The following is a 144,179-nucleotide window of genomic DNA, read 5'->3' on the forward strand; positions in this document are numbered from 1 at the left end:
CAGTAGGCTCCTCTCCTCTGGAGGCAAGTTAATAAAAGTCCCACACTTTAAAAAAGTTAGAGCTGGTGGTAGATCATTTGAGGTGGCTGCGGCCAGGTTGTGGAACACTCTACATACTGAACTGAGACAACATAAGGATCTTTTTACGTTCAGAAAGAACCTTAAAGCTTGGTTATTCCCTAAGAACTAGGCCTGTGCCTTAGCCCCTTTCTGTGTTGACATGGTCTTTGAGTTACTAGCACCAAGATGCCTGTCAGGTGATAGTGCGTTTTAGAAAGTGTATAAATAAATAATCAGAATATAAAGAAATAGGTTCTGGACCACTGTTTATTTATATCGCGATATACCCAGGTCCATACCTTTCGGGTTGCCCCATTTCATTAATGGTTAAGGATTTTAAGGGCATTTGTTCTGTGCTCACACCCTCTGCTATAATGTCTTCTCCAGAAGACCATTTTTACTCCTCCTCCCAGGAGGTGGAAGAGGAATGGCCCCCCAACTTCTCTCTCCAACAGTGACCAAGCCCTATCTCTGGCTATTTCTAGGGCCCTGGCTCCTCTTTGGGATCAGGTTAATAAGCTGGTGAAAAGCATCCCTGGGGTGTTCAGTGTCCCAGGTCTGGTGGAGGTGGGTCCCAGTAGCTCCCAGATGGGGAATAGAAGGGCCGTTAAGCATAACACGTGGCACTTGGAAGGATTTGATAAACTTATGGAGACCTTCCTCAAGAGTGCGCAAACGCTAAAACATGCACCCTACTGGGAGGAGGAGGAGCCCGGAGAATATTGTGACGCTGTCACCACTATTGTGGACCCCGACTGCGGGTCTCCCCTAGAGGGAGAGGGTGTATCGGAGGATGATTTCTTCTCCAATGAGGCTAAGGACTCGGGCGAACCTGGCATTCAGAGTCCCACTCCTCTCAGTACCCGGTTGGGGACGAGGTCCACTCGGACATGTTCGAGCCTACCCATATTCACCATCATAGGTCGTCGGAGTGGACCCTTGATGCCAAAGTGGCAGAGTATGTGGTGGGGAAAATCCATCAACCCCTTGAAAGGGAGGTCAGGAATAGGATGAGGGGAGAATGCCCCAAGCCCTCACTGAAGTGGAAGGTGGCACTCACGCCTGAAATTGATGAGAAACTATGTACCTTTTCCTCCAAGTATATGAGGGATCCCAAGAAAGGACTTGATAGGTCCTGGATGTGGTAGGGCCCTTGACCCAAATTATTCAATTGGCAGAGCATTCAAAAGTGTTAGGATCCCCTTTGTTCACAGATATTGTGGCTGGTTGGGCGCACTACCCTAAACCCTAAAACACTACCCCCTCCACTACCCAAACACCACTGCATTACCCTAAACCCTAAAACACTACCCCCAGCACGACACCCTACACTATCCAAATACCACTGCACTAACCTAAACACTAAAAAAGCACTACCCCCAACACACCCTTTCACTACACAAACACCACTGTACTGCCTTAAACCCTAAAATGCTACCCCCCGCACAACCCCCTACACTACACAAACACCACTGCACTACCCTAAACCCTAAATCTACCCCCAGCATAACCCCCTACACTACACAGACACCACTGCACTACCCTAAACCCTAAAACACTACCCCAGCACGACCCCTTCACTACCTAAACACAACTGCACTACCCTAAACCCTAAAACACTACCCCAGCATGACCCCCTTGACTACCCAAACACAACTACACTACCCTAAACCCAAAAACACTACCCCAGCACGATCCCCTACACTACCCAAACACCACTCCACGACCCTTAACCCTAAAACACAACCACCTACACTACATGAACACCACTGCACTACCCTAAATCCTAAACACTACCCCTTACACTACACAAACACCACTGCACTAACCTAAACCCTAAAAAACTACTCCCAGCACGACCCCTACACTACACAAACACCACTGCACTACCGTAAACACAAAACACTACCACAGCACTACCCCCCACACTACCTAAACACAACTGGACTACCCTAAACCCTAAAACACTACCCCCAGCATTACCCCCTACGCTACGCAAACACCACTGCACTACCCTAAAACACTACTCTAGGCATGACCCCCTACACTGCCCAAACACCACTGCCCTACCCTAAACCCTAGAAAAAAAAACCCCCACCCCATGCCCAATCCCCCTTACCTCTCACTCCTCGTGGTTCCTCTCTCCTCGTGGTTCCTGCTTCACTTCGTCTCTGAGGGGCAGTGCACCTCGTTGTGAGGAAACGGAACAGCCTATGTTTCCTTACAACGACGTGGATCGTCTACATGTTTTTTAGAAAGCATGCTCATTTACCATACATACCTTTACAACAACATTTGTTGTAAAGAGATGTGTGGTAAATGAAAAAGTGTTCTAAAAAAATGCGTAGTAATGACTTTGCGATGTACATTGCATGCCTGGTAATGCATGCGTTGTAATGGTATCACAAAGTAAAAAAGTTGTTGTAACGGCTGTTTACCGATCGAAGCTGGCCCCTGTTCTTCAGTGAGACGTTTATTTGATTGATTAGGAGGAAGGAATGTGTTTTTTTTACCGAAAAGATCTTTCCCGGCTGTTGTATTGCGAAAGTGTCTGCGTGGCCTGGTTTCACTTCTGGTGAGAGAGTGGAAGAGTCTGGAGCGACACGTCATCAGAAAACATAGCTAATGGAAAGCGTCCACCCTGAAGTGTGGAGCATTGCCATGAGAGGTTAACAAGTGTGTGTCCCACTGCAGTATGACCGACCGCGTGACCCATGTGCTGCCTCCAAGATACGGGAGGCAGAAGCGGCATCACAAGTCCTCTTGAAGACCGTTGTAGCACTAATTCTACATTTTGGTAATAGGGCATTTTAACTTTGTTGTTCCTGCCAGATACAAAGAGAAGATCCTGTGTTATTCAGTACCCTCGTTACCTTTTTTTATGGGTTGTGGTGCTTGTCACTTTGCAGCACCGCCATGCACACGACTGGGCATCCCAGCTCGTGTGCCATCTGCAGGGCCTCTGTTCTCGGATCACTGGTTTCGGTTTCTGGAAGGGCAACATAAACAGTTGCTCCCAAAGGACTAGCCTGAACACTTAGGTGAATATCCCCTGCACCAGCATTCCACGGAAACTCTTTACTAGCTCTCCCACGTCAACAAGGACATCATAATAGCACAGCTCCGCTCCGGACACCGTATGAAGTTATCAAAGCCATAAGAGGACCTCGTCTGCATGCTGATGTCAGTTCCACCGATTTTTTCTGTGCCACTGAGGCAAACAGGCGGGGCAAGACATTTTCACATGTACACATAGTATAATAAATATATAAATATTCACTGAAAAATACATAGATTTCAGGCACGCTATATTTAGAAATTAGCATTTAAAAGGCCCTAAAAATTCACTGAAAAAACCATAGGTTTCAGGGGCGTTATAGTTAGTTGGACATTTCACTCATACAAAACCATAGAAATTCCCCTGTTATAGTTAGTTCAGCTAACTATAACTCCAGGGCCCACAATGCACTGCTGATGACGTCACATATTACATCAATCATGACATGGTCAGTGACATCACTGATGACATCTCAAATGACATCACTGATGAAATCATCCAATGAATGTGTGTTTTTCTGAAAATTAAATATGTTTTATATATGTAAATCTCAAGGTCGATGGAAGAATAAATGAGTATATAAGTTTCTTAATGGATGATTTGTTTTTGTAAAATTGATTGTCTAAATGACTGATTAAGTGTATCTTAGTGAATACATGGGTTAGTGAGTAATGTTTAAATATGAAAATATCTGCATCAGTCTCTCACTTTGTGTATAAGTGGCTGCATGGGTTGGTGAGTAGCTACATGAGTGTAAGTAGCTACATGGGTGTCTATATGGGTTATTAGTTGTTTTTTTGAGTATCAGTATGAGTGTCTGTATGGCTCGGTGAGGGGGTATTACGTAGTGCATAGATTCATTAATGAGTGACTCACTGTTTGTATGTGTTGAAGACAGCATGTGTGCAGGACTGTATAGGTGGATGAGTGTGTGTATGGGTGTGTTAGTGAGTAAATGACTGTCCCAATAGTATCTTTATGAGTAACTACATATGTTTTAAACTAGTATATGTGAGTTCCTGATGAAAAGCAATCCCGTTCCATGTATTGCTTTGAGGCTGATGCAAAACAGCTTGAAGGCAGATCTTCTGTCAACCGGTAAGTAATGTAGGGCCCTCAAGAGAGAAGAGATGTGGGCTTGTTGCTTTACAAGTAAGAGTAGTCTGGCAGCAGAGTTATGAATCGGTTGTAGTCTTTTCATAGTTGATAAAGAGGAATTGTGGTAGAGGCCATTGGCGTAATCAAATTTAGAAAATAAAAGAGAAATAATAGCCTGCAACTTGTGTGGAAATCCTAGGTGGGGTAAGAAGCATGGGAATGAAGCTTGATCTTGCTAATTTGCCCACTTTGGAATTCATTGATAACTTAGAGTCCATGGTAATTCCAAGTTTTCTAACTTCCTTAGATACTTTAGGAGGTGTATCGAGATAGTCAAGCCAGTCGCAGAGTGGGTCATCATTTTTCCGAACGCCACATGTGAGCATTTCACTTTTGAAGGTATTAAATATGGGATGGGTCCATGTCATCCACTGATTAAGGGCTCCAAGGCCACTGAAGATTTGTGAATTTCCAAAGTCTTGGGGCGTTCCAGTTTAAGGAGTATTTGTGTGTCACCTGCATAGTTATAGCATGTGAGCTCCAATTCATTGATCATTTCAGGTAATGACTTCATGTAGATATTGAAAAGCATGGGTGAGATAATAGAGCATTGAGGGACCCCTGATTTGGTGAAGTACGGTTTGAATGAGAAAGGGGAGAATGTATGACATTTGTTCTGTTTTGAAGGTTGGATGTGATCCAGTTGAGAGCAGTCCTCTCTATGCTGGTTTCTTAGAGTCTTTGCATTAGAGTGTCATGGTCAACTGTGTCAAAGGCAGGTGACAGGTCCAAGAGAAGTAGTTCAGCAACTTCCAGTCTTCTATGTTTTTTAAGATCATCCCAGATGGTGATGAGGGCAGATTCTATGCCTGTCTCTGGGTAGAATCCTGTTTGGTAGTCTAAATGTATGGAGTTATCTTCAGTGACATCTGGGCAAATTCAGTTTTTTCTATCAGATTGCCCAGGAAAAGACCATTTGTAACTGTTTTATAGTTGTCAGGGTCATGAGGTCCAGGTTATTTTTCTTTAGTAATGGGCATATGTATGCCTTTTTAGGTCTTTTGGAAACATTCCCACAGTTAAATATTTATTGTGGTTCAAAAAATGTTCTTGAACTTTTGTGGTGGGCAAGGGTCAGAAGAGCAGCCGGCTGGCCTGCTTGCTTTGATCAGATCCATACATTCACTTTGTGATAATTGTTTGAAGGAATGGAGAGGCATGGAATAGCTTACTCTTGGAGGGGAGCATTGGAAAGGGGTTGGTGCTCGTGATTTACCTTTATTTAAAATAGGAGTCCTGTTAAAATAGCGCGCCTTACAGTGATCTCCAAATCACACTTTGGACTTAAAATAGGAGTCCAACATGTCTGTTTTGGTTGTGTAATGATTATTTGTGAGTGAATTCTTGAGTTATAGGATGAGTTCCTTCTGAGCACTTAAGTTAAATAAATTCTGTGAGAATTTTATAAAATTCTTTATATGCACATTTAGCATTTTGAATTCTGCCTGAATAATACCTGTTTTTTGCTTGTTTGATTGTTGACTTCTATATTCAGTTAAGTTTGCGTATGTGAAGTTTGTCTTGATTGCTGTTTATGTTGAGGCAGGTGCTTTGCAGCTTTCTACTTTGTTGTTTTAGCTTTTTTAGTTCTGTATTTCTACAAGGTGCTTGTTTTCTTTTATCCTGTTTTGTTGTACTTAGTGGAATTAGGATATGAAAAGCTTCCTGTAGCCACTCATAAAGTTTATAAACAGCATTTTTGGTTCTAGATCTGTGTTGGTTGTTAGTTGTGTTTCTAAGTGTTCATAATTGAGTTTGTTCCATGCCTGTTAGGTCGATGCATGTAAAGTAGTCTCAGGTGTGTTGATTTGTGGTGTTTTATGTTGAAAAGCTACCAAATGATGGTCTGACAATGTGACTGAAGCAATTGTTTGAAAGGTAACTAGTTCTGGGGTTGCAAAAATGATATCAGGAATGTGTTCAGTTTTCAGGCTACCTCCTGGGGGATTCCTGCTGCATCGTTCACTCATAGCAAAAATGGCAGCCAGATGGGGAGACATGACGACAGAGCCTGAACAACATCTAACCATACAATACCTGCACGTAATGGGGAGGGGCAGGCACCTGGTCCGTTGGTTTGCCGCATTGCTAAGATCCCACACAGAGATTGATTTGGCTCTGCTTAGACGCAAGTGGGAACGAGATATGGAGCGAGCACTGACGGATAAGGCCTGGGAGAGAGTTCTCAAAAGCCCGGTGCGCATTCCCCAAAACATGCGCTTCCACCAGATACAACTCTTCATCGTCCATAGAGCTTACCTCACACCTGAGCTAATCAATAGGTACTTCCACCGTTCTGATGCGTCCTGCCCTAGATGCGATGAATTAGACGTAGGCATTATCCACCTCTTATGGAATTGCCCTAGATTGGGTGCTTACTGGAATGGGGTATGTGGAATGCTTGGGGTGTGCACGGGTCGAACCATCCCCTTTAACTGGCATGAGTACATCTTACACCAATTCAAGAGGTCGGCCAAAGATAATGCATCTTCCCTCTTTTTAGACCTTGGACTGGTGGTGGCAAAGCACCTCCTTACGAAGAGGTGGAAGGCACACGAACCACCTGCTGTGCAGGCGTAGGTCTTTTCACTTCAGGCGTGGGCCCGGGCGGATTGGATAGAAATACGGAGGGAGGAAACGACAGGGCTCCGAAAGGAACCTATGGCAGAACATTGGGAACGTATGCTTAATGCCCTACAACTGCCGGGGGGAATAGCAAATCAGCTACTGAAGTGACCTAGGTAGATGGACTGAGGTGCTGGAGCGTATCGTGGGAAGCCTTACTGCCCGGATAACTTGTCATGCAGCTTTCCAGCCTTTAGACATGTAGGCCTGAGATGTATATTTATTCACAGGTGAAGTTACACATGTGGGGGGTTGCTGGGGGGGTGCTGGGGGAGAGAGAGGGGGGGATCAAGGAGCACAAATGTGTGGATTTGCTGCTATTGTTTAAGTATTGTTTACGTTTTCTTTTTATATAACGGTTAGATAAATGTCATTTCTAGACCCAAGTCCATAGTAAAGAGATCCACCCCATGAACATGCTATTGTGCAAGACTGAACCACCAGATATTCATGAATACATACGGAAGGAGCCAGACTAGGCCCTCTACGTACTAGTCAGATCTGAGCACATGACCCTCAACTATGTGACACTGTCAGCGCGGCAACATGATGTAATTCTGTATCGACCTGAGATAATTGTATGTTAGACCGGCGAGACCAGAATGTCATGATAACCTGATTGTTCTTTATACTGTATTTTGAAAACCATAAAATGCTAATAAACAGATTTGAAAAAAAAGAATGTGTCCAGCTTTGTAGGTTCAGTGTGACTAGGCCACTGATAATAGTTTTTTGGATAGGGCATATTGGGTTTGTCAAACCAAATGTTAAGGTCACCAAGAATGCATAGGTTGAAATGTAGTGTTATAAGATTTGAAACTGTCTTTAGGAATGTTTCTGGGAATGTTGCATTGTTAGGAGGTGGTCTGTAGAGGAGGAGCAAGTTAGAGTAGGGTTGCATCTGGTGATGAGATCCTCACAGCTTGTATGGAAATGTTGTCAGCTTTGGTGAGAATTATTGTTTGCTTGAATTTAACAGCTAATCTACCTTCTTTTTTGCCTATATGATTTTGTATCAAATGGGGGAATGGCTTCATGCAACGTCGGAGCCATGCCATCTCCCAACAATGATTCCATTTTGGAGAATACGTCAGGGTGTGTGTTAGTGATACTGCAAGCCTGGGTGAGACATCAATTTCCAAGATCACTTTGTGAACAACATAAACAACCAGAGCCATGTGTAAGAATCAGGAGCGGTGATTTACTCACCCCTAGGGCAGCTCCTTGAGGCAACTCATCAATAACTTAAAATAATTGCAAATTCAAGGGATTCAGACTGCTTATACAGTCCTGAGGAGGCTGGAATTTGGCTGGCTGAAACTCATCGACTATTTCAAAAGAGAAGTCCACACCAAAGGGAAAGAATCACCAGCCTAATCACATTACATGTTCAATATATGGACATTAGGCAATTGGTTTGTGGAATATACCAGTGGACTAACTTAAAATAGACCCAATACAGATTCAAAAAATGAATTCAAGAATTGATCTATAGCTACATTCGAGATGTGTTTTGATTAATTGATAGACTAGAATATGAGTGGTTAGAAAATGTGTAAATTCCAATAATAATTCAGAAATTATTGTAGACACAAAATAATAGACATTTATCCCTTTAGAGTCAGACTTTTTGATTTATGTTATTACATTTAGTGCCTGTAGCCTGTGTTTTGGATCACATGACCGGGTGCAGTTGGCACTTTCCCTTTGAGTATTCCTTTGAGACAGCAGGGCCGGACTGGGAACCAAAACTGGCCCTTGCCCAGGTGGGTTGGGAGTGCGGCTGTGCTGTTTGCCAGTGCCGGTTTCAGATGTTTTTGTTACAGGGGCCGATATTGTAGCTGTGCTGCTAAAACGGCCATGTAACAAAAGCGGACCCCAAGGGGCCCAAGCCCCGCCCCCACCCTGGAGGCCCACCGGGGAAATGCAACGTTCCCGCTACAGCCAGTCCGGCCGTGGTAGACAGTGAGACAAAGGGGAATTAGGTGTTGGTTGGATAAGCGGTAATACCAGGATGAGGGGAGGAGCTGTTTCCTGCCCTGCCTGCATTTTAAAGGGGCTGCCATAACACACTCACAAAGGACTTGTTACCAGTCCATTGTCACCCTATACCCTTTAGAGTCAAGACAGGGGAGGAAGGAAATTCCAGAACCAGATGTGAGGGGAAGTCGAGAACTTTCTCCAACTTCAAAGGCTGGCATCAAGTATAAATATTGGACCCTCAGACCAACTCTTCAGTTCACTTCTGGATCTCCGGATCCCCCAGAAGGACTAACTTGTACTTCAACTGCCCTGCTGCTGCCACGTGACTGCCCTTCTGCTTGAATCCTGCTGTGTACCCTTTGAAGACTGCTCTATCGCTTGAGTCCTGCCTTGCGGATAGATCCAAGCACTGCCAGACTGATTCAAGGGTCAGGTGGCAAACCTCCCGATTTGAGCTACACGGACACAACAACTCGAGAGGCCTCCCTGTAACTGACCAGCTGACCTGCTTCACCGGACCCACTTGGACCTGCAATTGGACATGCCCGAGCCATGCTGCCCTCTGCTGGAGTGAGTTCCTGATACCCAACAAGTTTTACCTCAGGTCCTGTACCTTCGGCTCACTGAGATCCTGCCACCTGCGCTGACTACTAAAGCAAAACTCCAGTGAATGTATATATACATTTTCCCTCCTGCTAAATCGTGGAGGAGCCTCAATAATGCATATAATATATATTTATCATATCTCTATTTTAAAATGGGGAAAACCCTTCCCTAAACAATAAACAAAAACCTTACACTTACCCAACCATGAACTCTAGAATCCTCTTACTACCCATTTCCCTTACCAATCACTGGATTGTAGATACACCTGTACTACAAATTACCACTACCCATCCTTGACCCCTAATATCCCTTACTTCCAGGTATCCCAGCCCATCCCTGAACCCTTAAAACCCCTACTACCCCTTGCCTTTACAAATCCCTGAACCCTAAAAAACCCCTACACATTCCTTTCTACGCACACTAAAAACCACTTCCCACTCCAAACAATACCTGACTTCAATAAACCATTACTACCCCTTACCCTACCCATCCTGGTAACCTAAAACTCCTTAATATCCCTTACTCCTACCACTAACCATGCCTGAACATTAAAAACCTCTTACTATCCCTTACCCTTACCCAACCTTGAGTTACATGTGAAGTAGCTGCATTTCCCATGTTGCTACCTGCTCCAAAGGTTTAACAGATCCAGATGAGCAATCGATCGAGGGTGTTGATTGTGTGAACTGTCAGTAGTTAGGCATTCAAGAAGACATTATTACAGTGGCAGGTCCTCCAATAAGCAGGAGGAGCGTCGGCCCACTGCTATTTCAGCAGTGCCGAAAATAAAAATAAAAATAAAATGATAATAACAGGACATTATTATCATTTTACTTTTCTATTAGGGACTCAGAGCCATGTTGAGGCAAGGATGGGCTCTGTGACACCAGAGCAGAGTGAGGAGTGGTTTGCACTCCTCTAAGTGCGCATGACGGTTTGGCCGGCTGTCTTGGGTTGGTCAAACTGTCATGCGAACTTAGCATGTTCTCTACAGGGCTGAGTTGCACATCCCATGGAGAACAGGCCCAAGCACTGCCTAAGTGGTCAAACAGGCAGCTCAGGCTAACCGCGATGTGATTGCCTGGGACAGCACGGGAGCATGTGTGCTTCTGGTGCTTCCATGAAGAGGACGGAGTAGAGGTGTGCGGTACAAAGCAGAAGGTATGTTTATTTATTTTTGTCCTCCCGCCCCACTACCCCTGTCCGAGGCAGCCGCCACTGCATTATTATTATGACTGATGCTGTGAACAGGGGCCTTCCAGCTCTGAGTGGGAATTAACACTCCATTTAATGTTGTCCAAGTTGTTTGCTCCCTTTGCGTGTTGCTGTTCTTCAGGGCTGCTTATATGAGCAGCTTCGTCTGGACCTGATTATGATATGCCACAGCTCTAGCTGTGTTACCGGGTCACAGAGAGCACATTTTATGCCTTTTGCCAGGACATTTTTACTGTACCAATTCATTCCTCTGTGCTGCAGTGATTTCTTTTTGGAGAACTATTGTAATGAGGCCTTGAACCTGCATTTTGTGTGACCCATTTGTTATTGAAGCACACCTTTTATTGTTGAGTGGAGCAGACAGCATTTTGGAAGGTGAATCCAAAGTATATTAGTAAACGTTGGTTGATAGAAACTGTAGGAATGGAATATTTGACCTTGATGTTTCTAGTAGCAATTAAATTATATTTAAATCTATTTATTATGAAATGCATTAATACATTCAAAAATTCAATGGTTTCCTTCTTGCAGAAGAATACATGTTTATTTTTCTTTCATAACGTATATGAATGTATTCATCTTTAAAATACTGTGACTAATGATGTGAACTTGTCTACTTCCATTGCATGGAAATATGTTGAACAAAATGTGCATTTTATAAATTATTTTTTAACAATATAGGCACTAGGACATTACCTCTCTGTGATACGCCGGGCCAATTTTATGATTTTTTAATGCAGCGTTACACAATGTGGAGAAGGCAGCAGAGAGTTGTATTTCACGAACAATTACCTGCTGCTGCTGTCATCCCCAGAGCTGCTGCACTATAAAGGTTGCCTAATGGGACAAACATTATTTGCCCCATTGTTCCGGTTGCCCTTTTAGTACAAAATTCTATGGCTAGACACATTCTTGAACATTCAACACATTGTACTTGTGTTGTACAGTGTAGGGCACATGCGATGTGGTGTCTTTTTTGAGAAATTAAAAAATGTCTCCTTGTTAATGCCTGGTTTGGGGTTTTCGCTGTTATACAAAGCCCGATTTGAGTATCTTAGTAGATCCAGCTGTGTGTTCAAAACTATGAGTGCTTTTGCTGATAGGCCCAAAGTTTCACCCAAGTAATGCCCAATAACGCAAAGTGGCAAAAAACAGTGCAAAACACTATTTGCACAGAGTAAAGGTCACCTTTCCAAAGCAAAATAACGTTTGCACTGGACTGGAAAGTAAATACCCTTGCTATATTCTGCTATGCTTTGCATGACTTTACCCAAGGTAAACCATAATTAAACCTGACTTCAAATTTTTAAAACTTCAGGTCCTCATTTACAAGGCCACTGTGCCACCGGTACGTCACTTTTTGTTGACGCATCAACGGCTCTGTGTGCCGGTCCATATTTATGGAAAGGGGCGACCATTCGGTCCCCCCGAACGTATGGCGGAGTACCACGATCCCCCCGGGAAGCCATCTTGGGCGGGAGGCGAGTCTCGGCTGGTATGCCCGTAGCGGCGTAGCCGGGGCGCGCCTTTTTCCCGCCCTGGAGTGGGCTGGCCTAGACACTGACGCGGCAGGCCACGCCCTTGGGGCATGCAGGGGCGGGTTTACGCCCGCCCTGAAGACGGATAAAAGGAGCAACAAGCCAAGAAAGCATCCTCTTGTTCCTGTGCTCTGAAGCTGCACCTCCTCGCTGCACGTGAGCTCGAGACGGAACGAAGAGCCAATTTTTGAGCGTGGTAATCTTTCTTTTTGTCTTACAGATACTCTGTCTGAGAATGCCCAAGAAAGTCGGAAAGCGAGTCAGTACCGATCAGATGCTCCGCATGCTTATGAAAGAAGTAACCGATCTGAAGAAGCAGATGGCAGCTAAGGACGGGGAAGGGGGACCGAAACGACCTTTGTCGGGAGCAGCCCCCGGAGGGAGAGGCAAGAGGTCCAGAAGGGGGGCAGCTGGGGGGGAAACCCCGGTTCCCGATATCCCACTTGAAGAGCCAACTCCAGTGCCGAAGGAGGGGAATCAGATTCCCGTGGTGGTCACTCCCGTATCCGGGGAGGATATGCCTCCCGAGTTGGCAGCACAATTGGCAGCATGGTTGGGGAAAGATAGCAAGGGCGCCACGGCTGACGACGCCCGGGTGTTAATGAGACAACTGCGTGAAACTAGGGAGGCGGTGAAGGCACCATCGTCAGTTACCCCGCTGTCTCCGGCGGCAGAAAAAGCAACAGGCCCAGGTCCGGCGGCAGATGCAGCTTCTGGTTCAGGTAAGCGGCCATTACCGATTGCGAGGGAGGGGTCTGCACCTTCACGAAGGGAGAAGGTGGGTCAGCATGTTCCTCTGGCAATTAAGGAAAAGATGTGGGCGGATGAGTATGTAAACATTTTTTCTTTGCTTACCGACCATTATGAGATGGAGCATGTTAAGAGCCAGAAGGAGCTCATGCATCCGAGTGTTTGGCGCACAAAAATGGCCGCCTTTAAGGTCGACGAAAACATTGGCACTTGGGGCAGGGCATGGGGAATCTTTACCTCCATCATGGGCGAACGTAGGCCTGAGTTGCTGACCGAATTGCCTATTTATCAGTCACGGATCATGGAGTATTACGTATCATATGGGGGCAATCAGTGGTTCTGCTACGATAATATTTTTAGAAAGGCGAAGGAGCACGACAAAAACTTGACTTGGGATTGTTACGACTCCGTGTCATGGTCAAAAATGGAGAGTACAGGAATGTTAAAAGTACCGTTGGTAGGAAGTAGCGGGGGTGAATCCTCCCGCCAATACGCTGGGACACCCTTTCGGTCGGGTGCAGGTAACGACTATCACTCAAAGCCGAATGGCAATGCAGGAAGAAGGGGGATTTGTTGGAATTTCAACAGGGGTAAATGTACGAGGCCCCAGGGGTCATGCAAGTTTAGACACGAATGTGGAGGGTGTGGGCAGCCATCCCATCCTGAGTCCATGTGCAGAGCCAAAACGGGTGATAACGGTGGTAGGGGAAGCGCCAAACAGGTCTGAAATAGTCTGAGGGGCGCCTTTACCTACTCCGATTGATACCATGGCAATGATTCCTTGGCTCAACGAATACCCGGATCATGCTTCCGCTGGGGTGTTGCGGAACGGGTTTTCATATGGTTTCCGCATCCCAGTGGGGGATTTTCAGGGTGTAGCAAAGTGTAAGAACCAACTGTCGGTCTTGCAACATACGACCGTGGTACAGGAAAAGATTGGGAAGGAGGTTACTCGAGGTCGAGTCGCCGGTCCATTTGATGTGCCACCGATGCCTAACTTTGTTTGTTCCCCTTTAGGGGTGGTCCCCAAGAAGGACCCGGGGGAGTTTCGGCTGATACATAATTTGTCAGCCCCACGTGGTCTTTCCGTGAATGAGGCGATAGACCCGGAAGTGTGTTCGGTGCGGTACGCATCTTTCGATGAGGCCGTCGCCATGTTGAATCGCCTAGGGCCCGGTGCGCTGATGGCAAAGTCAGATATTGAGTCAGCGTTCCGGTTGCTCCCGGTACATCCAGACGATCAGCGTCTCCTTGGTTTCATGTTTCAGGGTCACTATTACATGGATAGATGTATGCCAATGGGATGCTCTATATCTTGTGCCTATTTTGAAAAGTTCAGTTGTTTTCTGCAATCGGTCTTCACAAAGAGGACGGGTTTTCAACATGTTATGCATTATCTCGATGACTTTTTGTTCCTGGGGGCAGCCGGGGATCCAGAATGTGGACAGGCTTTGAAAGAATTTTGTGTCTTAATGAAGCATTTTGGTGTGCCATTGGCACCAGGTAAGACTGTGGGTCCCTCGACGTGCCTCGAGTTTCTGGGGATCGAGCTCGACTCAGAGGAAGGTTGTTTTCGATTATCGAGAGAAAAAGTGTTAAGATTCAGGGCGTCCCTGGAAACGTGTATTGGTGAGTCTAAGGTCAAACTGCATCAATTACAACAATTGGTGGGCCAGCTGAATTTTGCCCTGAGAGTAATGCCGATGGCTCGCCCCTTTTCCCGCTCGATCGCTCAAGCCATGGTCGGCCTGAAGGAGGGTCATCATCGCACGAGGCTGTCGGCAGAGGTTCGCCAGGACATGCGCATTTGGTTGGCATTTCTGGCGGATTTCAATGGTCGAATTGTCTGGAACAAACCGGCGGTATCCTCCGAGGAGCTGGGGCTGTGGACAGATTCGGCTGGGAGCATTGGTTTTGGTGCCATATTCGGCACACAATGGTCGGCTCAAAAATGGCCGTCATGGTGGCATGAGTCTGGGCTGACAAGTAACATTGCCTTTTTGGAACTTTTTCCCATTCTGGTGGCCCTAAAAACTTGGCCCGAGGGATTCAGGGATCACTCTGTGGTTTTCTGGTCTGATAACATGACCGTGGTTGAGTGTATCAATAGCCAGGCAGCACGATGCAAATGGATTCTGAGATTGCTCAAAGAAATTGTGTTATTGTGTATGCAGTTGAATGTACTATTTAAGGCGAGACATGTGCCGGGGGTAATGAACCAAGCGGCTGATGCGCTTTCTCGTTTTCGTATGCAGGCCTTCTGGGGTTATCTGCCCACAGCGGACCCAGTGGCGGCACCCTTTCCCGAAGCTCTTTGGTCTCTCGGTGCCCCGAGCTACAAAACCTCGTGGGAGAGAGTTTAGCACCCAGGACGAGGAAGGCGTATGAAGGGGCGTTCCGTTCCTATTGGGCCTTTTTGGGGGTTGCTAGGGGGGAGCTTTGGGGCCAGGAGGAGTCAGTAGTAAAATTTTTGCTGTCTTTACATCAGGCAGGCAAATCAGTGGCTACGGCCCAGAGGCATCGGGCCGCCATTTCCTTTATGGCAAGGGCTCATGGGATCCAGGACCCGACTGCGTCTTTCGTTGTGCAAAAAGCGCTACGTGGGTGGCAACGCCTTGAGGGTCGCAGAGTAGATGAAAGGCGCCCGATAGGTCTGGATAGGTTGGCCCTGTTATTTTCTGTACTTCCTGCAACGTGTTCATCCCAGTATGAAACAGTGTTATTCCGAGCCGCTTTTGTGCTAGCATTCCATGGGGCTATGCGGGTAAGCGAACTAGTGGCGAAGAACAAGCAGGATGCCATGGGGGGACTGTGCCGAGAGCACGTTCAGGTCAGGGGGGAGACAATGACTGTCTCGTTTGTTAGGTCCAAGACCGATCAGGGTGCGATTGGAGACTGCATAATCATACAAAGGATTCCCGGGTCTCCCATGTGCCCTGTGGTGTGCGTAGAGGAATATTTAGCACAAAGGGTGGCATCATGGGGGGGGACCTTGTTGAGACACGCTGACGCCACCCCACTGACGAGGTTTCAGTTTCAGCGGGTGCTTGCGATGTCGATTTCGGCCGCGGGCTTGAACCCCAGCGAGTTTGGGACCCATTCCTTTCGGATAGGGGCTGCTACAGAGGCTACAGCCAGGGGTCTGAGTGTTGAACAAGTAAAACGTGTGGGGCGTTGGTCCTCGAACTGTTATAAGAGGTATGTGCGGTTGCACATGTTGTGAAGCTGTAATGATGTACTCACGCTTCTTGTTTTTGTTTGGTTTTCAGTTGCGCGAGCCTACGAGGCGGGGCGGACTGTGCAGTCGACCCGACACCGGGGGGCCAGCGGTCAGACATCACCGGCTGTGAAAAAGGAGGTGTGGGTCGTGGGCCACTCATACGTGAGGCGTGCCGTGGACGTATTCAAAGCAGGTGACATGATTCACGTGGCTGGGGAATACGGGTACAGTGTGTCCTTCTACGGAAAGGGCGGGCTCTGTATTGACCAGTTTCAATCATTTTTTGAGGGTTTGTTAGGGCGGTCGAGGTCACCGCCGTCTGTAGTCATAGTACATCTTGGGGGCAACGATTTGGTAACCACTGGTAGACGACTTCTTCTTGAGGGGATGCTTTCCACTGTAAGTTGGTTAGCGAGAAGAGTTCCAGGGTGCACAATTGCATGGTCCCATATGATTCCACGGAAAGTGTGGCGGGGGGCTATTTCGGTTTCTGCTCTGAATCATTCAGTAAGGAAAATTAATAATAAAATGAGTAGATTGTTCCGTTCAAGTACACTTCATTCTGTGTCGCATGGTTGTATTAAAGGGGACAGTATGTATTTGGGGGATGGTGTTCATTTGTCCCGGATGGGGAACGAGTTACTCATAGGAGACCTGATAGCTTGGCTAAAGACTTTATGACATGACCTTTAGGCAGGAGTGCTGTGGGGGGTCCGGATAGCCGGTCAACTATCCGGCCTGTGGCGGTAAGGTCATGATCGGTGAGCAGTAATTGGAAGATCCCTATGGGTGGGCGTCACCCATTACGGATGGGAGCGCTCGAGGGAGGTGGCCATTGGCCCCTCAACGGGGAGGCGGTCCCTTCTAAGGATGGGCCGCCGAAAAGAAAGGAAAGGCGGTCAAGGCCCCTTCCTGGGTAGGAGGGGCTACAGCCCCCTCCTGGGGAATTTCCCGGGGCCAGGACATCTGCGACGGCAGATGTGGTAAGTTGTGTGGGGTGTGGGAGGGGGTTTACGCTACCTTCTAGACACCTCACACGAGTCCTCGGACGACCTTTAAATGGCGTCGAGTTTATTGGGGCCCCCGTCAAGTCAAGGGAAATTGGTAGATGCACGTGAGGTACACCTCTGTGCGGTCGCCCCTCACAAGTGAGGGGGATATTTCTGGTTTAGGGATCTGACACCGGTTACGACCTTGTCGTTGGCCCTTAAACGTTAGGATGTACAATTTCAAGTTAAATGTTTTGTAGGATGTTAGTTCGGCTAGGTGAACCTTTGTATTAGAGAATATGTTAAGGTTAGCCAAACATCGCAGTGTGGAAATGAAATTGTACATAATATGAAACTGTTATTTTAATGTTTTAATTTTGTTTCATATTTTAATAAATACGGCCGGGAGGGTCACTCCCTCCCGTCTTCCAAAAGTTCAGAACCGTTTCCGGTTTCCCATTCCTTGGGGATTGTGTTGAGAGGGGGTGGCGGGTATCTCAGCCATATGGAAAGGGGCGACCATTCGGTCCCCCCGAACGTATGGCGGAGTACCACGATCCCCCCGGGAAGCCATCTTGGGCGGGAGGCGAGTCTCGGCTGGTATGCCCGTAGCGGCGTAGCCGGGGCGCGCCTTTTTCCCGCCCTGGAGTGGGCTGGCCTAGACACTGACGCGGCAGGCCACGCCCTTGGGGCAGGCAGGGGCGGGTTTACGCCCGCCCTGAAGACGGATAAAAGGAGCAACAAGCCAAGAAAGCATCCTCTTGTTCCTGTGCTCTGAAGCTGCACCTCCTCGGTGCACGTGAGCTCGAGACGGAACGAAGAGCCAATTTTTGACCCACCCACCAGCCCCTGAGGACAGCAAGTGGTTTTGAATAAAGTTTGATGTGGTAACTCTATTTCTTGCAGGTTGTGATGATTATCGTGATAACTTTGAATATGCAATAAAGAATGGTCAATTTGTAGTATGTTTTGCAAATAAAGTGATTCTGCACTAGTGTTGATCAGTAATCATGCTTTTAATAAATTGTAAGTATTTCTGTCATTTAGTAATTTAGTCATTTAATAATTTAGTTAGAATTGTCGTATTTATTTTGGTCGGGCGGTAAGGTCATGATCGGTGAGCAGTAATTGGAAGATCCCTATGGGTGGGCGTCACCCATTACGGATGGGAGCGCTCGAGGGAGGTGGCCATTGGCCCCTCAACGGGGAGGCGGTCCCTTCTAAGGATGGGCCGCCGAAAAGAAAGGAAAGGCGGTCAAGGCCCCTTCCTGGGTAGGAGGGGCTACAGCCCCCTCCTGGGGAATTTCCCGGGGCCAGGACATCTGCGACGGCAGATGTGGTAAGTTGTGTGGGGTGTGGGAGGGGGTTTACGCTACCTTCTAGACACCTCACACGAGTCCTCGGACGACCTTTAAATGGCGTCGAGTTTATTGGGGCCCCCGTCAAGTCAAGGGAAATTGGTAGATGCACGTGAGGTACACCTCTGTGCGGTCGCCCCTCACAAGTGAGGGGGATATTTCTGGTTTAGGGATCTGACACCGGTTACGACCTTGCCGTTGGCCCTTAAGCGTTAGGATGTACAATTTCAAGTTAAATGTTTTGTAGGATGTTAGTTCGGCTAGGTGAACCTTTGTATTAGAGAATATGTTAAGGTTAGCCAAACATCGCAGTGTGGAAATGAAATTGTACATAATATGAAACTGTTATTTTAATGTTTTAATTTTGTTTCATATTTTAATAAATACGGCCGGGAGGGTCACTCCCTCCCGTCTTCCAAAAGTTCAGAACCGTTTCCGGTTTCCCATTCCTTGGGGATTGTGTTGAGAGGGGGTGGCGGGTATCTCAGCCATACAAGGCTATGTAAAGCCACCCTGGGTGAGTTTTTATGCACTTGTAAGTAAGATCCCCTTTCACGTATTACACTGCGTGCAAGGGGTATTCCATGGGTGTTGCTGTGGGTGTTCCCACGCAACATCCATGGAACCTGACCCATTCCCAGTTTTACAAAGTTTTGTAAAGCTGGGAATGCGTCAAAATCTTACGTCTCCCCTTGGGAGGCTTAGGAGTGGTGCAACAAGGAGAATTTTTTTTATTTCTCCTCACTTGTTCCTCTTTCTATGCGAGCTGGATTCTGCAGCATGCTTAGGAAGACAAAAAATTGCATCAATGATTGTTTTTGTGCAGGAAGATGTCTCTTCCTGCACAAAAACAATAATCCACAGATGCAGGCACCCTTACAACATGATACAATGGTGCCTGCACTGGCGCATGGCAGCCAACTGTGTTCAATGTAGTTTTTAGGGGGGGTGTTCAGAGTAGTTTTTAGGGGGTGGGAGGGGATCGGGGGATTTTTATTGGGTAGGGGGTTCAGGGTAGTTTGTAGGTGGTTGGGGGTGTATTTAGGGGGAGAGGGAGAGGAGTCGTATCATTAGCCATGGATAGCCATTTACCATGCATGCCTTTACCACGAAAAAAACCATGGGCAAAGAAACACATGGTAAAGCAATTTGTGGTTTAGACCAGTCGTTGTGGAGACTCCATTGTAAAGGTAGAGGTTGTTGAGGAACTCGCTGTTCCGACATACAACCTGCTGCCAATACTACTAATATTAAAACTATTACTATCACTACCTTAAAAATAATAATGTGTGGTTACTGATCATTAGTTGACTCTAACAAATCTTGATGTGTAGCCTTTTTACTATTGTAATTAGAATACTCTCCTTTTTTATTGTACAAATCTTCAATTCTATACAAAGATATTTTATGTTTTTCATAATTACTATTTGCATTTCTGTGATATTGTTTCCCTACAGTATCAGGAGACACTTGCATTGTTTTAAAAAAAAAAACGATTTACAGTAGAGTGTATCAATCGCCCAAGCGTATGCTCGGTTATTAATCATATTATCAACACAATTTTAGAGAAAGAGCTTTTGTTCATTTCTTTATTTCTTTTTTTTCTCCTTTTTTTAGACAAATTCAAATCCCAAAAAATACTACAATTATACGCAAAGTGGTCAGTTGTGTAAGCAAGTACACTGTACCCGCGGCAGAGAGTGGGGGATAGAGACTCTATAGTGTAAGGTTGTACCTAACCCAACCATGAATGTAGGGAAAAACACTATTTTGTTTATATTTCCCTCACCCACTCTAGTGGTGTCATGCTTCATCATCGGGTCACCCTGACACCTAAAAGTCAAGGTGGGCTCAACCACAGTGTTGGGAGCTCTTTGGATACACAGGAACAGAGGGGGTTCTAAAGATAAAATACCTCAGGCAGATCCCGGTTTCCCTTTATTCTTGGGTCTGTCTGGGTAAAAAAAAATCATTAAAAATGGGGTCTTATTGGAATATTATGGTGTTAAGACCCCAGTGCCGACATGTTTCAGTCCAATGTGGCCATAAAGGTCCAGGACCTTCTTCAGGGCAAGATTGACCCCCTATGTGAGGGAACTGAAGGGATGGGGGGGTCCCTATCCTATCAGATTGGCAAGGGCAGAGTAGCTGCTCCTCGTGGAATGTAAATGTAGAGTGTGACATCTGCAAGACTCCATCTGAAAAGAAGAAGAACAAGGACAAACAACATGTAACATACATTTACAAACAACATTGCTGCTGTGTTTTATACTAAAAGTGGTCTAAAGTGAGTAGTGTACCACGTAAGTGAGCATGACCAAACATGAAGTGCATGCCTCTGTATAGAAGTGTCTGACCCCTCACTGTGCCAGTCAGTTTCATTCCACTGTAACATATTGTTTATTATGTGACAGAAGTAGTGTCCCAGTTGCAAGTTTAATCGCATTCTAACACAAATTGCGTGGTAGTCCGATTCTTATAAACATAAAAGTAGCATGCATAAATCTGAAAAAAGTCTCAATTGCAACAACTCTCATAAAACCATGTGAAACTATTCTCAAGAAAAAACGCCATTGTGGATATGTACATACTGCTCAAACGTATAACTCATGCACATTGCTTAGTTCAGTAGTACATTACCCAATTAGGGAAGTTGACCGATTCACACAGGACCGGTACGATAATGTGGGTGGTCCTGGGAGTTATGTAAGAGAATAAGGAGAGAATCAATCTAAATATAGATTGTCATCGGGCACCGTGCTCGTGGTGAGGGAGCCATCGGGAGTAGTGGCGGTGAAGGAAACTTACTTCAATTGAAGGTCTCACCCAGCATCTCAACCTAGTAGGTCCCGGTCCTCGGCTATCGCAGCCTGAGTTGCCGGTATCAAGGTTAAATACAGTAGCGCTGAAAGCTACTGGAGCTCCAATGTGCCGCCCCTGGTACCGGCAGGAAGTGACGTCAGGCGTTACATAACTCCCAGGACCACCCACTCGTAACGTTTGTGACTCCTCCCCCAGTATCTATACAGCAATTTCCCTTCAAATAAGACGGAAAGGGGAGATAAATATTAACGACGAGGAGGGAAATGCAAACATACTGTGTTTCCCATAGCAACACACAGTGCGAGCAGCTAGGGCCTTCCACAAGACTTTCAATGCGATAAGACCTCCACCTTGTCACTCATTATAGGATTATTTTTAATAATGAGCTCTCCTTACTTATAGAATAAAAAAAAGGAGAAAATGGAAAATGGCAATGAATCACACGAGGAAGATGACAATACCTTCCCTAATAAAGCAATTTTAATGAATTATCTGGAAAAACATCTTAAATCCTAAAAGCGGTTGTTGATTCTATTATGAACAAAAGAAAAAGGGATTTTGTGACTGAAGAGCACTCAGTGAGTGGATGCCCTAGTCCAGTCTTGGAACAATCTAAATTGTTATGCCTTTCCCTCCTTTGCCCTAATTCAGAGAGTTCTCCTAAAAGTCAGAACAGAACAGTGCATGATAATCCAAGTTACTCCCTTTTGGAATACACAAGTTTGGTTCTCCGGAGCGATGGAACTAGTAATAGATGTTCCACGTTCTATCCCCGGGAACAGTAGTCTTCTTTCGGGACAGGATGGAGAAGAACATCCTCTCCTCCTAGAAGGCAACATGAACCTTCTTGCCTGGAAGATTTCAGGAGATCCGAGAGATACTCAGGCCTTTCAGGAGAGGCTAAGGACCTTCTGGATGGGTCATGGGCACCAGGAACAAGGAGAGGATATATCGGAGTTTGGAAAAAATGGTGTAGTTGGTGCCTGGAACGGGATCTGGATCCTGTGTAAGCTCCTATAGTGGATTTGGCTTACTTTATTAATTATTTCAGTCCTATGTTATAGATTGGGCCTATCTGCAGGACATTCCTTAATTAATGACTGTTTAATTGGTTCAGAGCCTCTGAGCCGTAGATTAATGAAAGGAATTAGACTCAAACGTCCACTCAAGACAAGTTATGATTCCTTATGGAATGTTAACCTCATTTTTGATCTTTTCTCTACATGGTCAGATGATCATTCAGTCAGGGGTGTGGCTAGAAAAAGCAAAACATACCAATTTTGAGTACATTTAGTATTTCACTGACCAGTTACAGCTTATAACGTTCTATCCCCGGTAACAGTAGTCTTCTTCAGGGACAGGATGGAGAAGAACATCCTCTCCTCCTAGAAGGCAACATGAACCTTCTTGCCTGGAAGATTTCAGGAGATCCAAGAGATACTCAGGCCTTTCAGGAGAGGCTAAGGACCTTCTGGATGAGTCATGGGCACCAGGAACAAGGAGAGGATATATCAGAGTTTGGAAAAAATGGTGTAGTTGGTGCCTGGAACGGGATCTGGATCCCGTGTAAGCTCCTATAGTGGATTTGGCTTACTTTATTATTTATTTCAGTCCTATGTTATAGATTGGGCATATCTGCAGGACATTCCTTAATTAATGACTGTTTAATTGGTTCAGAGCCTCCGAGCCGTAGATTAATGAAAGGAATTAGACTCAAACGTCCACTCAAGACAAGTTATGATTCCTTATGGAATGTTAACCTCATTTTTGATCTTTTCTCTACATGGTCAGATAATCATTCAGTCAGGGGTCTGGCTAGAAAAAGCAAAACATACAAATTTTGAGTACATTTAGTATTTCACTGACCAGTTACAGCTTATAACGTTATTTAATTAAAACAATGGATAAACATGTTTATTTGAGGTTTAATTCAGGAAAAAGCAAACACTAGTAGGGAATACAGGTTTATGAAAAGCGTGTGATGCTCAACAATGGTAGTCTGGACATCTGGGACCTACTCTGGAAAGTCAAATTAATTTTTGGTCACATTTCCGTCACACGAACTTTGCATTTTCTACCCCTCATATGAATTTTGTATTCAATATACTGCTTAAGTTCATTTAAGTTTTCAATTTCAATGAAGTTACTCTTGTAGCATGCTTTAACTTAAAAATATGTATGTTTCAAATAACACACACCAAGAAATATACTTTTTTTAAATTAGAGGATGTCTCCATTTAACACAGAAATAAACTACATGCCCCTATTTATTTATTGAAAACTTGGGAGATCTTTATAACCCTTTAAGGATAGTTGCAGAAAAGGTAACCCAAGTTGCCGTCTCCATCCTGATTCGGATCAATCTTGATGAAGGGTAATTCTTTGATGCCTGTAGGAAAGGGGAAGAGTTGTTCTCCAGCCAACAGCACAGTCTGAAGATATCAAGAACACTGAGAACTTTGACTGAGATTCTTAATAGCAGAGGTTTGCTTGTGCATTGGGATGTGACATGCAGTTCTCCTTTGTGCTTTCCATTTTTAATAGATTGATATGCATCTGATGTTTGTTTAAATGTCTGCAAACAGGGCACTACCCAGTGGTGCTGGAACACTTTCAGAGTGAGAGTGCTATCATCAGCGTTCACTGATGTCACTGATTTCAAAGGGATTGTGAAAAATCCAAGCAACACACAAATAACACGTGAAGCAAATGAGTCTTGCCCATTTAGCAGGAGAGGGGTAAGGGTGTGGTATATTGCCGGTGGTTCATTTTAAAGTACACTGTAGCAAAATATTACTACAGCATGATGCCGTGGCACAGTCATTTACAAACAGCACGTTTTCCATTAAAATGGCCACTAAATTTTCTATACACAGTGCTTAAATTGAGCATGTGGTTTACATTCACTGACTGGGTGTTGCAAAAACCATAGGGACTGTAAAAGCCTAAACATCCTAATTCCGCTAACTTTCCTTCGAACATAGTTTTTACAACTTGATTTTGTTAAGTCCTTAATTGTTGAGTTGACAAACTCCATCATGTGTAAAATTCTCCTAGGCTGTTTTAATTTAAGACCTACCATTATGAATATGTGATGTTACATCGCATGCGGTACAACACATGGGATTACAACGTGGTTGTTACAATGACCGCTTTGTTACAACACATGCAATGCATACAGTTACATCGCAAGTCGTTTCTATGACTTGCTGTAGTGGGTGCGCTGACATAGGTATAATTTATTATTCCGACTACAGCATGCGCAACTGTAGGGAAGGTGTGAAATAGTAAATTATATTATTCCTTAGTTTAGCATGTCCCCTACAGCAAGTCGTAGAAACGACTTGCGTTATAATGATTAGTGGTGTAACAACACAGTTGTTGTAAAGACTTCGTCGTAATCGCATGGGTTGTACCGCATGTGATGTAAACGCTGCTCCCTACCCTTATCAGCAAAAAAATTAATGGGGCTAGAATTTGTATGGAAAATTAAAAGAAATCTTGGAATCTCCGTATGGTGCTGATGGGGTGTTTCAATGTTTTACTGGGCTTCAGTAGCGGTGGGTGACATTTGAAAGTGGTGGGGCGCAAAGTGATTTGAATATTGCACCGTAGCGAGCGAGCGTAGCGAGCGAGCCCGAACCCCAAAAGGGTGGTTTGGGGGGATAACCCCCCCCAAGAAAATTTTGAAAAAAAGGAAGAAAAATCGTGCATTTTCAAGCAAATTTGAGAAAGCAGAAAGGTTAATAAAGCAATTGTGAAAGTGCAGTTATTACATTAATAGAAGGCATAACATAGGTAGCTGCTTATTCAGTATAACCACAGAACTTCATACATTCCGTTCTATTATGCTCAGGTGCAGAATTCAGACTATAAGAGTTTCATGGAAATCTCAGCTCTAAGAGTAGAAGAAGTTGCACAGCAGTTGGGAAACAGCCTTCACAAAGCTTTGGGAACCACGCCTTACCTTTACCACGTTTACAGTAAATAATGGAAATAATAAAATATTAACATATTTGTGTTTGATAGTCACATGAAATGAGAAATGTTGCCCTGTCCAATGTATCAATACCAAAAACATGCACTTACCACTACCCTCATTTTCAGGCTACCAGACCACTGTGTGATTTTGATAGCATTTAGAAGCTTAGCCTGGGATCTTAAATCTGGAAAAATATCCACTTTCTGCCAGTACTTTTGCCCAAGCCCAAGGTAGCCCTCTATATTTGTCTACACCTTCTAAAATCAAATGCAAGGAGAATGTTCCTGTTTTTGTTCTCCTAACTGTTCTCAAAGTGGAACAGGTGATCTGAAATGCAAAATTTAGTGAGAACCCTAGTTGACAATTTACCAAAAGGTATGTAGTGCTTCCGTTACGGCATTGGAGACCTTGGACATCTATTTTAAAACTGGGCCTAGGTGGGTGGCAGGGAAAAACACAGAAAATGCTAACAGGTAAAGAAAAATACTAGCCAAAACTAAAACACACACAAACATCACTTAGAAACCGTCTCACTTTACTGCAAAATCCACCCCAGACCTTATCTCTCACTTAGTCGCATTGTGACTGTTAGGCAATCCTTGATACCCCCATGGTATCCCTGGGCCTTTTGAGGTGCATCCAGTATCCCAAGACATTTCTCTAGATATCCACACAAGATTAATTACAACACCGACCATTGACAGTACATTTCAACACCACAGCATATTTACTGAACTGAAATAACGTGTTTTTTGTGCAAGAATCATGTATTTTTTCAAGTCAATTATCAGCCCTTTGCCCTGTCGTGGTATTTAAGGTGGTACTTTTTCGGAGACAGGTGACTGTTCAGGGGCCAAATGTGGTGAAGCGTAAACTGATTTGCATACTGCATCATAGCGAGCCCGAAACCCATAAGGGGGTTTTGAAAAAAGAGAAGAAAAATCGTGCATTTTCAAGCAAATTTGAAAACTTACAAACTGCAAGTAACAAAAGGATCTCTCTGACAAAAGCAGTGACTCACTGACCTATTTACATCATATGCATGTTGTGATCTGCATCAGGTACATGTTCTTTGCAGCAGGCACATTAACCTTCTGTGCCTCCTCCTGCTGCCCTGTTCACTACTGGGACCACAAACATAGGCTAGCTCTGCCAGACTGCCAACGCACCTCCATATATAGGCCAACAACTGATTTTTCTATTTTTTGTTTTATATAGCGAAATAGACCCGAGACATCGGGAATCAGAGCGCTTTACATGAGCACCAGTTTTGTTACAGTACCATTAATGCCTAAATAAACCTCACTTTACATGAATGTGTCTTATAAAGAGTCTTGGATAAATAGGGTGAATGAGCACAACACATAAGCGGCAACTTGCTTATTCATCTCAACCCCTTGGAACCCTACATGCCTTGCCCTTTCTTCCACCCTGCCGTCCATGCTGCAGCAACAAATGTCATTGAACAACTACCACATTGTCAACTTTGAATTACAAAACATGTTAGACTTTTTGATGTAACATTCTCAACAAGCAAGGCATTGTAAGCAGCTTGAAACAAGTATTTACAATGCAATGGTTTCGCCTTTCGAAAAGTTAGAGCTATTGGCATTGTAAATGACAAAATTTGTATATATGTGTTGGTTTTGAAAACAGATAAATAAATGGCATTGTCATTAGTTTAATCTCTGCAGTCACTCTGCAGTCCCTAGCACTCCATAGCACTCCCTTGCACTCTGCACTCCCTTGCACTCCCTAGCAGTCCCTAGTCACTCTGCACTCCCTAGCACTCCTGGTCTGGTGCAGCTCATACTTGTCACTGATGACACCACCCCTGCCAGCTCTCCACAAGCTTTAGATCTTTTTTTTGAAGCTAAAAAAAATATTAGATGTAATCCATTCACACAGTATTGCCGTATTCCTTACCAATCCACTTCATCACATAACTGTTACCACAAAACATTTCTGCACACCTCTAGTCTCCAATCTGCTAACGTTATAACAACCATTCAGTGGCACTGAGTGACCCTTTGCTCTTTTATGCGGAGCACCTCAAAGTGAAACTCATGCGTGCTGCCTGGTATTGATTCATTTATCAGGCTGTCTGCGCCCATCCTATTCCAGTGTGACATTAGCACACACTCCACATCGGCGGGGAGAGGCGGATCGGGGGGGTGGGGAGGGGGATTGATGGGTGAAATAGAGAGTAAATGCATTTCAGTGGATGGGTGATTATATTGGTTTTGTGAATGGGTTTATGCGTAGATGGATGAGTGGGTACATGAGTGAGTGATTCGATAGGCGAATAAGCAGATAGGTGGATTAGTGGATCGAAGGATGGGTGAATGGGCTGATGGGTGGGTTAGTAGATGCCTGAGTGGATAAATGGAAGGGTTGATACATGGGTTGATGAATCAGTAACTGGGTGGATGAATGAGGTGAGTGGATGATTGAAATGGTGAGTGACTGTGCAGATTAACACCTGCATCAGACTTCTCACAAAGCTTTATCACAAGATCTTATACTTGTGTTCCGCAGCAGGGTCAGTAGAGCCAAATCATATGGTGAACCCCCAAATCACAGCAACCTAAATTTGTAAATGTTATGCCGGGTCACTCCTAGTAAGGAACTTTACTCTGCCTGTTGTTGCTTTGCAGAAGCAGTGCTGCACATTGTGGCTGAAGTAGAAGGGCCAGTGATCTTTAAGCTAAGCACAACTGTGGTTACAAGATAACACCAGTAAATCGCAAAAAGTTGTGGATTTCCTGTACTATTACCAATACTTTAAATTATACATGTAGACAATCCCTAGAGTACGTTTATATATTACAGTTTTTATACAAAATGCAACCGTTTCGCTCTTTGTAAAATCCATTGTCCAAAGACTTGGTAGATATGTGGCTCTCAGTGAATCACTTCAATGCCTAATGCATGGAAAGATGTACTGCTAGATATCAGGTTGCATGTGAGCTGAACAAACCGATTGAGAAGGTATGTAAATACTACAAGTTACACTTTTGGGGTTGTCCTTAATGGGCAATTGGCCACTCTTTTACCCCTGTCCTGAAAACATCCACATTCCTTGTAAATGTATTCCAGTAGTACAACTGCCATACTAGGACATTTCCCAGAGCTAAGGTCCTTCTGTTGGTTTATAAGTCGGCAGATTCAGATATTATCATTATAAGGATCCATCTAATATTGTCAGGCAAATAGATTTTTTCGGTGCACAAAATAGCCATTAGTCTCAGCCAGAATCAAAGATCAATGTATGCTTCCCCAGGCAATAATATGTGAATGCTCCAATACTCCATCCGATTCACTGGAATTCTCATAGAGCACATAAGAAATATGTTCGTTTATCAGATGGTTCTAAATTTGGACTAACTACCTTGACTCTGTGATAGGTTGTTAGATCCACAGAGAAGATTTTAATTATTCAATTTTTGTCAGTACTTGGAAGTACATGATCCTCCTTGCATAGTCCAGTGTGTACTCTTTTTTTTATATGATCAACGCTTGGCCTTCAGCCGCCGCCCAATTGGAGACGTCCCTTCTCCAGGCCTCAAACTGACACCTGTCTCTTCACTAGCGCCGTGACTAAATCTATAAATTTGTTCCCTACTTTTCATCTTGGGAGGTATGGGAACAGGCCCAACAAGCACACTTCGATGGAATTGTCCGCTACTCTCTCCAAGGTGGTGCCTGTGTCGTCACTACACCCCAAAACAGACGCAAGAACTCACAGTCCCAGACCATGTGTATACAGTCTGCGTCTCGGAAGGTACACCTCGGGCAATTGCGCATCTCTGCTCCATGAATAGTCTAAAGCCTGTGCAGGGTCATGTAGGTCATATTAACAAAATTAAGCTGGGTATATTTCAGTTGCTGTACCGACTTAGGCCATGCCAGCACTTTTCCCCAGTCTTGATCAGTGAATTCTTTGTTTAAGGCCTGTTCCCACTTAGATCTAATCTTGGTTACGGGCATCAAAGTGGTCTCTATCAGTGCCTTAAAAAAACAATTTACTTGGTATCCAGCTGTGCCTAAGGTGAGCAAGGCATGTAGGAGTTGGAGTATGTGTCACCAGTTCTTCACGACCTCTGCCCCATAACATTCCAAAGGTGCATATCCGAGTTTCATATTGTATGAACTGGCCCACGGAGAGGCCATTATTTTCTACTAAGTCCTCAAAGGGGATCAGGGCGTTCTCACTATAGCAGTCTCCTACTGTCTCTAGCCCCACCTCCGTCCAAGCAAGCAGTTGCTCCGGCCCAAATATCAAGCATGGAACTCCTTGAGACAGGCTCACCAGTGGGAGGATCAGCGTGTATCTGGGGGTTTCCATCATTTTGGACATGCATCGTCGTTTCCATCATCTCAGGGATGCAGTCTGCAACATAGGCAGGAAGGGGTCACAGTTGTGTAGTCCAGTATCTTTGCTAACAAAAATGTGGGATGTAAGCAGGGGACAGACAGAAACATCCCCTCTGTATTCACTCCCTCCAATCATTGCGCTAGCCATTGCAGTTGGGAGGCTAATTGATACAATTCTAAATTCGGGACTTCCAGGCCCCCTTCCCTCACGGACGCTGCGCTGCAGTGTTTTCAGGGAAACCCTCTTCTGTCCTACTCCCGACATGAAATCTCTCACAAGTGAGTTTCGATGAGTAAACCATCTGTTTCCACACATCAAGGGGCATGATTGTTGCCCTCTGACCCCCCCCCCCCGTTTGACCCTCAAGCCCCAGCCGTGAATAGAATGTATATGTTATAGAGGTCATTAAAAATCATAGTGTGTCGCCGAGAATGCAAAATGGCATATTTTTCACAAACTGCCAACCTCAATTTAGCGCAGAAGATCCACTCAATAGTATACACATTACACATATACCTGTTATAATAACCTTTCCAAAAATCCACAATATTAAATAAACGTTAACTGGTATGTAAACAGCCAGAGAACATTTTTATAAAATCAATGTTTTTATTCAAAGCCAAAACACACAAAAATGCAGGCCAATAACAGTCTTGTTAATTCTCTCCTAAATTTCAAAATTCTGGGATAGCACAAAAAGTGAATCGTTCATCATGAGTTATAGCCCAGGCTGCAATATTTTGCAACACGTTTAGTTCAGAGTTTCTGATCTGAAAAAAGGAAATTCAGGGCAAGCTGACAAAGCTGCTTGAAGTGTCACTTAATGTGAAGATTTTATTTTCTGAGAACGCAGCACAGAGCGGGACCGAGGTCAGAGCATAATATGCCACAGTTGTCTCCTTTGTCAGTGCAAAGAAAATATTCCCAGTAAAGAAGGACGTTTCACATTCAGCCCTGCGTGCGGCATTTTAATGTTTTTTTTACCAGAGTAGGTTCCTCCATGATATTGGAGGTCACAATTGTATGATGCCAGTCATTCTATGACGATTATGGGAAAACTTCCCAAATGCATCTCATTCCAGAACAGTTGACACATTAGTGAGTACATTTTTTTAAGCTGCCCCACCGCTAATGACAGCGAAAAGTTGTTAGCCATATTTAATCCATAATCCTAACTAATGACAAATGCGAAAAGACAAGGTTTCACCATTTTATAAATCAGAAAAAAATGCAGTTAAAAACTAAATCTTGTTAAGGGATTTACACATACATAGTCGCCTGTAAACAGACGGTGTGTCTCCAGTGAAAGCATCACAGCCCTGCACCTATTCACAATTCCCCCAGCTCAGGCCAGCTGTTCCAAAGTGATATCATAATGGCTCTGACCTGCTGGCCCCTGTCTCACGAATCACGATCAGAGCAGGCCCTGCACACACCAGCAGACACATCGAAACGCAATCTGTCTCCTCACGCATGCCCAGAAATTCTTCAATGTCAAAGACAGTATATTATGAATATGTCTTCTATGCCACTTTTGTAGGGGTGTTAATGAAAGGGAGTCCATAGTCAGTAAGAGCCTGAGGAACATACTTGTACCACTCTGTCACTACTTTTCGTTTTGTAATATATATATAACAATTCTTACAACGTTGTGTATTCTATGTCTTATAAAACATTACCTCGGACTTTTCTCGCATCTTCCTTCCATGTGACCAGCATTCTGGAAGCCAGCCGCCTTCTGCTGTTTGCGTTCAGTTTAAGGCCAAGTTGAAGTCAACAGTACACGGTGTCTTCCAAAGGTGGAAAAGAACAGCTTGTGAAATAAAGTGTGTATGGAGCGAGACTTTCCACGTCAATTCCATTTTTAATCGCATCATCTCCGAAGAAGATACTGGAGTCCTGGACTAGTTATATAACGTGTGTAAGAGGCAGAGCTTTCCCCAGTAGAAAATCGACGCAGTAGCACAGGTTTCTGCTAGTTACCTTGAGCCCTCCGACCACGCGATTATCTTCCTTGTCAGACAGCATCCGGCATCAGGATGTCCCACCCCCCCACCACGCGCGGCATCCAATGATGGATGCTGCGTGGTGGACCAGCCAATCCTGGAGCTGTATGCAGCACCAGGATTGGCTAGGGGGTCATTTTGCTGCTCGCCCTGTCGCCCTTTGGAAACACGGGCTGTGGTAGCAAACAAGCACCCCTGGGTCCCGCTGGGGAACTTACAGTGCGCATGCTTGAGAAAGTTTTTAACTTCCCCAAGCATGCGCACTGTACTTCCCCAGCGGGACGGTCTGCTGCAGCCTGAGTGTGGACTGTCACTCAAGCTGCAGCAGGCCACCCCCCCTGCGCAATTCCTGCCGGCGACTTTTTTTTTAGAAGACTGAAGACAAGAGTGATTAGTGAAGACATATTACTGATAGGAGGATTGCGGCCGGCGGCCGCGATGCGTCCATGGTGGCTGGTGGGGCTACGCCCCTACGCCCCAATGGACGCACCGCTGCTGCTGGGCTTACATGGAGGTAGTTAAAAAGATAAAAAACATCAGAAAGTAGGTAGCACACAATCAAAACATATTTCTTAAACAAGAGATATGTACACATACAGCTTACTCCTTTGTAAATTTATGGCTTGAGCACATGCTTTCACCACAAGAAGAGGAAGGAAGATTTAACGCAGAATACAAATATAGTCTAAGTACAGATCCCAAAGAAGGGGGTGTTTCAACTTTCTGAAATAATCACGTTAGACATTTCCTTTTCTAGAAAGGAAAACAAAGGATAAAGAAAAGGTATATATGATGTCCATTCCCTTAAGACAGAGGATGGACGTGGTGTAATACCACAAAGATGTACTATCCTTAAAAGAAGTGTGATATTTTTTAGCCGTTACCACTAGAACACGGATTCCCTTGGAGTGGAAGAGGCAGTCCTGTCACATCTAATACCCTTCAAACATGTGTCAGTCATCAGTGCCAATAGAAAGCAACGTGTTTTGCTTTTTCTCTAGGAATGCTTAAGTAAAAATATCATTTATAAGACTTATGGTTTCAACTACTATCATATCACCTCCGTAAAACACACTATACAAAATTAAAACAGAATTTTTCATCAGCAGTCATTTTCATTTTTCCTCAGTAACATTTCTGTAGCATAATATATGATGTGTGCATAAGGCACATTCATTACTATTACTAACAACATGAGAAAACAACCCTCTCCCTGTTGTGAAATGACTGAATTACATAATGGTAGTCCCCTGTTATTCGCAAGCGGAAGGCACGAGGTGTGGGAGGGCCAATCACCACTTGGTAACGAGGAGCCTAACAAGAAGATAAAAACATGGGAAAAATGATGTTTGGACTGATAAGCATTTGAAAAAGGCATCTCGCCGAAACAGGTCATGTAAGCCCAACATTAAAATTGGAAACAAAGCCCCGCTGTGTCCTGTCATTTCGAATCCTGAACGGAGGAGATGTAAGATTTGATGTTACCGCGTTCCCTATGGCGCGCATGCAGGACACTTTCATATTCGTGGCCAGGAAACATGGGAAGTTCTTGGATTGTAGCCGTGGTAGCGGAGTATTTTCCTGGCCCTTCACCACACCCTCTAAAAAGTCACTGGATGACTGTGAAATAACGAACCTGCAAGATGGTCAGAGAGGCCGTCACTCGAATTGCGCCTCTGAGAACTGCTTGAATGATAGAGGTTGGTGGAAGAAAGTAAGGGGCACGAAGACTGTTTTGATTCGCATCATTTCCTAAATTCACTGCACCGAGGCATCACCTTGCGGCATTATGGGACTGGTAGTCCCCTGTTATTCGCAAGCGGAAGGCACGAGGTGTGGAAGGGCCAACCACCACTTGGTAAGGAGGAGCCTAACAAGAAGATAAAAACATGGGAAAAATGATGTTTGGACTGATAAGTATTTGAAAAAGGCATCTCGCCGAAGCCGGTCATGTAAGCCCGACATTAAAATCGGAAACAAAGCCCCGCTGTGTCCTGTCATTTCGAATCCTGAACGGAGGAGATGTAAGATTTGATATATATATATATATTTTGGGGTGTATGCCTACTGGCGGTTGCAAGTAGGTAGTTATAGTTAGGGCCGAGTGTCCATAAAAAATCAGCAACATTCTATTTGGAGTAATGGAATAACTTTGGCGCCGGTTGATGAATCTTCGCGAAATTCTCCAAGAAGATGGCCCGATCCGCTCCACTCCTATCCAGAAAGTTTCGGGGTGATTCCTGAAGCGGGGCCGAGAAAAAAGGGGGGTCCCAAAATGTGTTTTCCCCATGCAATTTTCCATAGGGACCTTTAAGCGAGGCTACAGCCCGAACTGCTGAACGGAATTACACCAAATTTGGCAAAAAGGTAGAGTTTGGTTCACAGATCACGCTTTTTGTTAAATGGTGTAAATCTGTGCAGTAGTTCCTGATAAAATCAAAAGTAAAATCATAGATATATCTATGGGTGTGTAGGGTACGCGTATCCTCCGAGGACCCTAATGAGCACGAGCTGCTTGCTAATTGGCTGTCAACTGTCTGTCAACACTCAAAACCAGGAAGTGTTGGCAGCCATCTTGTGTCTCGGTAGAACCGAGGCACAAGAAAACTGAAAAACAAGTGCGCAAAAGACGCAAAGGGGGCAGGGTAGAAACACCCTGACCCACTAGGCCTGCTCACGGGGTCCCACAAGGACCCCCAAGGCCCCCAAAAATTTCTTTTAAAAAATAATCGCGGGATAAGTGTAGGATACGCGTATCCCGTGAAAAAAAAAACCAAAGCCCGCATTAGTGGTAATTAGAAAGCATGGGCGAAATTTGCGAATTTGCGTTCCGTGAATTCGCGGATTTCCCCACAAAATAGCAAAAAAATCCGCGAATTTTCCCGCAAAATCGCGGATTTTTTTGTGATTTGCCCTGGAGTACTTTCTACTGGCTAATCCAGTAAGTGCTCCCTCATTGTGTAAATGTATAGTGCTTTTACTACACTGCAGCTGCGTAAAGGGCCAGAAGATGTGTCTCCAGTGACCATGTGTGCCTGTAACACAGGAACAGGCACACATGGCCACCGGAGACACATCTTCTGGCCCTTTACGCAGCTACAGTGTAATAAAAGCACTATGGGGTAGATTTACAAGCCGCTTGCGCCTCTTTTGCGCCACAGTTGCGTCACTTTTGTGACGCAGCGGCAGCACAAAAGATGCGCCATGGTGCTAGGTATTAACAACGTAACGCATCTGAGGCCAGCCACAGGGGATGGGGTCCCGGGGGCCAAAAGTGGCCACAGGAGTGGGGCAAGGCAGCCCCCCTCCTAATAAAAAAAATATTTTTAAAAAAAGGCCCATGCCCTGGGGATGGGGTCCCTGGGGCAGACTATGGCTTTGGGAGGGGGATAACGCGGCCACCTTCCCGATTTTTTTTTTATTAAAAATTGGGGGCAGGCTCTATTGCGGATGGGGTCCCCTGGGCCCAAAAAAATGAAAAATTAGGGGGGCCCCGTTCTTAAAAAAAATCAAATAAAAAAAAGACCGGCATTGCGCTGGAGGCCAGCCCCCTCCTTTCACCACTCTGCAAACGCTCCCCCTGGTGCATTTGCAGAGGGGGAAAGAAATCCCCTTGAATACTGGGGGTCCCTGGGGGCCAACTAGCCCACCAGGAACCTCCAGTATGCGCCAGGGGGCTGCATTGCAGAGAGGTGTTCTGAGGCCATGCCCCTTTTTACACCTCTCTGAGACGCAGCCTTATGGCGCTTACTGGAGGTACCTGGTGGGCTAGTTGGACCCCAGGGACCCCCAGGATTCAAAGGGACTTAATTCCCCAACTTAAAACGTGCCAGGGGGTGCGTTTTCACAGTAGTGAAGGGAGGGGGCGAGGCGTGAGTTCACATGTGTGCAAACACGCCCTGTGGTGCGGTTTAAGTTGGGGAGTTAATTCCTTGTCAATACTGAGGGTCCCTGGGGGCCAACTAGCCCACCAGGTACCTCTAGTAAGCACCACAGAGCTCCGTTGCAGAGTGTTGTAAAAAGGGGCGTGGCCTCTGAATACCTCTCTGCAACGCAGCCTCCTGGCGCATACTGGAGGGACCTGGTGGGTTAGTTGGCCAACAGGTATCTTCACTATGCATCAGGGAGTTGCATTGCAGACAGGTGTTCAGAGGCTGCTCCCCTTTTTAAGCCTCGCTGCAACGCAGCTCTGTGGCGCTTACTGGATGTACTACGAATTCCGATTTAATCATAACCATACTTACCAGTAACTTGAATTTCCTTCCATAGGCTAACATTGACTGTTTTTACTTGGAAATTCTTCTAAGTGTGGAGTTTTGCAAATTTAAAATATTCACCTAAAATCATCCGAACAACGAATTCCGATTTACTCACCTGTTATCAGGAGATAACCCAATGCTGCATCTTTTAGCCCAGCACTGACCCTGAAAAGTAATTCTAACCATACTTACCAGTAACTTGTATTTCCTTCCATAGGAATCCATTGTCTGGTTTTCTCCAGAAAAGTTTTTAAGTGTCTATTTTCACAAACTACAAATATTCCTAAAAACTCGCCTGTATGACTTAAACGCATTCTTTCAACTGTTTACAGGACATGTATCAGTGCTGGATCCAGGATCCACCACTGAGTAAGAAAAAGTAACGATAACACTACTTACCTGCTAAGTGAATTTCCTTCCATAGGGTGTCATTGACTGGTTTCACTTGGAAAAGTGTGGAGTTTTGGAACTTTAAAATATTCCCAAAAAATCAGCTAAACTACGAATTCTGATTTACTCACCTGTTATCAGGAGAGACCTCAGTGCTGCATCTTTCAGCCCACTACTGAGCCTGAAAATTAATTCTAACCATACTTACATTAACTTGTATGTGCTTCTATAGGCTAACATTGACAGGTTTCACTTAGAAATTCTTCTTCACAAGAAAGCCGGCAAAATGGCACTTGACCATAACTGAACTATTGAACACACAAGATACAAAAAACATACCATAGGGCATTAAGCTTCTGATCGTTCCCTCGCATAGACTAGGAGCTGCTCTGAATATAACAATCTATAAAAATGGTACGGTACTCATTCAAGCAAAGGACAAGGATCTAAACAAATTTGATGAATGCTTCTCCATGCTTAAAGAAAAAGTTTATTATTCCACTCGTACGAGGAACCAACAAAGAGCCTGCGCAAGTTCAATTACACACCACAAAAAAATCAATACCGAGAGTGGAACATGAGAAGACAACTGTTCCACAGAGGTCAAACCCTTCCCCAACAAACGCAACTGAGCCAAACAGGTGCTCTTCAGAGTTGATGGGCATTTCACTGACCTTCACAATGAATCCTTCAACAACATCCCTCAATGAAAGGCAAAGTCCTGCACGAACAAACAAGTCAGGGTCCATGCCGGGAGACAATCGCCACATTCACCGATAAATAGTGGGAAGAAAGTCGAGTAAGCCTGCTATGCCACCAAACATAGGGGATAATTCTACAACATCCACCCAACCACCTTCAATCGCTCCGCATACATTTAACTCACTAGACAGCAGGAGCCCATCTCCTAATCTATTAAAAAGCCTGCATTTCTCCCCCCGAGGTCGACAAAAAATAAGAAGCATAATCAATGCTGTACCTAAAATAAAGGCCAATGAGTCATTAGAGAAGGAATTACTAAACAATCAATCGTCAAGTCTCCAGATATCATCCTTCATCCCCCCATGCTCCTACAAGGGTCCCAGATACTCAGAAGCTAAACTCCAGCAACCCTCTACAAACCATTTACAAAGCTATATTGGATCTAAAGAATATTGCGCGCCTCACAGAAAACGCACTCTCCAAATTAAAAATATGCAAGAGACAGTACTCTCACTACATAACAACATAAAAACAACATCAATGTCTCTATCAAACAGACATCATCAACCTCAAAAACTCCATAACTACCTATCAGGCAAGGAAATGCAAGCACTACTGCAATCCTATGAGCCGTCTCTGACCACAACTAACCCTTGTAACAAGAACAAGGTAAATGTAATCAGTTCAGTCCCCATCAACTCCTTCAGAGAAGTCAGGCCTAGTGACAGAAAATTAAATACAACAACCTGAAGCAAATAACGCTAACCACCTCGAATCAGAGGGGCGTGGCCTAACTGCAGACCGAGATGGTCGTGTAGGCTGGTAGCTCTACCGTAATCCTCCTTCTAAGCCCATACTGTGGTGGCGCAGATGTAGACATCTCCACGAGAATGACTCCTGGAGACGTGTGAAGCCAGGGGGAGAGGCGGCTGGAACTCCGTACCGGCTGGTGCTCGCGGTGCAGATCAGCGCCGAGGAGAGTGCTGTGACGTGTTGAGGCCTGAGGCTAGGCCTGAAGCTGGGGCCTCGCGTAATGCAGTGAGCCGTAGCTCGGTGCGTGACGGTGGCGCGCTGGAGGACTGGATCAGACGGTGGCGGCTGGGGAGGTAAACGACTGCAGTGGGGTTTGCGGCTCCCCCTACATCGTGGCTGGGTGCGGCCCTCCACTGATGTCCTCTTTCACTGCTTGCCCTGAGGTGATACCAACGGTGCTGTGCCCTGCGACCGGCCTGCGAGGCTACCTTGCATGCACCTATGCTGGACTGCAACACTGTTAACCTGTGAGTGACTGTGATTGCTAGGGCCAGCTGCCTACCATTTGTTGACTGCCTGTTGGTGCCACGTGTGTCTGTTACCCACTCTCACCCACCAGTTGCTATTCCGGATTCTGCTGGGGTGCCTGGCCATGTTCTAACTGCCCCTAGTGTTGCAATTCTTTTTGCCCCTTGTTTTTTGCTTTGAATGTGGCTCTGAGGAGTCTTGAATTGGCCCTGCTGTTGTGTCTCCGGGGCACCTGTTGCGGCTGATTCTCTATGCTTGGCTGAGGGACCTGCTCATAGCCACCACTGCCCATGTCGCTCAGCATGATAGGGAGGTATGGGGCGCAAGGATCCCCAACAGGGCACACATCCTTTCAAAGCCTCAGGGCCTGGCACGGCGGCACAACAGTCCACCATGGCGCAGGGGGGCTAGGTTCCCATGATGACAGCAGCGGGATCAGAGGGTCTCTTGGCTGAGCTACGGGCAGGCTTCAAAGCCCTGGACACCAGATTTGATGCCCTTGATCAGCCCCTAGACACAATGGGGGCCCAGTTGGACAAACACGAGGGGCGTTTGACAGTGGCAGAGAGTAGAATCTCAGATCTGGAGGATGGCGCGACCCAAACTGCTAAACAGTACAAGAGAATGCAGAGGCTTCTCAAAACTGTAGCGATGAAGAATGAGGATTTGGAGGCCCGGGGGCATGGAAACATCCGCATTATGGGAGTGGTCAAGACAACAAACACAGGCAGGTTGGACCTCTTTGTGGAAAAACTCCTCACAGAACTCTTTGGCAGGGACTCATTCACTGACGCCTTTGTCGTAGAACGATCACATCGCATCCAGGGTCCACGCCCGAATCCGGGGTATCCTCCCCACCCGATCATAGCACGCTGCTTGAATTTCAGGGATAGGGACACTGCTCTGCGTTTGGCCCGAGAAAAGGGTCAACTGAATTGGCAGGGTTCCAACATCTCCTTATTCCCTGATTTTACAGCAATGGTGCAGGAGGCACGCAGGGAATATGCAGGGGTCAAGGCTGCTCTGCGAAAGCTTGGCCTGCTCTATGGAATGCTGTACCCTGCGAGCCTCAAGGTTGATGTGGACGGACAGTCTTGGATCTTTGATACTCTACATGAAGCTCAGGAGTTTTGCCATCAATACTCCAATGCCTGAAGAAGAACACTGTCACATCTCCATCGCACTCTCAGGACATTCTGAACTCAGGAGCGAGTGCAGAACTCTTTGGTACTGGTTAGCTTCTGGCACTGTAATCTTATTCTTAAATTTTAGCCATTGCACTCTATGTTACAGTTTTTGTCGTAGCTCCTCACAGTAACAAACTGCTTGCACCACAGAATGTGCCACCACAGATGTGGGAATATATTGTTATGGTATGACATAGTATGGGGGAAATGACAGGGCGTTGTCACTTCCCAAGTGCGGATGCACATCTATCTGTTCTTTTGGGGTTCTCTTGTTTTGGTTTTTAGTTTGTATCTACATTTTGGCATTGTAATGATGGCCGGGGTCTTTCCTCCCACAGTTGGTGGGGCAGATGGGTGGTGGGAGGGCGGGTATTGGGGACAGTTGGTCAAATTCACGATATGAAGGTTTCTTCGTACTTTCTTTGCGATTTAGCAAGTCTATTTTCAGAATAAGAATGTCAAATGATCTAATTGTGGTGGAATATGGCTAGTAAGGTTCTGGCAGTGGTCAATGTGGCTCTGATATCTTGGAATGTTCTGGGTCTTAATAATGCCTGCAAATGTAAACAAGTGACAAATTACTTACAGTGCCACCAGGTGGATGTTGCCTTCTTGCAGGAAACCCATCTGACCATGAATGCTAATTTATCAGTTGTGGCTGCCTGTGGGGCATATAGATATTTTGCTGGTAACAGTTCCTATGCCTGAGGAGTGGAAGTGCTCATCCACAGGAGACTGCCCTTTCATGAGGAGGAGGTATACAGGAATGTGGGCGGGAGGAATGTGTTGGTTAAAGGCTATATGTTGGAACACTCTGTACTTTATGTCAACATCTGCGCCCCGAACATAGACGACACCAAGTTTTTAATGACATTTATTCACATATTATCCGCATGGGGGCTGACCACATATATTTGGGAGGTGATTTTAATCTGACACTTAACCAGGAGTTGGATAGCACTTTACGTACAGCAGCCATAACCCACGGGCCATAGCTCTACGGTATGGGGAGGGAGAAAGACACGGCAGGACCAGGACAATGCTAGTGCAACATACTCGCAAACCAACATAGATAGCAAAAATGACTGAGGATTCAAGGGGAGTGGATAACAGGAAATGTTGGAATATTACGAGAGGTACTTAAATATTATATAGAACTATACACCTCTAAGACTGATTCATGCCTGGAGGATTATCAGGGGTACTTTGAGGAGATTTCCCTCTCCTGGATGGACAAGGCTCATCAGGAGTTCCTGGCTTAACCCTTCACTGAGGGGGAAATATCTGACGCCATTGAAGCGCTTGATGTCTCTAAAGCGCCTGGTCTGGACAGGTTTACAGGCTACTTCTATAAAAAGTACAAAGATCTCCAAGTCCCCCATCTTATTGATGTATTTCAGGAGGCAGTGGATAAGGGGATACTCCCGCCCACTCTAAGAGAAGCAGCTATAATCCTAATATCTAAACCCGGTAAAGACCACTTGAAATGTTCCTCATACAGGGCCTTGTCATTGCTGGACTTTGACAATAAAATCTTTGCTAAAGTGATAGCCATCAGGCTTGCATTGATTATCAAGCAACACATTTCCCCAGCGCAATCAGGCTTAATTTCTTACAAATCCACGGCTTTGAATACACGCACATTATTCACCACGCTGAACAGGCTTGAACCTACTCTACCGGCTGCAGCGGTGCTTTTAGACGCCAAAAAGGCGTTTTATTCACTGGAATGGCCATTCCTTTATGCCACCATGCACAATCTGGGGATGCCTGAACAGTTTTTGGCGGTGCTCAGACTGTTGTACACCCAACCAACGGCCTGTATCCGCCTCAATGGCACGCGGACTAGGGCATTTCCTCTCACTCGTCACTCGCGGCACGTGACAGGGATGCCCCCTGTCCCCCCTCTTTTTCATACTGGCACTAGACCTGTTGGTGCGCCATTTACTGAGCAAGCACAGCCACTGCGGCTTACAATTCAAGACTGGACCGTTGCTGCTCACAATCTATGCCGACGACATAATACTTTACGTACGGCGCCCTGATGACAGCTTACCACTGCTGCTTAGTGAGGTTACTGGATATGGCACTCTGTCAGGTTTAAACATAAATTGGGACAAATCAGAAGTCTTCCCATTGACTGAGGCGGTTTGTGCTAGAACAGGGGACTATCCATTAACTTGGTGCGACGACTCGGTCAAATACCTTGGAATCCATATTCACAGGGACCAGGACGGTGTTCTGCAGCTGAACTATGGCCCGGCAGACGAGAGGCTCGAAAATTAAGTAGAACGATGGCTGCGATTCCCTTTGTCAATGGCAGGCTGAATAGCCATAATAAAAATGGTGGTATTGCTGCAATTTTTGTACTTTTTCACGAACATTCCAATCCCTCTCTATAATATTTTTTTTCCCAGATTGCACACCTTGCTTGGGAGGCTAGTGTGGGGTGGGAGGCAGCCCCGCGTTTGATGGGACACCTTGGTGTTGCCATACGAGAGAGGAGGATTTGGCGTTCCAAACCTGCAAATTTATTATCTGGTTGCCCAGGCAAGTTTTGCTCGACACTGGTATAACACTGATATTCGGATCCCCTACTATCGGCCTAAGGAGGACTTGGCACTTCCGGCCCCACTCCATACACTACTGCTGCGCGGCTTCCCTAGAGACCCGCATGACATTCAAACGCTGTCCACCAGGCGTAAGCTGGTGAAGGTGACTGGTATGAGTGCACTGTACTCCCACGCACTGCCCCTGGACGGTAACAGTTGGATACCCATCCTGCAGGAGATGCTAGTCAAACAAACGCTATCTAAATTTTGGATGATTACCTTTGGGGACTTTTTCCCTCGGGGGCACATATTCTCGCGCACTGAGGATCCACGTCTCCTGGAGGCCACGACTTTGGAGCATTTGTGCTCATGCATGTACAGAAGGCGCTCCGTGCATGCATGGAGAGCTATGCCTTGGCACCCACTGAATTTCCTCTCCTGACTGGGGTCATTAGTGCAGGGGATGGGAACCACCTGGTTGCCAGACTGTACAAGGGGGTGATAGCACGGCTCCCGAGGAGAGATGCGGCGGTGAGGGCTGCATGGGAGGGCGATCTTGGACACCCCCTAATTGACCTCCAATGGTATTGTTGCTGTGCAGAAACACGGTAAGTGTTGCCGACTCACCACCATAAACTATTGCATTTTAAGTTCCTCCGGCGTGTACATATCACCCCTAGCAAACTACATCCCATTGACCCCGCGCGGTCTGACGCCTGCCCGAGATGTAGTGGCCCGAATGCGGACTTTGCACATATGACGTGGACGTGCCTCAAGATAGAGGGCTATTAAAAATCAATTTTTCCAGAGATATCTAAGACGGTTGAGGTGGAAATATTGCCATCACCTCTCCTTGCTCTACTGGGGTATGTCCATGAACTCTCTAGATCCTGGCGTCGTTTCATAGTGATGGCACACCTGCTTGCTAAACGCAAAGTGGCCATTAAGTGGGCATGTAAAACTAGCCCTACAATACACACATAGTTGCACAGATGTCATACTACAACACCACCAGTGATACGTATGCCCAACTACAGCCGGCCGCCTCTAGACCGGTAGATATCTGGCAGCCCTTCTTGGCGTACCTACAGCATTTGCAAGAGCCTAATGCTACGCCTATGCGGACACCACAGACACTGTAGGACCAAGGGGCACAACTCGTGCAGTATCCCAATCGCTGTTATGTTTCACAAGCAATTCTAAATATGGCTGTAGCTGCTAAATGCCCACAACAACTGTTATAACTACAAAGTAAATATTGTATGTGTGGATGTATATCATTGACCTTTGTTATTTGTGTATTAGCTCTCAGGGATATCCCTGTCACTAGCCATGCGACCCTTTTGCTAACTGCAGATTGTGTATGTCATAATTTTGACCAATTGTTTTCTTTTTGTAAAAAATGTTTTTGAAAATGCAAATAAATAAAGTTTAAAAAAAAAATACCTCGAATCAAGACCCCATCCGGGACTCTCAGAAACAGATCACAGGACTACTAATCAACTGCCGCTCAGCAGTAAAACACGCGTCATATATCGCTGACCTTATCCTGAGTCAGGAGATCGACGTTGCGATCCTAACGGAAACATGGCTCACTGAATGTTCCTCACCATGCTTAGATCTACTGGTGCCCCCTAACTATTTCATTGTGAGGCAAGACAGGCTAAAGAGAATTAGAGGGGGTATTGTGGTTATTCATCGCTCTGAGCTCTTGGTTACTCCATTGCCTGCAGACCCTCTTAACTCATGCGAATACCCCGCACTCTCCATAGTTAACCCTGAGAAACAGCTATGCAAGGTTCATACATTCTATCAGCCACCAGGCAAGAATGAACCTTTTATCGACCACTTAATGGAGATCATCACAGCAAACGTCTCCTCACACTCCAATGACATATTCATAGGAGACTTCAATTTACACTGGAACAATTCAAATGACAGCCAGGTAAACATCATCAAAGACTTCCTAGCAGATCAAAACCTAGTGCAGTCCTGCAAGCTTCCAACGCATGTGAAAAGCTCCACGTTAGACTGGATCATATCCAAAGATAAAGATGTGATTTAACCTCAATCATGCCATGTGACTGGTCAGCACATCATATAATAAGCTTCCAAATTTCCAGAGTACTAAAGTAAAAAAAAAAAACTCAACCAATCAAACCAAAACAATGGGTAAGGACCACAAAGAACGTGGCCAATGAGAAGCTTGCGTCGATGTGCAGGAGGGATCTTCCCCTACCAGAAATATGACAAATGCCTGCGAACTCACGGAGCACTACAATGCAATGATGTGAGAGATAATGGACGCTATTGCACCGTTTAAACTAAAATGATTGTAGGACAAAGATAAAAATCCCCGGTTCAGTGGAACATTAAATGAATCAAGACGTAAAATGAGACTAGCAGAAAAGAAATACAGACAGCTTCCATCATCCCCACAACTAAAACTGCTAAGAAAAACCAGAAGCGCCTACAATAAAAATATTCTGAAATCAAAAAAAGAATTCTTCAGAACGGAATTGGAGAATGTGAAAAACAGACCTCAGAAACTCTTTGAATTGGTTAAACATCAATCAAACAAAATGTACAAATCCGCACAAGAATCAACAAAATCTCAAATTAGCTGTGAGGAATTCTCAAATTTCTTTACATCCAAGGCCTCGTCCTTGGAATGTGAGCTTAAGTCAGCTGCATCTTCATGGGAGGCCTCACAACCAAGTAATTCATCAATGCCTAATGATTCCGTACCCAAAAACGAAGCTCAATGGTCCACTTTTAAACTATATGACCAGAACCGCATCTGAAACGTTATCGGCCATTAACCTAACAATCACTTCAACGATCCACTCCCTGCAAAATGTGTGCCATACATAGACCAGGAGATCATCCCCAGCTGGACATCGTTAGACAATGATTTCCTGTCTCAAGTATCCTTCTTAGCTCTCTAAAAATGGGACAGGTCATTCCCATCATAAAAAAAACAACAGAGGATAGCCCTGAACCTAGCAACTTTCGACCAGTATCCAACATTCCCCTATTAACTTAAGTGATAGAAAAATGTGTTCAGCAACAATTAAGTCAGCAGGTATCTAAATTCCAACTACTGCCAATCAGGATTTAGACGGAACCATAGTGCGTAAATGGCAATTCTGCAGATAGTAGGCAACGCATTACTCGCTCTGGACCAAAACAAAGCATGTCTGTTAATCGTTCTTGATTTATCATCCGCGTTCGACACAGTTAACCATGAAATGTTGCTAGAACGACTGGAGAACAGGATTGGCTTTTCCAGGAAGGTTCTGGAATGGTTCAAGTCCTACTTGAGGAACAGATCACAAAGATTTCTGGTGAATAAGAACCTGTCAAAATCCTCCCCATTCAGATAGGGGTTCCACAAGGATCAGACCTCTCCCCGTCACTATTCAACTTATATGTGGAAACACTAACGGATATACTCCACTGTGCCAACATCCTCTTCCACATGTATGCCGATGACACTCAGATTTACATTAGGATTTCCTCCTTGGAGGAGATCGGAACAATGAACAAGGCTCTAAGGGTGACAATGCAATTGCTAACAAGCACTCAGCTTAAACTAAATGCAAAAAAAACTGAATTCCTCCAGATTTCCCCCACCAAAAGCCCGCCCATTATAAAAGAATAGACCAATTTGATCACTGCACTCAATTGCACCCCGATCATCGTAAATTCAACCAAATCTCTAGGAATCACTCTAGACCAAAGCCTAAACATGCAGTCACACATCAACACACTGGCTAAAAGTGCAAGATTTCAGCTGAGCTACACTGAGAAATTGAAATCTTTCATCTAAACGGCAGACCTCAAAATGGCAGTTCAGGCATTAGTGAAATAGAGGGTCAAATATGGATGCACAACACTGTCTGGCCTCCCCAAAATTGCAGCAGCACCTCTAAAAGCCTGGCTCAATGCAGCAACAAGGCTCATAACAGGGTCAAAAACATTCAACCACATCACTCCTCACCTAAAAGCGCTGACTTGGCTACCTTATGAAGCCAGAATTCAGCTCAAACTGGCATGTATAACACACAAAGCTCTACACTTCAAGTCACCAAGATATCTAGCACAGAAATTGGTGGTTTCGGGGGGAAGCAGACAATCAGGGAGCGCCAGAGACCTAGTGTTGAAGCCACTGATTTTCCACAAAAACAAACCTTACAACAGAGCTTTCTCAGGTGCTGCACCAAGAATATGGAACTCGCTACCTCCAGACATCAGAAGGTTACCCAACCACGCAAGATTCAATAAAGAAACCAAGATATTTCTAATGAGCAAATTGCTACCGTAAACATTACAGAGCATCCACACATGACTTGCCCAAATACTCTGGCTTAAAGGCACAAGCACTTTTTGCCAAGAACTAATGTCATTTGTTCATTACAGGTTCTTGCGTCTCATGATGACATGGTTGCTCTAGTCTTACCTTCTGCGAATGTGCTAAAGTAGTTATCAATAGACGTAGCTGTGACAACTTTGAACTGGACTTTATTATATTAAATGCTATACAGAACATTGTACTGTAAAAGTTATCATGTCCTGAACTGTGAAGCGCTCTGATACCCTACGGGGTCATGTTTGCGCTATACAAAACACTGACAAAATTAAACAAATAAATGAATAAATAATTGAGAAGAGATAAGAACAAGGTAAAGTTAACAGTCAAGTTTTTGCTTTTGTACCATTTCCATATCCCCAAGGCGATGTTGTCTAAGAAGGCCCTGCAATTTGGCCGGGTTGTAGTGTAGTTCCTATTTTCCCAATAGGCCCTGCGCATTGGAATACCATAAACAATAGTATGGACGTAGAAGTGCGGTCTTCCAGGTCTCTACTGACTATGCTAAACTTAATTGGGTTTGTTAAAAACTAGCTCAGAGGTCACTGGAAACTTTCTCGACTGAATAGGAAGTGATCAGCCGCCCTGGTACAGACAAGAAGGTATTCAGTTTTCCAACAACCGCATAAACATGACAACTTTGCTCCTTAGAATAAGAGTCAATCTCTAGAGTCGTTTGAAACAATAGACAGTTATTTTACTCAGTCAGTTGTGCAGATTACTTTCACCAAGATGCAGAGAATAGAGAGACGGGCGTTTTCAATAAAAGCTATTATTTATTGAACAGTCTTTCTTCTTGTGCAAGAGAAATGAATTGCCACAATTGCAAGACTAGTTATTATAAAAAGTGCGTACAGTAAAATGAGGATTGCGAAATAATACTGTAAAAGCATTGATATGGTTAAAATGACTAAAATATATACATTCATATATACATTTAGCTAACGTACTCAACTGGTGCTTCTAACTACGCCTACCCCAGTGTACCTGACCTAAGCCTAATACTTGGGAGGGAGTAAGTAAGTAGCAGTTTTAGTTAAGTTGGTTTTGCCAAGGTTTGCTTCAAGAATTCTCTCTAAGGGTTTAGTCAACACCATACCTCTGGAATAGAATGTTAGAGGTCTTGTATCTCCTTCCAGGACTCGATATCCCAGTCACTCGCAAGAGTAGGCTGGAAACGCCGGAGCTGGATTTTCTCGGCAAGAGAAAAGACAGCGTCTCTCTCAGCGCGTCAAGGAGGAGGAGGGGCAGCGTCCGTGGGCAGCTTGCATCTGCTGGGCTCTGTAAGGGACAGCTGTTCTGCTCCTATGTTCACCACACCATCGCTATCATCGATGTCGTTGAGGCAGCGCTTGCTTAAGGCAATGTTGGTAATATTTATACCTGAAAAGTGCCTTGTTTGACGTAAGTTTTTGGACATAAGACGTCAATAAAGATGTCACTAGGACGTGATTGTCTATCAGTGCTCATTAGAGTTCTATTACTAATCAAAACATAGCAAGCAGGGCTTTCCCAGGTTGCTGAGTTTTATCTTGTTGAAGAACTCGGAGTGTAATCTAGGAATCTTAGATAGTGGCTTCTGCTGTGTCATTTGCTCTAATGAGCTGCAGAGGAAGAGATTCTGAAATGTGGCTCTGATCGTGTTAGGCCAGAGACGAGTTTCTGAAATATCGCCCTTGATCGTTTATGCCATTATAGGGTAATAAATGGATTATAGCCGTATAGGGGCATAAGGTCACAGTATTGATCGGGGTCCTAGATTAGCACGCGACACCCACTCCACGAATTTATGTCCATCAATTTACTAAAAACTATAGCAAAAGATGCATGTGTAACATTAGCCACCCCAAAATACATATTTGCATTTGAAATGGCGTATTTGAAATACATGGATTGTACTGTACGTCTTTAAGCATAGAAATCATTCAAAATTATAGCATATGTAATCAGTGAACGATTTGCGAAACAATTACACATGAAATATCTCTTAATACAGAAAAGAAGTGCGAGATAATTTCATCACATATAAATGCATTGCTGTGAAATGTGTTAGAGGCTGATGTAAAGTTATTATGTCTCTAGATTTACCTAAAAATAGAAGTTTCTGTTCTTTATGAATAGGTCTACTTTAAGCAAAGAATTTCGTGCCAGGAAAAAAGGTAAATATTTTGAAAAAGTGTTCAATTAAAAAAAAAATTCTTGTTGAACGGGGGAATAGAGTTCCAACGCTTTTCAGTAGTTTTTGTTGATCAAAACTGAAGGCCGAATTCAGAGTTCATGGGAACGCTGTGTGTCGGAATGCTTTTCAAAATTATTGTTTCTGTTCAGGGGAGAACATCATATCAGACAGGCTCTCAAAAAATTGGTCTACAAAATCAGGTGACAGTTCGACTAAGTTCGATAACGCTGTAACTTGGCAGGTGTGAGAATGATTGCTATCATCAAAGTCTGGATCAGCAATGCTCACAGAAGGTCGTACCTGGGTGATGTTGCTTTTATTTCTCGCTCCACTGTTACCACCTAGTCGTAGCACAGGACTCTCAATGAATGCCGTCATCAGGATTGGTAGCCGCTGGGGACAACACAATGCGTGAGCCGTTATCGGACTTAGCAAAGTATCGATATCCATTGGTACTGCTGATGGAAGTGCAAGACAGATGTCCAACACGCACTCATCTCCGCATAGCACACATCAAAGCACAGGTAAGATGCAGGTCTTCCATATAGGTCTGAATGAAAGAAACCAGGTCATGTTCAGATCTCTCAGCCTGGCCAATCCAAGGACTCTAGTGATTCGGTCCCGGTAGCGTATTGCTAGGATCGTTTCTTCCATTCCTGCCGGAGTCATGTCTGAGTTTTGGCTTGCCATATCGGAGCAGGAGGGTCAAAATAAAATGCCTGCTACAAGTCCCAAAATCAGGGGTATGCCGCCAAAGACTGAATGGACAAAATTAGGAATGATTCCCAGAATTGCTTTGAATGGTGTTAGCAGTCCCGTAAAAATCGTCTTAAATATGCCTGGGATGCCTATGGCGCTAGACATGTTAAGGATTTGGCTAAGCATTTCTGTGAAATGCACGGAGCAATTTGTTGATAAAAGGTCAAGAATCTCTGATGTTGTCCTTGCAACTTGGAGTTCATACGTCTCTTTTGATGACGTGATGGGCACTGTTGTCTGCAAAAGCACAGACTTCATTCTGCTTAAAGTATCAATTCGTATAGAAGAGAAATTCAAACGAGGCCATATGGGAGTCTCAGTTTCTCCAGGGCCGTTTGGAAACAATGCTTGCATACAGCATTTGACCATGGAAGTTACGCTTACGAGATATGCTTTCCCTGGCAAAAGGCCACAACAGCTGAGATCCGTTATTAGAATGTAACTCCCATTCGAGAGCTGCTTAAAGAAAGGCTCTATCTGCGTTGCAGGTGTGACATGTTGGTGGCATGAAAGGTTGTTAGAATTTCCTTCACAGGCTCCGTGTAAATTAATACCTTGGCACAAAAGTATACCGCTTAGTGAATGTTTGCAGTTTTCACCACTAAGAAATACATTTTTGTTGCTGTCACTATAGCATGTGTGTGTATGGTAATTTCCATGTTGACTTAATGTATCCTTTACCCAATCCTTCTTACTGGCCAGTAGGTATGTATTCAAGGCAATTTTTAAATCGGAAAGTTGTTATCGGAATTGTGATAATCCCGTGTATTATCCATTCAATGACAGGACTTTCTGACATTGTCAATGAAAATCTCTCAAGTTTTTCGATGCTCAGGATTGTATAGTCTGCTCCTTTCTGTGCCAAGCTGATTTGTTTGGTTAAAGATGGAAAACAATGACGTTGTGTTGATTAAACGCCAAGGCACATAGCCTGAACGAAGATTTTGCAGCGTCCAGCCTAACTGTACAATAGAACGCAATTGTGACTGGCCATGCTGTAACATTAGCAAACCTTTGTCTATTATATCTATGGCAGACGATACAATACTGTCCAGTGAATATATTCTGGAGGACAGAGTCATTAACCCATTGTCCACAACAGAAAGTGATTTTTCCAAATTAATACGATCAATTTCTCGTATTTTTTCGGAAGTTTCAATTTGCATAATTTTCCATGCCTCGTTGTATGCCGCATATATACTGGTCGCTATGAAATGTTTTTGACGCTGTTTGCATGGTCCCAGAATGAAATCGCGCAAATCAGCACCATCTTTAAGTAAAGATAAGTGTTGCTTAATTTCAGTGTGGATGATGCTAGCCATTCAAGGCACAGCTTCCCTACACTGTATGTTGTTACTATCCCTGGATGTTTTCTCTGGGAGTATCTAGGGTCTGGTCTGGTCATCGCTAACCCCGGTGTTTTATTCAGGAATCTATCTTGACAGTTGTTTGTGTCAGTAGGCCAGATTAACCACTTTTCCAATCAGGATGTGTTCTGTTTAGATGTAAAATTTTTGATACGTCTATTTCAATATCTGTTGTTGCATTATCAGGTATTGGCTTTGGAATAGACAGTTTGTTAAGGTCTTTGATCTTAGCTAGGCCAAGACAGGTTCTTTGATGAATTGTGTCATTTAAAAACATTATTTGTTCTGGGATCATGCAGGCTCGAAATAATGCTTCTATGCCTTGTACCTGCCAATCTTTTGTACCCCAGATTGTTTTTGTTTCAATGTTATTATTCCAATAATCAAAACCAAATGTCATCATTTTTTCATAAAATGCTTCTGAATATATCAATTTAGTATTTGTCAGCATTGTTTTCAATCCTGTTTTATCTAACAGTTTATAATAAAACGTTTCTGCATCACTGGTGTTAAACACTGAGAAGTACTGGTATTTCTCATAGAATGTTTTAGAACTGCTTTTAGGTGGAGAAGCACAATGTTCCCATTGGTTATATTTAAAAACATTTCTAGGTTGTGCAGATTTATGCAAGTAATGATCTCCATAATGTGAGAAACAATACATCTGTTCATAACTAGACGAACCTTGTAAATAATCATGTTCTGTAAATCTTGCTGACAACACTAAATCAGACATCATATTATTAATACTCTCAAAATCCCAATCATCAGAGAATGTACTTGGCTTTACAAAGTCACTTAATGAAACCTTGAACTGGTGAGGATACTTCAGGATTTCGACCGGACCATATATTTCATAGTCAGTTTTGTCCCATACTACCCTGCCGGGTATTGGAATGGCTGTGACATTTACTGTTGACAGTTCTCTTTTCTTCACGTGGGATGATCTGTGTGGTTTGAGGACTAAGTTGATGTTCTGACTTGCTGTGTCCATTGTATTGTATTTTCCCTCAATGAATTTTCCCAAACAAAGTACCATGATGAGCCAAAGCAGGAGGAAAAATACACCTAGTCCGAACCAGAACTCCAACCATAGAGAAATAAGATAAATTTCCTTGAGTTGATGAAAGAGTTCTGTTGCTTTTTCTTTAAAAGTCTTTGTTTCTGGCATCACTTCGGGGTCGTTTTGATCTTCAGAAAAGTTATCGAAATTGATGAAATAGCCAGAGGCAGTTCTGTCAATTGTTGGAATTGTTCTTTCAATTTGTCTTTCGGTAGCACATTCTGATGCCACGTCATTGTAGACTGGTGTTTCTTGACAAACTGTTTCAATCTGTGTTTCAAGAGGCACGAGTTCCATGGCATTATTGCATAGTCCCTCTCTGTGCACTGCAGGTTTATCAAATGCGATTAGTCTTTCAGTTTGAACCTCTTGGATTGTTGCAAGTTTGGGTATTCTGTTATTTCTCGGGAGTCCACTGGGCCTACTGTTGATTATAGGCCACATGTTTGTGGTTTTACCAGGTCGATTGAACCAACTCTGTTCTCCTTTTTACCAGCAAGGGGCGGTAGTACTACTGATCTTGTTCCATTGATTGCTAAGACAGGTACTGCTTTTCTGTAAGAAGGCCCAAATTCCTTCTTCACCGCTATTTTTTCTCTGACTAGATCCCCAATCTTTGGGATCCAGACAGGCCTTGCTGGGGCTGGTGGTGCCTCGTTAGTGGTAGCTGGCTGTTGCTTTAATTTTATGTTGCTTAAGCATTTTCTTGTTTCATTCAAGTCCTGTAAAACAGCCAAACGGTCTTTGATGTCAAAGTCTGTATTCTTATCTTCTACCACTGATACCTGACTATCTAAGTCCTGAATGTACATTCTAGTTCCAAACAATAGTTCGTATGGGCTGAAACCTTTTAGAGAATTTCTTGGCAAATTGTTAAGACTTAACTGGACACTTATTAAATGTTTGACCCACCCATCACCCGAACCTAATACCTTCGCCGTTATAGATTGCTTTATGTCCCGGTGCTTTCTTTCTACCACACTGTTACCTTCGGGGTGTGACGGGCAAGAGTATCATAAGCCAACGCCCATGCTGGCCATTGCCTCCTTATAAGCTTGAGAGCTGAAAGCAGGACCCTGGTCAGAATGGAACATGGCAATTGCGTATGTGCCGATGAAGACTCGCAGATCTTTTATAACCTTCTGGCGTCAGCCGAGCGCTGGGGCCACATTTTTTAAGTGAGTTTTAGTCTTAATAATTAATAGGACGCTGGATGGCATGTAGACAGCATTACGCTGTTTCTAATTGGTAGCCGGGTAACTGACTGGACCAGTTCACTACTGCGATCCCTGTCACAATTGGCACAGTTCTTTACATATATTTGATGTTGCACGCTCATTCCCGGCCACCAGTATACTGATTGTAATTCAGTCAGAGATTCGTTCATCTGTATGTGCCTTGGACCTTCACCCATGTGTGCGTCTCCTATTAGTAACTTTCTCCTGTTCATGTTTGAAATTACCCTATCCCCCACTCCAGGATTCGAGCAAAAGGAACGGAGTTTGCATCAATTACGTATGCATAATTGAGTGGATAGTTCACAGGTAGTGCTGCACAGTCGCCTTTTACGGACGTTTTTACTGCCAGCATGGTTTCCCCGTCTATGTATTTTTCTGAACGCTTTTTTGCGGCTACGGAAGCCGGTTTAGTTGCTTCCACTATGGCTGTATTAGCCAATGAATTCCCTGCAACGTGACACCATCACGTTGATGACTCAGAGTGTGTATCACATGAGTCTTTTGTAGTTCTTTCTGTAAAAGAGCTACCTGTTTCCAAAGCATTTTATGCTTGATTGTGGCACCTGTGTCATCTTTGTAATCATTTTGAATCCAGCTCTGCAACTTATTATTGTAAGAGTTGACGTAAAAATGCGAATCGCACACGATTAGTGTCTGGAATTCACGTTCTGCATTTTCAAGCGCCATCTTTAAACATCTGATTTCAGCTCTCTGAGCCGAACAGTTTCTAACTGATTCAGTTTTTGTTATTTTCGGTCTGAATTTACCGCACAGCCAACGACCTTTAACAATCGCACAGGCTGCATTGTAGGATTTGTTCTCTACGTTGAAATGCTGTACAAATCAATCTGTATAGATTATACAGGCGTACTGTGGGAGAGGCAGAAGTTCGATTGGCAGAGGATATTCTTCTTCATAAGTCAAATCATTCAGTTTTTCGAATTGCGGGGCGAAATACTATTTCACATCTTCCGCTCCAAGAGAATCTACACACTGTATCCATTTCGGATCCAGTGACACTGTAGGCAGGTTTACTGGGCTGAATAGCGCCTCAAAGGTGGATTCCGCTGTGAGGATATTGATCCTTTTGCCATGTGCTAGTTCTCGTTCATTCGCTAATGCAGTTTCTACTGCTTTCACAGTATTTTCTGTTGGACTGAATGTTTTTTCCGCTTGTGTGTACAAGTGAGATTTAATTGAAATTGGTACCTTTTCTCCCTCATTAGAGGTCAGGTACGTGAATCCGCATCTTCCTGGGATTACTTTGATTACAAGATCGCGTGTGTTGTCACGTGTATCTAATTTTGTTTTTGCTAACATGTCTGTTTGCAGTAATCTCAACATTTCTGTGTGTTTTTGAGTCCAAGTGATTGGTTTCAAATCAGTTTTAATTAGCTCGTAGAGAGGTTTAACCCTCTCCGCATAATTTAGAATGTAAGTTCTTCCGAAATTCAGGAAACCTAGAATGGATTGTAAGTTCTTCAGTGTTTTCGGAGCTTGGAGTACAGCGCACTTCTCTAAGAAGTTGTCCGCTAGGCTTTTTCCTTCACTTGATAATTCGTATCCTAAAAATAATACTGTCAGATGGGCAATCCGGGACTTTTTAAAGTTAAATTTGTAACCCTCTGCTGCGAAACCAAGTATAATGGTGTTAACTCTTTTCAAGTGAGTCTCCAAGTCGTCGTCTGTGAGATAGATATCATCTACGTAAGATAATGCCTCATCATCATATATTTGTAGTAACTCTGTTACTCTGGCTGAGAATAGTCCTGGGCTGTTCTTGAATCCCTGTGGGAGCCTACAGAAATTTTTCTCAGACCCCATTACTGAGAAAGTGGTAAAGTATCTACTTTCTGGTGCAATATTTTGACAAAAGAAATCATTAGATATGTCTAATGTCGTTTTATATTTTTTCCTAACTATGTTATTCATTAGTGCAGCACTATGCGAATTTTGTACTGCAAATGTTTTGCAACATGCGTTAAGGTGTCTGTAATCCAAAACTAGACGATAATATTTGTCTGGTTTGGAGACAGTAAACAAGGATTGTTCATTTGAGAGGTGCATGTTTCAATCACCCCCTGGTATTCAAGTTGATCTAAAATCTCCCTGACTTGTTTTTTAGCTTCTTGCTTAATGGGATACTGCCTTTGTGCAGTCGGTTGACTTTTTAATTGGATTTTGTGAGGAGGAGAGTCCTCATCCCATCCTACATGATTTTTATATAATGCTGGTGCCTGGGCCACTGCCCATTTCCTTGCATAAGTATATTTTTTGTGAATCGGAATATGATTCGAGAAGGCAGGCATAATCATCTCTTCGCCAAGAGGGCACTCCCTGACAAACTCTGGGGGCCAGTCTTTTTCAGCTAACAGGATGTCATAGCCTTTTGAGAGTTTATCCCAAAATAGACCCCTTATTTTCCTAGTCTTATCACCCTCTGTACGCAGTGTTATTTCGTATATCTTATGGGGCTCGCTAACTCTGGTGTCGGCAGTTTCTACCTGAATGTATTCATTCGTGTCCACTGTCTCCAGATGACTCATCAGGATCTTGCGAGCTATACTGATTTCTGCTGCACTGTCTAGCATTGTCTGTGCCCACTCCCCGTTTTTCAACTGTGTCCTCAGTATTCTCGGCATGTTCGATTACTCTAATACTGGCTACCTTCTTTATTGGAAATTGAGATTTTTTACTTTGAGCAGGTTCCTTGTCTTTGGATTTGGTGTGCTCTCCTGGGTCTGACCGTCCTCTTCTTTCCGATTTCTGTGAAAAAGATCGAGAGGGGCGTGTATCAATACTTTGATATCTATTAGGCTTCTTCAAATTATCCCTATTTCTAAGGTTATATCTTTTCTCAGAGGGCTCCCTCTGGGGAGACTGGTGTTCTCAAGTCGGAGTTCTTTCCCTCCGTCGAGGAGACCTTCCTCTGGACTGGAAAAACTTTTTCCTTGGGAGTGGATTGTTTATTTCCATCCCAGCTCTTTTTAGGAGTGTTTGAATTATTTTTAATGAATAATTTTTTAGGATTTTCGAGCAGTTGGGGCTTTACTGGTTTTCCACCCAAGCTGTCTCTACCTAATTCTTCATAACATTTTTCTATAATTCTGGCAAGCTCAATTGGTTGATCTGTTATATCTGTTTCCTTCAATTTCTGGCGGATCGCCACAGATGCTGCTTCTCCTTTTATATTGGCTAATAATATAGCCGAGACCTGTTTGAAGTCTTTCAGTAATTTCATACCAAGAGTTAAAGCAGGTTCTGGACCGTATTCATTCTGAATCTGTTTTAGCACTTCTTGTATTACCGCCATTGACGGAACACCATGTGTTTTTGTGTAAATGGAAGCAAAGACTGTACCCCAAGTGTCACAGTCCTCCATGTGTGGTGCGACCCCCATTGGAAGGCAGATGGTCAGGATACTGTGTTTCTCAATAGGGGTAGTATTCGGAAATACTGCCTCTATTTGAGTAATTTTCTGCGCTAACCAGAAAGGATTTTGTTCCCGTTTTATGGGTGTTTTACCAAGACATGACTGTATGTTCTGTGGTGTAATTTTATTGGTGCCCCCCTGATGAGGGGTCAGCTGTGGTACATTAGCAACTGTTTGGACTGTTGCAGTCCGCATTACATATTGGACTAATTTCCTATGTATTTTAATTAATGTTTTTAGCTGTGTTAACAGCTCTTCTCTTGACATTTTTTCAATGTCCGGATGTGGTGTGTAGCTGGCTAGAATTGGCCACGTTGCTCCTGGTCTACCTAGTGGACCGAGCCTGGTAATATGATCATTATGTTTTAGGGCGCCTTTAAACCAGAGCAGGTGCTCCTGGAATTTTAATGGGATTTCAATCTCCTCGAAAGGAGCGTACTCTTCCAGTGGATCCCCTACTATGTAGTAGTGGAACTCGTGTGTTGCGGCGTTTGCCGCTGGAAATTTTATCCATGAATAGAATACCTCTGTCTGCCGATATTCGTGTGCCTCTATCACGAAGACGACCGTGCCACCTTGTGTGGTCAGTCCATTTTCTATAAGTTTTGACGTTATAGATTTTCTTATGTTGACCGGGATGATTATCGCACCCGGTTCAGTAGTTTCTGTAACATCGGGACCCTACTGAGTCGCATTTACTGCGGCACCAGTGGTTCCGTTATTACCACCTTCTCCTGGCATTTTACTGTCAGGAAGGTCTTTTGTTGCAGATCAGGTTTCAAGGAAATAAAAGATTAGGTGCACAATATTTTGGAACACTGTATCCTTCAACGTTGAATAAACCAGAGCTTTACATAGGAATCTCTTCCTACTAAGTTCGGGCGGATTTTAACCTTTCACCCACTCCAGACGTCTATTGGAGTATTTAAGGGAGAAAGGGGTCTGTGTGAAAAATGCACGACTGAGTTACTCTAACGTCTTGCGTTAGTTTTATCGCCTTACCAAATGTTGGGCGCCATGTAGTGTAGTTCCTATTTTCTCAATAGGCCCTGCGCATTGGAATAACATAAACAATAGTATGGACGTAGAAGTGCGGTCTTCCAGGTCTCTACAGACTATGCTAAACTTAATTGGGTTTGTTACCAACTAGCTCAGAGGTCACTGGAAACTTTCTTGACTGAATAGGAAGTGATCAACTTCCCTGGTACAGACAAGAAGGGATTCAGTATTCCAACAACCGCATAAACATGACAACTTTGCTCCTTAGAATAAGAGTCAATCTCTAGAGTTGTGTGAAACAATAGACAGTTATTTTACTCAGTCAGTTGTGCAGATTACTTTCACCAAGATGCAGAGAATAGAGAGACGGGCTTTTTCAATAAAAGGTATTATTTATTGAACAGTCTTTCTTCTCGTGCAAGAGAAATGAATTGCCACAATTGCAAGACTAGTTATTATAAAAAGTGCGTACAGTAAAATGAGGATTGCGAAATAATACTGTAAAAGCATTGATATGGTTTCTTAGCCATACAATGGTTAAAATGACTAAAATATATACATTCATATATACATTTAGCTAACGTACTTAACTGGTGCTTCTAACTGCACCTACCCCAGTGTACCTGACCTAAGCCTAATACTTGGGAGGGAGTAAGTAAGTAGCAGTTTTAGTTAAGTTGGTTTTGCCAAGGTTTGCTTCAAGAATTCTCTCTAAGGTTTTAGTCAACACCATACCTCTGGAATAGAATGTTGGAGGTCTTGTATCTCCTTCCAGGACTCGATATCCCAGTCACTCGCAAGAGTAGGCTGGAAACGCCGGAGCTGGATTTTCTCGGCAGGAAAAAAGACAGCGTCTCTCTCAGCGCGTCAAGGAGGAGGAGGGGCAGCGTCCGTGGGCAGCTTGCATCTGCTGGGCTCTGTAAGGGACAGCTGTTCTGCTCCTATGTTCACCACACCATCGCTATCATCGATGTCGTTGAGGCAGCGTTTGCTTAAGGCAACGTTGGTAATATTTATACCTGAAAGGTGCCTTGTTTGACGTAAGTTTTTGGACATAAGACGTCAATAAAGATGTCACTAGGAAGTGATCGTCTCTCAGTGCTCATTAGAGTTCTATTCCTAATCAAAACATAGCAAGCGGGGCTTTCCCAGGTTGCTGAGTTTTATCTTGTCGAAGAACTCGGAGTGTAATCTAGGAATCTTAGATAGTGGCTTCTGCTGTGTCATTTGCTCTAATGCGCTGCAGAGGAAGAGATTCTGAAATGTGGCTCTGATCGTGTTAGGCCAGAGACGAGTTTCTGAAATATCGCTCTTGATCGTTTATGCCATTATAGGGTAATAAATGGATTATAGCCGTATAGAGGCATAAGGTCACAGTATTGATCGGGGTCCTAGATTAGAACGCGACAGGGTCACCGAAGGTGTAAGAGTTTTCCTTGTAAGTGATTTTAAATAAAACCAAGGATTAACAAGACCATATCTAATATTCATAGATTTTAGTTGCGGATGAAGTTCAAGAAAATGTTTCCTCCTTGCCTACTTTGCGCAGGAGACATCTTGTGAGAAAAAGATCCTATGGCGAGATCACAGGAGTGGACCAGCTTATTTAGCCGCTGAGAATATGAGCATCACATTGGTGAGTTGCAAGAATAATAATGCTTCTAGGTCTTTGATAATTGGTTATTCCAGAAGACTTGGGACCAAGTCAATGAGCTTGTTGGATATTAAGCTGGCAGTGGTCAGGTAGATGAACTATACTAGGAATGATCCATTGCAAAAATAAATTCATGTTGTTTCCCTCTGAGTTCTCTGGAATACAGTAAAGGTGTTGATTATGTCTCTGCTTTCCGATTTCCCAGGTTCTCGGTAGTCCATTTATGGAGCTCTCTCTCCTTTGTTAACTGAGAGACCATTGGGAGAGTCTTCCATATCATTAATCCTCTGCTATACTGCAGAGATGTGTTGTTCATGAGAGGACCATTTCGCTTCAATGCATAACAGGGAAGCATTCGTTTCAACAGCAAAGGGTTTTAATGCTCGTATTTCCTCCATTACATCCTCCAAAGTGAAGGGAGGAGGTAACTTAGAAGGGGAATCTGAGTCTTTATTAAGTCTCTTAAAGGGAGCAGATTTATTTAGCAATTCTCCAGCCACAACTGTAGAGCTTGCCACCCCAGATCACTGGAAATCTCCATGAGGGCTGAGAAGGACCAGGGGCAATGTCTCACTGACAGCTTTTAGGACGTGTAATGCTCCTAATGGAGATGAGTGAGGTGAAACTCTGTCCTTTTGCCGCAAGGACCTACCCATACAGGAGCCACATTGAGGAAGAGAAGAAAAAAGCAATATAATTCCCAAATAGGGACAAAAGCCAAATGCAAGCCCTGCAACACAACCTACAAAAATATCCAGAATAGGATGCATCGGTCCAATCAGAAAGAGGAAAATACCACAGTAATAAGCAAAGAATATAACAATATCTGACATCTGACTGATGTAAGAGAGGGAAATCCACTAAAACAGGTGCTTGAAAGTTGCTGTCTCTTTGAAGGATGAAAGACCAACTAGGATGCTGATGTAATAGAGGCACAGAGGAGAGTATTAATAGCCTTTATGAGTTGTGAGAGTCAACTCACACCAGGAACACATGAAGCATCAAAGAACAATGCATCCCAACACGAGCAGCTTATTGTGAGAAAGATGATAGCATGACGCTCACCAAAGTAAATGTCAAAGGTGACTGCATCCATCATGACATTTCGAAAAAATGTCCTCACATGAAATCGAAATGGCAGCAGCCTCCGATGCGCTCCGTGCATCATGTGGGAAAACACTTATGGGGAAAGCGCGGACTAGAATAGGAAGCGCCGCCAATATGGCAGTCACCCTAGTCCTCGGTCAATAGGAGGGGGGCAGGCTGCGTCAGCAATGACGCGGCATTCCCGCGTCACATCCAATAAGGTTGGCTGGTTCCCCCGCTTGAACCGGAAGCACTTCAGTGCTTCCGGCTCAATGTCCATCCTACACCCAGCGAGTCCGGTCTGGTCCGGCTTGTCAGGGTGCACCCCCTTATTAGGGGGGCGGTGGGGAGCGGAACAGTCTCTTGTTCCAGCTCCCTGCACAAAGCGCGTCACCGGGCTGGCTGCGGGCCCCTTAATCTCTTTATTGCCCACCCACCATCCCCTAAGGCAGAGTTTGAGCTAAGGTCTTGTATCATATGCTATGGATAATTGTTTCGTTTTTTCTTTAACCACCTTATTTTTCAGGTAACAAAGGGTGGAATGTTATAATGTGTAAATAAAAGTGAGAAGTCTACTTTCTCTTACAAGCTAGATGTTGTCGTATTTGAGTGTGTCTCATGTCAGGTGGTATGGTCAACATTGGTAAGCTTACTCTGCGGTCCTTAGCAGTCAGCACCATGTAACTCCAGGGGTAGTGACAGCTGATAAGTAGGCTGTCAGGGTGTGGGGGCCGGGGGAGTCATCCTTCCCAGTGGGCCTGGGGCCACCCCTGCACGCGCATGCGCATCAAGGTACAGATATGCAGAAGTCTGCAGCCCCCCATAAAGGAGTTCAAGGCACACGGCGTAGGGGGGGGCCCGGGGGAAAGTATACGTCCGATAAGCTGTACCCCCTGCGCAACCTTGCTCCGGGAGTAGTATTGGTAGTACCCTGGGACTGGGGGGGAAGCTGCCAGACGTTGACTTTTCCGTAGGCTCTAGAGAGGACACTTAGAAAGTAAAGTCACTCTAACTGTTAGTTTTACAGTTAGAGTGCCTTCTGTATTAGACTGTGTTAAGGTTAGCCCTCGGAACAACATGTGACTATCAATGTAACTGTACTTTCTGTGTACATTTCTGTAATTAAAGTTTTAAAAATGTGTTTTGTTAATTTTTAATAAATACGGCCGGGGGGGTTACACCCCCCTAATCCAAAAACTTTATAACAATCTTGGTGTGGTTTCCAATTCTGTGCGAATGGGGGAGGGAGGAGACATACAGAACCCCAGAGTCTGTAGTGCGAAGAGTGGACCTAGGTAAGTACCAGACCATATGTCGAGTAATAGTGAGGAAGAAATAGTTGGAAAGGAGACACCAGCCTTCTGACATCAATATCCAGGCTGAAGGAACACTGAATGGAGAAATAGTACAGTGTTTTCCGATACACTTCGGAGCCGACCGGGAGCTCTAACGCCCAGCGGCCATCTTGTACTGCACTCACAACGTGCCTCTCCCCAACTTCTAAAGGTAGGTAACACTGGGTTTGGTAAGGGCCGATGCCATGCAGCTGCCTGCGGCTCACTCTGTTGCAGGGCCCACCTAATCTGGGAGTCCCTCCTACGCCTGACACCTCTGCAGCATCATTTCTGGTGCACATTGGGCTGGGGACAGGTAGTTGTACCTGCTCCCACCCACTGGCCACCCTCTATGCCCCCGCTAGAAACGCTATCAAGCCATGTCGCGTTTCGGGGTGCGGAGGTACCGCAGGCATTGTGCAAAGCAGAGGTTCCTCTGGTCCAATTTTGCTCAGGTGAAGTAGCTGGAATGGCGTTCTCGGTGTCCAGGTATTTAATTGAGTGATTTCGATTAGCGAGGTCAACTAATCTGTGCCTGTGCCCTTGGGGGCAAAATGTTTTTGCCAATGGCGGTGCCCTGTTGGGCTGAATGTTCATGCCCCTTGTGCTTTTGGTTTGCCTGTGCATGTTTCTTTCATGTGTGGGGGGCACACTTGGGGCTGGAGGGTAAGTTAGAGCTTGCACAAACAGCTGGGGGCTGGGATGAAAGTGAACGTGTGTTGGGTGGCTTGCAGCTCGGTCGGGGGGCCCAGGTACCAACTTGTATTTTAAGGAGAGGATGTGGGCCAAGCATATGAGCCATGCCAGGTGGAGGAGTGGGCAGGACTACCCACGTCACCGACTCCTGCTATAGGTTTAGCAGGGAAAGTCTGGTGGCTTCCATTGTTTTCCAGGGTAGCTTTCACTACGTTTTTCCAAGGATATGTTGGATGTTTCCTGTGATAAATCTAGGCATTGTGTGATTGTATCAAAAATCAGGTTGCCTCAAACATTGTTTCATTTCAACAGGAATACAATTGTGCAGCTTTCAGGCCAGCTACACTCTCGGTGCTCAATGAAAGGAAGTAAAATAGGTCCCACAAACCCCTCGAGTACACTGAAGGGGAGTCTGGTGTTGCTGTGGGGGTGGAGGCATCCTACACTGTGTCTGGTGTTGGGTGCCCGGGCCCTGAGTGACTGTTTCGCCGCCTTGTGGCTCCAGGGATGACAGTGGCTTGCTAGGGTTGTGCCCAGGCATTAATTGGGGCGGTGGCTGCAGTAGTTTAGCTCTGCCAGCTCCAGGCATCGGTCCTGGGTTGTGGGTGAGAGTCCTTCCAGATGCGTGACAGTTGTTGCTCCTAGAACGGGGGCTGTCAGGTGTGAAGAAGGGTAATGATTCAAAGGGTGTTTTCTAATGTATAGGGTGCTTCAGGAAGGGTAATGATTCAAAGGGTGTTTTCTAATGTATAGGGTGCTTCAGTCAGTGTGGGTATTTCCTGAGTCTGTGATGGCCTCGAGTCTTGGGGTTGCCCTAACCCATTCTGCTAAGTTGGTTTATGGTACATTGTGGCGCAGCAGTGGATTGGAGCTGGATTTGGTGTGAGATTTGTTGGGCTGGTCACCTCATGCTGCATGAGAGCGAGGTTTGGATTATTGATGGCGGCCTTGGTTGAGTCACTTGCTGTTCGAGATGAATATCGTGCATATACAGGGGTCAGTTGTCGCAGCTGACACGCCCCCTTGTAACATCCTTTGAGCCGGATATGCGGTCATGCCCCGCATGTTCATATAGGCGGGACGAAATGCTGAACACCTGGTAAGTTTTCTCTTGAAGTGATGTTTATGTCTCAGTCACAGGTTGTGCACTAGCAAGCTTGTTTGGCCCCCATTATTGTAATAGACACACCGCATGCATAAAAGCGGACTGAATACTGTGCCATCTCGAACAGTGGTTTAGAGTTTGACACCAAGATTTTCAAGCAACTGGTTCTCCTTCTTGCTCCATTGAGAGCCATGGCCTCATGTTTGGACTTTGGGAAACAATTACTTGAGTGAAATTATAGTGCTGGGGCAACATCCCCTGTCTCCAGGCCCCAGTTTTTTCAGCTCCATCAGGAGCTTATGTCACATGAGTTGTTGTATGAGAGATGAACAATATTTAGCTCAATAATTCAAGCACAAGAGAAAGCTTTATGCAGTAGATATCTTGGCTTCATGCATTTCAAGGTGCCATACGACTGCCTAGGACCACAAAATTTAGTCAAGCGGGGTATAGGGGCATCCACTGCATAAGGCCATCCCATCTGAAGTTGTTCCACGAGGTATAATAAGGGGGACATGCACCCAAAAATATCAATCTTGGCAGGGCATGTAAACACACCTTACATCAATGGGAGCAATGATGGTAAGACATGCTGCTGCCACACTTAGCAACAAGACTCAGCCAGCAGCAGTACGTCCAGTGGGACTAGTTTGTATTCAGTCACAGGCAAGTGGGCCAAGTGAGCTGGACTATGTACTTATGTTACGCACATTAGGCAGAGGGTTTCCAGTAGGATCCACACAAACAGGGATTGCACCAGAACATGAAACTGCATCTGATAGATTCTGCCATAATGTTTCCACACACTCACATTGTTAACAGCGAAACAACTTTAGAGGATTGCCAGCTGAACAGCTCAGGATTCAACTTCACAAGTAAAATCCCTTCAGGGAATAAATTGACAGATTGAAATATACAGACATGCATTTCACAAGACCTTTCATTTTTATAAGCACCAGAAGCTGGGCAGGCACGTAGTTTGGGGAGACGTACGATAGCCTGTTGTGGCCACTCTAGCAAGACACTTTCACATGCTTGCCCCTAATGGGAGCCCACAGATAGGAAACAGTGAATGACATTAGTGCAGTGGATATGAGGATTAAAGAGCATTTCAGAGTCTACATGGCTTCTGCCAAATGACCGCGGCTCATGGGGATGGAATGCAAGTACAAAGGGCACAGGATGGGTGATGGCAATGGCATCCTCAAGACTGTCAGCCCATGCTGAGTTGATCAACATGTATAATCAAACGGAAGGATCCTAGGTGGCACACCAGTAGATAGGAAGGCCATTTGATTCTGATGGAGGGCAATTAATTCCTGGGACAAACCTTTGTCTGAGTCCAATGCCTGGATCAAGCAACCATGGTTACAACCCAGTAGGACCCTGCTGTTGTCATTATTACATTATTGCAAGGTACCATGGATAGGGAGCTACCTGGTTTAGCTATAGGGGAGATGGGCCGTGGACTCCCTCCTTGGTCGTCACCTACCCAGTCGGCCGTTAAACAGACTTCATTTCGTCTCTCCCTGTTGTCTCTTCCCCTATCCCCCCTTTCTCTCCTTCCATGCCTCTTCCCCTCTACGCTCCATTTATCTTGCCCTCCGTGTTTTGTTTTTTTATTGTTTTTCCCATCGAGACCGAGCTATTTGGCTAACGCCCGGTGGAGCTACCTGATAGCTATAGAGGAGATGAGTTTTGGGACTTTCCCTTGACCATCCCCTACCCAGCCAGACTTTGGACAGACTTTCCTTTCGTCTCTCTGCTGTTATCTCCCTTCTATCCCTTTACCCTTACCCCCTTCCCCTCTACACTTCAATCATCCTGTCTTCTATGCTCTTGCACTTATTTGTCTAGCAACTGATTGAATTGACGTAATCTCGAAATGTAATTTTTGTGGAACCTCATGCAAAGCGCTCTGATACCTCCGGGTCTAGCCAGCGCTATATAAAACTCTTGAATAATACATAATGAATAATAACAGTGGGTGTATCACGGGACGGTTGGGTACATGGAATGCTGAGGCCCAGAGAACTTGGTAAACATGTGTGAACATGAATTACAAAGTTACTTGAAGGTAATCTGTGGCACGGCTCTGATTCTGGTGGAGGGCATCAATTCCGGGGATAACAAAGCGAACGAGGTCTATTGCTGGTTTAAGCAACAAGGGTCACAGCTGCTTAGCACAGAGTGTGTACCTGTAATCGGACTGGGCACACTCAGCAGTATAGAAAGCGAAAGAGCAGGTCATTGCTACAATCCTGAAGTGGGAAAGAATCAATCATTTTACCCCAACCAAAACATATCTAAGTACTCACTGGCAGATGCACAGCGGACAACTGGAACCAGATTTGACACTATCAAGTGTCCGCCAGAGTTTATCAAGAAATCCCACTGCATAAATGTCTGGTCACTTAATGGAAAATGTGCACTCCGTAAACCACCGTTTGTTACAGGTTGCTCCTGCCACCTAAATTTTGCTTCCTTTGTATACTGGCAGATGCACAATTGACAAAAATTCACTGGAACCAGATTTGACATTATCTTTAACTATAAAACTGTCTCTGGAGATGGTTGGTCATTTCAGCAAAAAAGGTGCACTCCTTAAACCAGTGTGTTAGTGGTTGCTTCAGTTAAGCAAATTCTCACTAGCCTTATCAATAGAGTGTGTTTTCAATAGGTATCCCTTTTGGTCAGGTCTATAAAAGATGTGCATTATGTAACTGGATCCTGCAGCTAAGCAAGACTCGTGGGATGCATACGTTTGTCACTCCAAGAAGTGTGCTATGACTCCAATAGTGTGCACAATTAAAAAATTCCTTGAAACCAGATTTGAGACCATTAATGTGTTCATCAGGGATTAGCAATAAAAAGGTCTGCAAATGGCTAGTCAAATTCAGCAAATTATGTGCACTCTGTAACCAAGGGCATGCTACAGGTTGCTTGATTAAGCTAAACATTACCCGGCCTATAGCCATGGTAGCTAGGTGGGTTGTGGAAGTTGTCATCTAACAAGGGTGCTGTGGTACCAAAGGTTGAGGAAACAATGGGTCAGAGCACAAAAAGGCTACAATGTATTAAAGAACATTTGTCATTTCCATTATTCAGAAAAGTGCAGGTGTCTGTACATATTGTTCCCCTCCTGTTCCCACCCACTTGTCTGCTCCCTGAGAGACACATTAGTAGAATTTGGGAAGTGGAAAACTAATGCTAGGATGGGGACATCAGCATGGCTACCCAGCAGCTAAAAATTGGAATAGTGTTCATTCAGTTTTGGAAGAAGCAGGTAAATTTCCCACTGCTGGTGCGGCACACGATTGTCCGTTGAACCCCCATATTTGGGAATAATCATGTACTGGCGGTAAACAAGTGCTTGGTCAACCCTAAATGTAAGGCACATATTGCACGCAATGCACAATGGATGAAATCAGACATAACTATCGTTACGAAGAGCAGTCGATTTGCATTCCCTATTGGGTAAGGATTCTTGCAGATGTGGTACTCCTATACAGGAGGAGGCCAGCTGGCAGAGGGAAGGTAATGGTGTTGGCCACACACAATAACTTCTTAACAAATAGATTGTTGGACTGGGAGGCGAGCTCCAACATGTTTCTCAGCATATTCTGAAATCAAGGGCTGGGCGGTGATGGGTAAAGTCATGACCAGGCAACACCTAACAAGTAGGCCTTTATTGGCACAGAGGGCATCATAGGGATTTCACCCTGAATAATGGTTTAATTAGAGAACATTTGTTCTCAATTCTGGGGAGGCCTTTGAACATTTTTACGGAAGGGTAAATAAAGCTGTGGTTTATACAGAGAACAGTAGTTCCCAATTTAAGTGAAGTCCATCGAATTGGCCTCCAGAAGGGTATATAACCATGCACAAGCCCACCAAGCAGGAGAGCTTGATTCAACTCTAACTCAAAATCAAATAAAATAAGAAGGCATGGTCTCTTTAGTGCATACATCACATGGTTCCCCTGATAGGTAAGGGGAACACATGTCAGAGGTAGAAGGGATTTGATCAGCTAGAAAGACTGGTAACCACATTTTGCAGGAGGTTATGGAGAATGCCATGGTGGGGGCCACATCCAGGGCTTTGGCAGAGTTACAGGGCAATCTGGAGGCTGATTGGTAAGAGGGGTACCCTTTCAGCAGCACAATAGGGGTGCATTATGTTGAAATCCCAGAAGTCTTTATGTCAGGACCCTGGTGGAAAACAACGGCGCCAGCAAGTCCTTCGGGCAGTTGTATGCCTGAGAAACCGTGGGTTTGGTTTGCTGGATATGCTCCGCCCTGAAAAGGCGTGAGTAAAAGTGATGTACTAGGGGTCCATGGTATGTAAGGGAGCTAACTTCCACATAAATGGTAGCACCGATTGGGTTGGCCACGGTGCAGTTTGGCTCATCAGGTGGGCACGGCAGCTTAGGTTAGTCACCGCTGCCTGCCCTTGGATCGTCCATTAGTTAACCCACCAAGTTAGCATACTTCTTGTATATAATAAACCTGCAGCAAACTGTTTTCCCTGCTAAGAGGAGGGTTTGCTGATTTCGGCACTATTGCTGCTGGTTCATAGAGGGACTTCCTCTCCATCAAACTCTTAATGGAGGCCCACAGTCCCAATATTTCTGTCTCTCACATTCCTTTTACTGCTTTAAGCAACAGGAGTGTCTTCGCGTTTTCCTTTTTTTCATTTTGCCTCATGTATATGATGTCCCAAAGTTCTGGAACCTTTCATCTCAATTCAAATACTGATCTTTATTTTTAAAGAACGCAAAACCTGAACCACGCAACCCAGCTCTGCATTTCTCGACGATCGGCACAAGGTAAGCAGAGGTTTTATAAAGCCTTTCTAAATGTTAAGAGTTACTCAATGATTCACATATGATCTTGAAGAGCATGGCAAAATGAACGAACTATGGGCCATATGTATGAAGCCGTTTTTGAATCGCAAAGGCCAAAATTTGCAGAATTTCGGCCTTTGCGACTCGCAAACAGCCGTTTTGCAAGTTTTGGAATGTATGAAACATTCCCAAAATAAGGAATTGCAAACTTGTGCGATTCCTTATTTTTCCATAGCATTTAGGAAATCGCAAATTTGCGATTCCTTAAATGCTATGTATGTAGCAATTTTAGCTTGCGAACTTTGTTTAAGAATTCGCAAATTACCACCAACTTTCTGTTGATGGTAACTTGAGAATTCTTCCAGAAATGCACAAATTGGCATTTTTAAAGGTGGCATATGATGCACACACATGCCCATAGGGCATGTATGTGCGCCATATGGACACACATGTTCTTTTCAGGGGTGCAGCAGGGTGTCTTTGAGACACCCCTGCACCCTTGCAATAATTCTCAAATTGCGATTAGCAAATTGCGAATTCCCAATTTGAGAATTATTTTGCATTCATTCCTATGGGCCTACTGGCCCATAGGAATGCATTGGAAATTATTCCTTAATTGCGAATTCGCAAAATGCGAATTCGCAAATAAGGACACTTAAGGAATCGCAAATAAAAAGCGATTTTGTTCATACATACCATTTTGCATTTCCTAAATAGCGATTCCTTAAAAATTCGCTATTTAGGAAATGCAAAATTGTTTGATGATACATATGGCCATATAAGGTTAGATCGCTATTCCTCTTTCTTTGGATTTTAGGGGTTAACAAGAGTTTTTTTTTTGGATAATGTGTCTTCTCAATATTTTTTTTAAACCAAAAGGAGTACTTCAATAATTTTCAAGTCGGAAAATACCAGTGCCCGATCATGACAGACCCTCACATGTTTGCAAATGAGCAGCGTTGCAATGTAGTGAAGCGCAAATTGCGACTGACTGGGAACTGGTTACCTTGGAATGCCTCTTAGCGTTTTAACAGTTAGAGTAAACTTAAGCCATTCAAAGAAGTTGATGAACTTATTTCAGAATAAAGTTGTCAATAAAACCTGTCTCTCTCAAAACAAGACTTTATTTTTAATGCATTTTCTTCTAACCTTTTCATTTATGAGTAATGATTATATTGTTCCCAAGCACAGTATGACTTTCTAAGCATGCCCTAGTTATTCTGTAATTTACTTGATCTTATTGGTTGGTATTGTGTTACTGTCAAATTTTATTTTAACATGACATTTAAATTGGAATTGTATTTATTGTAAAGGGTGTTTAGTAAAATGCATCATTAACCTTAACAGTCAAATCATTCTTCCAAGTAACAGGTTTCTAAGTGAAAGGGAATTGTTTTCATGCTAATCGACAAATCAGCAAAATAATGTACTTTGAATTCTCTAGAGGGAGAGATTTACCACAAACATCAAATCTTCTATTGGTGAGCTTTGAAAAGCAATTCTTAAAATCATATTATAGAAATAATTATGTTGATATAGTTTGTATTCTATGAAACTCCATCAATGCCACTGTTTAATTTTTGGAATATTATGGGCCCAATTCACAAAGATTTGGGTGTTTTAGCATGTCTGACTATTGTAGTACTCAGGAGTAATTCTTGCTGCTGATTCTAGGAATGTTACAAGGGTAAATGACACCTACTCACAGTCAAATCTTTCTTAATCTGATCCAATGTTTGCAGAAGAGAGCTTTCTTGTTTCTTTGTGCTTTTTTGTATGAAAAACAGCACATTGGTGGGAGGAATGCTTTCATTAAACTCAGCCACTGGTGATAGCTCTTGGCCTCATTCCAAACCATTGTTTTTTGCTCACTGTGCCACTCTAGACAGAAGACCCACCCTATGCAAATCAGACTTATTCCTGCTTGAATTGGAACCGCCCAGCTGGAACTTTTTTGTTTTTTGTTTTTCAGTAGTAAAATACTTTATTACATTATTCATATGATTGCAATAACAAATGTAAGCCTTTAAAAGAGGAAATGATTTCAATAATTAAAACTTACTATAAAAGGTCACACACACTTCGTAATACAATATTTACACAAAATCACATCAAGCTTTCCATTCATTGGCAGTACGTCTACCACTGTATCACTGTATTCTTTAAATCAAGTTTTTTCATTTGCCAAGTTTAAGTGCTAATGTGGTATTTGGTAATTTTTTTCTATCCGATTTGTTTTAGGGGACTCTATACATGAGTTTCCCTGATGTAAATACAATTTATAGTCCTTTACCTTCAAGAGTTGCACATGCCCTTTAGTCCTAAACATTTTCGGTACGGTCTGTAATTTAAAAACATACTTAATTGCCCATTATAAAATGCAGACTAAGCAATTAATACTTTATAGGCATGATCTAAAAACATTGCTGTCCTTTTTGTGCCTGAAACCGTATCAAACGGCCATTTGCTGTTGTTCCTATTTTAGCATTGTTAAACATGGGGCGTAAATATGTCCTATGCATGGGCAGCAGCTTAGGGCAAATACATATTAAATGCCCAGCTGGAACTGCCTAGATGTGGGTCCTATGCTCAGTGTGCCATAGGACTCTAGCTATACCTCACTGATGAGACCTAAATAGGTCAAAACTGGTCTAGGGTTTGTATTTCCATCTGGAGGGGACCTGGCCTGGCTGTTTGGGCTGAACTGCTCCTCTTAGAGCAGGACCAACATTGCTTTACATAAGATGGGACACTGGCTAGAAGGACACGGCAGGTATACAATTAAGATCTGGAATGTGGCCCTGAGAGAATGAATAACTCAAGCATTCCTTCAATCACATTGTTCTTTTCACAGTAGACTTCTGTGAGCAAGGCACTTAAAAATTCCTAGGTAAAAGGTTTCATAGAGACTATGCAATGTCACCTGCACTGTGCATCCACAGAGAAGCATGTTTTGCTTTCATACATGTGGATTCACTGTTTTCTTATTGAACATTTGTTATAATAGGGTGAGCAGCATCCATTGAATAATTATTTGGCTCATCTTATTGGGAGGGGCTGGGGATACCAGGACAATTGTCAGTATAAACATACTGTACTCCTTTCCATCCAGAAACATGCACTTCATTGGGGGTCATGTATCAGGGTTATACTTTGATGCACAGTCTTGCAAATCATTGTAAAAGTGTCAGTGGATTTCACGAGGATTAATTCACATCTCTTCTATTCACCTCCGTGCCCCATCGCCTAGCAGTGGTTATTAATTACCTAGTTATATTGCCCCACAAGATAGAAGTGGCCCATAGGCAAACTGCTTTGCACACCTATGGGCACATGTACAGACATGTTCCTAATTATAAAGCCAGACTCATGGAATCAGGGGTAGTGCATTTACAATAACAAAAAATCTGTCACTATGTTGGACATTCTGACACTGGATGTTTGGGGGTAAGAGTGCAAAAGCAGGGGCATATGTGGATAGTCAGAGAAAACGTATGAAATACACACAACCTCATACTTTTGTTCAGTTCAGTTCAAAGCTTTATTTCGATAAACATGTGTTATCATAAAAGCACATACACAAGATAAAAACAAGGAACCATAATTCATTGGTCACTACAATTTACAGAGTTAATAACAGTAAAAAAAACATCCATACTACAATAAATAGATTAAGAGGCATATTAAACAGTGAAAGCTTTGTAAAAGTAAAAAATAAGAATGTTTAGTTAAAAAGTGATACATCACAAAGATTTTGCTCTTATTACCCAGGCCCAACTCAGGAATTTAGCAACCCCACAGACTAGGCGTGTGCTGGTGTCAGTTTTAAATATTCTCAAGGCTACGGAATGACTCCTGGTGCCGAGCAATAGACATGTGGGTTTTAGCCATCTCTGCCATCTCTGCCTAGGCTTTACATATGCCGGACACACAAAAAAGACATGGGCAATAGTTTCGATAACACCATTACAGGTAGGGCACTCAGATGAGGTTTGATACTTTTGTGGGTTTTAACAATTTTCCCACTCTGGAAACACTTTAAATTTCACTTCCAAAATGGTCTGAGTAACGATTTTGTCAGAGAACAACTCCATATATCATAGGGGTCCGGCACTAGGGGTTTTTCTAAGGAAAAGGGGTTCTCTGTAGGTAATCATCATTCCCAGTGGAGATAAGAAAGTTAAATGCCATTATATATTTATGTTATATGCTCAGATTAATTGTGCACCAAGTGTACAATCTTTGGGGACTATTTACAAAGGTAAACTTTTACGTGAGTAAATCTAGACGTGTAATTTACGGTTACTCCTTTCAGTAACTTTAATACTTAGGGCTATTCAACTTTTCCAAGTGTAAAGGTAACCAAAAGGATAGACTAACTTATCTGTATGTTGTGAAACAGCGAGTAGAGGCACATTTATGAGTGTAAAGTTACTACAGAAAACCACATGGCCAACCACTGATACTGCAACATACTCCCATAGAAAATAGTGAGACAGGGACTAAAAATAGAACTTTATAGGAAATAATGTTAAACTAAATTAACTCATTTTTACTTTTTAAATACATACTTAAAAATAGTTTAATTTAAACTAATTGAATATTTAAATCCAAATTGATTTAAAAGTACTGTAGCATTTTTTATTTTATTTATATTATCATTTAACATAAAAAACATGTTAGCTACATTTTTACAAGTTCAGTAAACTTTTTAAATGTCCCCTGTACCTTCCTTTTGCACAAAATGGAAGTGGGGTTGTTATTACAGATGGTAACATTTGTGAAGCTGGAGGAAGGAGGCTTAAACATTGAAGTGAATGAAATGAGGACAAGACTCCTTTAGAAGTTTTATTAGGTCTTTGCTGAGCCAGAAATTGCTGATTAATCTTCCTGAATCACTGCCATTTAGTGAATGTTATTAGTAAGGTTGGGACTGCCAGATTCTGGTGTGCAAATTGAAAGGGACCCCTGAGGCAAGTTCCAGCCTTTTGTCATTCTCTGATTACTCTTGCGTTGTGGACGATGACAGCCAGGTTCAGAACGCTCACACCTCTTTGTGCCTAGGTTATGGGTGCTTCAGTGTGAAGGCAACCCTGCTGTGAAAATCATCATTCTACACAAAGTCAATGCAGACTGAAGAGGTCACTTAAAAAAGGAAACCACTCCACTAAATGTGCTGGCAGTGGATACACATTCCTGTCTGTTATTACTGTATAAAGGGGAGGTCCTCAACCCAACATGTTGTTCCAGTTCCAAGTTCTCTGTGACCAAGGAATAGAGGGATCCAGAGAGTACTCAGAGGGACAGCTGTGCAACCAGAGACTGTATCTGCCTGACACCCAGCGTCCCAGAAGTGATGGGATATAACTTGGGTCTATCCCTTGCTGTATGCCTGAACCTGAAGCACCTCAAAGCAACTTGCCTGCTGTTAGAGAGAAGGAGCCTGTTACCTCTGCAGGATGAGTGACTGTTAAGGAATTGTGAGGTGCAGTGTGGCCTCAGAGATGGTAGTGTTTCTAGGAGAGGAGGAGGGCAAAGAGTGAGTTGTGCAATCTGATGCTGGTGAATTACAGTCTCCCCAACAGTGGTTCCTGGCAGAAACTATAATGACGCAACCTGAATATCACTGAAGCCCAGTTAGGGCTAATATATGAATCCTGTGCAGCCTGTACTAAGCATTAGTGCTCAGAAGAAGTGCTGCCTGTGCGTTGCCTGAACTAAGCAGTATTAGACAGAAGAAGTAAGACAGGTGCATGCCTTGTCAGTGATCGACCTATGTGTGGCTAGTCGGAGATCAGCCTGCACAAGGCTGCACTGTTATTTAGAAATCAGCCTGACCATGGCTGCCCACTGAGAGGGAAATTGTCCTGTGAGGGGTTTCACCGATCTTGGAGTACTTATCAACCTGCTCCTTGTGAGATCCAGTTGTTTGGGGGACCACCCTCCCTGCATACGAAACCACTCACTACATTCATTGGGGACATGCAGCAGCCGCATCGCTGAAACACATCTGCAGTTGCCTGCAGTCAATGAGGAGACCTTGATGAAGTTGCCGGTTCATGCACTTTTCCTTCCAGAAGCAGAAGAAGCGGGCACTCTTAGACAAGCTTAGGTTGCTGACCAAATGGACTGATACACTAAAGATTGGTTATATTTGAGCAACTGAACTAAGTTAGAACTTAGCAACTGAACTGTGAGAAATTACAATAGAGTGAGAGATGTGCATCTAAATCATATCTTGCTATTGCTTTAATCCCATGGAGAACCACCTAAAGCATGAAGATTGGGGAAACCGGGCAGGGATAGCAGATAAAAGCACAGGCTGATGTCCGTGCCCAGGACACTAAATTGTACCTTACATATATTATGTGTGTGTTGTATGTATTTGCTTCTAGTGGCATTAAACACTTTTCTTTCTTTAAAGTAAAGAACTTGTTGGACAATAAATTATTGCGCTGTTGTGTGATTGTTGATTCATTAGCCAGAGCACCCCCACATTACCACCAAGAATCCTGGTACTGTTGCCTACCACAGTCACATGCTGAATGGGTTGTACCTGAGCCAGATTGCAGAGTTATAATAGGAAGGGCCTCAGGACATCAGATGCAAATGACCTCAAGCCCACGGTTGAGGCTTAATAGTACCTGCTTGCCCCAAGACCACCCCCAAAAGTTGACTAACAGAAACCTCCTCTATCAGAGATCATCATACCTTTAATGGTGGTTTACTACAGACAAGGCACTGATGGGAATGACTACATTTGGAGAGGCACCAGGCTACAATCTGACAGTGTTAAGACAGGGTGTTTCCAATGGTGGTCAGTCTCTCTCCTTTGAAAAGTGCCCCCTTCCAAGCCTCAATATCCCTAGCAAATTTTGATCTCTGCTCTCACAGTTCCAATCTTTATTTGAACCTTTATATATATATATGTATATGCCTAATTCCTACTTATAAACTTTCGTGTGTACTATTCTACTAACCTCTTGTGAGTGTATTTTGGGCTTTGGACCAGGAGATGTGGGTTCCCCACAAGACTACTTCAAATTACATTAAGTGATTTTAGATTAAACACGTTTTAATTTTGGGTCACAACTCCCACATCTGCAAAGAATGACTCCACCTTGGAATTTAACCCAAGCATAAAAAGATTACCATATATTTACAGTTTTTCCAGTCAGTGTTTAACAGAGTATTTAAAATTATTTGGTGTTAGAATATGATGGTGCATCCATAACGTTTTACCCTACATTACCTCTTCTTCATCTTTACTTTTAGAAAAGCTTTGCAAAAGGCTTTATTTGTATTAAAATAAATCCCCAAAAACATAAAGAGAAAGAGACAAATAGAGAGTGACAAAGATTCGGAAAGTAGAGAGTAAAGGATGGATTCCCTCATGGTGACAAAAAACTGTTATCACAGTTGTGAAATATGTGGATCTGAGATGTAAATTATAAGAGCCCATGCTTAAACGTTTGTGAAAGAGAAGAGGGGTGCTAACACATTCTGGGCATGTATTAGTCCATAGAATCCTGGATCAAAAATGCTCATGCTGGATGCATCTGTTTATTCTGATTGTAGGCAGCAGGACATTACCATTACAAAACAATAGGGAAACCCAGTAGATCGTAGGCCCTGGGTGATGGCACAAAGGGAGCCATCCAGAAACTTTGGCAGTTTGTTTGTTTCCTTGTTCGAGGCTACTACCTTTAAAAATCATAGTTCTTTTGTCTGCTTCAGCGGCCCGTGTTGGCTGCCCCCCCCCCCCCGCTGCCGTACTCGGATCACCTTGCGGCCGCCGAGCAGGGGGACTACAGCCCCCAGGACCCTTTGCTCTTCCCTGCAGCCCCGCCCACCTACGCTTGCTTACGGGCCCGGGAGGCGCTTAAAACACCAACACTCCTGCCGCGTTGCGGGACCGCGTGCAGGACAATCCCGGACAAAGGGCGGGCCATCTACGGCTGTCCACGGCGGTACAAGGCTGGGATGGGCCACCCCCCTTGAATCTAACACCTGGACCTGTAGTGTAAGACTTGAATACTACTTTCTTATATTGTTAAGTAATCGGTTCTGAAAATGTGGCCATAGTCCTCTAACTTACTACTGTCTACAGATAATCGCAACTGACCTTCACCGTGAGGCTACCCCTCATCTTGCATTTTTCACTTTGTTCTAATTGTATTTCTGTAAAGTGCAATTGTACACTGGAATATGACCCCCTCTCTAAGTAGAGGTAGTAAATCAGGGGTGGGTGGATCACTGAGAGGCACACTGGATCTTTACATAACCAGGGCTGCATCAGCCGTTGAGTGTGAGATCGCCATTACAGAACGGCGTTTATCCTCAGAGCATCTACAGAAGAAACGCTCTTCACTGGGAAAATATTCAGAGGGCCATAGCTCCACCCACCAATATTAATGAAACAGATCAAATAGCTGATATTAGCACCCCCCACAGCTACAAGACCTAACAGCCTCTACAGATCGAAGTAAAGACGAGTCTTCTGTAGATCCATCTGTTGAAATCAATCCTGATAAGCTATTACCTATGATATCCCCCTTACAATCCGGGAGCTTAAAATCACACACACCTTTAATTGGGTCAGGACAGAAAAACAAAAAAAGGAAGTGAGGAGGGAATACCCACAACGGAAGAAGGGCCAAAACCTTAAAAGTATGTCAAGTCCCCCAGAACACTACAAAAAAGTCGACTTGGGACCCAGCACCAGACAGTCTTCCCCTATCGTCCGATTCCGTTAAAGAATTAACGGTGTGTATGGAGCAACTAATGAAATCCCTAATCCTGCCACTGGTAGAGAGGGTTAAAAGAATGTCCACACAATTGGGGATTATAGAACAAGCTCTTACATCGAATACTGACCTAATTAAGGAACTTATAAGCACTAGAAAATCTCAATCCTATGGTAATACGCCCTTTCCTCTGCCATTAGCTGAGAAACCACACGTTAAAGATCCACCAGCAGTAATACAGGCTATCCCGAAGAGTCCCCAAAAATCAGATAAGGCCTTTAAAAGCTTGGGTGGAGAGAGAGAGGCTAGGCAGAATAGAAACCCTTTGTAATCCCAATCAACTGCAATTAGGCCACCCTTATCCACCCTGTGTGCAAGGGGAAACCTACAAATCATTGAGTTACCACCAGAGGCTGCCCCCTATGTGGTTATATTGACGGGGGTCCCGGAACTAAAGACTGGTCAACTAGAGGGGTACCAAGAGCTTAAAAATAAAGTGATCAACTGGTTAAGTTGCAATAGGCCTCTACCCGCACACATTAACAGTGAAATTCTCCATGTCAGAGGAGTTGGCTGGCTGGGTCCTAGACCAAAGGATATAGGTGGGGACCTTATTATTATCAATTTTAAGGACCATAGAGTGACTAGACACATGGGGGATTGGTATAGTGAGCAGGGAGAGAGTGCAATTTCAACACGGGACTTAAGCTACTTTTACCCCCAATCAATGCTGGGTCATCCACCAAGAGTCTGTCATTTCTACGTCCGTAACAGTGAAATCCCTGGTTTTAGTTTCCCCACTTTCAATCGCTTCTCCACGCTGTCTGGCTTGGAAGTAGTAGATTGACTTACCATGCAGGTCTCTGGGAACATTCATGAAATAAAACAACCTGGTCCTTTGGCAACCAAAACGGGGAATGATCCCTTACTAAGGGGTACTAGTAAGCAATCTATGGTATTAATCGATACGAAAGAGGTGACAGTTTATAGTAATCCAATTACCAAACCTGCCAGCTTATCGGACATACCATTACTTATTAATAATGGTAGAATCACTACGACACCTGGCACAAGGGAAGTTCCATTAATGGAACATGCTGAAGCACTACAAGAAAATACCTCTGTTAAAACTGGAACACCAATAAAGTTCCTGTTTTGGAACATAGCAGGTTTACAGCATAAAGTAGAAAATGGTACCGGGCCAAATTTTTTCCAAAAATCAAACATAATATGTCTCCAGGAGACATGGACTACGAGTGCAATACACCTGGTAGGTTACAAAACATATTTTTCCCCCGCGCTACCTGCTGCATCTGGCAGAGCGAAAGGCGGTTTAAACATCTATATCTCAAACCTAATAGGAAATCTGAAAATAACCGTAGTGGCTGTAGAGGCAAATTTCCAAATACTGAGCATTTACTTTGGTAAAGGGGAGACGGTCCTCCTAGTAAACTTCTAAAACAACTTCCCGACTCTCGAACTATTGACCATATTGAGACAGTTGCGCCTCCAATTAACCGCATTGACAAAGGGTTCACTTTTAGGAGCCACCATCATTTGGGGGGGGGGGGCATTTTTAATCAACATCCCTGTCAACATAGTGATTGGAATGGGTGCGGGTTAATTGATGAACATGATGATCCTATTGTCCATTTTTCCCATTCAGGTGTCGGCATCACCGTAAATGACACACTACTAGAATTGGATCTAATTATTGCAAATAAAAAGAATCCTGGAACTCAGCGGTTAGACGCGACATTCATAAGGAGAGACAGGCATTCGACCATTGATTTCATCTTAATATCAAATACAGTGGGTAATCGTGTAAGGGGGTACAAAACACATATCACTGCTATGAGCGATCACTGTGCTCTCAGCATAATATTTTATCGACTTTATGAATATCGCACCCAAAGTATAGTCAGCGCATTAAGGCAAAACACCTTGCACCTCGATAAATTAAATGGCTACTCTCTAAAATGGGAGAAAGTCGACCCGGCAGATATTACTAGGAGAGTCATAAAAAGGGAGCATTCGTCTATTCTTAAATGCTTAGATCCGGTTATATCGGACGTCAAACTCTTAAGTAACTTTGGGGCGGTTCTTAAAGCAATTAAAAATTTACTTTTCGTGAAGTCAAAGAATACGCAGCCCATAAAAATAGGATGGTTTAATCACTGTGGCTCGGCAGCGCACTCTAAATTAAAAAAAGCGTTGCAAAAACCAGACAGGGTACCCCAGGAAATAACAACTTTGAGGAGGGATTATAACTCAGCCCTAAAGGACAGGAAAGATGAACTGAAATTAGCCCTTTGGGACCAATTGCACAAAAGTAGTAGAAACAAAAACAGTTCAGCTTTTTGGGCTGTGATTAAATCTCCATTCGTATCCGACCAAAAAGATCTACCAACCATTGAGGTAGCAATCGACGAAGGGGCATGGGTGGGGCACTTCTCAAAAATCTTCGGGGATGGCCCATGCGATAAGACTAGGCAAGGACCCATAAATCCGGTACCTCTAGGGATTTCCTACCCCTTAAAAATAGATATCACCATCAATGAGGTTGTAGCGGCCCTAAAGGCCAGTAAAAATAGTAAAGCCCCCGGCCCCGATGGGGTCCAAATAGATCTATTTAAATCGAACCCAGATCTTTGGGCCCCAATCCTGACAAGGGTTTTTAACTCTGCCTGTGAGGTAAGTTTAATGGACTCATGGTCCAAATCAATCATGGTCCCCATTTTTAAAAAAGGGGACCGCAGGATGTATTGTGTTATCGTCCAATTTCATTATTGGACTCCTTGGGTAAAGTGGAGGATAGAATTATCCTAGAATGCCTTCAGGGATGGGCGGACGATGGCAGGATCCTCTCGGATATCCAGTTCGGGGTCCGGGAGGGTTTCGGGACTGTTGAACAGGCCCTAAACCTGACATTGTTGCTGGGAAAATATGTAAGTGCAAAGGCGGGAGTATCTACATGGTTTATGTGGATCTGTTAGCAGCCTTTGACTGTGTTTGCCACACAAAACTCTGGTCTATTCTCCAGGATATGGGAGTGGACCTTCCCCTTGTAAACTTCCTCCGTGAATTGTATTCTAACGCTTCAGCAAGGGTAAGGTTTGGGGTAAACGGAGAGCTATCTGCTTCATTCAGGGTGGAGTGAGGAGTCAGACAAGGTTGCGTCCTGGCTCCCTTCCTCTTCACGCTTTACACCAACGGCCTGGAGAGAGCCATGCTGAATGGGAGCCAGGACCTTCCAGTTGTAAAGAACCGTCTGATTCCAGCCCTACTCTATGCAGATGACACAGTTTTATTAGCTCACACTCCCAGAGAATTACAGAAGGCCCTTGATAGATATTCTGAATTTATGGGTAAGCTAGACTTGAGAATCAACATAAAAAAAACCTTTGTCATGATGGCCGGTCCCGGGAAAAATAGGACAAAGGACATATATTTGAACTAGGTGAAGTTTGCTTCTGCAGTTTAATACCCATACCTGGGAATAATCATAGAAAATAAATTAAATTGGAATGCAGCCATCGAGTCCAGAAAGTTCCATCTTATTAGAACTACTAAGGCCGTTGTTAACTTCTCAAGAAAATTAGGGAAAAGACCACCAGTTGAACTTTTAAAAATATATACAGCCAAATGCCAATCTGTAGCGCTATACGGAGCTGAAGTGTGGGGCTATGCAAACATAAACAACTTGCAAGTGGCAGAGAATGGTTATTTGAGATATCTCTTAACCTTACCTAAGAGTGCATCTACTTTCTCATGCCACATGGAACTGGGGATTTACCATATCTCAGATTTAGCCAGAATACAACCTCTTTTGCTCTGGCACCCTATATGGTCTTCAGACAAAAACATATATACCCAGCAAATAATCCTAGATTGTATGGAGCTGGACCATGCATTCAAAATTGGTTGGCTACCATACATAAAATCTTTTTTAACCGATCTAGGTTTGGCAAAATATTATCTGGTTCCTACCACCGTTCAGACTATAACCAGGAAGGCATTACAAGTGGCCTCCCTTAGCCATCTTGAAGAACTACGGTATGCCAATGAAGCCTCAAAACCATCTGTCCAACACTGCATGGCTGTCCAGACTACCTTTAGTATACAGCCTTATCTAACTCACGATTTTACCATCTTCGAGAGATTTCTCTTAGTTAGATTTAGGCTAAATATGTTCCACAGACTGGTTGCTTTCCCAACTAGTAATAACTGGGATTCAGTTCTACCCTGTTGCCCTTGCGATGAGACTTCAACTCAGGCAACAATTCACACATTTCTATTCTATAAATTTTATGGGGACCACAGAAGGATTTGGATAATCCCGTTATTAAAACTTATGGGCATCAGAAGGTGTCGCCCGGCATTGTTAGCCAGTTCCTGGGCGAGGAATGGTCAGCAAGATACATTGTCAAGTTCCTGAAGTGTATTGTTCGTCATCGATCAAATCTATAACATCCTGATCTTCAGGTTCTATGAATTATGAACCCCAACTTGGTTATGTATTAGATGAATTTGTCTCCCCATAAGTAATGAATGATGTATTAGGAGACTGCCCTTTTTAGAAATCAATTGCTAACTTGCTTGTTCATTTTTATAATATGTTTCTTTTTTATGGATTGTTTTAGAGTCCTGTATTGGAATTTTATGTAAAACGTGATATGAAATTGATTTTATGAAAATGCTTTTATGGTTTTTAACATGACAAAAACCGAATACGGAAACATTTGATTTGATTTGATTTGGTACAAAACACAGATGGTCCCAACAGGAATTATTCAAATTAGAAAATATCATAAATCACAAACACATTTATGAATACATTCAAGATTTCAATATTGAATATAAAGGAATTATATTAAATCATTTAATACAGTTGCTCCACAGTGGGTTGAAAGTTAGTGTAGATAAGTGTGATTGTGAGTAGATAAGAAGAGAATACGAAATTCAAGTGAAAATCTATACAGTGTGTACAAACAATTCAATTAGAGCCTGTCTGGAAGTGCTTTTTTATAATTCGTTTTCCACAATTATAAGATACAGCATATACATTCTGTGATATCAAGAGGTGGATAATATTCCCAGTCCAGGTAGGTACAGTTGGAAATGTTAAGGTTTCAACCACTAAAGGATGGAGAGGCCAGTTAAACCTTGGGATGGGGTCTTTATCAGGACGGAAAGGGAGCAACCTGGATAGTAGGCCAAAGGGAACCAATCAGTAACTACATAGATTCAGCAATACATGCACAATATAGTGGAGAACTTTAAAGAAATTCCCAGTTTTATATATAGGGACACGAAGGATCCACGAACCCTCCCGATCTTGTGCCTGAGATCTGATTGTCTGCCAACATTTCAAACCAGTCGTGTAATATTTATTTGTTGATTAATTAAAACCATTACAAAAAGAAAGCATCAAATACAAACCAAACACAATAACTAATTGATCAAACAGAAAGACAGTGGAAAAATAAAAATTGACCATAGTTAGCTATTTCCAGTTAGGGATTATAATGCTACCAATATTTTCACAGATTAGATAGCAATCTACAGGAGATAAAGTGCAATGTGCTTACAGAGCAGAGTATAAAATACAGTGTACTAGCCAAAAATGATCGGTGACATTTTTACAAAATATCTATTACTGTCATATTGCAAAAACAATGCTAAGTGACTTATGCTATCATCATAAAGTGAACAGTGCATTAAGTGCAATTAGTTAGCAGCAAGTGTTCAATTGTCAAAAATTTCAGTGCATTAAATACGATAGACTAGCGGCAAATATTCAACAAAAATTAGCGACAAAGCAAAAAAACAGTATCCCAAATATCTAAAACTAAAACCGACTAAAGTACACTTGGAAAACAGAATCAATACTAAAATGGGGATAAAATGCATATATGCCATTCAATAATTGCAGTAAACACGATAAGCGGAATATTCTATTAAAAAATACTCTAAAAACAGCTAATATAACATGGATAAATAGTGCCATAAAAATAATCCATCAACCCCTTATAGCAAGCATCTCATTTCAAAGGCATACCAAAATTTAACATTTACTTTGGTTGTCAACCTTGCATAATTTCTTTTCCACTCAAATGAATTGAACAAGTTGCTGAATAATATGAATGTTTACACCGCTCAGGCAAAATATTAGTGCCGATCTACAAGTTCTGAGTCCCATTTCTTTAAAAATAGGCTTTAAAATTGTTCTCCATTCCTGCAACATTTTTGGGCATAATGTTACCATATGCAGCAAGGTTTCATCATACTGCCCACAAAGCCCACAAATATTTGATGCCCATTTGGACTCCCATTTAGGGGTTCCATCTTTTGTTGGATAAATTCCGAACTTTAATAACAAAAATTTCTTTTTAATTAAGGGTTTTTGATGAAAGAGTAGATAAGGTTCAGCCAACATTTTATCAAAAGAATTGGCTATAGACCGAAAGTGGTTTTTTTTCTCAACTCATCTTTATCCAACACTTCTGACAACAAAGCAAAGGTTGAATTAATTAATTTTTTATAAACCATTTTATTCCTTATTTCATCTTCCAAATTAGGGCATTCAAATTTTAAGAGGCATTCATCTAAATAATCCTACCAGCTTTAGAATATTCGCCATTCGAGATCTCGCAACAGCACATGTGGGCCAACGTGCCCTCATCAGATCAAGATAATGCCAATAATGTTTTTTTAAAAGTTGCTTGACGCACCAAAAACGTATTCCTTAAGCCGAATTTCAATCTTAAATTGGCACGTGGAATCTGTCTAGGAATCCTAAAAACTGATTTATATGTCCTTGACCCTGTACCCTCCAGCACTTTTGCATCTTTCCCCTTAAAAATTATGGACCCATAGTCCAGGGAGGGAATACGTTTTGCTTTCATAACTTTAAGCAGGTGGTCGTAATTGGGACATAATAACTTATCCCTCAGTTTTCGAAAAGCGAAGGAAATTGAGGAACCTTTAGCTTCTAAGTTACTGAAATGCCGCCTAAATGACAATCCATCATCAAATGTAATTCCCAAATATTTATAAGCCTTTACACATTCTATAGACAAACCATTGATATTCAAGTCCTTTACCCCTAATTTACCTTTCCCCATTAACATTATTTTTGTTTCTTTTGTATTAATTGTTAATCCATTTTGAGTTACATATATATTGAATGAATGTATTCATCTTTTTAATCCTATCATGGTTTGGCTAAGCAAAATGGTATCATCGGCATACTGTAGGTATTTAATTTCTTTACCCTTTACCACAGGGGAATGCGAGTTTACATCAATAAAATGGGATGGGAGATTAGACATAAATAGATTAAAAAGACAAGGAGCAAGCACACATCCTTGTTTTAGGCCTACATTTGTTTCAAGGCAGCGGGTAGTATGTCTACCATCGCCAATTTTGACCTGCACCCAGGAATTGGAGTACAATAATTTAATCATTTTTAAAAGACTTTCTGATATACCCCAATTCATTAACTTAGCCCAAAGAATATTTCTGGGTACAGAATCTAACGCAGCTTTTAGGTCAATAAAACAGATGTACAATTTTTGTTTCCTACATATTGCTCTCTCTCCCAATAATGACAATATAATTAGATTAGTAAGATTCGATTCTCCCTTCCTAAAACCTGTTTGAAAGATTGGGATCAGTTCTTCTCTTTCCGCCCAAGTTTCCAACTCCTCTAACAGACAACTTGCAAATATTTTTGCATCAAAGACTGTGAGGGTGATTAATCGATAGTTTGAAGGATTATCCTGGGGCCCACTTTTGTAAATCGGCTGTATAATACTTCCCCTCCATAAATCCGGGATACAACCTAACTTAAGAATTTCATTAAAAAGGAGAGTTAAAAGCTCTGGCCAATGCTTGACTCTAGCTTTAAAAATAGCATTGGGAATTCCATTGGGGCCAGGTGTTCCATTAGATTTAATTTTAAGTAAAACTTTTTTGACTTTGTCTACCGACCATAACTTAGTATTCATAGAGCCTGGTGAATCCTTAGACCCAAAAGGGTCAGACCCTTCTACTGGATCCATTTTACATTGATGGTCAGAATATTCAAACTCCTCGTTTTGTTGGCTTAGAGAATTTATTTTCATATTAAAAACATGTATCCAGCTTAATTCATTGATATTGTCAATTCATTGATATTTCAAACCAGGAAGTGGTGGCAGCCATCTTCTGACACAGTTGAACTGAGTCACAAGAAAAAACATTAGGAAAAAAAGGGGGCAGGGTAGAGACCCCATGACCCTCTAGGCCTTTTTGGGGGGTCCTAGGGCCAAAAAAGCATGTTTTACATTTTCAGCAGGAGTCACGCTGGATCAGCGACTCCTGCTGAAATTCGTTTGGAAAACGAAGCATGTGCTGCCGAGATATTGAAGTGTGGGGGCCACATGCCCACCCCGCAGCCCGGGCAACCACCACCTCCCCGGGACTAGATTTAATATTAAAGTTAGGGTGGGGCTCCTGCCCCCCCTTGCTGCCCTGGGGACTGCCACCTCCCCCAGGAACAGTGTTTATTTTTTCAAGTAATGCGGGGGAGGCCGTATGACCTCCCCCGCTGGCCTGAGGACTGCCACCTCCCCAGGGTACAAATAAAATAATTAAGGGGGTCTGTTGCGGTCAAATTTAAAGAAAGGAGGAATTGCAATGTCATCAGTGATATCATCAGTGATGTCGCTGACCATGCCATGAGTAATGTAATATGTGAGGTCATAAGCAGTGAATTGCGGGGGCTTGAGTAATAGTTTGCTCAATAATTCTAACAAGTGAATTTCTCTGGTTTTGTATGAGTGACACCTGAGCCTAACAATAATGTCTCTGTAACCTTTGTTTTTTTTCAGTGAATTTTGAAGGATTTTTGATAAACTCTATTTCCTAACTATAACGTTCCTGTCACCTTTGTTTTTTTCTGTATATATATATATATATATATATATATACATATATATACATACAACAACCCTCTCTTCAAAAGAAAGGAATGAACCGCTACTCCTCCCGGTTTGTAAAGCTTTATTGTTCCAAACAGCAAGTTCTTTCCTAATGCATTTCGTTCATCTCTGTGACCTTCGTCGGGGGTGAGGCTCCGCAGCTGCAAGGTACGAAACAGGAACACCATACGTTAGTTGCCTTAAGTACTCCGTACTCTTGGGGCATGCTGGGTCATGTAGTGCACTGTAACCTTTTTTATAAATCCTCCAGTGGATGCTGCGCTTGATTTCAATGCCTCGTTTGACAATCCGGAAACCACGGGTAATGTTCTTTTTGCAATCCCCTGGGGCCCTAACCACAGTCCAGTCTCTGGCGCCACCGATCACCCTACGTGTCTCCACTTACACAAATTTGGTCCGTTTTCGGGTGAATCATGGCGCTCTTTATGGGCGGTGTGTGTCTCTGGGCCTGGACCTTGCCACCTGATATATGCAACAACCCTCTCTTCAAAAGAAAGGAATGAGCCGCTACTCCTCCCGGTTTGTAAAGCTTTATTGTTCCAAACAGCAAGTTCTTTCCCAATGCATTTCGGTAATCTCTGTGACCTTCGTCGGGGGTGAGGCTCCGCAGCTGCAAGGTACGAAACAGGAACACCACACGTTAGTTGCCTTAAGTACTCCGTACTCTTGGGGCATGCTGGGTCATGTAGTGCACTGTAACCTTTTTTATAAACCCTCCAGTGGATGATGCGCTTGATTTCAATGCCTCGTTTGACAATCCGGAAACCACGGGTAATGTTCTTTTTGCAATCACCTGGGGCCCTAACCACAGTCCTGTCTCTGGCGGCACCGATCACCCTACGTGTCTCCACTTACACAAATTTGGTCCGTTTTCGGGTGAATCATGGCGCTCTTTATGGGCGGTGCGTGTCTCTGGGGCTGGACCTTGCCACCTGATATATACAACAACCCTCTCTTCAAAAGAAAGGAATGAGCCGCTACTCCTCCCGGTTTGTAAAGCTTTATTGTTCCAAACAGCAAGTTCTTTCCCAATGCATTTCGGTCATCTCTGTGACCTTCGTCGGGGGTGAGGCTCCGCAGCTGCAAGGTACAAAACAGGAACACCACACGTTAGTTGCCTTAAGTACTCCGTACTCTTGGGGCATGCTGGGTCATGTAGTGCACTGTAACCTTTTTTATAAATCCTCCAGTGGATGCTGCGCTTGATTTCAATGCCTCGTTTGACAATCCGGAAACCACGGGTAATGTTCTTTTTGCAATCACCTGGGGCCCTAACCACAGTCCAGTCTCTGGCGGCACCGATCAAACTACGTACCTCCACTTACACAAAATTGGTCTGTTTTCGGGTGAATCATGGCGTCAGTGTTATATATATATATAACACTGACGAAGGCTAAACGCCAAAACACGTTTGTTTGTTTCCTAAATTAAAGCCTGTTATGAAACTGCCCCCTCCGGAGTGCTGTTTTTCTTCTGAGCAGAGGAAAATTTGAGCGTTTTATATAAATATGTATATATATATATATATATATGGAGCAAAATTCTGTTCCCAGTTCTGACCACAGAAGTAACGGACCAGCACACGGTTTTGGCAGAGTGTCACAGCGAACTTTTATTATCCATTTCGACAGCAGTTCAGGTAGGCATGACGCGTTTCGGGCAGGAACTGCCCTTGATCACATAACGGAAATGCAGATTGTATCACCTTAAATAGCGCACACACTCGTTTTTTTCTTTCCATAATCACACCACGTGTTCTAGTGATGAACAACATAGAAAACAGACTTTTTCTAGCGTGTTAAGTGTTTTAGATGTGCACAAGGAATTGTAACTTTGCCCATATAAATACAAGTAAAGCAGCATGATATATATTGCACAAAAAAATATGAATTCTTATAATGTAGTTAACATTGCAACGAAAATATGACCGCTTAAATGCGTATTGGCGTGTACCAATCTCGAACCAGTAACATAATACTTAAAACCATATAGTACAACTGTCGTGTTTTATAAATAGTAATCCAGTTAATGAAGCCTTTTGCAGTCAATAAATAACATATAAATATGTTAAAATAGTAGAAAAATATACCTCCATGAATAAAAAATGGTCAAATGGTAATTTACATAAATAAATATTATGTTAAAATGATTGTGCAAAAATGGCAATTTTATCTTATAACTGGCTATAACGTAGCTGTTTTGCAGTCAAGTACATATATTGACTCCTGAAAGTGGCACGCCTGAAGGTCCCGTTGCTAGTAAGAAAAGAATACTATTTATAAAGTGCTAGTGCTGATCTATTACAATGAGGTAACCTCTCTACCCTCAAGCCACTGGTTTCTAAAGCAATAGATAACCAGATACGTGCAAAGTCAACTTCCCATTATATAAAGTGCTGAGTGAAATAAGTGCAACCAAGATAGTATAAAAGGTTTAAAAACATAGTGATACTCGGGAGAGATATACAATCACAGGTTCAGTAAGGGTCGCTCAAAGATCTTTAGTAAATTTAATTACATTCTGTGCTATAGTTATCTATACAGCTGGCGATGTCAAGGACCCAAGTGACAAGACCAATTAAATTGGTGGACGGGGTACAGGAAACAATAATCATTACAACAGGAAGGTGTGCATATCCTCCCTGTCATTAAGGCCGTTAGGATGCTTGGAATCGAGATTAAGAATATATCTCGTCTCTAACTGCCTTAAGGCTTTATCTCTGTCCCCACCACGCTTGGGTATCGGTGCCTGATCAATTACAAAGTAAGTGAGACAATTGACGTCTTTATTGTGGCTCACTTTGAAATGTCGGGCTACCGGATATGCCGGGTCACTGTGGATGATGGCACGAATGTGTTGTAGGATGCGCATATGTACGGGATTTTTTGTACTGCCAACATAACGCAAGCCGCAGGTACATGTAAGAACATAAATAGCGTACTCAGTGCGGCAGTCGTATTTCCCTCTGATAGTTTGTGCTTTATTTTTAAATGGGGTGTTGTAAGTGGCAGTGTTGGCTCCAAAGTTACATGCCCTACATGTAGCACATTTACGAAATCCATTGCTGGAGGGCATCCATGTTTTTATGCTTGTAGACCCCGTGGAAATCTCTTTAGATAGGAGATTCCCTAAGTTTCTAGACTTCCTAAACGTCACGCTAGGATGTTCTAATAACGTGGTTTTAAGAATAGGGTCTGTAAGAACAATGGGCCAATTCTTTTTCATGATGTTACGTATTTTGCGCTCCTGTCTGCTATATGTGGTGATTAGTCTTGGGGAACTATTATCATCTGCTGTACTGAGATCTACCTCAGTGGTGCTAGGCAGCAGGGTGGATCTCGATCTTTCATTAGTCTTGTTCACGGCTTTGTCAAGGATGTCCTCGCTATACCCTCTTGCTCGCATGCGATCTAAGCATGTTCGACTACATATGTTAAACTGTTCCGGCGTGCTGCAAATGCGTTTTAGGCGCAGCAATTCACCATAGGGTATGCTAGCTATTAGGTGGCGCGGATGAGCACTAGATGCATGTAATATTGCATTTCCAGCAGTTGGTTTTCTATATGCTGTGGTGGTAAGTGTCTCATCAATTATCACTATCTGGACATCTAAGAATTCGAGCATGGTGTCGCTTATATTAGACGTAAAGTGCAAATTGAACTCATTGGTATTTAAAAGTTCCACAAACTGTAAAGCACTCTGCTTATCGCCTTTCCAAATAACAAAAACATTGTCTATATAACGAAGCCATGAAATAACATTATTTTCAAATGTCACTTTGTGTTCCTTCATGAGGACCTGCTTTTCCCAAAACCCTACATGCAAGCATGCATAGCTTGGAGAAAAGCAGGCCCCCATGGCCACCCCCTGCTTTTGTCTATACAGTTCCTTCTCAAATGAAAAGTAATTGTTGTTCAAGCACCATGAAATAAGGGAAATCAACATTTTGTTATGCATGGCATATTCAGCAGGCCGTGTATTTAAGAAATGTTCCACACCACGTAAACCACAATCGTGCCTGATACTTGTATAGAGAGACTCTATATCCAGAGTTAACAAAATCCATTCCTTTGACCAGGTTATGTCATTAAGGTACCGTAGAAAATCGCCAGTGTCTTTAAGATAGGAGGGCATCGTTCTTACTAGGTCCTGTAAATAAAAATCAATGTATGAGCCCACATTTTCCGTCATGCTTCCTATCGCCGAAATAATCGGACGGCCAGGAACCGGAACAGTGTTTTTATGAATTTTTGGGAGCAAATATAAATAGGGCAACCTTGGATGGGTGTTAAACAGGAACTTATGCTCATCATTTGATATCAGTCCCTCTGATTTCCACTTCAATAGTTCTTTTTTAAAATTATCCTTTGCTTTGTTGTATTTGCTCCATGATGTCAATTCATAACATTCATTATTATTTAGTTGTCTCTTGGCTTCCAAATCGTACTGTTGTTTTGGCCACAGGACCACATTGCCCCCTTTATCAGATTTTTTAATGATAACTGAAGCATCCTTGGCTAGCTTATCTGTTAGTTTATTCAGAGCAATTTGTCGTTGATTGAGGATGACCTTTTTGTTCTGGTTGATGGAACAATTCAATTCCTTGATTTCCTCTACGACGCGATCATGAAAAACGTCGATTGCATCCTTTGGCATTAGAGGAATAAATGCAGACTTGGTTTTGAAAGGGCTTTCTCCTGCACCCTTCTGTAGTAAGTTTAATTATTTTACTTTAGCTTGTGTGGGTGCCTGAGAATTCAATTCATCTTCTTGATTCAAGCCATGTAAAGCCCATAACGCTGGTATTTCCCCTACTGATAGGCCAGAGGGGTTAGAGGCTTCCTGCTTGTTTTGTTTGTTTTCCCCTAGATCTTTAAGGGCATGAAACTTTTTAAGTTTTAACTTCCTGATGAAAAGAAATAAATCCACACGTGTAGAAGCATAATCAAAATTAGTGTTAGGACAAAAGTTCAGACCTAAGGAAAGCAGCTGCTCTTCAGCTTTTGTCAGAGTTGTAGTGCTAAGATTAACTATGGTGTTGTCGTTTATTGCTTTTTCTTCCGCCAGTAGTTTTGCCTCTTTTTTGGCTTCTCTTTTGCGTTTTCTCCGGGCGGTTTTTCTAATGGTGTTCCGCCTTCATCGGCTTGCTTCCTTTCTTTTCTTGGTCTCAAAGTTTTCAGACGGTCCTGCACTAAAAAATCCACCTCTTCACCTAAGCCCGGGATAGCATCAGTGGGTTCCATGCTGCCTGAACTCACTGAGCTCAAACTGGATTCACTTGTGACAGATATTGTGTCTATTTCTTCCAGATTCCCAGATGTTGTAGTCTGGTTAGTTTCCAAGATGTTAGGTTTGGTAGAAGCTTTTCCTTTCATTTTGCGGATATTTTCATATTTTTTTGCAAAAGTGTAGATTTGGCCTCTTTCATAATCCTCCAAGTCTCTGGCGAATTTGTGCACTTTTCTATTTTTTATCTTTTCTTCATATTTTTTCAAGCGCTCTTTAATTTCATTCATTTTTTTAGAAATCCAGTCCTGGTTTTCCATTTTACTTAAGTCATGTTCCATCTCCTCAATTTCTTTTGCGAGGGCTAACTGGTCAATATCAGCATATTTAATTAGAATCCTGATCAGGTTCATTGATTGTTGCAGGTTGCTTTCACCCCACTCTAGTAGCATTGCGGGATTGGGGTGCTCAAAGCTGGGAGCTAGGAGTATACGCAGGCCCCGCGGAACCCGGTTGACCTCCACATATTTAGTCAGGGATTTACTCTCCCACCATTTCGTTAGCTCACTACGCATTTTTTTCTCCAAATTTTTCAACAACAAGTTTGCATCTTTGTTTGCGTCTTCGGCATGCTCCTTATGCGTTTTTTTCGGTACATTTTTATCCTTGTTTCTAACCACATTGTCGAAGAGCGCATCAGCTTCCTGTTCTCTCTCCCGTACTGCGTTACTTAACATGATGCCAGTATCCTTTGGTTATTATTGACTGCAGTAATAATAGCCTGCACGTGTGCGTGCAACTTGGCTTTCTTTACATAAAAATGGAAAAACACGCTGTGTTACGCCAAATCGTAGCCCCGTCTTGTGTATGCTTTTTTAGATTACTCACCGGCGACGAGGTCAAGCCTTCGCGGGTCCTCCGACTCAAGCGTCGGCGTCCTCGAATACCGGTTTTCGTTCTCGTCGTAGCTCACAAGGGGTTTAGCCAGCCTGAAGATTTCCTTCCGGAGCAGCAAGGGTTGTCGGGTTGAAGGCGGCTTCCAGCTCTCGAGGCGGGGTCCAGAAAGGCGAAAGCAACCAGAAACTTCCGCATTCGATATGGAGCAAAATTCTGTTCCCAGTTCTGACCACAGAAGTAACGGACCACCACACGGTTTTGGCAGAGTGTCGCAGCGAACTTTTATTATCCATTCCGACAGCAGTTCAGGTAGGCATGACGCGTTTCGGGCAGGAACTGCCCTTGATCACATAACGGAAATGCAGATTGTATCACCTTAAATATATATATATATGTATATATACGAACACAATGGCACCACTGTTCCAAACGCCAAGAAGAGAGCACACACGGAAATTCAATTTAATCAAAGTGCTTTAATGTGTAGACTCCCTGCGCTGACAGACACGTTTCTGCTTCATTTATTGATGATCTTTTTCTGGTCTGGCAGGGCACCAAAAAGGAGGCAGAAGAATTTGTTGAAAATATCAATGTAAATAAACTCAATTAAAATTTAAATGCCTGCATCAGTGAGAAAGAGGTTAATTTTTTGACATGGAAATCTTTATTGAACAGGGCAAACTTGAGACTCGCCTGCATCGAAAACCTACTGCAGGTAAGATAGGTTGCACCTTCCTGGATGTCAGTTTATCCGTGCCAACACGGAAACATTTAAATCAATTCACTACCTGCAGTTCGTACTTAGAAAGTGAAGATGGGCTGTATCAAAGTTGGTTGCATGAATTCATGGCGGCCATCTTATAACATGATTTTAAACATAACAGTCTATAGTCCCTCCAAACCAATGAGTTATAATTGTTAATCAGTACTGAAGACAGTGTTAGAATCTGAACCGCATATCACCTCCAGGATATGATTGCCCATTCAGGGCTTAATAATACAAGTATACAAGAGATATTTTTGATGAAATGCATAGATTTATACAATCACAATAAGTAATATTTTGTTAGTAATTTCATATACATTGAAAGGTTTTGGAGATCAAACTGATATATGTTTTTTAAGTGACTTTCAAGAAATGACCATTCTCCAGAAATACATTGGTTTGGTTTTATTCTCAAGCCACTTCGTTTTTAAACTAGCCACCCTCCCAGGCACAAGCTTCATTCTGAGTGGCTTTCAACACTCAAAACTAGTAAGTGTTGGCAGCCATCTGAGGTAAAAAATAAGAAAAGGGGGCAGGGTAGAAACATCCTGACCCCCTAAGGCTGCTCGGGGGACCCACAAGGACCCCCAGGCCTCCAAAAAAGCGTTTTTAAAAACATAATTTCGGCCGAATTTGCGCTGGATTCATGAATCCAGCCAAAATTATTAGAAAAACGAAGTGCGATCTCTCACGCTTTGTCTGTTAAAAAGCCCCCAGGTGGGCCAAATCCCAGGGGCAATTGTAAATTAAGGTGTGGGGAGCCCCACAGCCCCGGGGTCCGCCACCTCCCCGGGGCTTAAAAATGTATGCGTGGGGGCAAGCGGCCCCCCGCAGCCCCGGGGACGTCACCTCCCCAGGGATTTATTTAAAGAAAGGTAAGGAGGGCCTCACGGCCCCCTCAAGCCCCAGGGACCGCCAGCTCCCTAGGGCTATAACTAATAATTAGTGTGTTGGGGGCTTGAGCCCCCACACTACCCCAGGTATCATTAACTCCCCGGGGCATCGCATATGTAAATACAGGTGTCCGTTGCAGACCTGAGGACCTCAGGACACAAGTGGACTTCACCTCCCAAGCAGCAGTGCACCAGGAGGCACGTTTGCAGAGTGGTGTAAAAAGGGTGTGTGGCCTCGGACCACTCTCAGCAGTCCAGCTGTATGGGGCTTACTGGAGGTAACAGGAGGGCTAGTTACCTCCCGTAAGCCCCAGCTCAGGAGGAAACGGGACTTAATCCCCCAAATTAGAATGCACCAGGAGGCGGGTTTGCAGAGTGGTGGAAAAAAGGGGGCATGGCATATATCTACCTCTCAGCAATCCCACTGTATGGGGCTTACTGGAGGTAAGAAGTAGGCTTGTTGGCTCCTAAAGAGCCTTAGCATGGAGGAGACTTCAAACCCCATTGAAGAGCACGCCGGGAAGCGCGTTTTCAGAGTGGTGGGCAAAGGGGGCGTGGCCTGTTCTGAGAATTTAGTAATCCTGCTGTGTTGTACTTACTGGAGGTAATAGTAGGGGTAGTTGTCCCCTAAGGATGTTGTTGGGGGCCAAGTACCCCTCTTGTTACATCCAGTAAGTCCCACACAGTAGGATTGCTAAGATATCATTGGAGGCTGTGCCCCCTTTCTCCACCAGTCTGCAAAAGCCCCTCCTGGCAGACTACGGGATGGGGAATGAAGTCCACTTTACTCCTAAGGGACTTTGGGGGCCAAGAAGTCCTTCCGGTGCCTCCTAAAAATCCTACGCAGTGGAATTCCTGAGTGGTGATCGGAGGGTCAGCACCCTTTCTCCACCACTCTGCAAATGCGACTACTAGTTAAAGAATGATTTGCAATGTGATAGGTTTCGCATTTGCGAGATTTAGAGCTATTGGTGTTGTAAATGTAAACATTTTTAATAATGTTTGGTGGAGTGGAGTGGATGTACATTGTGTGCAGTGGAATTATATGGTATGTTATGCAGTGAAAATATATGGATAGAAATTATGTCATTTAATGTATAGGTATTATGTTGAGTGGGATTATGTGTTATGGAGAGTAATTATGTGGTATGGTAGTTTGTGTTGTGGAGTGGTAACCTCAAGTTTAGTCTTCCTTGTTTCCATAGAAGCTCAACTATGAACTCAGTGAGACAAAAAGAAGGAATCCCTGAGCAGCACTTGTGGACCTAGTCACGTATGAGCAGGGCCATTGGAATTATGTGACTGTTTGGCTGCACCGTCTTTCGCACAATTATACATTTTCTGCATTAGCCACATAATTCATCATCTGCTCCCTAATCTGCAGATTTGAACAAAAAAAGCCTTGTTTCTAGCTCAAACGGCTCAATCGTTACCAAAAAACAGCAAAAGGTGTAACAGGGTGGTGGTCAGTCTGTTGCAAACCTAGCATGGTCACATGTTACTTATTGCTAAATGTGGTTGTTAAATTGGTACTAATGGTGTGCCAGCCACTCTTGCTTCCTTCTGCGCCTCTCTTGTCTCTTGCCGCATTTCTGTTGCTTCTTTCTGCACATTTCCATTTCTACACTTCTCTTGCCTCTTCTGCAAATCTTTTCTACTTTCTGCACCTCTCTTCCCTCTTTCTGCACATCTGTTGCCTCTTTCTGATCTTCACTTGCATCTTTCTGCATCTCTCTTGCCTCATTCGGCACCTCTGTTAATTATTTCTACACCCCTCCTGCCTCTTTCTATACCTCTGTTGCTTCTTTCTGTACTTCTATTGCCTCTTTTTGCACCTCTCATGCTTCTTTCAGCAGCTCACTTGCCTCTTTCGGCACTTCTGCTGTTTTTTTCTATAGATCTTTTGCCTCTTTCTGCACTTCACTCGCCTCTTTCAGCATCTCTGTTGCTTTTTTCTGCAGATCTCTTGCATCTTTCTGCACCCCTCTTTTCTCTTTCTGCACCTATCTTGCCTCTTTCTGTACCCCTGTTCCTGCAACTTTACTGCCTGTTACTGTACTTCTCTTGCCTCTTTCTGTACCTCTGTTGCCTCTTTCTGCACTTCTCTTGGTCTTTCTGCACCCTTCACGCCTCTGTTGGTTATTTCTGCACTGCTCTTGTTGTAATTTGACAGTGATTAGATTAAGCATTAGCAGAAGACATCTCAGTTCTAGCCATTATCTTGACATTTAGTGGACTCCATTTTGTATTTACGGCACCCATCTTGTCTGCTACATGCTGCCTCATGCCGACCATTTGCTTTGTCCTATCTACCTGTCCATGGAGCTTGAAATCTGCCCGGCAACAAGTTATATTTAGCATCCCTCACTTTCGCGCATGTCAAGTAGGGTCCACTTCTGTTAGTGATTAGTTCCAGATAGGAATGTGTTTGCCGACCCCCAAAACTGTTAGCTCCTCCCACTGATCGATTATGACTTTCGATATTACCTTATATGTACATAAACTGTGCTCTTGTGTTTGTACCGCCTTCTTTTGAGCCCCTGTGCGGGTATAAATAAACCATGCTTTCTTGTCTCATGGTGCTACTCCTTGCAATACCGAAGGGTACTGTTTGAACCATAGCACCACCTCAACAGCTTCAGCACTAAACCGACGAACGCCACGACCGAGCCACCGCCCCCCACCACCACCCTCCGTGCCTGGACTCCGGTCAGCACCGAAGACACAGTCCGCACGATGAACTCCATCCACTCCTGATCTCCGACCGACCCCTGCCCTCACCACGTCTTCAACAAGGCCGACGCTGTCATCGCACCCCACCTGCGGGACATCTTCAACAACTCCTTCGACACCGCTACCTTCCCGGAGAGCTGGAAGCACGCCGAACTCAGCACCCTACTTAAGAAACCATCGGCCGACTCCACCGACCTCAAGAACTACCGCCCCATCTCGCTGCTCCCGTTTCCTGCAAAAGTCATCGAGAAGACCGTCAACAAGCAGCTGGCCGCCTTCCTCGAGACGAACGGATCCCTCGACCCCTCACAGTCTGGCTACCGGGCCAACCACAGCACCGAGACCGCCCTGATCGCAGCCACCGATGACATCCGAGCGCTGCTCGACAACGGAGAAACAGCGGCCCTCATCCTCCTCGACCTCTCCGCGGCCTTCAACACTGTCTGCCACAGTACCCTAGTACAACGCCTCAGCAACCTCGGAGTCCAGGAGAAGGCACTGGAGTGGATCATCTCCTTCCTTGCCGGAAGGACACAGAGAGTCCGCCTCCCTCCGTTCGGATCTGAAGCCACCGAAGTCATCTGCGGCGTTCCTCAAGGCTCCTCGCTCAGTCCAACCCTCTTCAACGTCTACATGAGCCCCCTCGCAGACATCGCACGCCAGCACAATCTCAACATCATCTCCTACGCCGACGACACCCAGCTGATCCTCTCCCTTACCAACGACCCCGCCACCGCCAGAGCCAACCTTCATGAAGGGATGAAAGAGGTAGCCGAATGGATGAAGAACAGCCGCCTGAAACTGAACTCGGACAAGACGGAAGTCCTCATCCTGGGATCCTCACCCGCCGCTTGGGACGACTCCTGGTGGCCCCCCGCCCTAGGCAGCGCACCCAAACCAACAGACCACGCACGCAACCTGGGCTTCATCCTGGACTCCTCCCTCTCCATGACCAGACAAGTCAACGCCGTCTCCTCGTCGTGCTTCAACATCCTGCGCATGCTACGTAAGATCTTCCGGTGGATCCCCACAGAGACCAGGAAGACGGTCACCCAGGCCCTCGTCACCAGCCGTCTGGACTACGGCAACTCCCTCTACGCCGAAACCACCTCCAAACTCCAGAAGAGACTCCAGCGGATCCAGAACGCCTCAGCACGACTCATCCTGGACATCCCCGGTCACAGCCACATCTCCGGACACCTGAGAGACCTGCACTGGCTCCCGGTCAACAAGAGAATAACTTTCCGTCTCCTCACCCACGCACACAAAGCCCTACACAACCAAGGCCCAGGATACCTCAACAGCCGCCTCAACTTCTACGCTCCCAAACGCCAGCTTCGATCGACCAGCCACGCCCTCGCTGCCGTCCCCCGCATCCGAAGAGCCACCACAGGGGGACAGTCCTTCTCCTACTTCGCCGCCAAGACATGGAACTCCCTCCCCACCCACCTCCGCCTGACCCAGGACCACCTCGCCTTCAGGAAGCAACTCAAGACCTGGCTGTTCGAGCAGTAGCGGACCCCCCTCCCCCAGCGCCTTGAGACCCTCTGGGTGAGTAGTGCGCTATATAAATGCGATGATTGATTGATTGATTGATTGAATAAATGTTACTTTTTCTATTCCAGTTTCTGTGCCAACTTCTTCCTATTGGCCTGAGGACTTTGTGCAGAGAAGGGCGAACCCCTTGCACTAGTGGGTCTGGCTGAGGCCTGCTACAACAAATTGGCGCACGACACTTGGGGCTCATCGGCGACTCGGATGCCCGAAGGAGAGGTCGCGATGAAGGATTGGGATCTCGCTGCGGACGTGATGGCATGCCAGAGGAGACCCAAGTCTTGGCATTCAAGGCGTTTTTCCCTTCTTTCCGATCTGACCATCCAGGTGGCGCCGGTCTTCGACTGAGATATCTTCTGTTGTTTCGCTGTGCAGTGGCCGTTTGGTCGAATTTAGAACTTGGCAGTTGGAACCTGGACACCCTATGATTGGTAAGGGCCATTTTACGGCACGAACTATGGGTTTTGGATGCCCTTGTATGGTAAGGTAGTTTTAGGAACACTTTCTGTGGCATATTTGGTATTTGGTATTTTGTAAAGACTAGTCTTATTTTTATGAGGATTTGTATGATTTGATATACGAGTTATAACACATATAGGCAGGCAATGTGGAGATTTTTCTTCAATGAGTCAAATTTGAACGGTGCAACGTACTAGAAGTACCTTAAGTGCCACTTGGTGTATAATACTGCATATTTTGCATTATTTTTGGCATGCCTGTTTTCAGCACACTTCGAAGGATGTGCTGCTTTTGTAATGGGACCTGACTTAGACTTGAAGACTCGCAACCGGTTCTCCAGAGGGGACGCCTAATAGGGATATGTCTATAAAATTTGGTCTTTCTTCCATAATGTACAGCACGTTATGGCATAGATATACCTGCAAGGATCCTGAGTTAGGTTGGCCTATGCATGGGTCATTTGATATATGAAATATTGAGTATGTGGAGCGATGTATGTTTGAGCGGATGTCTAGACGTGATATGTTTGAATGTGTGCGTATGTGGGAGAAAGAAGTACATGAATGAGCGAAGCATGAGCAAGCACTGATTGAGAAAGAGCAGCAGAAGAACGTGTATGAGAAAGCGCTGGAGTTGAGAAAGAAAGAAGTGAAAGAGTTGAAAGAGAGAGAGGAGAAAGAACACAGATTGCAGGTATCTGGCAAATACCCTGTCCGACAAGCTCTGTACCCTGTCCTTAATAAACCGCAAGATGATTTTTTGTTATTAGATCGATCTAAACCTCCGTATGCCGTTCCGTACGCTCCGTCCGCTCCGTCCGATGGTGGTGAGGATTCAGATTCAGATCAACGAAAGGTGCGGGACACTCGTTCTATGCTGTCGGCACAACGTGCAGCCGATATCAGACAAGTTGCTCGTAAAGCATTACGGAGCACTGATCCTGCTTTTGATCTCTTAGCTAGTATACAGGGATGGTCGGAAAGGGAGCAGATATATTTCACTGAGACGTTTGCTTCAGAAGTTGTTGAATTATTTTGGAGATTCTCTCCAGATTTAGAACCTGATGATGTATTAGTTGACTGTAAGAACATGCGTGATGGTCTTTTTGTTTTCTCTCAGGGGGCATCGGAACAGATAAGCTAATGGCGGTTGTTGGAACCGGAGGTCTCTGGTTGGCACAGGTATGCACTTGTGACTAGCAAGGACCCTCAGCTCCACGTCAGGGCAAGGGAACTACTCCCTCGAATAACCCCTGCTCACCCTCTAGGTAGTGTGGTGCGAGCAGACAAGGCTAATCCTCAGGGCGATAGTAAGTTAAGCATTCATGATCACACACAGTAAACCCACTGACCCACCACAAACGGGCACCAGTCGTATGGTTGTATCAAAAATACTTATACTTTATTTAAAAGATAGATTCAAGCAGGTTTATCACAAGACCAAATAATGTTTAGTAAGTTGAGGTCACCAGATTACAATAGGGAAACTTAGTCTTTCAGTGTTTGTTGTTTAGCAAGGTACGATGACAGGGAAATAAGAACGTTGCGGACCCTGGATCCGCTATGAACTCGAGATGGAGTTCAAGTGTACCTTGCTGGTGGAAGTCCGAGCTGTTTCAGGTGCAGCTACTTGTGAGGGCGGACCCCGAACGAGGCCGACGGTTCTCCAGAGGATCTCTCCGGCTCAGTCCCCCTCGAGGATCGAGGTGGAGGAGCTAGACTGTGGAGGGATGCAGCTCATGGGGCGAGGCGCCGTTCAGGCCTGTGGGACGTACTACTTATTAGCACGCCGGGTCGTACTCATGGATCTGTGAGGGGCGTCGAGTTCTTGGGCAGACGGGTGCAGCACCAGGCTTCCGGTACCACGGTACGGGGATGCCTTTCTTGAGGTCCCCGGTAGCTTGTTTCCTTCCCAGTATAAGAATTGGCTTGGTAGTTTGGTCTGCCCTGTTCCCATGATGCACTGGGCCAGGGTCAGACTAATTTGCATATAGTCAAGTTCTGAGCTGGGATGGTGCAGTGAGCTAAAAAACGGTGATGGATCAAGCCCTGATCTTTGGACTGGGTAAGAGTGGTCTGCTTAATTCATACACTCTGTTCATCACCACCCCCTTTTCTGAATCTTTCTTGAGGTGCGGCACAAGTCTTTGTATGCAGGAGCGCAAAGCGAGACAGTCGGGTACATTAGGACGTACGGACCGTCCGAGGCTATGAAATGCTCTCCGCGCAGATTCCGGCTGGAGAAGATGAGAGGTACAAAGCGCGCTCCGTAAGCGGCGAGGTGACATTAGAGCAGGCGGCCCGGCACTGAAGCGGAGAGCGACTCAGGGATGAGCGGGGCTCTCTACGGCGGGGCGACCCAGCTCCGAGCTGTCACGACCTGGGAGGGGGCGAAGGCACCCGAATCACAACTCTGGCGAGGGAATAAGAACTGAGGCTCAACAGCAGACGGGCACAAGCAGATAGAACCCAATGGTCCTGGGGTTCCGTTCAGGGGCAAGCTCTCGATCAAGCCCTTGGAGATCGTTTCAGGCACAAGTCTACAAAGTCCTTTCTGGTCCTTTCCTCTCCGTTCTCAGCAAGGCACCACTACTGGCCAGTCCAACAGGATACAGACTGGTTTCCGTCCTTCAGCTTCTCTTGGTCCTTCTAGTCAGGCAGAGGTTCGTCGTGGTCAAAACTGGATCTGATTTGTAATGAGCGGAGCTCCTATATTTATACTGCATTTCTTTTGTCTTTGCAGACCAGGGGGCCTGAGCCTGGTTCAACCCGGTTCTGGAGTACTTTTTTGACGGGACGCTGCCGTCTTCTTTCAGAGTGCAGGGCAGAGACATCAGACGCTCCGCAGGAGGTGGAGCCAGCATTGTGGTGGTGGAGCACAACCCTATTTAGAGTCAAGGACTACTCCAGCCACCCATCCTGGTTTAAGCACCCCATTCACCACATGGAGCACCCGACTATCCCCGGGAATCTCTCAGCCCTGTCACTCACACAAACCCAGACAGCAGATACACATCCTGGCAGAGGCGGGCTGAACAATTAGGCGAGCAAAGGCTAACTTTCTAAAAGTAGCATTTGCAAACACAGGATATTAAAATAATCCTTGCTAAAGGAAGTATTTTATTATTCTGAGTTCAGGCATACTAAACTTGACCTGCTACCGTGTTCCCTGAGCCTGCCGGGACTATAGCGTGTAATAGCTCCGACAGCTCATCTGGCCTGAGACAACTGGTAGCCCTTCAATAGTGAAGGACGAGGAAGGGCGGTGGCGCAGTGCCCTGAGCATCGAACACCAGCAAAACATCTGAGGCACATCAGCAAAAAGTAGAAGGGAAACTCACGCCAAGGTGCCAGGTCTAACACGTGTCCCCTCCAGCTGAAAGGTGAGGAGAACTACCCTACCCCAGGGAGTTCCTCATCACTAAAGCGGAAAAACCTTGACAGACCGTCAGCATTGGCGTGGTCTATGCCAGGGCGGTGTTCCACCGTAAAGTCCATACTCTGTAGAGAAATAGACCACCTCAACAGTTTCGGGTTCTCACCCCTCATTTGCATCAACCATCTGAGGGGCCTGTGGTCTGTCTGAACTCGGAAGTGAGACCCAAACAAGTAGGGTCTTAGCTTCTTCAGGGTCCAGACCACAGCAAAAGCTTCTCGCTTAATTGCACTCCACTTCTGTTCCCTTGGAAGTAACCTTCGACTGATGAAGGCCACAGGGTGATCCCAGCCCTCCTCAGTCATCTGTGAAAGGACAGCCCCTATCCCATTCTCTGAAGCGTCTGTCTGCACTAAGAACTCTTTGGAGAAATCAGGAGCCAGGAGCACGGGCGCCGTGCATATGGCCTTTTTCAGGGTGTTGAATGCTTCCTGACAGGCGTCGGTCCAGATCACTTTCCGGGGCTGCTTCTTCGAAGTCAGCTCTGTCAAGGGGGCAACGATGGTGCCGTATCCCTTGACGAACCTCCTGTAGTACCCGGTGAGTCCGAGGAAGGCCCTCACCCCCGTTTGGGTCTTGGGGGCTTCCCAAGCCAGGATGGTCTGAATTTTGGGTTGAAGGGGCGCTACCTGGCCGCTCCCACCTTGGTGTCCCAAATACACCACTGAACCCTGCCCGATCTGGCACTTGCTCACCTTGATCGTGAGGCCGGCCTAGCGCAGAGCCGCCAACACTTCCCAAAGGTGTCGCAAGTGTTCCTTCCACGTTCCGCTGAACACTGCGATGTCGTCCAGGTAGGCGGCACTGAACGCTTGCAGTCTGACCAACACCTGGTTGACCAACCTGTGGAAGGTGGCAGGGGCGTTTTTCATCCCGAAGGGCATGACCCTGAATTGGTAGTGCCCATCTGGGATTGAAAACGCTGACCTCTCTTTGGCCCCTTCAGATAAGGCAATCTGCCAGTACCCAGACGTTAAGTCAAACATACTGAGGTACTGAACAGCTCCCAACCAATCGATGAGCTCATCAGCTCTGGGGATGGGGTGCGCGTCAGTCTTCGTGACCGAATTGAGTCCTCGATAGTCCACACAAAACCGGAGTTCGGGTGTGGCTCCCGGCGTCGCAGCCTTCGGGACCAAGACCACTGGGCTGGCCCAAGGACTGCTGGAGGACTCAATCACCCCAAGAGCAAACATCTTTGAGACTTCCTCCTTGATGCAGGCTCGTACCCTGTCAGTCACGCGGTAAGCCTTGTGCTTCACCGGTAAGCTGTCTCCGGTGTCCACATCATGGACGCACCAATATATGACACCCGGAACCAGGGAGAACAAGTCAGAGAATTGCCCCAGCAGCTGGCGGCAATCACTCTGCTGCTCAGGGGTCAGGGAGAGTGAGAGGTTAACTCCATCCACTGACCCATCTCGCTCGGAGGCCACCAAGAGGTCCGGAAGAGGTTCGGTCTCCTCCTCCATTCCGTCATCGGTTGCCAACAGCATGCCCACTTCAGACCTCTCCAAGTGGGGCTTAAGACAGTTAACATGTAGGACCCTCAAAGGTACCTGGGAGTTTGCAAGTTCACCAGGTAGGTGACAGGACTCTTGCACTCCACAACCTCAAATGGACCCGTCCACTTATCCTGAAGTGCACAGGGCTCCACTGGGGCCAAGACCCACACCTTTTGTCCAGGCTGAAGCTCTACCAGAGTGGCATTCTGATCGTACCACCGCTTCATCTCCTCCTGGCTGGCTTCCAGGTTTGCCTCAGCAAGTTGCCTGAATCGCCTGGTCTGGTTTCTGAAGGCCAGCATGTAGCTATATACATTCTGGGGAGGTTTCCTGGGCGATTGCTCCCAGCCTTCCCTAACCAGACTCAGAGGTCCTCGGACCGGGTGACCGTACAGAAGCTCGAGGGGACTGAACCCAAGCGACTTCTTTTTGCACCTCTCGGTACGCAAACAGTAGACATGGTAAGAGGACGTCCCACTTACGCCTCATTGGTCCTTCTAGGCCCATAATCATGCCTTTCAGGGTTCTGTTGAATCTCTCAACCAACCCGTTTCCTTGGGGTTAGTAAGGGGTGGTGAACTTGTACGTTACACCGCACTCTTGCCAAAGGGACTTCATATATTTCGATATGAAGTTGGTACCCCTGTCAGACACCACCTCTAGAGGGAATCTCTAGTGCGCTCTTGTGAAGAGTCTGACTGAAAGCTGGAGTTAGGCACGATTTTGTCAACACAAAGAAGGAGTACAAACAGGCGTTCTGCCAAGCCAACATTTACTGGGAGCATGAGATGTGGGAATATTTGGTAGTAGATGTCAGGGGAGGATATCCTATATCTTTCTGGGGAATAGTGGCCTATGGCAAACCAAATTCCAATTCCAGTGTTGACAATACTTTACAACAGCAGACCTGGGTGGATTACCTTATAAAAATCTATGCAGTCAAGACTGACCCTGAGATTATCCACCTGAGCTAAGCTCCCTGCCCCCCTTCGGTTGAAGTGCCTCCTCTACTCTTCCAGTATAAAGATATCTTGGTGGCAATTATGGCATTGCTGGTTAATAAAGCGCCGGGCCCTGATTTAATCACAAGATATCTTTTTACAGTAGCTCTCCCCAGGGAGGCAACTGGGGCTGCGAGCTGCGTTGTGATTAGCAGTAACTTGTTATACTGGAAAAGCGTATTGCCTTTTAAAATTGTACCAGAGCGTTTTTATAAGTGAATTGATTTTACTGATTGTGTTTTACTTGGGGGCTCATCAGAGTTAAGGGGAAATACTTAAATAGGCACTCTGACACCGCTGACACATTCCACAAGCCTTTTTTCGGCACTGCCGCCTCGCCGATTCTCGACGACGGCGGGCGCCATCTTGAGGGAGGCAGGGAGAGCGCTCTAGTCGCGCCATACTCCCGCCCCCTTGGAATACTTATTCCGCCTCTTTCTCGCGCTCGGTGCCCTACAGTAGCTCTCCCCAGTGAGGCAACTGGGGCTGCGAGCTGCGTTGTGATTAGCAGTAACTTGTTATACTGGAAAAGCGTATTGCCTTTTAAAATTGTACCAGAGCGTTTTTATAAGTGAATTGATTTTACTGATTGTGTTTTACTTGGGGGCTCATCAGAGTTAAGGGGAAATACTTAAATAGGCACTCTGACACCGCTGACACATTCCACAAGCCTTTTTTCGGCACTGCCGCCTCGCCGATTCTCGACGACGGCGGGCGCCATCTTGAGGGAGGCAGGGAGAGCGCTCTAGTCGCGCCATACTCCCACCCCCTTTTCTCCCTACATTATGTGTAGACCGGCCAGACGGCGCAGCGGGCTGGCGCAGCGGGCGCGCCGGTCGCGCGCCGAAGCCGCGCCTAAGCCAAGCCCGTCTGCGCCCGTCCGCGCCAAGATCGCGCCGTGCGCGGGCCATGCTGCTCTCGCACTCCCTGTCCTCAGGTACGACTCGCCTGCATTGCTCTCCTTGCGTTCTACCTCACTTCGTCCTTCCTGTCATGTTTTTGGCTTCTCAGACGATCTCAGGGGCCCCTTCTCCTGTCAATCATGTGGTTGGTCATCCTCTTGCTCCGCCAGCCCTAATGTTATCCTTCCTTCCCAAACCTGCCTTAAGACTACTTCTTTCAATAGTGGCCTTGTTAACGCTAGATCCTTAGCATGTCACGCACAAGACATCCACGACCTTATCGTATCAGCTGATCTTGATGCACTATTCATTACCGAATCTTGGCTGCATGATGCCTCCAACCCTGATCTTGTAACTGCCCTTCCTCCTGATTTCACCATCATCAGGCAGGACAGACCCATTGGTCGGGGAGGCGGGCTGGCCATTATTATAAAGAATACATTCAAGTGTCATACATTCGATCTGGCCGCCTTCAAGGATTGCGAGTACCTCGGATTTGTTATCCAAATTAGTTCTTCCTTTGCTTTCTCCGGAGGACTTGTTTACCGCCCCCCCGGAAACGCCACTTCATTCTTGGATTCCCTTGATGAAACCTTGGCAGCCCTCCTCACCCACTACCCCTCCTTCACCCTCCTAGGGGATTTTAATCTTCATTTGGAATCTTGTACTGAGTCACACTCTCTTAATTTCCACCACTCCCTCGAGATTTTTGGTCTTTCCCAATTAGTCTCCCTTCCCACTCATCGTGCCGGGCACACCCTGGACGGCATTTGCACAAACTTGGCCTTTTTAGAAGTCTCCCCTCCCCTACCACAAATATGGACAGATCACTGTCTCATTCCTTTCTCCATCCAATCCAAAATTCTGCCTCCTCCCCCCAATAAACATTCCCATACCCCCTTTCCAGTTAATTGGAAAAAGGTAGCTGAGTGCATCAAACTCAACCCCCTACCGACTGTCCCTCCCCCTCCCATAACGGGTGATGTAACAGTAGACTCCATAAATTTTCATCAGTGGATTGACAGAATGGTCTCTGCTAATTCTACACCTGCCACTCAAAAACTAGCTCGTGGTAAGAAGAAGCCTAGCGCCCCCTGGTATACTCCAGCCCTCACTGACTGCCATCTCAAGTGTAGGCGTATGGAGAGAAAATGGAGAAAGACCTATGAGCCTACTGCCAGAATCCAATACATCCTTCAGAGAAAACAATACCTTTCCGATATAAAAAGGGCAAAAACTGTTTTTTTTACTCATGAAATAGACTCAGCCAACCAGAAACAGCAAACGATCTTCAATATCGTAAAATCCTTCACTCATCCTAAGGCTTTGGCACGTGAAATTCCCCCCTCACAAATTCTCTGTGACCAAATCGCTGACTTCTTCGAGGAGAAAATTCAGAATATCCATAAGGACTTCCCCTCCCCACCCACTCCAACCTTAGAACCCGACTCAACCACGCCCCTAATTAGTCAATTCACACCAGTCTCCCTACAGCGAACGCAAAAAGCCATTTTGGCTTGTAAATCAGGTGCACCCACGGACTTTTGCCCCCCAGTCATCCTTCATCACCTCGTTGAGGCTGTCAATCCTCTAATTAATGCCATTGTGAATCAATCTCTCCACTCCGTTACTGTCCCCCCTGACTGGAAGAAGGCTATAGTCAAGCCCCTTATGAAAAAGCAAAATAAATCCCTCAACGACTTGACTAATATGCGCCCTATTTCCCTTCTCCCAGTACTAGGCAAAATCACCGAGCAATTAGTCCATGAGGAACTAAAACACTTTGTGGAAAATCTACATATCTTGCACCCACAGCAATCCGGCTTCCGCCCCGGCCATTCCACAGAAACCGCTCTGATTGAGTTATCTGACACCATCAAGTTCTTGCAAGATGAGGGCAGGCAGGCTGTCCTCATCTTGCTCGACCTAACCGCGGCCTTCGACACCATCTCTCATGCTATTCTTATCAACAGGATGTGTGGGATTGGTGTCTCGGGCTCCGCGCTTGCTTGGATAATTTCATTTCTGTCCAACCGCTCTCAAACGGTTTCCTTAGGCCCTTACCTCTCTGGTGAACGCCCCATTACCTCAGGTGTGCCCCAGGGCTCTATCTTGAGCCCTCTCTTTTTTAATGTATACATGGCCCCCCTCCTTACGTTGATTGAGTCACATGGGATTCTAGTGACATCCTATGCTGACGACACTCAACTCGTCGTCACTATTGACAAAAGAATCCCTGACGCTGCCATCAGACTCCAAAATTGCCTGTCAGAAGTCTTTTCCTGGCTTAATATGAATCATCTGAAATGTAACAGCGCCAAAACCGAAATAATACCTCTCGGTAAAGGCACACTCTTTTCCCCTAAAGAGTGGTGGCCCCATAATTCTGAAGCACCACCAAGCGCGGTTGTGTCAGCCCGCAATCTGGGAGTTCAATTCGATGCTTCCCTCAGCTTCGATGAACATGTGCGTATTACCGCAGGACGCTGTTTCAGCTTAATCAGGCAACTAAAGAAATTTTTTAATTTCTTGCCCATCTCAGCCAGGAAATCAGTCGCGGTTGCGCTCATCCTTTCCCGGCTGGATTATTGTAACGGCCTCCTAGCAGGCATTAAGAAGTCCTCACTAAAAAAACTACAAACCGTTCAACATGCAGCGGCCAGGCTCGTCCTGAAACTCCCCCGTAGGTCTTCGGCCACTGCAGCCCTTAACGCACTCCATTGGCTGCCCCTCCACAAGAGAATCTTGTTTAAGCTTTTAGTCACTGTCTTTAAAGCCAACCAGTGCACGGGCCCAGCTTACCTGATCAAGCGCTTTCAGCATTATACCCCAACTCGCTGCTTGAGGTCATCAGGCGCTAATTTCATCTCTGAACCCCGAATCAAATTAAAAACAAAGGGTGGAAAGACCTTTTCATTCCTTGCTGCTAGGGCATGGAATCGCCTCCCCCCTAATCTTAGGCATGCCCCCTCAGAAAGCCTTTTCGGGAAAGCCCTGAAGACGTGGATTTACTCTCAATCCGACTCCTCAGTTCTCGCAGCCATCTGATCCATGCTATCCAAGTAGATCTGCTGTGGGTACAGCGCCAAGATGCTCCCTCGGGAGCGAAAGCTGCGCTTTACAAAAAAACCATAAATATCAAATATCAAATTAGATATGAGCCATTGATCTAGGCCACATATTATTTTCAGTTTTTATCCCAAAATATTTTAGCTGGGCCATGATTCCTGCTTCATGAGAGACTGCGGAGATTGTTCCTATTTACGAAAGAGAGCCCAAAGTCGACCCAGGGAATATTCGGCCCATCAGCATGATCATACTTCCTAGAAACTCTACTCTAGCCTGATTCGGGAGCATTTGCTTGAGTGGGATAATCGCAACACTATCTTCTATAAGCTGAAGGCAGGGTTCAGGAATAGGGTCAGCACGGTTGATCAAATCCTCTCTTTCTGTGCTTTATACTGGAAAACAGTAACGATCGACAAGGGCCACTTGTCAGTAGTCTTTGTTGATCTAAAGACCACCTTTGATTCTATTCCCAGGGCAAAACTATTGAAAGCTCTGGAAAAGAGGAGTGTCCCCAGTAATATCTTGTCTGTTCTCATTAGGTTGCATGCATACAACAAGGCCAGAGTCAGGTATGGCAACAATGGTGAGCTTACTGACCCAGGGTTATGTACTGACACCAACACTGTTTACCTTATATATTATTGCTCTAGTTCATGCAATTGAGTATCCCAAGAGTGGTGCACTTAAACTTGGCCCTGAAAAAGAGCTGTGCTGCTTTTTGAAGACGATATGCTTTTATTCTCCAAAACCTTGCATGGCCTGGAGTCTCTTCTTGACCATTTTCTAACTTTTTGTAGTGACCGTGGCCTGGAACTAAATGTCAATAAAACTAAATGTATGGCTTTTAACCATTATAATTCTGTTAGAGCAAACATTATGGGGCAAGGAGTTGCCTGAGAAAAAGTTAATGAGTTTGTGTATTTGTGAGTCTGTTAGAATTGTAAAATGAGTTGGACCATGCAGATTAGGAGATGTTGTTTGAAACTCCAACAAGAAGCTTGCACAATAGCTAAATTGTGCAATCAAGTCAACAAGGTTCTTTGGAACCTGCACTCATGAATACACCTGCTACAGCCACATGAGTACCTCGCTAACTTGTTAAAGAGCATTTAAAAGACCACATGTGGTTGAGGTAACTTAACTCTGAAAGCAGGCAGTCTAACCAATATATATTTTTTATGTTGAGCTTGCTCCTGCTTACAAAGTGTTTTCTAATGTTCTTCCGGCTCCTATCCCTCTGCAACTTTTAAAAAAAATTGGAGGTATGGGTATGGGTTACTTTGTCAGGGTAAGGGGGATACACTCTTTAGATAACCCCTGCTCACACCCTTGGTAGCTTGGCACGAGCAGACAGGCTTACCAAAGGCAACGTGTAAAGTATTTGTACCAACACTCTCAGTAACACACTGAACATACCACAAATAGACTCCACACCAGTTTAGAAAAATAGAAGTATTTAATGTAAACTAAACATACCAAAATGACAAAAATCTAACATACACAGTTCAACAATGTGATTTCAGAAGAGTTCTTCAGGTTGCGTTAAAATAATCCACTCTTGCGTCACATTTTTGACAAAAGTACCTTTGGATGCGACAAAAAGTTCCAAGGGAAAGCTGCAGCGTTGAAAAACAAGCAAGGAGTCACTCCTGAGACCCTGGGGAGGCAATGCAACAACCACGCTGGACGCAGCAGGCGTGTTGCGTTGACTCCGGTCTGTATGGGGTGGGATGCGATACCTTGTATGGATTCCGGTGCGCAGGTTTCATAGGAAGCATCTTGCAAAGGTACGATGCGACTATCTTCGGGGCGCCGACGATCTCAGGTGTGGCAGCGCTGCGTCAATCATCTGCTCTCGCGGCCCCTTGATGCGCTGGCTCTGCAATGACTCTTGCAGCAACGTGATGCGGTCCGCAAGCAAGCGGTGCGACGATCTCACCCAGTGATGACAGGCCCTGTGATGATACACACAGTGATGGTACTCTTCCCGCACCGGGGCGATGCGTTCCACAAGCGGAGGATGCGTTGGTTCTTGCAGCGGGAACATGCGCTGTGACGACCTCGATCTTCGCGGTGGCGGGAATTTCCTCGCAGTGACGGGAATGCACTCCGCAAGCGAGTGATGCGTGAAATTTAGCAGATTGTCTTTAGTTTCTTCTTATCCAGCTTCTCAACAACAGGTACAACTTCCATAGGCACCACAACTGGCCCAAGCACTCTAGAAAGAACAAAACTCCCTTAAGAGGGAGCCAGCTCTACTCAGGACCTTGGAGATCTCTTCAAGCAAGGGGAAACAGTACAAAGCAAAGTCCTTCCCCTCTCCTAGGCAGCAAAGCAACTGCAGGTCAGGCCACAAGTACACAGCAGGACAGTCCTTCCTCTTCAGTCTTCCAGCTTTCTCCTTGGCAGAGGTTTCTTCTTGATTCCACAATGATCTAATTTTCTGTAGTCTGGGGTCCTGTACTTATACCCCAAAATGTCTTTGTTCCCTTTGTGCAAGAGGGCTCTGAGCCCAGTCTGAACCAGTTCTGGGTGTTCCTTGAGCACTTTGTTTTCCTGGCTTCTCCTTTCCTTTCAGAGAGAGGGGCAGGGTCGTCAGCCGCCCAGCAGGAGGTGGAGCCAGCATTCTGGAAGGCAGGCACAGCCCTATTCAGGCCCAGGTGCTACCCCTTCCCACCACTCTAGATGCAGATGGAGGCATTCAGCCCAGGGATGGTCCACTCAGCCTCTGGGAGCCACCCAGCCCCTGTCACTCACAAACCAGACAGTCAATTCACAAACAGGCTAAGGCACACAGAAAGATCAGACAAGAGAACAGACACTTTCTAAAAGTGCTGTTCTCAAACACAGGATTTAAAAACCACCTTTACTAAAAGATGTGTTATTAAATTCTGAGTTCAGGGATACCAGACTTGTATGTCCTATCTTGTCCTAATGGAAGATATGCGGGTATCCACTGTACACAGCATTCCCCATAATAGCCTATAGGCAAGATAGCCTTACAATAGTGAAACACGAAAATGCCTGTAATTCACTACCAGAGCATTTCACCTGCACTAGTACATGCTTTACTTTTCACATACACTGCACCCTGCCCAGGGGGGTACCTAGGGCCTTCCACAGTGGTGTCCAATGTGTACAGAAAGGGAAGGGTAAGGCCTGGTCAGTGGGGACACTGGCCAGGCTGACATGGCAGACCACAGACTGCACACAGGCACTGTGGTGGCAGGCCTGAGACACCATTTTAGGGCTACTCATGTGGGTGGCACAATCAGTGCTGCAGGCCCACTAGTAGTATTTGAATCACCAGCCCTGGCACACTCAGTGCACTCTACTTCTTGGTAATACAAATAAGCCAATCGTGCATAACCAATTACAATAACAATTTACTCAGGGAGCACTTGCACTTTGACACTGATCAGCAGTGGCAAAGTGCCCAAAGCATCTAAACCAGCAAAAACAAAATCCAGCAAAGCGTCAAAAATACAGGAGGTAGAGACAAAAAGTCAGGGGAAACCACGCCAAAGATGCCAGGTCTAACAGGTACCCAGTACTACAGTTCTAACATATGCCCTTTCTGTAATCAAGCAGTGGAAACCTCTCAACATTTTTCTTTTTTTTGTCCTGCCTATACAAGACCACGTAGATCATGGATTAGGCCAGTGTGTAAACTTTTTGGTTTTCGTCATTATGAGTAAGCACTACGCACTTTCTGCTTGGATACAAGTAAAGTAATTGTTACGATGAGTAAATATCTCCATGCCGCTTGGTTTATCTATATGCGCAATGTGCAAATACGTGAGCGCTAACATTTTAATTATATATTCTTTTTTCTGTATACCTGTTGTTATGTTTTTTGTCTGGGTTTCCCTCTTCCCATTTTATTGTACATTTAAATGACTGAGATATTATTTAACTTTTGTGCTGTTGGTATTTATTATTTCAGCTCACTGTTTTATCTTTTTATTGTCGTATCTTAAGGATCTGTGTTTCTGAAATAAACATTTGTGATTGACATTTACATCACTCAAGCCCATCATAATAAAGGGTTTCAGTAAAATTAAGCTTCCTTGTTTTAAGGTCATAGTTGAAGAAGAGTATCAGAGACTCTGTCGTGACGAGGCTGCATAAATAGGTGCTCAGTGTAGGTTGTGGGAGCAGTCCTTGGATTATGTTGTCAAGGATGTTAAAAAACTGTACAAATTAGGATAAGGAAAGCATGTGTGCTGGACCTGGCCATTTTTGCAGGGACAATGACAAGACCCAACATCCCCAATTTACACCCTCACCTGGCCCCCCCACAAACTTTGGTTAAGGATTGAATGCACACCAAAACCCTCTATCAATGTCGCCTCATCCATATCCCATCTACCCTCAAGTTCCACACCCAGCCTTTCCTTCACCCTTTCAAACCCACTTTTTTAGGCAGAGGTTGGGGCAGAGGGCGAGGAAAAAGAAGAGGAACTCAACAAAGAGAGTGCAGTGGCAGGAACCACCATCAGAGATACAACAGACATGGAGCCAGACCAGCCATCACAACAGGGCAAACTCATAGTGAATCTCTCACATTGATTTTTATCCAATACTGAGACAGCAGTATTGCAAAAAGATATTGGCTTTGTGCCTACCCCTAGGTTATACCGGTTCCGAACCAATTGCAAACTCCAACAGTTCTTCTGGAAAAAAACGCTTCAAAGTCTTTTTCCACGATAAACCAACAAGTGTACCTTGCAACTCTGGCCTCCGGAAACTCTCCACATTCACACCCACAGGCATGGTACCACACAAGATACTCAAATTCGAACAGGCTGTTCTTAAGGAGGTGAATGCGCACACCATTGAACCCCCCTCCAGAAAATGTCCAGGCTTGAACAGATGGCCATGCAGGCGCCAGCAGATGACACATCTATTACTATCAAACGGGCAGACAAGGGTGGCGGTATTGTCATTATGAACACTGCAGAATATGACTTAGAATGTCAACGACAATTGTCAGAGAGATGGTACTAAGCACCAATAATTCAGGACCCCACAAGGACCCTGATCACTACCAACAACTCCCTTGTTATCTCTGCCGAGGTACAGGGATGGCTGAGTAAAAATGAGGCTGAATTCCTGGTCAGCACAAACACAATAATTCCAAATTTTTACACCCTCCCAAAAATATACAATGGTGTCCTGCCCCAACCGGACAGACCTATTGTATCAGGCATAGGGTCTCTGCTTGAACCCTTATCCTTTTTTTGTGACCACTTTCTACAACCATTGGTCTCCAAGACCCCCTCCTTTCTGAAAGATACTAGGGATGTCCTCAACCTGATGAGGTCAATGCAATTACCACAACAGCCAACTTGTTGGTTATCTTTGATGTATAGGCTCTATACACTAACATTTCCCAGGCTTCTTATTTGGAAGTGATAGAAGAGATCCTACTGCCTGAGGTTTGGACATCATCTACCCCGGTCAGTTTTATCCTCAAATGCGCTACTCTAGCCCTCAAAAAGACTTTTTTTCAGTTCAAAGAACAGTTGTACCACCAAACACAGGGGACGTTGATGGTAAGTACCTTTGTCCTGAGTCTAGCCTTTCTTTACATGTCCAACTTTGAGAAGGAGTTTATTCAGGGTGACAACAACCCCTACTCCACTAACATTATAATAGGATGCAGTTATATCCACAACATACTTGTTTTCTAGAGAGGAGACATAGATACCTGCAACACCTTCTGTGACTAGTTTAACACCTTGAACCCTTTCTTACGACTTTCAAAGAACATGTACTCTGATAACTTTCCCTTCCTGGACCTACTGATCACTCTTGAAGATGGCTGCCTACAGACCACAACATATAAAAGACCAACAGACAGTAGTAGCCTCTTACGGTTATGATAGCCACCATCCCAAACATCTCGTTTGGGCATTTCCTGAGACTTTGCCGTAATTGTACTTCCCCCAGGGTTGTTGAGTCTCAAGCACTTGATATAACAGTTAATCTGGAGGCAACCTACTACCGGACCGATGTTGTCAGAATTGCCCGCAAGATGGCGCAAAACCAAAACAGGGCTTCATTTCCGGAACCAGAGGTCCCAAATGATACTTTTCTATGTGTGACCACTTGCACCCCACAATTGAACAAAATATAGAAAATCATCAGGAAACACTGGGGTATTTTACAAACAGGGTGTCACGAATAGCTGACCCCAAGGCTCGCTTTTAAACTAACCTATAACATCAAAGACATTATTGTCCACAGCAAATCCAGGGTCATTTCAAAACTACACAACAACCTTTATGGGGGATCCCCCTGTGAGAGGACATTTTCCCTGTGACTCTTGTGGGGTTTGTACCCTAATTGAACCCTCTAAGATGAACCAACTAGACAATACTCAGGTATGGACACAATGGTCCCTTATGAATTGCAATTCTAAAAGTTGCATTTAAATGATCAACTGCCCTTGTAACAAATGCTACATAGGAATGTCCACTCATGTAGTAAAAACAAAAATCACGGAATATCGCAGTGGCTTATGTTGCAAAAAGACATGCACTAGATTGAGCACACAATAACTAGATGTGCAACACTCCCCTGATGACCTGCATTGGACTGTTTCAAGGCACATCCGCACATAACCAAGACCAACCTGTTCCATAGAGAACGAAAATGGATCCGTCGTCTGTCCACACATCTGACAGGTCTCAGTGATGACATACCGTGGGGTGAGATTCATGTCTAAGACCTTACTAGGAGGCTAAACACCATCCCGTCCTGACTGCATACATAATAATAATCCTTTATGTATCTTCTTTTCAACATAGCCTTACTTTGAGCTACCCATGCTTTTTGGGTATCATACCATCCCTCAAACTCTTCTCATCTATAGAGAGACAAAACTGTTAATGGCTCAGGTCTAGCACATGTGGGGTAATACCTCCTACTTGATTAGATTTAGATATCGTGGTAGTCTTACTTTATTACTATCCACTGCATGCCATCAGTTCTACACCACTACAAAAACAAATCCAGGCTACACTTGTCATTGCTTTTGTGCAGTTTTGGAATCACTATTTCGGCCACCCCATAACTTACCAACTACTTGCCAGTAGCACGTCCCCCTATGGGCATACCCAAACATTACATACAAACATTTAGGACACTTTTAGTGACCCTTACCCACATTGGTTGGCTTCCTGCATTAGAAGTCACAAACAAAACTTGTCACTTTTATCATAACTAGCCCCAGGGCTTCCTACTGTTCCAGCCATTATTTAAACATTAAGCCTGCCCTGCACAAATATGGTGCCAGGCATGTGCCTCGCAAATGGTTAATGGACGGTCTAGTATCGCTGGACAGGCAGCTATGGTGCACGTGATGGATATACTTTTTACTGCGCCTGCTGTGCCTACCAAACACTCATTGGGCTAGGTCACATGCTAGGAGCGTCAGCAACCGACCGTGAGTAGATACCAGAACCTTTGCACGATTGTTCACCTTGGACAATCCACCACCCGACTCCTGTCTAAAAGACTCGGTGATATTAGCTTGTGTGTCTGTTTTATGTGTTTTTCAGGTTGTTTGACGCTAGCACACTCTGCTACTGAACTGCTACTGACTGTGGGGTCACATGCCACCTCTAAGGAGGTAAGATCTTGGTTTTCCCTAACTTTGGAGGTAACAGCCTGAAACTTGTCCCCAACCTGTGCATCAGTATCTTAAAGCATTTTATTTCACTATTACTTTGGGTCACGCTTGTGAATTGTTATGAGATTGCTACTGGTGGGCTCACTGTTTGACTGGCCTACTCATTTACATGTTTTCACGAGGTAATATCCTCAGCATGCAGATCTATATGTGCACTGCATGCTAATGTCTATACAATGATTCAAAGTTGCCACTTGATGTAGTTTCTCTTTTCCTCTCTTGTCCCCTCCAGGTCGGTCCACTCTCTGTTTGTCTAATGGTTTACTATATACCATGTTTAGCTGGGGTAAGGTACGGTTTTAGAAAACACCTGTACTTTTGACCGGCCTACCTTTGAGTAGTCTAGTGCTCACTTTTTTGGTCCTTAAGAATTGCTGTGATCATTACTGACATAATAACGGCAAGAAATATGTCGACCTTCACTTGATTTTAGAGCCAACGTGGACCATACATCCACTTTTGGCCACCACTTGTTTTTATCATAACAGAATGATCCAAAGATTAAAATTAATTTTCTGGATTACCTCAACCTAATTTTCAACTCACTTTACACCAGTCTACTTACTATAACACATTTACACTGCACCACTCACTTCACTTTGACAGCATCAAAATAACTCCGGCAAAGAGCCCTCCTGCGGGGCCCGTTGGGCATTGCACCGCTGACCCAATGAGGAGCTGCCTAATTATGAAGCATGACCCCCCTTCAGGGTTTTGAGGGCTCCTACTCCTAACCGATCAGATCCCGGTACTTGATGCATCAGTCACCTCCGACCTCTCCTTTCCTTTTCATAGAAGCTGCATACCTCGGAATGTACCCCCAGAGTAGGCCCAAGTGGCTCCTAGGACAGGGTGCATCGTGATTGAAAAGTAGGACACGTGCACTTAATCTGTACATGTCCTGGTAGTGAAAAACATCTAAAGCGATCTTTCCGTATTGCAAGAGCTATCTCTCCCACTGGCTAATACTGGGTTACCTCATTGCGTTTGATAAGTGATAGTGGGTTAGAAGCAGATAAAGATCTTGGGCCTGATTGACAAAGGTAAATTTCGATGTTTGGTCTGAACTTAGACCAAACGTCTAGGTGTACGACTTTGGGAATTCACAAAGGACATTTACTTGTCATATCTTTATGTCCGCACTCGGGCGGATCTGGACTTGCAGCTGGACCTGCCTGAGCCCTGCTGATCTCTGCTGGAGTGTATTCCTGAACTCCAAGAAGTTCCTTTCCAGGTCCTGGACCCTTGACCTACACATATTAATTTCCTTTCTGAGAAACAGTGAAATCCTGAAGTTTTGGGCTTCTCGCAGCCATGAATGTGTCCATTCACAATAAGACTCTGCTTCCCATTATGACCTCTGATGCAAAGCTCCTCTGAAGGAGATCCTGAAGCCGGGTTTGGTGGTTCAGTGGACTAATGCAGCCAGTGAAGGGGCCTGTGTTTGACCTTAAAGTCACTGGTTCAAATCCTGGTGGATCAACTCAGCCTTTCAACCATCTGAGGTTGATTAAATGAGTACTGTTGGGTAACAACAAACATCTGTTATTCAGCACCCAGATGCCTATGGGTGAACGTGCGCTTTACAAATGCACGTTATGTTATCCTTTGTGTTACAATGAGAACAGCCCATACCTTCGAGCCTGCTCTTTGCACTACAGGGAGGACCATCTGTCCCACACACACAAAGCTCTCCACAACGCCGGACCAGCATACCTGAACAGCAGACTCAACTTCTACACCCCCACCCGCCAGCTCCGCTCCGCAAACCTCACCCTTGCCACGGTCCCCCGCATCCAACGAAAGACCTCCGGCAGCAGATCCTTCTCCTACCTTGCCGCCAAGACCTGGAAACCAATACCAACCCACCTACGGCAGATCCAAGACCTACTCACCTTCAGAAGGCTCCTCAGGACCTGGCTCTTCGAGCAGTAGCGCCCCCCGCCCCCATAGCGCCTTGAGACCCTCACGGGTATGTAGCGCGCTTTACAAATACCTTGATTGAATGATTGATTGATTGAGGCGCTCCTCGGGACCTCCTCTACCACGAACGGTATTCACATTTAGAGTTTTCTATTAGGTCTCTTTTCTTCAATTTTTTTTTGCACTAGATTTTAGTTGCTTCTGTGTACACGAGAAATGCAAATTGCAGTGCATGTAAAACTGTGGCACTTACCTATCTATTACTTTCTTTAAAAGTATTCTAATTGGACTTTGTTCTCCCTCCTAGCATATTAATTTTGCAGACACAAGAGGTACTAATATGGCCATGCTCATCTCTGTACTAAGAGAAAACTAACACAACAGCTTTTTCACCCCAAAAATCTTTAGCAGGACTCAGGGCTTGCTAAGCAGCTGCTCAGGTAACTAGAACCTGCTTGATTTGATACCCTGTACAGAAACTGCATGAGTACGCACAGCTCTTTTTTGAAAGTCAAGATTGCATTAATCAGCAAATAAATAGTTCATCAGGATACTCCGGTGTCTGGTAGCTCCCTTTCATCAAGGCAGCAGCCCATGCCCTGGCCCGGCAATAGGGCACCCTTCTGTTTTAATGACCTCTCCATGAATTGAACTAAGGTGATAGTTAGTTACACTTAGTTTTGAATGGGCAAGGACACACCTATTAGAAATCAAGTAGTTCATTCAACAGAGACCACAGTGTTGAGGAAATCCTAACTCCTTTAATCTACCAGACTGCAGCATGAGTGCCTCACTTAACTTCCTGTAATGAACATTCATAATCAGCAGTAAATATCACATGCCAATATAGCATCCAGAAATGACTCAACGTCTCTAGAGAAAATATAGAGTGCCAGTCAGCTACCGTTCCTTCTATGAGGCCACATACATCATTGTACTAAAGCCATGAAGTGTCTCAATACATTTATGTGTGTACTCTTCTGATAGCAATATTCCAGGTTGAATATTGAGATGTTCACAGTGCTCAGAACAATCAGGTTTTGATTGAGTTGTTCTACTTTAGAAGGAAATCCTACAGTCAGTGTACAAATGAACGGAAAGTAAAGTCCTATGTAGAAACGCTAAGTATTTTTAAAATTGCAAAACACAATGCTCGCAATTGTTAGACCTGACATCCTTATTGTGGTTTCCCCCAAACAGTTTGTTTTCACTCCTTCTGTTTTGCTGAATTCATTTTTGTTGGCTCTAGAGCTCTGCACATTTTACCACTGGTAACCAGTGCTAAAGTGATTATGCACACTCCAGTAAACATGGGAAAATTGGCTTACACCCAACTGGCTTATTTAATTTACTTGTAAGTCTATAGTAAAGTGGTATATCATATACACAGGGATGGGAAATTAAATGCTACTCGTGGAGCTGCAGCACAGATATTGCCACCCACTTAAGTAGATGTTTAAAACCATTCTAAGGCATGCCATTGCTGCCTGTGGGTGCAGTTTTAAACTGCCATTTCAACCAGGCAAAATAAACATTTTTGCCAGACCTAAACATTCCTTTTTAATACCTATAACTCACCCCTAGGGTAGGGGCAGGCCCTAGACATCCCACAGGACAGGGTGCACTGTATTTAAAAAGTTGGACAGGTCGTTTTAAATATCCTGGTCGGGAAACATTCTCAAATTCTTTTTATGGAAATTTCTAGACACTTTTGCAGCAGGGGGACTCCAGACATTTCTTCCACTTCAAAGTGGGCACCAGGTGTAGAAAGGGGACTCTAAGACCTGCTCTTCAATATACTCCTGGGCCTATGGATACCACAGAAGAAGGAATACCCTGCTGCTAGAAGACTACTGTACGGTTGAAGTCTGTCCTAACATCTGAGAAGGAAGACCAGACCTGCACCCTACATCCCAGGATGGGATGACTCCAAGGATCACCTCCTGTTGTGAACTACAGTGATTCTGAATCCTCCAGAGGCCTCACTGCAACAGCTTAGCCAATCTACTATACTGGACCTGTAACTATACCTACGTGAACCTTGCTGGCCTCTGCTGGAGTGAGTTCCTGGTCCCCAACAGGGCCTGAACCCTTGGTGTGGCATCAGTTGAGCTCCTCCTAAAAGAAAAGAAGAAATCCTGAAGAGTTTTACTCATTGAAACCATGAACGGGCCTGTTGTGCCAAGATCATGCCATCCACAATGATTGCCAACATGAAGCTCTGCTGAACTTCACTCTTTGTACAACAGGAACCCCCCACGATGACTGGCAAAGATGTGCATTTCGCACCATAGAACCGCCAGCTCTGGTTACAGTCAATGAAAAGCTCCAGCAACAATCCTCCACAACACCCAGCAGGATCTTCTTGCATCAGTGATGACCATCCACAATGCCTGGCCTGCTCTTTGTGTTACAGTGACAACCAATTGTGACCCTCTACCGGCTCCTCACTGCTCCCTTCACTCGAACAGAACTTTTTGCACTGGTCTCTGGAAGGTAACATTTTCAGTGGGACTTGCCTAGAACCTGGATCCAGTCAAAGTTATATTGTGATCGGCCTAAACTTATGACTTTCATCCAGTGAAGCACAACCAGATATCTGCCAGTGGCGCTTTGTGCTTCTAGGCGGTATACTTACTTTAAACATTTGAAACAGCACATCTCCAGTTTAATGGATGAGATTTTTGTCATTTTGGTATCAAATAATGCATTACATTTACTTTGTTTTTCTGAATTGCCATGGGATTTTTATTGTGCTTTCACTTTATTGCTATATGTGTGCTGTATAAGTACTTTACACATTGTGTCTAAGTTAAGCCTGACTGCTTTTGTTCCAAGTTACTAGAGAGTTTAAGCACAGGTTAATTTTGTGAATTTTGTAGTTCACCCTGTCCCTGACAAAGATTGAGGCTGTTGCTTGAGAAGGGTTCTCAACCCCCTCAACCTACAACCCAATTTTTTGAAGGAATGTTGTGGGATGCAGTGTTTAATCTGATTATGATAGGGTGACACCATGTTAAATAGAGAGAAAAAGGCTGTATATTTTACAGGGCACCACAGTTGGCTTAGGTTCGTGAATAAGAGAACATGTGATTTCTTTGCCAACTGACCAGGCATGTCCTATCTTTTGCATGTCACATACTTGAATGTGAGAGTAGTTCATCTAGCTTACAGGATGTAATCCACTAATTATATCTGAAAGCACCAAACAAAGTCAATAAACATGACAAATTGAAGCACATCTGGCCTTCAGCCACACCAACATATTGGATAGAGAGTTGGTGGCTCACATCAGGTGGATTAAGACCCTCTTAATGGCCCCAACATTACGAAAGTCTTTCAAGACAAATGCAAAGCTACTCGTTATTAAGGCCACAGATCTGTCTGATACACCTTACGTGGAAATTATCTAATTCATCACATTGGCCCAAAAGAATAAGAACACCACTTTTAAAACCTAGGTGGAAATTAGTGAATACAGCTTTTTCTACCAACACTGAGGGCACCATTAGTTCATTAGGTATTGAGCATCACACTTCCACAGTACCTGGTTGAAACAGATGGGGGCAGATTTACAAGGCCCTTGCGCCACCTTTGTGTCATTTGTAACATAGGAAAAGTAAGGCAAAAGTGGTGCAAGGGGCTTGTAAATCTGCCCCATGATGTTGAGAGCTTGGAAGCAGTTAGAACACAAGAGCAGCATTCATGCGCGCAGTGAACCCCGAAGAGCTCCACACATCTTATTATCAAGCAACACAAAATAAAATGGTTGCATACCTAAAGTAACATATTGCATTTAGCTTCATATTGTTGATTGTATCAAACCCCAATATAATGACTGACCATGAATTAAAGTTGCACGTTCATACAGAGCTTTGACTGCAACCACAACTGGAAATTAAAGACAAAATGTGTTCTTAAATAGCTCCAAGGACCACACTGTGAACAGGATCAGTAAATAGAAGTAGCTCACGGTCATTTCACTTTAAAATGCCACAGATTCACATACTCCCTGCCATTAGCAGACTGCCATGAATAATATTGTGTTTTTTGATAGATTATGAATAGCATTCACAGGTGAAAGCCTTTTAAATTGGAGTCATTCTCACAATGAAACTGTGCGTCAATGTACACACTTCATATATTAACTCGGATTAGATACGAGAACAGACAGGGCGGAGGAAACATGGCGCGTCTGTCTCTTTTGGAAATCAACAACATGATCTAAGATCAATTAAGATTTACAACGCACCACTCGAAAAAGATGGATAAGTCTTAACTACAGGGGTGTTTTGAGACTGCTGGCTAATTGGTTTACAGCAGAATTACTCCACATGGGAACCAGACCCCTGGCTATTCTCAACACAAGTGATTAAGTCAGTTTTACATCCTGGGAGCACCCACGGTGGGCACCCAGAGGCTGCTCACTCGGCCCCACCCCTCCCTGTCCCCCAGTCCTGATGAAGACCCGCAGTGACCCACAAATAGGGCATTCTTAGGGTCAAAACGTAGTCGAAAAATCTTTTTGGACTGGCAATAAGCATTCTGTGACATAACCAGCTGACGTCGGCCACAGAATCAACTATACCAAAGTCCTGCTGGCAACACATCCTCCCTTCCCCTTTCCCCACTGTACAAAAAAGTCACGAATTCACCATTGCACAATATATCACTGCTATCTTGTGTCAGCAGTGCTACTTCAATCAGAATAATGTTATGTCTTTTAGTACCAATGCAAGGTAGATTTTAAACTTAGACTCATTTTAATTGTTTATTCAAGCAACTTTTTTAGCTATCAACCTGCAATGCTCTGAATGCAACGGTTTTAATTATTCATGCATAATAAATTACTTACTTACTCACTGAGCACTTGAATTTCACTCTTGTCACAAATTGGTGCGCTGTTTTTTGCAGTACAGTTAATTTGCCTTTCAATGAAAACAGGGTATCTATGAATCCGAATAATTCATAAAAATACTTTGATATACCCGACAGGGTTTGGATTTGTAATGTTGTTTTGTTCACGGTTTTGATTGACTCGATTGATAATTAATGAAGTACTGAGTAAATTGTTTCCTTAATCTTGGAAGCAATCTGTCTGAACCCGACAGAACCATTGTTTATAGAGTTTAATTTTCACACTTCGGCGCACATTAACTAATATTTGGTACATCACAAAAACAGCTTGGCAACTGGCTATGCTGCGTCAAATGGAAAGAGAAGGAATGTACCATATTTACTAAGGTAGGACATATTCTTGCTCACTCTCACTGAGTGCTGCCTAGTGTCAACTGAGGCACTTTTGGACCATGGAGAAATGGTGCCTATGTTGCAGACAGGATTGTTTTTTTAGCAGAAAGGGTTACCTTCCTGCATAAAAATAATCATCAAAGGCATTTTCCTCTTTCTACATATGCTGAACAATGCAGCACACATATAAAGAAGATTTAACGAGGAGAAATATACATATTTTTCCTTGCTACGCCTTTGTTGGCATGGTGTACCATTTTGATGCATTCCCAGGATTACTATCGCGCAGGAACTTATTGTCCACAACTTCTTGGTAAGCAAGAAAGGCCACTTTATTAAGACAGGTGTAGGCAAAACATCTCTCAACATATTTCGATTATTTATTTATTAATACTCAAATCCTTCAGCTAACTGAGCAACCCTGATAAGAAGTCAACCCCCCACCAAATAAAACCTAACAAACCCAGGCAACTGAATCCTGTACTATCCCCTCCTGTCCTTTACCTGCCCTTTGAGGATGGACCAACCCGCTCCAGGCTGCGCCCACTAAAAACCACCTACAAAAGAAAAGATTATAACCTGTCTTACCGTGGCAAACCTAACAACAACATTATCTAAAGCACAATCACAAGAAAAAAGGCCTAAAAGACAAAAAAGATGGGAGGGTGGGTGGGGCAAAACAAACTCCGCTGTCCGCCTCCCGCCGAAAAGCCCTCTCTAAACCCTGCCCTGGCCCTATATATAGACTCTGACTCTCTCCCTAATTAACCTCACCTGTGGCCACTCCGTCCGCACAAACCTACCCAGGGAGAGACCGGCTCGCGCACGGCTCTCCCTGGGTCCCCCCTCGCGCAAGAACTTATTGTCCACAACTTCTTGGTAAGCAAGAAAGGCCACTTTATTAAGACAGGTGTAGGCAAAACATCTCTCAACATATTTCGATTATTTATTTATTAATACTCAAATCCTTCAGCTCACTGAGCAACCCTGATAAGAAGTCAACCCCCCACCAAATAAAACCTAACAAATCCTGGCAACTGAATCCTGTACTATCCCCTCCTGTCCTTTACCTGCCCAATGAGGATGGACCAACCTGCTCCAGGCTGCCCACCCCCCACTAAAAACCGCCACCCAGGAAAACCTTTAGAGTTTTCCTGCCCCACCAAAATAGTAAAGTAAACAACGCCCCGAGAACACCACAACTGCACATTTAGAACTTTTGCGATCAAATCCGCGATTCCAAAAGATAGAAGGACTGACTCATCTGAGAAAGGTGACCCCCAACCTCATGAAACAAGTGACGCTCAGAAACCTGTAAGTGAGGATGAGCCAAAATGAAAATATCATGCCAGTACAAAACAGTTGCATAGAGTGGTTCAGTGTCCTCGTTCTGCCCATAGCTGTGCAATGTAGAGCTCCGTTCCAGCGTAGACGTGGCACAAATGCCGTCCAGATCACAATGGTGCTCGCCCAGGCGTCCGTGACGGCGTCCGGCTCCATCTGCATCATTCTTAACAAAGACAGACCAGATAGAGAAAACCAGATCATTTTCACCCAGTTGAAATTCTAGCAAGACTGGCAGACCCCCCCCTCCCTCACAGAGCGGAGACAAAAATTAAACAATCCCCCAACATAGTCCACAATTACCATGCCAATACACTTCCTGCGTGTACTGCTGAGACCAAGAGACCTCCCACCAATTATGGCATTCTGCAGGGATTGCGGGCCATTGCAAGAAGGAGTGACCAACAAACCAAACCCTCTGTTTAACAGTGACCATCCTGCGCAAAGCACCTAGGAGAAAAAACACATATGAACAAAAGAAGGTGCACCACCGTCTGACAAATTTCTCGCAGCATCTCGACCTCCATCTCCAATTCTGCGTATCTGAGACCAATCCCACCCCAAACTTGCAGCCTCAGAACCGCCCCAATCCTAAAAGAATGAGTGCTAAAGTGTAAAGGAGTCAACCCCAACCCCAAAAGTACCTTCCTGAAAAATGGTCCACAACTGGGCAACAAAAAATTGGGCTGGCATCCTCACGGCAAAATGAACTCCCGGCCTAAAACAGAGGAAATCCAGGAAAACCTCCCATTCCTCAACCGGGCAACAAGAAACCAAACCACTCCACCCCAGGAAAATCTGCGTACCCCACCCAACTGATCCGTCTCAGACCCGTGGCCAAAGGCGCAACATACCCCTCCACAAACCTCCGTACTGGACATGCCTGACCCGGTACACAAACCCAATAGTTCGAAAGCCCGAAACGCCCCAAAAATAACCATACAAAACAGACCCGAAACATAACACACTCAAAATCATCAGAACAGCAAGACGGCAACTAGGACAACATTTGACGAAGTAAGGCAAAAGGACAGGCTGCCACAGCCGATTAGAACCAGCCTGTAGTCTACCCAAACCGGTCAAAACCTGTTCAACCCCCAAAAAAAAACCCCACCGGATCCCTCCCCACCTGAGCTGCCCATAAAAAGAAATCCCGGCCATGTAACCAGGGATAGTGGTGTGCAAAAAACCTCTGTCCACCAAGTGTAATTAAAGGTCCCCGGAATATGTTGTGCTTTGAAAACAATATTCAGCTGCAGGCACCACAACGGAAAGCACACAACAGCTGCAGCACACACAAATCCCTTGCTCTTCGCCCGGGAACCAATTCCACAAATGCCAAATTATCAACCTGGAAGAACCCAGTCCTGTTCTGGAATTCCGCGCCTCATATGTACAGGGCCACCAGCAAATGGAACAACTCTAAAAATGCAACACTGCGACCCTGACGCTGCAGTGAACAGGCCAGCTTGCAGCGCACCAGCGCCCCACCCAGAAGATGCCAACTCCCAGCAAGGTCACCTTCCAAGCTATTCCCCGCAACCTGGGGACTCTAGTTCGCGGTCTGCAAGTCATCCGACCCCTACCCTGCCGGGTCCCCTGTAGCCAATCGTGAAACCCACCGCGAAGCCCCAGAGCAAGCGCACTGCTGCATCAAAGTCCAGAGAAACCTGCCACCACTGTTCCAAGACCGTCACCTTTAAAGGAGTAGGAGCACTTTGGGACAACCGAAAGAACTGGCCTCTGCCCCCTTGTCCCCCCCATTGAAATCCAAAAATCTGTCCCAGGAAGAAGTATGTGAAAGGGTGCCTGCCCCCACATTGTGAACACATGTTTATCTACTGTACCGTCAGGTGACATATCAACAACAGCATTATACCAAATCCTGGATTTTTGTTGTGCCTGACAAGTGAGAAACCAGTGGCATACAAATACCTGAATAAGGCCATTGCATACGGGTGAGCGTATCCTCTTCCTCCTGGGCCTTGTGGTGATCAGAGTCCCCTGTCTGCCCATGTGAAATGGCGCCATCGTCCCCTCGAGAATTATCATTCAGCGTGCCGCACAGGCAGTGGTTTATAGTGGCTGGCAGGCAATATTTAATAGAGGAACATTTTTAGGGCCTTGCTGAAAGACAAAAGTTAGTCGATATGCCTGATAATCGGAGTTTTAAATGGAACAATCAATGTTTGGAAAATCTTTCACTCCAGCTATATTTACAATGCTATCAATGACTGGAAGGTCTGTTCAGTTTCCATCTTGATTGCACGAGGAAAGGGTAACTCCTCCAAGGAGCCCCGATGTCACCCTAACCAATATATTCCAGATACATTATGTCAAGCATCTTCTTAACAAGGTCTGAGTGAGGACAAAAAAAACATTAATGTGAAAAACCTCCTTGGAAACCTATTAGTGCTAGATTGGAAATAGACCTATATGCTGCACTAGACAAGCCAGACACCAAACACCTCCTGACTTTGGGAAGAAAGAAGAGCCCAACCAAATAATCTAGGATAATTATCCTGTTAGACCTGGCATCCTTAGTGTGGTTCCCCTGACTTTTTGCTTTCAGACCTCCTGTTTTTGCTGACTTCTCTGTTTGCTGTCATTAGGACTCTGGGCATTCTCCCACTACTACCCAGTGCTGAAGTGCATGTGCTCTCTGCTTTAAACATGGTAACATTGGATTATTTACAATTGGCATATTTAAATTATTTATACATTGCTAATAAAGTGCACTACATGTGCCAAGGGCCTTTAAATTAAATGCTACTAGTGGAGCTGCAGTACTGATTGTGCCATCTTACATCAGCAGCCCTTTAAACATGTCTCAGGCCTGCCACCATAGAACCTGTGTGGGGAGGTTTACACTGCCTTGTTGATGTGATAAGTTAACCCTCTTGCCAGGCCCAAACCTTCCTTTTTAATACAAATGTCACCCCTAAGGTAGGCCCTGGACAGCCCAAATGCATGGTGCAGTGTATTAAAAAAGTAGGACATGTACTTTTAAGTTTTACCTGTCCTAGTAGTTTGTTTTTTACTACTGCAAGACCTATCTCTCTCACAAGTTCACATTGGGATTAACTTATTAAATGTTATAGGTTTAATATTTCTGACTGGGAAGAGATGGGATCCCCAAGTTTGGTGTCTCTGGAATCATAATTTAAAACTCCAACTGATGGTGAAGTTAGATGTTAAATTGTAATTCTGAAAATGCTACTTTTAGAAAGGTTGCATTTTCTTCCTTTACATATTTGGTGCCTTCTGTCCTTCCCTGCATTCACATCTGGGTTAAGTGGCAGCTGAGCTGTCTATATTACATCTATAAAACCACACACAAAGTGAGCTTAGAAGTGACTGATGGGCCTATCATATTCTGATGGGCCATCCTGAGCAAATTGGAGGGAACAGGTAATACTTACACTTGAATATGCTGTGTTCTGTCCCCAAACAAAGAGATTCATACCACCCTGCAGTGAGTCTGGAGACAGGGTATGAAGGGCAACGACTCTATGCCCTTGAAAGGCCTCTCTTTGAAATGCCCCCACTTCAAAGGCACAGCTGGGTATAAGTACAGGACCCCTGATGCCATCAACCCAGTACACTTTTGGACCTGTGAATACTATGCCAGGAAGAAGGACTGCTGTTCTTCTGAAGGGACTGTCTCTCTAGTTGGATCTGCTGGACTCCTGCTCTGTTGTGCTGACCTGCTGCCCCGCTTGTCTTGGAGTAATAAGGACTGGACCTACATCTCTTCAACCCAGAACCAAAGTGAATCCAAGGGCATGCCGACTTGCCTTCAGTTTTAGGTGTCTGGGACATCAAATACTTCAAACCCATCTGACTACAGCATCTGGACTCTACACCTTGAGAGTCTTGCCCTGCCAAGTGGTGCCAATCAAGTCCTGTGCCCTGGGAAGTGGGTATAAAGTACTGAAACTGCCAAAATCCATGCATCGCTGCTGTTGCACTGCTCGAAACCACTGCATCTCCATTTACGTCATCTTTGAAGATGTCACATTCCCACCAACGCCGACTCATTGCACTGTTGTGAAGATCGAGGGCATCACATTGCTGACGGTGTGGAACACCACCCTCATTCCTGACGCATCTCCGACTTGACGTGGCTTGTAACTGACACATCACCTACATCCTAAGAATCACGATCAATGTATTGCCCTCTTTGCTCCTAGCATCTTATCCTCGACATTAGCACAACCGCAAACCAAGGTACTGTTTCAACGGATTGGTGTCAGTACAACGCGATGTATTACAACGCGTTCCGTTACAACGCAGATTTTACAACGCGGGATACATTACAACGGATGTCATTACAATGCATGGCATTACATCGCAAATGCTATTACAACGCATGGCATTACATCGTAAGTATAGGTAAGTATAGCTTTTTTTAAAAATGTTATTTAGTTTATTGTAATTAATTTATTTAAAATAATTCAATTAAAAGACATTTTAAAATTGTCATTAAATTAATTTAATTAAATAATATCTATTTAATAAACAATATCTATTTAATAAATGTAATTTTATTAAAAATAGTAATTAATTTAATTTAATAAAAAAAGGTAATTAGTTTAAAGTACATATTTATGATAATGAAATTAAATTAAATTAATAATAATTATTTATTTAATTTAATTAATTTAATTAAAAAATGTAATTAGTGTAAAATAATTAATTTAATTTATTAAATATATTTTAATCAATTTTAAAATAGTAAATATAATTTAATTATCCCTAAACACAAACCCTACCCTAAAACCTAAAAACACCCCTGTACCCCAAAACCCAAACCCTGCCCTAAAACCTAAAAACACCCCTGTACCCCAAAACCCAAACCCTGCCCTAAAACCTAAAAACACCCCTGTACCCCAAAACCCAAACCCTGCCCTAAAACCTAAAAACACCCCTGTACCCCAAAACCCAAACACTGCCCTAAAACCTAAAAACACCCCTGTACCCCAAAACCCAAACCCTACCCTAAAACCTAAAAACACCCCTGTACCCCAAAACCCAAACCCTGCCCTAAAACCTAAAAACACCCCTGTACCCCAAAACCCAAACACTGCCCTAAAACCTAAAAACACCCCTGTACCCCAAAACCCAAACACTGCCCTAAAACCTAAAAACACCCCTGTACCCCAAAACCCAAACCCTGCCCTAAAACCTAAAAACACCCCTGTACCCCAAAACCCAAACACTGCCCTAAAACCTAAAAACACCCCTGTACCCCAAAACCCAAACCCTGCCCTAAAACCTAAAAACACCCCTGTACCCCAAAACCCAAACCCTGCCCTAAACCTAAAAACACCCCTGTACCCCAAAACCCAAACCCTACCCTAAAACCTAAAAACACCCCTGTACCCCAAAACCCAAACCCTGCCCTAAAACCTAAAAACACCCCTGTACCCCAAAACCCAAACCCTGCCCTAAAACCTAAAAACACCCCTGTACCCCAAAACCCAAACACTGCCCTAAAACCTAAAAATACCCAAACACCCCAAAACATATACATCAGTACCCCAAAACATATACTCCTATACTCATACTTATTTTAAAAAATACTTAAATGAATATATTTAATTTATAATATTTAAAAACGAAATAAATATTTTTTTATAATTAATAATAATTAAATCAATTATAAAATATTAAATAAAATAAAAAAAAATTAAATACTTACCAATACTTACGATGTAATGGTATGCGTTGTAATAGCATCTGCTATGTAATGCCATGCGTTGTAATGGCATGCATTGTAATGGTATTTGCGATGTAATAGCTGCGTTGTAACAGCATTACGTTGTAAAAGATGCGTTGTAGCAGTAACACACCGTTTCAACAGGCCAGGTCTGGTCCCTATAGCAAACCAGCGCTCCATTGTATTCGGCCTGAACTTTTGGATTTTACCTGTTCTAGAATTACCAGATAGCCTCGGCTGGTGCTTTATGCTTTTAAGCACTACATTTCAGTTTATTCTTTAAAAAGTCAGAACTTCGGTTATACCTATTAGATTTTCGTTATTTTGGTCTTGTTTTGTTCAAGACATTAAGCTCTATTTTTCTAGCTAGGTGTGATATCTTATGTATAGTTTTTTCACTGTATCTCTGTTTGAAGTGTTGCACAAATACTTTACACATTGCCACTTAAGTTAAGCCTGCCTCATCTGTGCAAGCTACCAGAGGGTGAGCCCGATTCATTTATGGTGTGTTTCAGTCTTACCTTGACTAGGATTTTGGTTCCTTCTTGGACAGGGCACATACCTCTGCCAAACAGAAACCCAGTTTCAAAAAAATCCAAATAGAAGTCAGCTGTAAGTAGTCAGATAATAAATACAGTGAAAATAGGGAACAAGTCCATTGCAATGCATCTTCTTCTGGTGATTGTCTCTACTATATAGGATTTACACAGGAACTGACATCAGCAGAACAACTTTTACTACATCTTAGATTTTGAACTTCCACTAGTGTTCCATGTGAAATCCCATCTTCTTTGGAAGGGTAGTACACAGGCCTTTGTCTTCAAAATCATAGCCGAACCTAAACACACAAAGAAGATGGTTAAGGGGTGTATTTAGAGGTTGGTGTATGAGATTCTGTGTCAAAAATATGACAGATAACCTGTCTGCTTTATTACACATGCCATAGGTAATAATTCACTTGTAATATGGCAGACAGGGCATATGCCATGATTTAACAGAGTATCCTGTCCGTCAAACTCTAAATGAGGCCCTACATTTTATATTTTTTGCATGAGTCCAGTTTCTGTTGCGCCACACCATGTCCAACTGATTGCAGAATATCTCCGGGGGTTACCAACCACAGAATTATCAGCCCAACTGTTCTGTCTACCACAAGGATGCCCAGCTACACATTGTATACAGCATCCAACAACACATGGTCTGGGTGTGCAGTTTGTGCACAAGCTTTGTTCTGGCCAAGGACAGCCTCCAGTGAATCCTGACTAGATACACACGAGGGCAACCCAATAATCACCTATGGGATTAGGTATGTGTAAGAATAAAATATACAAATAGGCTCCTGTGGGAATAAGATTTCAGTGAATATATCTGTAATTCAAAGATTTGTTCTCAGCTGACTCCAATCCACACAACATTCATTTATAAGGTGAGAAACATTTTTGAAATATATGAAGGCGTGCCCTTTGTCACGTGTATGTAATATATTAAGAAATGTATTGCAGCACAGTAAGCTGTTTCAATACTATTTCAATCAGAGATTAATGTTCTTGGATGCAGTTGAGCAAGATATGCCTGTGTGATTCCCTGCCTCACCGCCACCCATGCCGTAAGTTCACTGGGCCAAGGGCTATGCGGCTTGACTTAGAGAAGCTGCTGTGCTGGGATCAGTCTGTGCCGGATTGCTGCTACAGGTGCAGCTGTAGATACTCTTGTCTTCCGCTAAGAGCTCCGAGAACGCTGAGAAACCTGATGGCTCCGGGAGACGGCACGAGAAGCAGGAGCTGCAAAGCATGGAGCTCCCCTTCGAAATTTAGAGCCCGGACAATATTGCTTTTTCCTCCTGGATGCTGGAGCAAGCCTGTTTACTTTCTTGGGATTTTCGCTGTTTGGCTGTTCTTTTTTGTGGGTCGGCGACTTCCCTTGAGGAACTTACGGGATCCGACTGGGCTGCTGGCTGTTTCCTTCACGGGTGAGTGGAGCATGGGGTCCAGAGCACAAAAGGTAAAATACCACCTAATCTGGTCCCTCTAATGCAACACCCCCCTCTTGATGTCGAATCAATTACTAAAAATAGGCGAGAGACTGGGGGCCCTAAAAAAGCATTAAACACATTTGCTGGAGGGGGCCCCAAGGATGGGGGTACCTCCCAACCTTCAGTAGCTAAACTGTTCTCCGTAGCTGGGTCAGTGGCTAACTCTGGACTTGGCAGCGGGGCGAGAGCCTCAAGTGGTCCTGATGACGATTGAAAAAGTGGCGTAACAAATGCAACCTTGGCCAGCCCGGTCCAGCTCAATGTTGTGCAGCCCGATTTACAGCCTACTCTATCTTTACCTCGCATGCTTGGCTCAGAGACCAGTATGGCATCTCAAGGACAAGGTTCCCTAATAGCCAATAAAGTTGGCTCTAATATTAATACGGATGCCTTAGCTGCCCCTAAGGAGACAAACCTGCTGACTTGTGTTGGCTCCATTTAACTCCAGCTGTAAGTGTTTTTCAGGAGCATGAAATCTGGGGCCCTTCTGCTATTGATGCAAGAGGTGCTAGTACACAATGTTCACAAAATCCAGTGTCTCCAGATCCTGTGGGGGAGCACCTTTTTATCTCGGTCTCAGATGAATCGAAATCCCTGGTCAAGGAAAGCTCTTCCTCATAATGAGACGGCGAATTTTAGTTCCAATTTTAGTAATGCCTCTAAAGGGAAAAGCCTGGTTCAAAGACAGAAGACCATTGCGGCTAAAAGTAGGGGGAAACGGTCAGAAAAGAAACATCAGCTTAAATGGGACTACTCAAGGTCTCACCCCTCCTTTTCCCCCAGTGGCGAATCCGTCAAGATGACTTGTGCTTTACAAGACCAGCCTGAAGAGCCTTCTCTGGCCGCTATATAGGCTTCAATCAAACAATTTCAGAAAGAGGTTTATGTGGACAGCCAACATGCTACTGCCAAAAAATTGCAAGTGGGTCTCAGAAAACTCAACAAAACATGCTCAGACATCTGTGAAAGAGTGACTATGGTGGAAGGTCGTACTGAAACCCTTGAAACAGATGTCTCCCTGCTCAAAAGCAAGTGTACTTCCCAGGGAGATCGCATGACGGACCCCATGTGGAAGTTGGAAGAGCAGGAGAATAGGCAGCGCCGAAACAACCTCTGCCTTCTTGGGATTACCAAAGGAGTGGAGGGGGAAGACCCTCAGCGCTACATTATAAAACTCCTGAGGGGGACCTTCCCAGCGCAGACAGAGTAGAATTGGGAACACGAAGTCCAACAAGCCCACTGTTTTCCCTTTACACTAAAAAAGCAATCTGGCAACACTAACGAAACCGTAAAGCCTCGAGCCTTCCTAGTGTACTTTGGGAACTTTTTATTAAGACAGTTGGTCTTCGAAAAACCTTGGTAAAATTCTCAAAAGTGCTTTGAGGGGGTGTCTTCGTTTGCCAAACCAGACTTTTGTCACATCACCGTGGAGCGAAAATGGCACCTTTGTAAATTAATCACCCCATTTAAACAACTAGCAGCACAAGTCTTTCTTATGAACCCTGCCAAGTTGAAGGTCATTATGAACGGCTCCCCATGAATTTTCAACTCAGAAATTAAGAGATTAATGTTCCTTCAAAACAGGGATGGTCAAACAAATATCACACACATCAAAGGCTACATCAATCACTAAGTCCATCAGTCCAATCAGGGAATCTGGGAAGTGCCTGGCTGAGGAGAATTAAATGGTGAGGTACGTGTAAATGGAAATAATCACCTAAACATAGTCACCATTTTTTAATGTACTGTTTGTGTAAGTTGATGTAAGCATAGACACCATCTAAACAACCCTTTGCATATAGCTAAAAAATGTATAGTGTCCAGTAGAATAATTATAATTATTGAGTTAAATACATCATATAATTTCTAAGCCAGCAGAATAGAAAATAATCCCTCTGAATATTACTGTGTTTCCGCAAGGTGGAAAAACTCAAATGTGGGAAAACAAACATACCTGAACTGGATTAGAGGGGATGGCCTGTAGCTAAAGTGGTCAAAGAACAATTACATCAAGTATTGAAAGCACAAACTATTGGAACTAATACATGGCCATCAAAAAGTAGCATTCTACAGCAAGACTTTACTCTTTGGTATACCTATTTGCTTGCCAGATCCACCTGTTTTCTCTAATGGACAAACATGGTCCATATCATGTCTAAGAGTTGTGCATTTCACCACTTCAAGGACCCACATTTCATTTCACGAGTAAAGTGATTAAATGTTTTAGAATATTCTACCAACTATGCATTTGGAATATTACTTGGTGTTGGAGAATCTGTTGTTGGGGTACTTCTTGCAATATTGTGCCTATGTAGTGGGCACCACAATGAATCATATTCTTAGTTGTACAATTAGAAGAAATTCAACATTCCCAATATTTCCATTAATTAAACAGGACTTTATGTTACATGTTGTATTGCAGGCAACACATTTGCCACAACAATAATTGCCAATAACAGGTTAGAGGCTCAGTGATATATTAGATATCTTCATGATATTTCACTGTCTCATAATGTGACACAAGCTCTATCTCACTTATTTTACTTATATCTTGGACTTAGCTGTGCTTTACCTGGTTAGATGTGCTTTCTTACACTCGGGGTATACTTCTGCCCACTTGACGAAGCACCTTTCCTATTCTCATGAGACATGAGAAATGCATCGGGATAATCAAATGCCAAGCTGCAACATGTAAAATAAATGTTTTGAATTTGCCGAAATGAGTGCGGCTCACCTTCATCTCCGTGTGAGAACTGCTTGATATATTGAGGCTTGGTCCTGCCTCGAGCATTGACATACAGCATATTGAATAAATATAAAAACACATAAATAAATAAATATATATGGTTTTAAAAAATATATATATATAAATATCAATAAATATGCTTTTAAAAACCCTATAGAATTCTGATCACAACAATTCATATTGACAAATATAGGGATGGTCAGGAACTTTTGAAGCCGCAAAAGCAATCAGGGCAGAAGGCTGCCGCCAAAGACTGGACTTTGGAAGGTCCCCAACTACCTCAAAGTGGTAAGCGTGAGGGATTTAAAAAAAAAATCAACTAGCAGTACAAATATTAAGCATCAACCACCAAGGTGATAACATTCAAGGCTAACACTGCACTACGAAAACCAGCATGCACCTGGAGCAACAGTCAGCCCTTTGAGGAGACCACTAGGGGGCGAATAGCTTCAAGTGGCGACACTGGTGGGTGCACTGTTTGGCCGTTCGGATGCTGTGGCTTCTCTCCCCTGAAGAAGGTCATAGTAGTGACCGAAATGCGTCAGGATAATCAAATGCCAAGCTGTAACATGTAAAATAAATGTTTTGAATTTGCCAAAATGAGTGCAGCTCGCCTTCATCTCCTTGTGAGAAGAACTGCTTGATATATTATAAATAAATAAATATATATGGTTTAAAAAAATATATATATATAAATATCAATACATATGCTTTTAAAACCCTATAGAATTCTGATCACAACAATTCATATTGATAAATATAGGGATGGTCAGGAACTTTTGAAGCCAATGTCAAACTTGATTACCCTCAAACCTTCCAAATTACTTAAAAATCATATGATTGTAATAAAATGACACACCTAAAAGCAAAAACCTGTTCTATTTCGTTTGTTGGCTAAAACAAGTTTAGCAAGCAGAATACAGCCCTAGTAGGCAATTGCCATAGTATCACATTTAGAAATTATACATAAGTTGTGCAAAATCTGCAAATAAATACAGCCATGAAATATTGTGCAAACCAAGTGCTAATAAGTGATAAATTATGCAATATTAAAAATGATTAAAAATAAAGGGACCTAAATGGTCTATAGGAAAGGCAGCAGCTATTATGTACAATTTCTGAGAGAGACCAATTACAGGTAAGTAAAACAATCCTCTCTAGCATTCAATCCATTAGGTACTTTACAATCCAGGAGTATAATGTGTCTGGTTTCTAACTTGCGAAGTAGTGCCTCAAGGTCACCACCTCGGCTCATCGGAGGGAGTCTATCAATCACAAAATATCTTAGAACCACGGGGTTTTTGTTGTGTGTCTCCTCAAAGTGTCTTGCAACTGGGTACACGGTGTGGCCGTTGGTAAGGGCCCGTAGGTGCTGGAGTATCCTCTTGTGTACCTGCAGCTTAGTGCTTCCCACATAGCGCAGGCCACAAGAACAATCCAGCACATACACCGCGTACTCTGTCTTGCATGTTAATTTACTTTGAATAAGGACAGGTTTCTCACTAAAGGGTGTCAGATATTCAGTTTTGCTCTCCCCATTTTTGCAGGCCTTGCAGACTGAGCATTTTATAAACCCTTTGCTGCTGTTTAGCCAGGAACTGCTTGGCCTGATTTCTGGGCTGCTAGATACCAAACAAGTACTCATGGATCTAGCCCTTCTGTATGTAATACTGGGACATCGTGTTACCTGATTGCCCACGAACCTCCAGTATGCACCAGGAGACTGCATTGCAGAGAGGTGTAAAAAGGGGTGTGGCCTCATTACACCTCTCTGCAACGCAGCCCCCTGGCACATACTGGAGGTTCCTGGTGGGCTAGTTGGCCCCCAGGGACCCCCAGTATACATGGAGAATTAGTTCCCCCTCTGCAAATGTGCCCCCTGGTGCGTTTGCAGAGAAGTGCAATGAGGGGGCGTGGCCTCCACCCCAATCCCATTTTTTTAAATTTACTTTTAAGATGGGGGACCCCATCTCCCAGGGCCTGCCCCCAGACTTTTTAATTTTCAAAAACATTTAGGGAAGGGGCCGTGTGGCCCCTCTCCCGAGGCCTTTTTTGGACCCGGGGTTCCCCATTCCCCGGAGCATGGCCTTTTTATAAAAAAAAATTATCTTTTGGAGGGGGGCTGCCTTGCCCCCCTCCTGTGGCCTCTTATGGCCCTGGGGACCCCATCCCCGGGGCCACTTTTTTTTGTGTGGAGGGAGGCCTCCTCGTTGGGGGCCGTGGGGGGTCCCCAATCCCCCCACGGTCCCAGCAGGCTCTCCGCCTCCTGCGGGAGCCGGCATTGCTTTTCCATATGGGGAGCAGCTAACATGCTGCTCCCCTTGTGGAAAAGCAATCTGCTTTCCTATTTGGAAGAGAGAGCAGGTTTCCTGCCTCACGGCTCCCACCCTGTCATTGCAAATGGCAGTGTCCGATGGGTGGGCACCCGGACACTGCAGGAGCCAGCCCAGGGGGGTGGTAGTCCCCAGGGCCTACAGAAGGCTCCCACATCAATTTCAAGCCCCGGGGGTGACGGTCCTTTGGGCTGGGGGGGCCTCAAAGCCCCCCAACCCAAATTCGAGTAACCCCAGGGGTGGTGCTCCCCGGGGCTTGAAATTGATGTGGGAGCCTTCTGTAGGCAGGCGATTTGATAGAACACACATCAAAGGAATCCATGCGCCAGACGCATTTCGGGAGTCTCAAAGTCCCTTCTTCTTCTTTGTTCACAGAAAACGGGTGCCTCTGCAGGGTGGTGCCCACTCATTCACGGTGTCGGCAAGAAAGCGGGGCAGGTGACTGCCGGTGCCCACATCTACCTACTGGGGATAATATCTTTAGTTTTATTATGAAAATGAACAGCGCGCCCACTTGGGATTACAGACGGCACACCACAAGAACCAGAATGCGTGCATTCAGCCACGGCCACTGCAGCAGGTGTGTAAAATTGAACAACACGCCACAGAAGAAGTAACTTTGAGACTCCCGAAACGCATCTGGCGTAAGGATTCCTTTGATGTGTGTTCTGTCAAATCGCCTGCTTGCATGCTGCCATTAAACTGAGTGAAGACAATCAAGTCTTACTGTGGCCTCCTTCAAATGGATTTCCTGCATTATTGGATTTATTACGTCTGGTCCCGGTCATGAAGGAAGGTCCACAGCTGCGGTGCGGGTCTGATCAAGTGCCCAACTGTTGTTTGAGTTGTAAGAAGGAAGACGGGCTGGCGCCTCTGCAGGGTGGTGCCCGCTCATTCACGGTGTCAGCAATAAAGCGGGGCAGGTGACAGCCGGTGCCCGCATCTACCCACTGGGGATAATAACTTTTGTTTTATTATAAAAAAGAACAGCGCGCCCACTTGGGATTACAGACGGCGCACCACAACAACCAGAAGGCCGTGCATTCGGCCACACCCACTGCGGCAGGTGTGTAAAATTGAAGGGAGCGCAGTGCAACAGAGTTTTCATTTTCTTTGAACAACACGCCGCAGAAGAAGGGACTTTGAGACTCCTGAAACGTGTCTGGCATAAGTATTCCTTTGATGTACGTTCTGTCCAATCGCCTGCTTGCATGCTGCCATTAAACTAAGTGAAGGCAATCAATTCTTCTCCTGCCTGACGCGTTTCAGAGCCTTTGTGCTCTTTCCTTAGAGGCATTTTACCTGCACACGCTTTTTTCAGGATTCCCACAGTCCCCTGCGCCATATCAAATAATCACCTGGCCTCCGGTGTGCCTTTTCATCACTGATTTTAATCTGGTGCACACTGGGACATGCAGTTTATTTCCAATTAATTATTACCTTCCAGTAGGTTTGTGTGCAGAAAAACGTTTCAATGCTAGCCCTCCAGTGGGTCCCAGATTGGTATGTCCTGTTCCTCAATTAATAACTGGCTGCGCTGTCACAAAATCCCTGCACTGTTCAGGAAAGACGATCCCTTTACATGTTAATAGGGCGGTGCGAACTCTCCACGGCGGGACGCACCGTGTGTAAATCTCCTTCAAAAATGCCCCTGCATTGAGAGACGCACTCCTCCAGCCAGGGATTTCGACAAAATCATGTATTTACACATTTACACAGGAGCAGGCAATACCATTCCAGTGTCTTTCTGTCCTCCTGCCTGACGCATTTCAGAGACTCCCAAAACGCTTCTGGCTTAAGGATTCCTTTGATGTGTGTTCTGTCAAATCGCCTGCTTGCATGCTGCCATTAAACTAAGTGAAGAAGTCAATTCTTCCTGTGGCCTAATTCAAATGGGTTTCCTGCATTGTTAGATACATATTACCTACTGGCGGTCGCCAGTAGGTAGTTATAGTTAGGATTTCCATAGGAAATCCACAACATTCTATTTGAAGTAACTTTAGTGCCGGTCGATGAATTTTCGTGAATTTCTCCAAGAAAATGACCTGCTTGGTTCCGCTCCTTTCCTGAAAGTTTGGGGGTGATTCGTCAAGTGGGGGCCGAGAAAAAAGGGGGGTCCCAAAACATGTTTTCCCTATGTAATTTTCCATAGGGACTTTTAGCCAGGGCTAAAGCCCGAACGGCTGAACAGAATTACACGAAATTTGGCAGAGAGGTAGAGGTCTGTTCGCAGATTGTGCTTTTTGTTAAATGGTGTAAATCATTTCAGTAGTTTCTGAGAAAATAGCAAGTAAAATCATAGTGATATCTAGAGACGGAGTTCAGCACGCGTACGGAAATCTGTTCAATTACGAGCGTGAGCTATATGCTGATTGGCTGTGAACTGTCTATCAACACTCAAAAGCAGGAAGTGTTGGCATCCATCTTGTGCCTCGCTAGAACCGAGTCACAAGAAAACAGTAAAGCAAAGTTGAGGAATAAGGGAAGGGGGTAGGCTAGAAACATTCTGACCCTCTAGGCTTGCTCAGGGGGTCGTACATGGATGTTTAGTCTCTATTTTTTATTTTTATTTTTTTAAAGGAAAATTCGAGGCGTACGCGTATGGAAATACGTACAATTACGAGCAAGAGCTGCATGCTCATTGGTTGTCAATACTCTAAAACAGGAAATGTTGGCAGCCATCTTGTTTGTCGCGAGAGCCGAGTCACAAGAAAACAGTAAAACAAAGTTGAGAAATAAGGAAAGGGGGCAGTGTAGAAACATTATGACCCTTTAGTCTTGGTCAGGGGGGTGGTACATGGATCTTTAGGCTCAATTTTCATTTTAATCAAAATAAAAAATGGCGGGGTACTCGCGCAGTACTTGTACGCAGTGGAAAAGGGGAAAAAAAACCTAGAAGTCTGTTTTGTTTATTTGGTTTCGGGGGGGGGCAAATTACGGGGGCAATTTTTAGAGCTAAATTTCTATGACAGTATGTAAAACTTTCCGTTTTTTTTGCTGCATCAGTTGTACTCTCTAAGCATGCGCAGCCTTGTTTGCAAGTGCACTTTTTTTCTTTTTCTTCAAGTTCGCCAAGCAAACCTCTCCTGATTTTAGGTATTTAATTTGCCGCATTCTATTCCCGGGTCATGTGTGCCATCCGGTGCTATACTTTTGTAATATATTAATAAACATATTGTATGTATATTTATTTGAAATGTAAGGTTGAGGCGCCAAACGTTGATTACATACTCCGTCCAACCGCCATTTTAGTAGTTTTCCTCTGTTATTTTTATTATACCTGTTACTTTCATTTTACCCTGCGCATATTTTCTCTGTGATCGATGAGATTTCATGCCACAGATACCACGGTGTTTGTCCTTGGCCTCCGATCTTATCAGACTTGGTCACACGTATACCTAGAAACTAATTTGAAGGATGTAAGGCACAGGCATTACAACACGTGTTGGTCAACAAAAAAACATTATTAAGATTATGCATTTATCATGTGTGGTAAATGCATACTAATTGTAAAAGCATGTGTGAAAAGGCGATATGCGTGCTAATGGTTTTGTGGTGACGATCACGCGTGCTTATGAACTGGGTCTGGGCGTGGTGAAGTCTAGAGTACCAGGCGGAGGGGCACGCAGCCGCACTCATACAATATAGAAGTAATATAGGATTTTTAAAACTTAAAAAGAAATGATTCCATAATTATCCTAGATTAAGTCTTCTGTTAGTATGTTAATTAAATACACAAATATATGTTTTTAACCAGTTAAAAACTTTTGCGTCTTTTTTGTACGGGGCACCGTACATGACGTCACACGGAAGCTTTGTTGCTGCGTTCAATCGCTGACTCTGCACTGTGGCTCTGAGACTTTGCCTTCACCTTCGTGATTACAGCTAGCGGTACCCGCTGCGCGGGTCCCGCGTCGCCAGAGGGCACTCTGCAATAGCGCTATCGCCTGGAATATAGCGCTACCACCTGGATCAAGAACTTGGGCATCGAGACCTGCAGGGCTGCGAGCGTGTTGTGGGCGCAGGACTCAAAGTCCCAGGAGCCCCCACAACTCCCAATCATCAGCAGCTGGGACGCTCTCCCTGCAGGCTCCTCCTCTGGCTGACCAAACGCGGTAAAACCCGCCCTCTCACCTGTGTCAGTGGATTCCTGTTCCTCTCACTCTGTTGCTGCGTTCAATCGCTGACTCTGCACTGTGGCTCTGAGACTTTGTCTTCACCTTCGTGATTACAGCTAGCGGTACCCGCTGCGCGGGTCCCGCGTCGCCAGAGGGCACTCTGCAATAGCGCTATCGCCTGGAATATAGCGCTACCACCTGGATCAAGAACTTGGGCATCGAGACCTGCAGGGCTGCGAGCGTGTTGTGGGCGCAGGACTCAAAGTCCCAGGAGCCCCCACAACTCCCAATCATCAGCAGCTGGGACGCTCTCCCTGCAGGCTCCTCCTCTGGCTGACCAAACGCGGTAAAACCCGCCCTCTCACCTGTGTCAGTGGATTCCTGTTCCTCTCACTCTGTTGCTGCGTTCAATCGCTGACTCTGCACTGTGGCTCTGAGACTTTGTCTTCACCTTCGTGATTACAGCTAGCGGTACCCGCTGCGCGGGTCCCGTGTCGCCAGAGGGCACTCTGCAATAGCGCTATCGCCTGGAATATAGCGCTACCACCTGGATCAAGAACTTGGGCATCGAGACCTGCAGGGCTGCGAGCGTGTTGTGGGCGCAGGACTCAAAGTCCCAGGAGCCCCCACAACTCCCAATCATCAGCAGCTGGGACGCTCTCCCTGCAGGCTCCTCCTCTGGCTGACCAAACGCGGTAAAACCCGCCCTCTCACCTGTGTCAGTGGATTCCTGTTCCTCTCACTCTGTTGCAGCGTTCAATCGCTGACTCTGCACTGTGGCTCTGAGACTTTGTCTTCACCTTCGTGATTACAGCTAGCGGTACCCGCTGCGCGGGTCCCGCGTCGCCAGAGGGCACTCTGCAATAGCGCTATCGCCTGGAATATAGCGCTACCACCTGGATCAAGAACTTGGGCATCGAGACCTGCAGGGCTGCGAGCGTGTTGTGGGCGCAGGAATCAAAGTCCCAGGAGCCCCCACAACTCCCAATCATCAGCAGCTGGGACGCTCTCCCTGCAGGCTCCTCCTCTGGCTGACCAAACGCGGTAAAACCCGCCCTCTCACCTGTGTCAGTGGATTCCTGTTCCTCTCACTCTGTTGCTGCGTTCAATCGCTGACTCTGCACTGTGGCTCTGAGACTTTGTCTTCACCTTCGTGATTACAGCTAGCGGTACCCGCTGCGCGGGTCCCCGTCGCCAGAGGGCACTCTGCAATAGCGCTATCGCCTGGAATATAGCGCTACCACCTGGATCAAGAACTTGGGCATCGAGACCTGCAGGGCTGCGAGCGTGTTGTGGGCGCAGGACTCAAAGTCCCAGGAGCCCCCACAACTCCCAATCATCAGCAGCTGGGACGCTCTCCCTGCAGGCTCCTCCTCTGGCTGACCAAACGCGGTAAAACCCGCCCTCTCACCTGTGTCAGTGGATTCCTGTTCCTCTCACTCTGTTGCTGCGTTCAATCGCTGACTCTGCACTGTGGCTCTGAGACTTTGTCTTCACCTTCGTGATTACAGCTAGCGGTACCCGCTGCGCGGGTCCCGCGTCGCCAGAGGGCACTCTGCAATAGCGCTATCGCCTGGAATATAGCGCTACCACCTGGATCAAGAACTTGGGCATCGAGACCTGCAGGGCTGCGAGCGTGTTGTGGGCGCAGGACTCAAAGTCCCAGGAGCCCCCACAACTCCCAATCATCAGCAGCTGGGACGCTCTCCCTGCAGGCTCCTCCTCTGGCTGACCAAACGCGGTAAAACCCGCCCTCTCACCTGTGTCAGTGGATTCCTGTTCCTCTCACTCTGTTGCTGCGTTCAATCGCTGACTCTGCACTGTGGCTCTGAGACTTTGTCTTCACCTTCGTGATTACAGCTAGCGGTACCCGCTGCGCGGGTCCCGCGTCGCCAGAGGGCACTCTGCAATAGCGCTATCGCCTGGAATATAGCGCTACCACCTGGATCAAGAACTTGGGCATCGAGACCTGCAGGGCTGCGAGCGTGTTGTGGGCGCAGGACTCAAAGTCCCAGGAGCCCCCACAACTCCCAATCATCAGCAGCTGGGACGCTCTCCCTGCAGGCTCCTCCTCTTCCTTCCTTGATAGCATATTATCAACTACAGAGTCCCGCTGCGCGGGAGCGCGCGGGAGGGCGCCGGGCGAAGCCCGGGCAAAGGGCGGGCCGTCTAAGGCCGTCCAAGGTCGCACAAGGACGGGACGGGCCACCCCTCTTTCATCTACTTATTCACCGCTGTGAAAACAATATACGGATTAAAAGAGAAATCTGCGAAAACGTGGAAAAGCTTCTTCTTCTGAGCAAAGTACTTGTCGCTGCCCACTGACGCCGATAAACAAAACATCTGATAATAACACGGTAACTTTCCATAATATTCTTTATTTACAGTGACAATTATATATGGCATATAAAAAACTAAGATCGCGTACCATTTTCATGAAGAGAATGGGTACAGAGGAAGCAGTAAGACAAAGTTCCATAAAAGCAGTAAAACGGGGCCGGTTAACTGGCACACCAGCCATTAGTAATTACTTCTTAGCTACTCCCAAAAACGAATCCTGTCTACCTGATCGCGAACCGTCTATAAT

This window comes from Lissotriton vulgaris, chromosome 3_1, assembly GCF_964263255.1.
Source record: "Lissotriton vulgaris chromosome 3_1, aLisVul1.2, whole genome shotgun sequence".
Taxonomy (NCBI): Eukaryota; Metazoa; Chordata; class Amphibia; order Caudata; family Salamandridae; genus Lissotriton; species Lissotriton vulgaris.